The 144179-nt window shown below is 39.8% G+C and overlaps 1 protein-coding gene across 2 annotated transcripts; it reads right to left on the bottom strand.

Moving 5' to 3' along the window:
* Window positions 1-32120: 32120 nt before the first annotated feature.
* Window positions 32121-130974, bottom strand: nxph1 (neurexophilin 1). Of its 2 annotated transcripts, XM_052016387.1 has the most exons (3): window positions 130903-130974; window positions 129412-129564; window positions 32121-33267 (listed from the first exon to the last, which is right to left on the bottom strand). In XM_052016387.1, exons 2-3 carry the CDS (start codon window positions 129463-129465, stop codon window positions 32506-32508), a joined length of 816 nt encoding a protein of 271 aa, XP_051872347.1. In that variant the 5' UTR covers window positions 129466-129564; window positions 130903-130974; the 3' UTR covers window positions 32121-32505. The 2 variants fall into 2 exon arrangements, with proteins under 2 accessions (XP_051872347.1, XP_051872346.1); XM_052016386.1 differs by lacking the exon at window positions 130903-130974 and having other exon boundaries at window positions 129412-129754.
* Between the last annotated feature and the right edge of the window lie 13205 nt (window positions 130975-144179).

Raw genomic sequence — 144179 nt, 5'->3', positions numbered from 1 at the left:
CACAAAGTTAAGAAACCGAGCTGTAAAGCAATGTGTTCTTCAGAGAGTCGGTCCAGGGTGAGGTAGTTCAGAGGAAAGACATTTTGAGTTGTGTTGTTTGTTCTTCCTGAACAGCCCAAGTTAATGGCACCACTTGGACGGTACCTTGGACATCTCAGGCAATGGAACTATTCACATATCTTGCTAGCTATCATCTCAGAGGACGAGGTTTAATCTGTTCGAACAGTAAAAGGGGACTATCAAGAACAACAGCCAAAAGTTACAAGGGTCCATAAACAAGGCAAGAAGCAAAAGATTCAGCAGGAATTGCTGCAGAGAAGTAAAATTGCTGCACATTGATGGAAAGGATGAGACTGTCATTTCTGGGGAAGAGCTCGGTATCTACAAGACACCAGTGTAGATAATTGCAGGATGGTCTGAACCAAGTGCAGGTTGCATTGGGAGCTTCAAAAGGCATTCAGGCAATGCATTCCAGATTCCAACTACCTTCTGGGTGCAAAAAGTTCTCTCTCAGACCTCATCTAAACCACTTCTCAGCTACCCTAAACGTACGTCCTCTAGTATTTAATGCCTCTATTATAGGGCAAGTCTTCCTCATCATACGCCCCTAACAATTTTGTATACCTCTATCAGATATCCCTCAGCCTTCTCCACTCAAAGGCCTATCCAGTCTTTCCTCACAACTGAAATGGTCCATCCCAGGCAACATTGTCGTGAACACACAGGAGACACAAGAGAGACTGCAAATGCTGGAAATCTGGAGCAATGAACACAATGCTGGAGGAACTCAGTAAGTTAGGCAGCATCTATGGAGGGAAACGTACAGTTGACGTTTTGGGCCAAGACCCTTCATCAGGACATTGTGGGGAATCTCCTCTACATCCTCTCCAATGCAATCATCTCCTTCCTCTGGAGTCGTGGCCAGAACAGCACACAGTGGCCGAACCAATGCTTTATAAAATGTACCATAACATCCTTGTTCTTTTATTCTATGCCCCAGCTAATGAAGGCTAGTAACCCATATGCTTTTTTTCACCAGTTATCTACCTGTGCTGCCACCTTCAGGGATTCTTCAATTGCTGTAAATAATTGACAGTTTGTACAACTTCATGAATGCAAGCAGTTGATGGTTTGTATGGGTTTATTTTTTGGAAGGAGAAACAATGTCATGCACTGAGAGTACCATATCAGAGGACATTTGATAGATTATTGTACTAGACACAGTTAGTTGAGAGTTATTACCTCCAAGAAAGAATATTCTGTTGATAAATCTACCCCAAACTGCATACGAATACAGTCTGTGGCACATGGCAGATATCAGCCACCAATCACCTGCAGTGACTCAGACACTCAGAATTTCAGGGGGACAACGACCTTCATCTCTACAAGCAGAACAGTCCAAGCGTGGGCGCATGGCTGGAGATCTGCCACCCAAAGGAGACAGACCTCTAACGCCATCTATTTTGAATATTGTGGTTTCCCAATACATAACTGTTTGCATAAGGGAAAGTAGAAAGGTGGCTGCTGGAAGATTCATGGAAGCAAGCCATTCTTCACTGGTGTCCTCCTCCATTGAACTTCTGTCTGAAGGAGGCCTTTCCTTCAGCCACTCTCCTCCTGCTTTGGTCATGCTGGAGGCCTAGGGGGATGATTGTCAAAGCTCCCATTATCCTGTGAAACAAAATGGAAAGCTTCAATTCAATAATGAGAAAAAAAATCCATTAGTGTTCCAAAGTATGCAACAACAATTCATGCTTTCTCCCGACTAACCTTCAAACCAGTTATGGTCCCTTTGAATGACAGGGCTGCAGGCCTTCTTGTTGTTTTTCATACCCAATTTTCTGTGCACAGCCCACACTGTGTGTATGGACCCAGTGAACAAGACAGGTGATGACAGTGGTTTAAATGATAATTGACATTTCTCTTGCAGGTTCTGTTTGCCTTGGGTATGCATGATTGGATCTTTCAGTGATGGAATCTTGCAATATGCATTCAACATGCTATAATATCCTGATCCAACTTCTCTTCCTCACGTCAGCAAATAATTAGTCTATGATCAAACCATGAGAAAACAAATGTTCAGGTCAATGCAAGGTCTAACTGCACAACTACTTTCAAAAACCTGCAGGAAGTTAGAATGTTTATAACCTTCCTTTGATCAAACACGGACATAATAAATCTGCAACAAATTCACTCAGTGCTTCAAATTACATACCTGTGACACAGTGTGTGAATGGCAAACGCATCAATGACTATTTCTCCACAACCTTCTGGACTGCTCAATAACTTGATCACATGCCATACTTCAAAATATGTGCAACATTTCACTTCCATGGGGCAATGAGATCAATTGTTCTTCCATCATTTACAATTAACCATCAATTAATATAATTATTTTTGCACGTTATTCAAGGTTGGGCTTAAAATTTCAATATTATTTGTTTTTGAAACAAATCTTTAATAAAGTTATATGCTAAATGTCACATGCTAAGATATAATAAACCCTGATCAGAATTCAGTTGTGCACTGAAATGATGCCCAGTATTACAAATAAGCTTTACTTGCAGGTACAGTCAATACAACATATGGTTTTCTTAATAGAAAGGGACATGGTATTGATAATTAAATAAATGGTTTGTAATGAAACTGTCACTATACTAATAATGCCATGAATCATTCTCAGTGATCTGTTTCAGGAAAACTGACTGGTAATGACTATCACTTTGGTGCTGTTTTCTGCCTCTGAAATACTGCAAGAACCAAAATATTCAACTGAGAAATACAGACATTAAAAATATAATCACTGATTCTGTAGACAACAAAAAATGTTTAGACTTTAAGCACGACATTTCCTTTCAGAGCATATTATACAAGGAATATGATTATTGTGGTCTGACAACATTTGGAAATGGAAGATTTGTGAAATCCCACCTATTTTTTGGCATATGCTGCACTTGGCTAAGATTTGAAAACCTGGTCAAACCTCAGCTGGCTGCTCACAGCAGAAGGAGACCTTCTGGTAATGTAGCTGACATGGGAAGTTGGAAAACAAGAATAAAACTGCTTGGAAAAAAACCAAATGAATACTCCATGTTCTTTACAGAACTGAAAAGGCATACTGTCTTTCTTGATCGAAATGTTTATCAAATACCCATTTAACATGATTGTTTCTGAAGTGTTAACAAAACCACAAGTCCATGGAATGAGGAAGAACAATGTCATTAACAAAGAGAAAGAAATATTCGTATAATACGCTGATAATAACGACTTTCTCATGCCTTGAAATAATTAACTGTCCTCTATTGATGAGTAACAAGTTTACCACTGGAATGATCAAAGGCACTTAAAATTGGCTCAATGCCTACAGGGAAAGTGCAAATGCACATGATCCAAAAATATACAGCAACCTGCTTGGAAATGGTGGCTCAGTGACATGATACAAATGTGACTTACATGGCTGTGGTCCAGAACTTGCAGGAGTAGGCCATTCATGTAAACATAGAAAATAGGAGCAGGAGTAAGCCATTCACCCCTTCGAGCCTTCTCTGCCTCGCAAATAATCATGGTTGACCCTCTAATGACATATTTCTGCTCTCCCCATTCCCCTCAATGACTTTTGCATCTTGAAACTTATCCATCCCCTACTTAAAAATATTCAGTGACTTGACTTCCACAGCTTTCTGTGATGGTGAAATTTGGAATGCACTACTTTGAGTGAAGAAATTTTTCAACTCTTAGCCTCTTGCCTTGTAACCCAAGAATGTGATCCCTTGTTCTAGAATCCTCAGCCAAGGGATTCATCCTGCCCATATTCAGTTGGTACAACCCTGTCAGAATTTTGTAAGTTTCAATTACATCCCCTCTCATTCTTTTAAATCCCAGCCAGCACAAATTTAGTCCATCTAATCGTTCACCATACAGCAGTCCCCCCGTCCCAAGAATAAGCCTGGTGACTCTCAGACTGAGCTCTTCAAATTAGACCTCTTCCCTTCACCTTTCAGCTCAAAAATAACCTGCTCTGTAAGTTGCAAGAAGTGCAAGCAAAGGCCTTCCAAACAACTGAGGCCAACAGGGAACTGGTGAAGTTTGGGGAAGAAACAGGAGAATGTTGAGGAGGAAAATGAATTAGAATCAACACGAGAACGGAAAGAGTAATAAACAAAAAGAGAAGGAAAGATTTACCAAGCAGGAAAATAGGAAGTAGAATTAAAAAATAAATGAATGCTTTAAAGTTCTGTCAGAAAAAAACTATTTGTAGAAATGTGACTCAATTTAAATTATTCCCCTTCTATGCATAGAAGGTTGATTGGCATTGCTGAAGCGTAAATTCTTCATTAAAAGAAATAAGTGCTGTTTAGCATCAGCCCCAACTTTCTACAACTGCTTAAATAACAATTAATGCAAGAAAACAGCAATCTCTTAAAACCCAAAGGAGGACAACGATGAACTACTGTTTTTGCAAGACTAACAGTGAACATACAAATTGTCTAGTGACTTTTACGTCATGAATAATGAATTAGTAAAGTCCTTTTGATCATATGCTGCTGGATAATCTGTCGTCTACATGGACTTCAGTGAGGTCTTTGACAAGGTCCCTCATGGTAGGCAAGCCAAAAGGTCAGAGCCCATGAAATTCAAGGCAATTTGGCAAATTAGATACCAAAGCTTGATAAAAGGAGCCAGGGGGTGATGATTGGATGTTTGTTTTTTTGCAGTTGGAAGGCTGTGACCCAGTGGTGTAGCACAAAGATTGATGCTGGGACACTTGATCTTTGTCATACACAAACATAGAACAGTACAGCACAGTATGGGCCCTTCTGCCCACGATGTTGTGCCGACCTATATAGACACCTACTCCTTGATCAATCTAACCCTTCCCTCCTACCAGCCCATAACCCTCCATTTTTCTTACATCCATGTGCCTATCTAAGAGTCTTTCAAATGTCCCTATTGTGTATCAGCCTCTACCACCACCACCCGCAGTGCATTCCAGGCACCTTCTATGCAAAAAACCTACTTCTGACATCTCCACTGAACTTTCCTCCTCTGACCTTAAAATTATGTCCTCTAGTATTGGCCATTGCCACCCTGGAAAAAAGGTGCTGGCTGTCCACTATCTATGCCCCTCGTAATCCTATACACCTCTATCAAGTCACTTCTCATCCTCCTCCTCCTCCTCTCCAAAGAGAAAAGCTCTAGCTTGCTCAACCTTTCCTCATAAGCTGTGTTCTCTAATCCAGGCAGCATCCTGGTAAATCTCCTCTGCATCCTCTCTAAAGCTTCCACATCCTTCCTATAATGAGGCAACCAGAACTGAACACAATACTCCAAGTATGGTCTAACCAGAGTTCTATAAAGCTGCAACCTTGCGGCTCTTGAACTCAATACCTCAATTAATGAAGGCCAGCACACCATACACCTTCTTAACCACCCTATCAACTTGCACGGCAACTTTGAAGGATCCATGGACTTGGACCCAAAGATCCCTCTGTTCCCCCACACTGCTAAGAATCCTGCCATTAACCTTGTACTTCACCTTCAAGTGCCTTCTTCCAAAGTGTATCACTTCACTTTTCAGGATTGAACTCCATCTGCCACTTCTCTGCCCAACTCTGCATCCTGTCTATATCCCATTGTAACCTACAACAACCTTCTACACTATCCACAACACCTCCAACCTTTGTGTCATCTGCACACTTACTAATCCATCCCTCCACTTCTTCATCCAAGTCATTTATAAAAATCACAAAAAGCAGAGGTCCCAGAACAGATCCCTGCGGAACACCACTGGTCACTGACCTCCAGGCAGAATACTCTCCATCTACTACCACTTTCTGTGGGCAAGCCAATTCTGAATCCACACAACCAAGTCTCCATGGATCCCATGCCTCATGACTTTCTGCATGGGCCTACCATGGGGAACCTTGTGAAACACCTTACTAAAGTCCATATACATCACATCCACCACTCTACCTTCATCAACTTGTTTTGTCACCTCCTCAAAAAACTCAGTTAGGCTCGTGAGACATGACCTGCCCTTCACAAAGCTATGCTGACTATCCTTAGCAAGACTATGCTTCTCCAAATGCTCGTAAACCCTGTCCCCGAGAATCCTCTCCAATAGCTTGCCCACCACTGACATAAGACTCACTAGTCGATAATTCCCAGGATTATCCCTATTCCCTTTCTTGAACAACAATTTGACTAAGAATGTACAAGGTAAATTTGCAGATGACATGAAAATTGGTGTTGTTGTTGATAGTGAGCTTTGGGTACAGAATGATATTGATCAGTTAATAAATTGGGCAGAGCGATGACATGTCGAATTTATTCCCAACGTGCAAGGCAATGCATTTTGTGAGGCCTAATAAGGGTAAAACATATGCCATGAATGGTAGGGCACTAGGGAGTATTGAGGAACAGAGGGTCTTTGATGTACAAGTCAAAGGATCCATGAAATTTGCAGAACAGGTAGATGAGGTGGTGAAGGTGGCATCTGGATGTTCGTTAACTAGGACACAGAATGCAAGAGCTGGGATGTTATGATTCATGTGTAAAATATTGGTTCGTCCAGAGCTGAAATACTATGTACAGTTCTGGAGATTCACCAGGATGTTGCCTGGCATGAAGCATTTCAGTCACTAGGAGAGACTCCTTAGACAAGGTTTGTTTTCTTTGGAATGGAGGAGGCCAAATGGGGACCCAATATTGACAGGTATAGATAGGGTAAATAGTAGGAAACTTCCCCATAGCAGAGGCATCTAAAACTAGTTGTAGAGGTTTAGGGTAAAGGGTCATAAATTTAGAGGGGATTTGAGAGGAATCTTTTCAGCTAGAGGATGGTTATAATCTGGAACTCACTGCCTGAGGGGGTGGTGAAAACAGACCCTCTCACATTTAAAAAGCATCCAGACAAGCACTTGAATCACCAAAGCATAGAAGACAACCGACCAAGTGGTGGTAAATGAGAATAGGATTGATGGAATCTTGATAGCAGGCCAAAGTGTCTGTTTCTGTGCTGTATGATTCTATGACTCTAATAGCAGAATGCATTATTGAGCTAATATGTAAATGGTAATGCAAACTCAGTGTCAACTGCTCTGAAGCCCAAGTTAGAGATCTGGAAGACAGAGCATGATAGCAATGGAATAATATTGCTGCACAATAGTAGGGATGGATGTACTGTAAAATAATGGAAAGTAATTTGCAAAGTGTGCTGTACTGACAAAGAGAAATGTTAACAAGTATGTAGAAATTAAGTTTACAGAAAATGCTGGACATAATGATAAACCTGTCAGCATCTGTGAAAATGAAAATTAGCTTTGTGTTTCAAATTCTTATTAGAAGTCTGTTAACATTTTTTCCCACCTCTTAATTTCTTTACAACTTTCCAAGCTTTGTAGTTTCTGGTGTTAAAGCATACCCAGCTGGAAGTGTACAATTATCTGCAACAAAACTGGAATGCAAGTAAAACAAATAACAATTCCATTATGGCAAAAACAACCAATAGAAAATGATCAAGTTCAAAGGCAGCTGGAAGAACAGCCAATGAGATTCTCCTCCTGTCATTGTGCAGTATTTAGTTAATCTGGATGCTGGGCACTATTCTCTCCATCCACTCTCAAGGTTTACAATAGCTCCTCATCCAAATTCAAGGCAAGCGAGTTCCCAGTCCACAGCAATATTAGTGTGAGGAAAGCTGATAAAGTTTATCGATTTTTCACTGCAAGATTCTTGAATGTTCCAGACATCAAAAAAGTTGGTCACATTGTTCTGTTATCCCTGAAACAGAATCAGTGAAATATTATCTGGTAATTATTTCATTGCTCTTTGAAGGATCATGCACATCTTCGTTGCCATACTTCCTGCATTGATTATGGGAGTCATTTTATTCCCCAGCCCTATGGAAGATAATATGTTAAAAATTTCAAAATCTGAATTCACCCATTTCTATTATTGACAGAGGCAGGATGAAGCAAGCAGTTCACTATCATGAGGCTGAAGTGTCATTGAAACTGCAGAAAAATGCTACATATTTTCCACTTATTAAAATTTCATCTTTTAACTCATGTTGGTGGGATTTCCTAGGCCATGGTGAAAGAGAAAGACTGCATCCATTGGAAACAAAAGTGTTGTAACAAAAGTGTTGTAACAAAAGTGTTAACAACAGTGGGCTGGGGGAGCAAACACTTTCCCTCCAGCCCCAATACACACAAAAAAAATCAAAGAAAATGTTCACAGTTAAAGAGATTTAAATAAATTAAATTTGTGTAGAGGAACAGTAGTGACAAGTCAATATGAATAACAGTCAGGTTATGCATTTGTTGCAAACAACTTGACAGAATCATAGCAAGTGTGTACATGTCCATTTAATAAAGGAAGGGATTGAAGCTGATTGTTCACTGAAAATATCCAGTTAATACAAATTTCTTATCAACATTTCTAAACAAATATTGTAATGCGTCTTAATGACACCTGATTAAAAGTCAAACCGAATTATTTTAACCATGAATAACTACAAGGCTGCATCTAAAATGCTTTGTGCAATTCAAACTGGCAATCTTCGAAAAGAACATTGATGCACCATAAAAATTAGTTGAAGATCTGCATCAATGATTCCCAGACTTCAAGTGTTAAGCTATTTTTGGGAAACAATTCAAAAAGGACACAGCAAGTAAGAATATATGATACAACTTCTTAATAAAATACTGAAAGGCATCAAGCAGAATATTTAACAGACAATGATCAAAACTTAAATAATACAGGTTAAATATTGAGACACTTATAGGCTAAGGATTAAACTAAATCTCTTTTTCCTGATAGGATAGTGATTGTTCTGTAGATTTTCAACAAAACCCATTAATAATGTGTCTATTGGAATCTTTAAAAAGAGGCACTAAGGAAAGGATTGAAAGCTGCAATGTTTACTTAGACATACATGATTGAATGTGTTAGTTTTGTTGCTATTGGGACCATGGAAATATCATCTGTGAAATGAAGCTGGTCAAGCTTGTGATTTTAAATTCACGTTCTGGAGTTTTCCCCCAATTAATTAAGTCAGGGAGTTATTGCTAAAAGTTTTATTGCACAAGTTATATTTACAGTCACTTAGACTACATCAGAAGGGTAATGGCAACGATTTTTCATTCAATTGAATGCATGTGATTCGATGATCGCATAGATTACCATCAGTCCCAACTCAATGTTCCTGATTAGCTGGGATCTTCTATTGTAGATAAAGTACAGCTCACAATAACTGTGAGCACTTACTGTATCTGGTTCTATTGACAATCATTTCCATCAGCTTCTCTCCATGTGCAAAATACCATCATTTCTGGATTCATGCATCAATCTACCCTTGGCCTCTGCTTACGTCTCATCTTCCTCCTGCTCCTTGCCAATATCATCCTAAATTTTGACATCCTAGAAAATGTCATGCTAAAATTATTTAGCACATTGTGCTAACACCAAACCAGGATCACCAAAAGAATTTTTAAAAAAACAAGTTTGGGACATTCTCATTTTAAGAAATGTTTTATTGTGGTTGTTCCTCTTTGAGAGCGTTATTAACTGACTTGTATGTTAACTGATTCGAGATACAGATCTCTCAGCTGCTGCCTGATGCACACACTGACCACTAGGAAACACTACAGAAAACACAAAAACCACCATGGAGGGGGAAGTAAAACCAGGGAGTAGGGTTGGATGAGTAGAAATTCCACCGACCAAATATTGAGAAGATTGAAGTCTTTTTTTAAAGAAATAGACCCATTGACTTCTCCAAAGCCATCCCCGGCTACTGTCTGAAACAGAGTCTGAATGTTTGCATCCTCAGTGTCACATTCCATCCTGAAATCTGCAATAGATCATCACCTGACTCCTGCCCTCCTTGAGTTCGTCCATGGCTGAACTCCCCACCTTGTCTTTGTTACCTCTGAACTTGACCATTCCACTGCCTTCCCAACAAAACACCATCATTCTACTCTCTGCAAACTGGAATTAATCCAAAACTCTATTGCCAAAGTCCTAACCACACCCAAGCCCTGTTCGCCATCACCTTTGTACTTACTGGCCTATTACCGGGTCCCAAATAAAGTCAGGGATGCTGACCACAAACAAGTTTTAAAATTTTATTTTGGTAATCAAAGGTGACCTCCCAATCTGTTTTTTCTCTCAAATGCAAAAGTTTTAAAATAAACTTCCAAGGTGCTTAGCTTTTCAAATAACCAGCCTTGTAATTAAGTCTTTTCCATTAATGCTGAATATCTGGTTCTCATGAAGGTAGTTCTAGAGTATCCCTGCAGCTTGCCCAGAAACTCATCCCCCAGTGGTGGCACTTAGCAAGCAATGTTAGCACATCAGTCTGTTTCATGCTGCCTCAGAAACTCTTTCCGTTGGCTTCACTTCTATGGATTTTGGAGACAGAATACAATGTGCTAATGGAACATGTATCATTCACAACCAGGAATAAGGTTCTAGGGAACGGTCTCCAAGTTGTCAGACTGTTGATCCACAACCAGTGGATCAATTGAATGAGAGATTTCCTCCAACTTAATTTTGGGAAGAGCAAAACCAATGTTTTCTATCCTCAAAGCTCCATTTCCTATCAACAGATTCCAACACTCAGCAAAGCAATTACACAACCACTCTCAACAGCTACTTGACCCCAGTGTGCGATTTGGATCACATATCCATGCAATGATTATGACCACTGGGTGCCGTTAATATAATAATGCCCAACTCTGCCCTTCTCTCAGCTCACCTTCTGCTAACGCCTGATCTATGCCATTGTTGTCTCCATACTTGACTATTCCAATGTCTTGCTGGTCAGTCTCTCCATCTCTCATTTTTTGTAGGCATGAGATTATCTAAAACACAGATGCCCACTTCATAGTTCATACCAATTGCTCCTACCCATAACCCCAATGAATATGAATGGTTAAATAATGACCTGGTTTTACAACTCTTAACCATGTTATAAAATTACTCAGACTTGCCCCTCTATCTCTAAACTCTTCCAGCCCTTCAACCCTCCAAGATAACGGTGCCTCTTCTGCGGCCAACCATTTGGTCATTTGTGAATTTAATCATTCCACTATTGACAGCTATACCTACAGCTGCCAAGGTCCCAAGCTCTGGAATTCTCTCCCTAAATCTCCATGGTTCTCTACCTCTCTTTTCTCCTTTAAGGTGGTCTTTTAAAAACCAAATTTTAGTCATCTGCTCTCACATCTCTTCATGTCACTCAGAGTTATAAAGGCCCTTGGACATTCTGCTGTGTTAAAAGTGCTAAATATTACAGGAGCAACACACACAAGATGCTGGAGGAACTCAGCCGGTCAAGCAACATCTATGGAGGGAAATAAACAGTTGACATTTCGGGTCGAGACCCTTCATCAGGACCCTTGGCAGTCCTGATGAAGGTTCTCGACCCAAAATGTCAACTGTTTATTTCCCTCCATAGACGTTACCTGACCTGCTGAGTTCCTCCAGCATTTTGTGTACGTTGCTCCAGATTCCAGCATCTGCAGAACCTCATGTCTTAATATCACAGGACATTATTTGTCATATTATATAATACAGTAGAGATGGCTTAAGGATTATCCTTGTCAGCTCAACAGTATTACAAAATCAGTGTAGCTATCACATTACATTTCATATACTATTTCAATTTTGAAATTTCCTCAAGGATTACATCACTGACTATAATAATAGATCCCTACAGTTCTATAAACCGCAACAGTTCTATAAATCAGAGCAGAGAGATTAATGACTAAGTATTAGTTTAACAGCGTGTAGGAAGTATTAAATCCTACTTTTAGTGCAGCTGTTTAGCACACAAGAATTTTCGGAAAGTAGCTGCTTGGTACAAACAGTTCCTTCAATTAGTATTTTGCCCTGAACAATTATGGCTATATTTACAGCACTAATTATTCAGTTTTAAGCAATGAAAAATAGAAATCACTTTTTACTCTTTTTTCCACCAATAAAATTCTGTCAGCAATAAATGGCAACTAGATAGAAATTATATTTTACTTTCAGAATGCTGCAAATGGCTTTCAATTTGTTCAAGCAATGGTACAATTGAGGACCACATGGAATCAAGAGGATGGGTCCCTCAATGAGCTTTTTCACAAAACAGCCCTTGTGGGGGATTTCTGCCACATGCACGCTAGCTTTACAATAGTTTTTGCTGGAGATTTTTGAAAATAACTTGCTATACACTAAAAGCATGCTAGGTAATAAAAGAAAGATCAATTACTTTTGATGAAAGCCCTGTGATACATGATGATTCAACTGTAACTATCCTGCCTGGAATCTATGACAATAAAAGTTGATGGAATGCACATGCAGGATGCCCACTACATTAGACACCATTATGATGGCCAGCTTTAGCTCTGCTTCTTTTGTGGAGGTAGAGGGCTTCAACATTCATGCCGGTGCTTTATTTGGCAGGAGCCAAAGTCAGCCTACTTCAATCTGCCAGGAAATGGGTTTAGTGGTCCCATTAGTCACAATGGGCCAGGTCATCTGAACTCAGCCCATGCCTTGCATTCATCACCTGTATGACCTCTATAGCCATCCCAATATTTTGCAGCCTCAAAGGGTAAACTGAGCTCCAGGCCTCACAGGACAGCCATGGCATGAAGCAGAACAACCTGCGAGCGCCAACTAAATGATGAATCCTGAGATTCTGTCCTTGACCAGCTTGATGTCTTTCTGACAATTATGTGTCAAAGCCCTTTTCAAGTGTTTCTGAATGTTCCTAATCAGTAGAGGAATTCTTTGTGTGCCAAGTCTGTGTGAAAAGTAGGATTTAATACTTCATACATATTATTAAATGAAAATATGCCTTCACTTACTTTTTCAGTCAACCCATTTTGGTGACCCTTTTCAAATGAACTGAATCACATTACACTTCCAAACAATGACAAATTTAAAGCTGAGAGGCTGGAGATCTGGGTCCTTAGGTCAGCACAACTACACCGAGTCAGAAGCAGTACAGGCGAGCAAATGCATCAGCTGATGCACCGACATCTGACCTCCAGCACATTCCTGATATGCACACTGCAATGTACAGGCACAGAGATCAGAAACACATTGTTTTTACCCAGTTGTCTGCTCAGGAGTAGGACAACTTGGGCCCAGGTCTTCCGGCCAAGGCTGTAAGCTGCCTGGTTGAATACTAGTCACCACTCAAAATTTCCACTAGGCAACGCACCTCTGGAGCAAATCCCTCTAAATGAGCAACTTGATCAGCCAGGAAGAAAAAAGGTACTTATTTTCCCAGCTTAAGTTTGTGACAGTGGACCTCATCCCTTTGACTGAATCATTCAAAATGCTGGAAAGTGAAGTAGCCCATATTCACCAGGTTTATGCCATGTTGGATGTGAGAACTATAATTGCATTCACAAAAATCTAAAGGTTTAAAGGATTATAGGCCTAAAACCTGTGCTCTGCCAAATTTTCAAACATTCAATGAATGTGAAATCCTCGAGACACCTTTTAAATCTCCTTTCCCTTCAATATTTACCAGGTAGTAGATGACAGCAGGATATTTGGACATTGCATTTCAGAGGGGAGATTCCTTTTGCGTTATTGTGCGAGTAATTGGCATTTCACACAGAAGTGATTTTCCTAGATCTTACATGATGACAGTTTAACCGTTAGCTGTTTTAGATGGCAAGAAGAGCAAAAGATGCTGTGGAATGGAATCAGTTCATGGAATATATCTTCATTCCAGCCTTCACACACCCAGATACAACAGGCGCAGCATTTTTTTTAATTTTATTTACAGCGTGGTAACAGGCCCTTCCGGCCCAACGAGTCCGCGCTGCCCATTTTAAACCCCCATGTTAACCTACCCGTACGTCTTTAGAATGTGGGAGGAAACCAGAGCACCTGGAGAAAACCCACGCAGACACGGGAGAATGTACAAACTCCTTACGGACAGCAATAAAGGACAGAATCCATTGTAGCCTGAATTAGCCAATATTTATTTGGTGTTGTTGGCAATGTCCACAGTTAGTGAAAGTGTGATGCATTCCTTCTCTCAGGTTTGTGTCATCAATGGCTAATAAGTGCATGAATGTCTACAGACCCATTAGAATGAACACCATGATTTACCACAATGGATCTTTGGAATCTTATTCCTAAAATGTAGACATCAGCACTTCAACTCCAGTTTTTACAATAATGTCTAGAAATATGCATTTTATTAAAATATTATAAAAAAAAACAAAATGCTTTCATTAAGTTTCAGGCAAAAGCAACTTATTAAATATTGATATTAGCATGACTTCAAATGTGCATTAGTTGTTTCATCAATCTAGAGCCTTATTGAGACTAAATGAAAGCTAAAGCATTTCACAACTGAAGTAACTAGTATTATCCAATTTCACTGAACACAAGTATTCAAGCCCTAGCTGTGTTTAACATAGCACAAAGCTAGAACTTGCAATAATTACACTAAAAAATGGAATTAACCAAACAATATGCATTCCACCAAGAACAATAACTAACTGCCAACATTACCAAAAGGAATTTCCAATGATTGATATTAAGCTGAATGATACTTTCTTTTTATTTTAATCATGTGTTATATGCATAATTTAATCATTTCAGGAGTTAAATGATGTCCAAATGCCAAGTCTGTAAGTGGGTCCTTACCCCACGTGGGCGACATCTGCAAGGGCAGCATGTCTCAATACCTGTGAGACCTGCTTCAGTTTTACTTAAAGAAGAATTACCTGAGCAGGTCCCAATATGGCAATGCAAAGCAACATGGGCAGGTACCCCTTTTGTAATTTGTTTACCATGTCACCTACGTATACCCCTTTTCTTAAACCAGAGCAATTATTTAAGATTTGGAACAAGTACTTGTTAAAAAAAGGTAAAATAATTTTTACTCATTAGCTTACAAACCAAGGGTATTAAAAGATTTCATCTTGATGTTCTGAATCTTGCATTACCTTTTTTGCTTTAGCCTGCACTTTGATGCCAAAGTTATTTAAGTTTTAGAATCAGATTTGAAACAACTAGGATCCTTTTCTTCATTTTCACTGAGGAAATGCTTTTGTCTGAGTCAGAAAGTTGTGGATTTAATTTTCATTCCAGAAAGAACAAAAAAAATTAGACCAACACTCCAGAGCAGTACTGAGGGAGGGCTGAACTGTCATAGATGCTGTCTTTCCAATGAGACATTAGACCGAGGATTCATCTGTTCTCCAAGAAAGTAAAAAAATCTGATGAGACTATTTTGAAGAAGAGAATTGGCATTAACTCATCCAACTTCACTAAAATCAATTATCTAGTCAGTATTCTATGGGAGTTTATTGTACATGAATTGGCTGGCCTGTTATCTGAACATCAATGACGAGTACAATTAATTGTAAAATGCTTTGAGTAGTCTCAACTTACGAACATATCAACTAGGAGTCCTCAAGCCTGTTCCACCATTTAATAAGATCATGACTGTTCTAATTGCAACCTCCCCTCCCACATTCTTGCCTCATCTTGATAACCTTTCACATTCTAGCCAGCCAAATGTTTACATTAAAAAATATTCAAAAACTCTGCTTGCACTGCCTTTTGAGAAAAAGAGTTTTAAAAGATAGAAAGAACACTTTTCTCCTCATGGGTGCCTTAACCCCATATTTTCCAAACAGTAGTTCCCAATTCAAGATTCTCCCACAAGCAGAAACATCCTCTCCACACCCAACCTGTCAAATGCTTCAAGATCCGAGAGGTTTCAAGCACATCCCCTCTCACTCTTCTAAACTCCAGCTAATACAAGCAGAGGCTGTCCAACCTTTCCTCAAACGATAACCCACCCATTTCAGATATTAGTCTAGTAATAAATGGAGTGATAGATGCTAGAGAAAAGAATTGTTGAGAATTTAAGACAAAGGAGGAGATCATTCAGCCCATTATGTCTGTAACAGTCAGATAGATTTACCCACCTAAACCCCACTTCTCAACACTAGGTCTGCAGCCCAGTATGTCACAGCCCTTCAAGTCCATTTATATGCACTATTTAAATGTGCTGATGGATCCTGTCTCTACCATCCTTTCAGTCAGTGAATTCCAGAACCCTACTACCTTCTGGATAAAATAAAATTCAGCTCCTTGCCAACATATGGTTGTGTTTTCTTACTACATTACTACAAATGAGAAATGAAAGATTCCACAAGTATAGAGCATTAATGAAAAAATATCAGAAATCACCTGCTCATTCTTTAGATTTAACAATGGGAAGTGAAAATCAAAACATTGCAGATGCTGAAAATCTGAAACTAAAGCAGAAAATGCTGGAAACACTTGTAAGGGCAGACAGTATCTATGGAAAGAGAAACATTAACATTGAAAGTTCTAGCAAAGGGTTTTTAACTCTGTTTGTCTTTCTACAGTTGCTACCTGACCTGCTGAGTGTTTTCAGTAATTTGTGTTTTTATCTTTAATGCAATGAAAGTAGTTTTAATAGTGTTAAACTAGATCTGCTGCAATTCATCATTCTACGTTCTCTGATGACATTTCTTGCATTGTCAGTAAAAATCCAGCCAGCTTTGCTGCCATACAGCAATTTATTTTAGAGGTCTAAAATTAAATAAAGGAGCACTGAAAACATTCAAGGCACCTATTTCATCATTTGATATATAATTAGCTTTATCAAAATTGTGTTCAGTAAGCCACTAATTAAATTGGATCTGCTGATATACTGTTGTCTCTGTTACTGACAATCCTTTTCTATATCTTTTGTTCCAGGATTTCTCATGTTTAAAAGTTAATTCTGAGGCCACTACTTACTCAAAATTCACACTTAAATATCTGGCTTTAATACTTCTGACCACTGTGACTGCTCTACTTACCTTGTCCACATATTCAGTGAATCCACTTTGAATGCACAGAGAGAATGACTGCATTAATGTGTTCAACATGGATGATAAGTAGTTTAGGATTTCTGAATTAACTCTCAAATTCTCCCTAATACATTAGAAATTACCATTCAAAGGCCTTTATTTAAACCACTACCAGTTCAGTGTTTCGCTGTCATTTGAAATCATTAGTAGCTAACAAGCTTTTAATTGTTCTAGCAGAATGTGAAAAATTATGCTGCTACCAATTAATTGGCAGGTGCAATTTTCATACTGCGAGCACTAATCACAGCTCAGTTTTCTGTTTTTCTTCTTTATTACTCGTTTCCTGAATTCAAACTAATCACTGGTTGCAATCAGCTGAAATCAATTAAATATATTTTTTAGACCAAAGTCAAAGGTTAAAATCCAGAAGATTAAATCCCAGAAAATGCACAGAGATATTAATTAGTTTATATCAAAATCTATTGGCTACCATTTTAATGCTAGCATTAATCCTTCAAAATGGTGAATTGACAGACTTCACGTAAACAAATTAACCATTTGTGTAATAATATTAACAAGAACAGCTTGTTGCACTGAATAACCCTTAGACAAAGGTTTCTACAATCAGCAAACTTAAGACTATAACTGCAGCTTTGAAAGAAGATGTATCTATTTCTCATAAGATCAATCCTTTTACTGGAACAAATATAGTAATAGATAAATTATGAATTACCGCCTTTTTGAATTCTGATGTTAAAAGGTTGCATCCTCGTTAATAGCAGCCCCTGCAGATGTTCCCTCATGTGACTTTGTGTCATTTCTGCTAGACAGAGATGATGGAGTGTACTCTGCATCAATCCAGCCCCTCAAGATGGACTTTTCTGATGTGTTTTCCCGAATCAAATGGAGGAAGCCAGTCTGTGGCACACAAGAACTGCAATGAATCAGCATCAACACCTCCATGATTGAACAGGTCTCACCCTTAATTTTGGAATTTAATCAGTCTTAATGATTTTAAGGCATAGAATCTTTAGATAATTACCATAACTAAGCAGACATTGATGCATAAATATCCTTCAGTTTATAATGTGATATTTCCAACACAATCTGCAAGCACACACAGCATAAGCAGACAGAACATGAGGCACTATTCTATCTTTGTGTAGTTCATGTCAGACAAATAATTTCTTAAAAATATCACGCAGCTAGCATACTGTATCTTCTTCTGAGGCAATCCTTCAGGATCAGGGATGATTGATTTCACTCCAGTTCTGTGGGTTCATGAGTGGCTGATGAGGCCAACATGGGACATGTAGATTCTCCCATTGGTGGGCAGGAGGGGATTGAAAGGGCAAATAGGTGGTAGTTTGAGAGGTGATGTGCTTCTTCCACCACTTACACTGAGCTTCTGTGGACTCAACAAATAGACTCGAGGTTCTTAATGCCATCATGAATTATTTTTGAGCAGTTATAGGACAGAGTTTCTGCCGAGTCAGTGAAGATGTTATATATTTTCAAGAAGACTTTGCAAACATCCTTGAATGGTCTCCTCTGGCCACCTGGTAACCTTAGTTCTGGCATGGAGGAATCATAGGTTCAACAGTTTCTTATTTATCCGATAAATTAAAACAACGCCAGTGAGAAATTTAATGGAGGTAAGATTCAACATAGCAGTGAGAAAATGGAGTAATAATGCAACCTTGCCCTTCAGCACTCAACAGTGAGTTTGTAGACAAGTAAGTATCTAAAATTATATAGAAATGACAGCTCAGATTCATGAAGTGTGGTGCTCAGAGCTGCCTCATCAATGCTTGGCACATTTGAAGAATGACTTCCCATCCCCCAACATTTATGGTCAGCCCCTTGAAATAAAGGTCAACGCTGTATGATCCTTTTTGATTGCTTTTTGTATCTGTCCAACAGTGGCTTTAGTGACTTGTGTAAGGACACTTATCCAAGTTACTCCTTCACATTTCCTAGATTCTCACCCTTTTGAAGCTATTTCCAGTTAAGCTCTCTTGAATCCTCTCAGCCTCCCACTGCACATTTAACACTTCTCCTTTTATTGATACATTAAAAAAATATTTGACTATGCTTTTTTGATATTTTCTGAGATTTTCTCCTAATACCTCCTCCTAATTTCCATATTTCCCATGTTCAATTCTTACTTTTACCTTTAGTACTTTTGACATAGCACTGATCCTATATACATATGATTCTAGATTATTTCTATTTACCTGAAGTATTCATAAATATGAAATGAACTCCATGTCAATGATATGAATTTATTTTATCCATTATTTAAAAAAAATATTTTACCTGGTGTCAATATTTTTCTGGTGAAATCATTCCTATTCTTTCGAAAATCTGCCCTGGATCTATCGATGGCCCAAAAAGGAAAGAGGTTACTTGACTCTTTTCTTCCATTTTGGCTCTTCACAAGAGCAATCCACATAGTCCCATCCAGACAGCCTAGATCCATATCCCGGCATTTTTTTTCTTTTTAAATACTCATCCATCTCCTTCTTGAATGCTACAGCTGAATGAAACTACTACTACTACTACTACTACTAATACTACTCATCTCTAACAGTACAGTCTAGCATCTAAACTCTTGCTGTGTAAATCAATTTTCCTCATGTGACGTTTGGTTCATTTGCCAAACTCTTTCACTGTAAGTCCTCTGGTTCCTGACTCTTTCACTAATGGGAATATTTTCTCTCTATCTCCTCTGTCCAAATTCTTAAAGATTTTAAACACTTCTGTCAAATCTCTTCCAAATTTCACATGACCCATAGAGAACAAGCCCAGCTTCTCCAGTATCTGTTATCATTGGAATCATTGTATTTTATGTCCTGTCCAAGCCCTTCACATCCTTCCTGAAGTGAGATGCCCAGAACTGGACACAATACCCCAGTTGTGTCAAGCCATTGTTATATAAAGATTCATCCTGACTTCCTGTTCTTGTACTCTATGTCTTATAAATAAAACACAGAATCCTACATGTTTTTTTAAACCACTTTCTCAACCTGCCCTCCCACCTTCAATAAACTATGGATGCATCCCCTCAGATCCTTCTGTTCTTACAACCCCTTTTAGAGTTCTACTCTCTGGTTTATTTGTCACTCCTTGTTATTTCCTCCAAATGTTAATGTTTCATATTTTTCTGACTTAAGCTTCATTAGTTACATGTTTGTCCATTCCACCAGATTGTCTGTTACCTCTTGAAGTCTACTGCTGTCCTCCACACAGTTTATTACATTTACAGATTTCATCTCATTTGAAAATTTGGAAACTGCTGTGACCACCCAACTCCACATCATAAGAAGTGATATGGTACGAGACAACTGAGGAATTCCACCTTACCCTTCCCTCCACCATAAAACATCCCATCACCACTGCCCTGTTTCCCATCATCTGGCCAATTTCCCATCCCTGCTGCTACAGCTCCTTTTATTCCATGGGTTTCAATCTTGATGACAAGCCTTTAATGCAGCACTTCATCAAAATCCTTACACAGCCCATCAACTGCACTTATCTCATCAATCCTCAACAAAATCTTTCAAGGTAGTTAAACATGATTTGCCTTTAACAAATCCACATTGGCGTTCCCAAAATCAATCTACATTTTCCAAATGACAGTGAGTCCTGTCTCCAATTACCTCTTTTAAGTTTCCTCATGACTGGGGTTTAACTAATTGGCCTGTGATTACGGGGCTTATCCCTATATGCTTTTCTAAACAAGATGTAACGTTTGAAACTTTCCGGTCCTCAGGCACCACCCCCAAATCTACAAATATTTGGAAGATTATGGCCAGGGCCTCTGCAATTTCCTTACTTACTTCCCTGAATAACTTTGGAAGTATCCCATCTGAACCACAAGATTTATCCACTTGAAGTACAGCTAGCCTTTCTACCACCTCCTCTTTATCAATTTTAAGCCAACCAATATCTCAACAATCTCTTCCTTTGTTGATACCCCAGCAATTTCTTACATAGAATAGAACACTACAGCACAGGAACAGGCCCTTCGGCCCGTGATGTTGTGCCAAACTAATTAAATTAGTAATCAAATGCGCATCTAAACTAATCCTTTCTGCCTATATAATGTTCCTATGCTTCCATTTCTCTCACATGCGTGTGCCCATATAAGAGCCTCTTGAATGTCCCAATTGTATTTGCCTCCACCACCACCCCAGGCAGCACATTCCAGACACCCACCACTCTCCATGTAAAATAGTTGCCCTGCACATCTCCTTTGAACTTACCCCCTCTCACCTTAAATGCATGCCCTCTGGTATTAGACATTTCAACCCTGGGAAAAAGATACTGGCTGTATACTCTGTCTATGCCTCTCATAATCTTATAAACCTCCCCTCAGCCTCTGCTGCCCCAGAGAAAACAACCTGTAATGGGCAACCAGAATTGAATGCAATATTCCAGATGCGGCCTAACTAGAGTTTTATAAAGCTGCAGCATAACTTCCTGACTCTTGAACTCAGTGCCTCAACTAATAAAGGCGAGCATGCAATATGCCTTCTTTACCACCCTATCAACCTGTGTAGCCACTTTCAGGGAGCCATGAACTTGGACCCCAAGATCCCTCTGCTCGTCAATGCTGTTGAGAGTCTTGCCATTAACAGTGTACTGTCCCCTTACATTTGATCTTCCAAGGTACAACACTTCACATTTGGCCGGGTTAAACTCCATCTGCCATTTCTCCACCCATATCTGCAACTGTTCTATATCCCGCTGTATCCTTTGCCAATCTTCTATACTATCAACAACACCACCAATCTTTCTATCGTCTGCAAACTTACTAAACCACCCATCTATGTTTTCTATGTTTTCATCCAAGTCATTTATATACATCATCAACAGAAGAGGTCCCAGTACGTATCCCAGAGGAACACCGTTAGTCACAGAATAAGTCCCATCGATCACCACCCTCTGTCTTCTATGGGCAAGTCAATTCTGAATCTAAACAACCAATTCACCATGGGCCCCATGCATCTTAATCTTCTGGATAAGTCTCCCATGAGGGACCTTGTCAAACGCCTTATTAAAATCCATGTAGACAACATCCACAGCACCACCTTCAGCAATTGCCTTCATCGCCTCCTCGAAAAACTCAATCAAGTTCGTAAGGCATGACTTGCCCTGCACAAAGCTATGCTGACTGTCCCTAATTAGGCCATGGTTTTCCAAATGCTCATAAGTCATATCCCAAAGAATCCTCTCCAGTAACTTCCCTACCACTGACGTGAGACTCACTGGTCTATTGTTACCAGGATTATCCCTGTTTCCCTTCTTGAATAATGGAACAACATTAGCTACTCACCAGTCCTCTGGGACCTTGCCTGTGGCTAGAGTGGATGCAAAGATATTGGTCAAGACCCCAGCAATCTCATCTCTTGCTTCTCTCAGTTACCTGGGGTATATCCCATGAGGCCCTGGGGACTTATCCACCCTAATGTTCTTTAAGATACCCAACACTACTGCCTTCATTATCTCAAAATGCCCTAGCAAATTAGCACACTCCACACTGATCTCCCTGTCCTCCACATCCTTCTCCTTGGTAAATACCGATGCAAAGTACTCATTTAGGACCTCGCCCACATCCTCTGCCTCCAAGCACATGTTCTTTGCCTTATCCTTGAGTGGTCCTACCCGCTCCCTAGTTATCCTCTTGCTGTATGTATAGAATGCCTTAGGATTCTCTTTAATCCTACTTGCCAAGGACTTCTCATAGCACCTCCTGGCTCTCCTAATTCCCTTCTTGAGTTCCTTTCTGGCTTCTTTATAATCCTTGAGGGGTCTGTTTGGTCTTGGCTTCCTAAGCATTACATACATTTTCTTTTTCTTCTTGACTAAATTCACCACCTCTCTTGACTAAATTCACCACCTCTCTTGACATCCAAGGTTCCCTGACCTTGCTATCCATGTCCTTCCTTCTTCCTGGAACATAGAGAGTTATAGAGTCGCACAGCACAGAAAGAGGCCCTTCACCCAACCAAGTCCATGTTGGCCATCAAGCAGCCAATTATACTCACATACACCGATCCTGTTTTATTTTCTAAACATTCCTATCAATTTCCCTCAGATTCAATCGCTCTTACACCCTAGGAGCAATTTACAATGGCCATATTAACTTACCAGCCCACAAATCTTTAAGATGTGAGAGGACACGGGAGCATTCAGTAGAAACACATGGGGTCGCAGGAAGTAGATGCAAACTTCCCACAGACAGCACCAGACGTTAGGATAAAAGACCAATGTGCTCATGGTGAAGACTGACATACTCATTTAGTACCTCAGCCATACACCCTCCCTACACAACTAGATCTTTTTTGGTCACTGATTGGCCCCACATCTCCCCTTTCTAACTACTAGCACACCTAGAGAAGATTATTGGATTTCCTTTTTACATTTGTCACCCTTCTTGTCTCATATGCTTACTCATTTCCTATTTTTACTTTCCCTACTTCTCACTGTGTTAACAGCTTGAATATACCTAACCATCTGCTCCTTAAAGGCCACCCAGTGTTCATTTACAGCTCTGCCTGGCAACCTTTCATTCCAGTTTATCTGAATGAGATCAGCCCTCATCCTACTAAAATTGCTCATTCTTCAATTGTTGCTTTTTACCTTAGAACAGTCCATAATTTTTTTCCATAGCAATTCTAAACTTTTTCATACTATGATTACGGGTCCTTAAAAGTTCCTCCATTGATACATCCTTCACCTGGCCCACTTCATTCCCTGGAACCAATGTCTCCTTCTTCCTTGGACCAGAAGTTTAGTGACAACATAATTCACTCAAGCAAAAATTCCTCTCCCTCTTTCTTCCTTATATTCTTACTATCCCACTCTACAGTGGAATGGTTTTAAGTACCCAATCATTTTCAATATCATAAGTGGCAATGATCCATCACTCCTGGGTGAGCTCAATGCCTTTTATGCAGAATTTGATAGGGGGAACTATGACACACCCACACAAGCCCCCACATCTCCGGATGACCCTGTAATCTCAGTCTCTGTGGCTAACATATCCTTTGAGAGGGTGGATCCACAAAAGGTGTCTGGTCCAGACGACGTACTTGGCCGAGTACTAATGATCTGTGCAGACCAACTGGCTGAAGTACTTATAGAAATATTCAACCTCTCCTTTAGATCTGTCTTCAGAGGTCATCCCTTCCTCTTAATATTTGACACTGACATGTGCCACAACTGACTCACTGCCATTCTCCCTGTAGACCTCTTCTGTGATGTCCTTTACACTGGCACAAGGGAGGCAACAAGTCATGTAGGACTCACATTGATAGGTGTAAAAGTGCCTGTTTGCCACCCCCATATGCAAACACCTAAGGCTACTGCTTCTCTCATCTTTGCTGCTCCCCTTGTGCACACTTTTCACCAAAGATGCCACATTTTGGACTGTACTATGGAAGAAACTATTTTCTTTTTATTTTCTCCTTTAAGCTCATCATGTTACAGGCACCTTTCCCAAGGTGCTCATCCACTTTTAACTCATCCGCCTTTTCTATACATCACTGTGTCCAACAATACCTCTCCCCTTGCAGGCAAATCTACATACTTTTCATTTAGTAGTTCAATCCCCTTTCTCCATTTGCTCTGTCCCTGCCTGAATCAATAGATTGATAATTAAAATCTCCCAGAAGTTTTTTTTTTCTTTTCTACCCTTGCCCCTGATTCTTCCTCTTCCTTTTCCATTTTCTTTTGACAGGTAGGGTAGATGTGGCATGATCCCACCAATGGACCAGTGATATTTTTATCTTTGATCTCTAAATGTGCTCAGGTTAATTTTGACAACTGAACCTTTCTAGATGCCTATCCATCCCAGTCTGAGGCTTTAACTTTATTTAAATTTGGAGAGTGACCAACTAGGTGTCAAACAACCATTATGTTACAACTCGCAAATGTACTAACATGGAATCACAGAAGGTGGGGATCATGAGGCAGCAACAAACGTAATTGATACCTGTTGTGTGGCTTTCCCTGTGGATCTGATTGTCCTGTTTGGTGCATACTCCATCCAGTACCAATCAATAACAGGCTATTACCTTCCTGTTTTCAACATTAAAAGGAGCCTATCATCTGCAACAGATGGCTCTTTGGACATCCCTTTCAAAATGGAGCCACTACATAGTGAGGAATAAATACTACCATCTCCATTGTGAGACTGTTACCATTCCATTAGTCCAGGTGAAATCACTGAAAATCAAAGCTGTTGACTATGACTGAATCTCTTATTTGCATGCATGAATTATCCCCTCAAGATATGTCCCACTGGGATATGGGGAGAAGGCAGGAATGGATTGCTGAAGGGGATAATCAGCCAGGATCATATTGAATAGTGGAGAAAACTAGAAGGCCCTAATGTCCAACTCCTGTTCCTATTTTCTATATTTGTATTTTCACTAAAATGGGAACCTTCAAACTTTCTAAACTACTCTGACACAGCTAAAGTTGGAACAATATTCATTTTTCACTCTTGTCCAGCATGCAACCAAGTTTTTGACAAATCTTTCTGAAGCATAATTTCTTTCAAGTCATTCCAATGTCCATACTCTAAGTATTACAATACACACAAATATCTATATTGTATATACTGTTAATGCTATTCATTTTCCCTCAGCTTCTTTTGTCTAAGATAACATCTCATAGTTTCATCTCATTTCAATTCCCTGCTTAAAGGTGGCACAGAGATTATTTGAGTTTTGGATTTACTGCAGCATCAAACCATGATTTAGTAATGACTGTAGAGTCATTATGTGAACTGAACTGTATGGTGTAATGTGATACATTAATATACTGACAGGTCGTTATGTGCACCGGCAAACATATCAGTCAAGAACCAATTTATCAACCAGTATGTTGATAACAGCATTGAAATTTATGCATTCACCAAACTGAGCACTGTGCTAAAGAGATAAGACAAATGCGAAGATAAAAAAAAGTTTACAGCTACTCTGTGACTTGGCACAGACATGCTTCGCTGTGACTTTGTCTGCATGCTTACAGTCAGCTGATAAGACTTCCAGTCAATTGTGAAAATTATTCTGTTAGTACACTCAAACTCTTGAGCTCTTTGGAACATAACTATTTCCCACTTGAAACATATAAATTGGTTATTCAAGTTCCATTGAGTCTAATCGAAATTTTGAAGAGTCTGGAAGTTGGGGAGAGGGGAGAAGAAACAATTAAGAAGATGGTTCATTGAAACATGGAATGCATCATCATACATACTAATAGCTTGGGTAAGAATTTCGTGAAACATTATTGTCGTAATTTTAATGTAGGATACCATCCCAAGGAGTGTCACAAATGTATAATCGGACAATAAAGGAGATATTAAGAGGAGTGATCAAATGTTTGGTCAAAACATGGGTTTTAAAGAACAACCTACAGGTAAGAAGCAGAGGTGATGGCCGAAGGTAAGGCATTCGATGGACACATTCGGATGAGCAGAGGTCACTGTAGTCACACATGGAGGAAGTGCTGGCATAACTCCAAATATTATCAACAGGTGTGAAGTGGATGAGAGGGAGAAGTTCATGGAGGTTTCCTAAGGAGACTCCAGAAGTACAGAGGAGGAAAGTTATTCTTTGAGATGCTCTGGCTACATTCAGGTAGATCAGAAATGGGAAGTAGTTATATGAGTGTGGAAGGTTACATAAGTCAGTATGCAATGTCAGTATGTAATTTTAAGATAATTCTGTAACTCAGTGCTCAGCTTAAAGCCTTACACGGCTGAACACACATCCAGACAGGAACCCCTTCACCCTACTACTCTCCCTCCCCACCACTAAAACTAATTAAAGGGACTATGAATTCATGCAGATTGGTTGCTTTTGGTCATTGATGTAATTCTGCACTTCTTCAGTGCTATTGGTAGTTATTCAATGCAGCAAAATCTTAAAGGGACTTACATGGGAAGTGCCAAGCACGCAATGTTGATCTGCCTAAACTAATTGCTCCCAGACATGGGTCCAAGAGTAGGAATTCCTTCTAGAATTAAGCAGGGCTACAAAAAATGAGCAAACGCCATGCAGAACAGAAGATGCTACAAGAGTGAAGAGGGGAAAATGGGAGCTTGGGACTAAACCGTGTCTGCCCAGGATGACCCAGGTCTTATTTCTCTCCATTGCCTCAGCATGGAACCCTCCATGAGATGTTTCTACTACAGTAAGGATGTCTTCTCTAAAATGTGCAACTTGCTGCAGCTATAACTGAAATTACAGATTAGACCAAAGGCCATATTGCTTTCAAGGTGTCCATTGACAGAAACATATATGAACTTGGCTCCATTTTATTCTCTCTTGCCAGAGCAGTAGGCGGAGAGAGCATGTAGCTTTGCCACAATGGTGGTCTTTCCCATGGTGCAGGGGGGCACTGCTTTTCTGATACAGCCTTATACTGGAGCCAAAGTAAATTCCACTCCTTCCAATCCAGCTGTTGTTCAGCCAAAGGCAGTGAATGACACAGAGGAATCCCCAGCATCCATCGTGTTGCAGTCTGCTGTGCCGACTGCAGTTAACATGTGAAAACAAACCAAATGATAGAAATGAAGCAACAAGGACAATACTGTGACAATATCCCCAATTACTCCATCAATATCCATGAACATATGTAAAGCATGCATGCAATGCAAACCATACAGTCAGATAAAATCTGATAGACCCGACCAGTGATGTGCTGAAACAATGATATTGTTGTCCATAGCATTGTGTAGTACTCAGCAGAGTGGGTGTCAAGGTCTTGGTGGTCTGTGCAAGTTACCCAATCTCAACATCATGAAAGCTCTATTCTACAAGATGCAGGAGCAGGGTGGTTAAGTTCCTGGACTAGTATTCAGAGGCCAGAACTATTGATCTGGAGATGAGATTAAATCCCAGTTTGGCATCATGGAAATTCAGGTTCATTTTAAAATTTTGTAATAAATAACTTGGACCAGTAAATGTGACCATACAGCTACTGGACTGTTGTAAAGTCACATCTGATTCACCAAAGTCTTTTAGAGAATCATGCCATCCCTGTCCTGTCTGGTCTTTGTGACCCCCCCAGCTCTTCTTTACTGTCTTTGAAATGATTTGTAAAGGCATTCAGTTCAGTGGCAGTCTGGGACAACCAATAAATGCTGGCCCAGCCAGTGATCCTCTCAGCACATGTACAACTGAAAGAAGAATGATTTGCCAGTGGTTACACATCAAGCAGCTGTGGATTGGGAAGAAAGAAATTGATACAGAGGAAGGGAGGGAGGTAACCTCTGCAGCCCAGGCAATAAGAAAAGCCAAATCCCCAAGGTGGCTCCTCAGAAAACCTAGTAATCTGTCGGAGGACAGATCACTGCTGTCAGAGGCTGCAAGACTCTTTGGTGTCCTTTGCCATCATGGCATCAAGTTGAATTTGAATGATAGTGGACTGAAGTTCAACTGTTGCACCCAGACATTGTGTGGCTGCTGCTTGTTTCCACACTGAGAAGTCTAGAACTAGGGAGCATTGTCTCAAGAGAGATAAGGGGGAGATGATGGGGAAACTTCTTCTCTCAGAGGACCATGAATCTTTGGAATTCTCTTCGCTGGAGAGCTGAGTCATTAAGCAGATTAAAGGCCAACAAAGATCAATTTTGGACTGCAGGGTAATAATGGAAATAGGGCAGGAGAATGAATAGTGGAGGAAATTCAAGGGGCATATGGCCTATTTCTGCTCCGAGTTCTTATGGTCTTGTGACATCAAACTCAGACACTGGTGGCTGGATCCACAATTGTGCAAATGAGTTCCATTGTGAAAAGGGAGGGCTCCAAACTCTGAACAGTATCTTGCATCAAGTTAGCGCATGATGCTTCCTAGCTCCTGACCCAGAATGCAGGCTTCTTGGTTGGCTTCCCAACATGCTAAGTATTTATCAGCCTTCTCCTGCAGACTGCCTCATCAAAGTCCGCAACTCAGTCCTCCAATCAACTGGCACCCACAATACCTTTGCCTCTGCCCTTGTTGCAGACAATTCATGCCTAGTCCCTCACTGCAGGTAGATGCTGTCCCTCTGTCCCTCTACATTATCCACAGTATCAGTACTTGAGCTGATGGCTACATCTGAAATGAAGTGATAACTGTCCCTTCCTCCATTGACTAGCAGGGTTGCCAGCCTTAACTATCTGGAATGAGGAGAAGGGGGAGAAGATGTTATGCCATCTGCACATGTAAATCAGAAGTGAATGTACATAAAGGGGTGATGGGAGATGAATTATGAGAAGCAGTATATGATGATTCCATTATCTTCAATAGTTTAAGCATCACCGCAGGCTCCGCAAAGGTTGGTCCGATCATGGCCATCACCATTACCTTCGCTGAGGGTTCCGAACTGTGCCAACACCCTCCATTATCTTCTGCTTTCTCCTGATGGAGAGAGAAAACTGTGTCACTGAGTACTGAGCATCTGATTGGGTGATGTAGCTGTCAGGGTGGAATGGTTGGCAGTATGTGCCAGTTATGAAATGTAGGTGGGGTGTCACTGCATTGTTGGATGAGTCAAGGGACGTGGTGCACGTGAATCCTAACTGATGGAAACTGGTGATGATGTGGTGCACGAGCAGTCTCCAAGGCCAGTAGTGCAGTTGGTAGCATGTGATCTTCAAAGGTGTATTTACCAATTTTGGCCACTCATGTTAGGGCATTGACCTTTTGTCATTGCATCATATCCTTGGAGCTTGACTCTCCTGGTTAACTGCCTTTTTATCTGGAGCACCACTAGTCCCCTGTGAATACAAGGCACTTTGCACTCCTTCAGCAAGGCCTCCAGCTCAGTACCTCATAACCTTGAAACTCATTCTCTCCCATGTTGTGCCATTTTTCAATGTTTCTTGCACATGTGTCAGTACCTGCTGCACCCCTCCCTTCTGAACATGCTGTAAGAAGCAATTGCAAGTTTTAGCTAGGGATAGTCATTCATGACATTGCCTCCCCTACTGCTGGGTCCCAATATTCAACAGTGTGCTAAGCACCATCTGGACACCGAAATAATTGAGGGCAATGATTGCTTTCATTTCAAGCAATGGGAATGGGAGAAACTTGCTTCTTCATCCTCTCAGCTGTTTTCAAAGCTGTCAAAAGAGGCTCCTTGTTATTTTCAGCAGGGATAACAGAGAGCAATCTCGAACAGGAAGGCGACTTTTACCCTTCCAAGGCTTGTGTGTCATTTTTCCTGTTTATTTGAATATTTAAAAATCTGATTATAAATGAAAATTGTAAATAACAGGTACTTGTAGGGAGCATTACTCTGGATCTTTCGTCTTTCTCTGACTTTTACCATCAAGTTTCCTCGGTAAGTTATTGGATAATACTAGATGTGTTCTGTGCAGCTGCTATTCACTTCAATGTTATTGCAAAAATACTAAACCCATAGGACTAACTTGGCTAAATCTCAAAAAACTTATAGAACAAAATTAGTTAAAGAAAAATGGCTGAATACTGAGCTGCAGCATTTCTAACTGCCCTTTGTTGTAATGAATAGTGGATTGATTATCTGATTGCTATTGGAGATCACCTGGGGGCAAATAAATTAATAGAGGTGCCTGCCGTGCCTCCACCCTTCAGACACAAGTCTCATGAGCATAGAGACCTGAGACTTACTCTCTGCCTTATACTCATATCTCATACTCATTTCATAGTGCTATCAACAATGTGAGCAAACAGCAATGATACCTTGGCCTTCTTGAAGTCTGTTCATGTTCACAAAGCTCCTTGAGAGAATTTCAACTACTTTCCTGATATGCAAATAGTCCTTCTGAGGAAGGTTGTTGATATCCCTGCAGAAACAGCCTAAGTGCTTGCTTTTAGCCACTTGCACCAATTCTGTGGAGTTTACATCCAGACAAATGGGTTTAATGCAAATACTGGGAAAGCCCCATGATGCACCTGGAGCAGCTGAGTAGTGCTTGGGATGACCTGGGTCCACATGCCACAAGAGTCAAGCAGAAGTCTGGTTTTAAAAAAATGTTTCTATATATTAGTGCATGACCTCCTCTTATTCTTCATTGCAATAGCTTTATTTTTGGTATTTTACAGTGCCCCAAGTTGAAATGGGGATTATTGTGTTATCTTAAGCAGAGGCAACAGTCATCAGGCGATTCCTGGTGCCTATTAACGGAGCAGTACAACTTTGATGCTTTATAATGTATCAAGTATTGCATTGAAAATGAAGCCTCAGAGCAGCATACAATGCTGGCTGGTCAGAATGCTAAAGCTTTTGAAATGTTTCCACCATTGCACAATTTTACAAGGTGATGTATCAATAAGGAATCCTTCATTACAGTTTATGTAAATTATTAAATAATATTAGAAACAATTAATTAACATAAGCAGAAGCTGAAATATACCTGATCAAATTATAAAAATAATTGTTCTTACAGAATTAAAAGTTCAATTGGCGTGCAGAAAATTCTGCTAAGAATGAAAACTATTGGGTTATACTATAATCAGTGATTTCATATCTGGATGATGGATAAATCCTGCATTAGTGCAGAACAATTGATAGCAAATTGGCTGCCTGCCTTACCACTTTCCTGATATTTATTTCCATTGAAATCAATGAAGATAAACAATTTAAAATGCACAGCCAGCTTACGATCATCCATTGTGGCTCGACCTTTCTCCTCTTTTACCTGAGCTTCTTTATCAATGTTATTAGTTTTTAAAAGGTTTTTCCATAAATCACTGGTAAATTAATAACATATTCCTTTCTAAAGTATGATAGGGTTTTTGATCACTGTGTAAATGATTGGAGTCCAGTTTGGTATTTAAACAATTAATGTTCAGTTTTAATTGTTGTTAGGTGGGACTGCTGAGCGTTACAACTATTTATTTCTGTCGGCTGCCATGCAGCATGTTTCTGAGAACAGTTACTTGGAAGAAATAGCTGGAATCAAATTAGTCAACTCTGTCAGCAGTTGAACATATTTGTCAAATACTGAGGGTGCTGCAGCTAACATGGAGGATGCATCACTACTCAAAATAATCATCCACTGGGAGCCATTGTAAGTCATTATATCAGTGGCAATATCAGATTCTTGGTCTGTGAAAAGTTGTGTTGTTTGGGAGTCTGCCTCACTCAGCAAAATCCAGCCGGATAAGATACTGGGGCAAAAAAAAAATCACATTCGCACATTCATCAATTAAAGAAGGAATTCCTTGGAAAAGTGGCAAGAATTGTTAATGTGACATAATTAGGGTGTATCCACATTTTCAAACTGAAATCTTTTAGTATTTTATTCCTATTTACATACCATCTTTCAGAAATAAAATACTTTAATACAGACAATGAGTAATATGGCATATGTATACCTCTTAAGTTGTTTCTTCACCAGTTACATTAATTTTAATAATTGTTTTTGTACATGAGTTTGTTGTAAGCTATAACTGCTACACAAATAAAAGATTATTTTTCATTGCATTTGCTCTTTAAACCCATAAACAAGCAAGAGAGACAGTTACACGTTTATGTTCATAGGTAGCTCAAATAACACTAGGTTAACTATATACAGTACAAACCATTCATACAAATGAAGACAAAGATATAGAATTCATTGCAGTAACATAATTACAATAACCGTTTTATCAGACACACTCAGCCAGAGGGGAAATAAGGAGTGTCACTGTGGTAATTGTAATCTGGACACACTTTCTGCACTAGTTTGTAATCTGTACTGTAAAATGAAATATAAATACATATGACTTTAAAGGGTTTGGAGCAGAGCCATGACACATGGCTTTGGGTCTGCTCCTGGTAGCAAGTTTTCGATGGATCATAGTTGCAAAGTGTAGTCTTCTTCGCCTTGTCTACTTTCTCGTACTCAATGCGGCAGTTAAATGTCTTTGAATCTTTGGCATCAATCACCGTCTGTTGAGCCAAGTCAAATTCCACAATTTTTGTAGGGGGCACCAGGCTGACCGAAACATTCCCCTGGCCAGTGGAATTGTGACGGAAGTAGACACTAAAAGTACCATTCCCATGGTCCACTATTTTGCCCGTGATGAGTAGGTTTAGCTTGACGGTTTTGATGTTGGAATGAAAGTCTCCCCAGCCAAACATTTTCTTGAATTTCCCTGTTTTTACTATAGGGCGTCTCTTAGCACGAGGGTGGGGCTCCTTCTGATCTGAGGCATTTCGTAACCAATCCCAAATATCCTGGTCAGAATAAGGTACTGGAGTTTCATAGTGCAGGTCCACAGCAGTAGCATTCTCTTTGCCAGATAATGTCTGTGAAAGCAGGCGACTGATAGACAAATCTTTGCTACTTTCTGTCCATATGTGCTTTTGCGTGTTCTTAGGGCTGCCAGTTTTTAGAAGGTCTGATTTTTGAGGGTTATTTCCATGAACACATGTTACCTATAATTATGAAAAAAGAGTTAACAATGAGTTTTTATTCCACAGATATCAGAAATATGAGCAATCTCATTTGCTATGCTGATATAATTATTTTACACAAGATGGTAATTACAAAAGGGTTTGCATTTCTAATAGAACTTGAACACAATGTAAAGAAATACATTAAACTAGTTTAAATATAATGCATTTCTTTGAAGTGCATTTACTATTAAAAGACGAATATAGCAAGTTTTTGTCTTACAGAGCAGTCCAAATAAAACAATAAGATATAAAGGCTGTTTGATTGAGAGATGAATATTGGCATGGGAACTTGATTAACTCTTTCACATCTACATATGCATTTGCAACAAGCACATAGTCATTAGCCAAGCACCTCATTCAATGATAGCAGTTTGAACATAGAGCTGGCCCTCAGATAAACAGGTAGATTGAGCCCTCGATCTTCTGGCGCAATTGTGGTGACCAGATCTAAAGAAGTTTTAAACATTTGCCAAGTTAACAATGTTTTGTCTTGATTAATAATCAGCGCAAGGTAATTATTGATTGGAAGTGCCCAGTTGAATTTAACGCGGCAATGGTGGAAATCACATTCCACTCTGGAGATAAACAACTGCCAGTCACGTACTGCTGAGAAAATTAGTGCTGCGCGAACAATTTATTGAGACCATGATATTTCTCCTTCCACCGCACCCACAACCAGATGCAATCCACATCTCCAAAATTTATCAAGTCATAAGATATTTTAAACCCAAAACCAAAGGAAACTCATTCACATGTAGAAGTAATTCAAACTGAGGCCTTTGATGCGTGAATATTAGTCTGCTGCAACTTTCATTTATATATGTGTCTTTAACATTCCAAGATTTTTCACCAACCATTAGCAAACAAAAGTTGAAAGCAAGCCACATGAGGAGATATTTGGGCAGATGACAATCTGCTCAGTCAGAGGTTGATTTTAAGGGTTTTGAAGGAAAAAAAAAATGAGGTTGAGAAGTGGAAAATTTACAGAGTTTAGGCTGAAGCACAATTGCAATGACGCAGTGGTTAAATTCAGTGATGCTCAAGATATTAGAATTAGAAGATACCTCCAAGAATACAAACAATTAAAATATCCCTCCATGTGACAACCTTCTGCTAAAGGACCAGCTTTGGAACCAGATGTGAACCAATAAATGAGTGTTAATCGATGGTCAATTGCAACAAATTCATCCAAAAATAAAGTCCCCACTGCCCCACCTGAACATGTCACCCGAATGTACTGTAGACAGATCCAGAGTTCTGATAAAAGGTCATTGACACAAACTGTTATCTCTTTTTCTCTTCACAGTTGCTGCCTGACTGGCTGAGTATTTCCAACACCTTCATCTTTTATTCCAAGGTTTGTGCTCCACTGAATGTTGCTGATAGATGATAATAAATGACAGCACTACACAAAGGTATGACTAACTGTGACTAAGTCTTAGAATAATGTTGCAGGTAGGATTGCAAGGATGATAACTTTAGAATTGTTCACTGGAATTGAGGTGAGACTAGTTGCTTTCTTGATAGATGAGCTCAGAGGAACTTTACTCATCATTCTGTATTTTATTGTCTTACAAAATTCATAATTATTCTTATTCAGTCAAAAAATGGCAGAGTGAAATTTATTTTCATTGCATTTTTGTGCATTGTGTTTAGCACCATGATCACATGGACACCAAAATAGCCCCAAATTCATTTCATCTACATCATAAGGGTCTGCCAACACAACTTGCTCTGTTCATTGGCACATTACCAACACCTTTTAAAATCAGAGTGAACCTCCTAAAGGCAGAAGTGTCTGAAGATTGGGACAACGGAAGGCACAGCAAAAGGTACAAGAATTCGCCACACCACATATCCCCCAAATGTTCCTCTTCCTCCACCCCTTGGTTTCCTGATGCTGCTAAGAGATGACAGAAGCAAAGTTGAGGAAGCTTTCTTGGGAAGCTACCAGCACAAGCAGGCAGTAATGGAAAGCGGGTCAGAATAATCATCTGCAGTGGAGGAAGATCAATGACCTCATGAGGCTAGCAGTGGCGAGTCTTTGAATTCATTGCTCTTCATTACCCTGCACTACCGGTACTCCCAGCATTCTTGCCTCCCCAGTCATCAGAATGTTGCTCCAAATCCAGCCTTGCATCACTCCATCTCCTTCTGCTCCTATTGCAGTTTTTTGTGCCTGCTAATCTCCCCACTGTAAGCACCTCCATCTTCTAAAACCTCTGCCATCTCTAACACACTTGTAACAATATCTAGCAGGAGAGATGGCAGCTCTTCCCCCACGTTTGTCACAATTGATGGACATTTTGGGCAGGGGGATCATCAGGAGAGTAGTACCTGGCTCATTGCAGAACATTATCCATTCCTTTTCACTTAAACTTCTCACAATGCACAACAACTTGCTGCTACTTTCAGAATCCAGCTTGGCTTACACACATCTTTAAATGTACTATGTATCCCATATCAGGTTCAAAAGCTTCACACAACTCATGAGGAGAAAAAGAAAATGAAGAGGGCACCAACTTCTTCTTTTATTATATTCAAGTGAAACATGATTGAAGATGTGAGGTTCGACTGTTCAATTGTCAGTCTGTCAAATGGACAGTTGACATCTCAACTTTGTTCAAACGATTGCTATTGTTAGTGACTTAATAGAAACATCAACCACATAAAGATTAGTGCACTATGAATGTCTGACACTAGATGGCAAAAGAACATTTACAAATAATGTATATAAAAAATACTTGCAGAACATATACAACTATTTTAATGAATAATATATTTACTGTATTAATAATCATTCATTTTGATTTGCTAAATTCATCATCAGTCTCATGTGAATGGGACATGAAAATCTAAGTGGACAATTGGTTGATGTTTTGAAAATACGACAATTCCAGCAGCAATGACAAAATTCCCAAGAGTGCAAAGAAACACGCTCCTAAAGCAATAGGAAGTTACAAATGATTAGAATGTAGTTAGAGACAGCCTTGGAAAACAACAGGAGAGGGAGAGAGCAGCTATATTATGATATCTTACAATAATCCAGATATGGTAGAGAAGGGAGCGGAAGCTGAAAGTGCAGCAGAAGGAAGGATTTACCTGAGTAATTAAAACAATGTTTTCTGAAAGGTTTGTAGAATGTCAATACCCAGCTATGGGATATTGAAGAACAAGAGTACCACAGTGATGGGATAGGGAATGTTGAACTACTGCCTCTGGAAATGTTCTTTTTAATCTTGAGGATGATTTTCTTATCCTTCAGTATCCCCACTGACTCCTGTGAATCTCCAGCTCATGACTGCTCAAAGTGGAGGAGGAGTATTCAGTATGGTACTGAGGAGCTCAGGCTCATGTGTCGGAAGAGAACAGGAGCCTCACAGTTGCATCAAAAGGAGCGCATCACCTCACAAACTACTCAACCCCCTGCCCCATGAGCTACACCTGCTCATGTGTAAAAGACTGTACAGTTTCCACAGCGGCCTCATTCAGTTACGTCTGAACACTTAAAACTGGCTTGAAAGCAATTTATCCTCAATTCTGAGGGACTGCCTGTGAAAAAGGAGATAATTATCCAATCTTTAATTCTCTCATCTTTTATCTCAGACACCAATTCTCTGATCTTAAATTACCAGTAAAGTTACCAGACTGCTAATCCAGGGACCAGACTTCAAAGCCCCCCATGGCAACAGTAGAAATTAAATTCAGTTAACTGCAGTTTGAAAGGAAAGCAATTAGTCTTAATAATGATGACAACAAAATCTACTAGATTGTCGTAAAACAAAACCCAACTGGTTGACGAATGCCCCTTGGGGAGGAAATCTCATTTGGTACCAGTTGTACCATTACTGGTATGTTGAAACCAAGAAAGAATAAAACCAGATTACCCAGTGTCGATCTGGACACTGAATTTGGACACACTCCCAACCTTGCAAAGTCTTCCTCACAACATCTGGGAGCCTAAATTTAGAGAAGTGTCCCAACAGCAACAGCCTGACATAAATGCACTCACAGAATCGTACCTTACAGATAAGGCAGGTTCTTCCATCACATATTCTGGAAACATCATGTTTCTTGGCAGGACGGAGCCACCGGAAGCGGCAGCAGTGTGGGAGGGAGTAGTCTTGGGAGTCCTCACCATTGAATCCAGACCCCAGGATGTCCCATGGCATCAGATCAACGATGGGCAAGGAAACCTCCTCCTGATTACCATACACAGTCCTCCCTCAGTCAATGAATCAGTGCTCCTCAATGTTGAACTGCACTTACCCTGTAACTGTAACACTATATTCTGCATACTGTTATTGTTTTTCCCTTGTACTGCCTCAATGTACTTATATTTTGAAATTATTTGTATGGATGGCTTGAAAAACTAAGTTTTTCACTGTATCTTGGTACGTGTGACTATAATAAATCAATACCGATATCAAGAAGCACTGAAAGTAGCAAGGGTCCTCGGAATACATTGTAGGTGGGAGAGTTCAGTGTCCATTATCTAAAGTGGCTTGGTAGTGTCTCCATTAACTGACCCAGCTGCATCCTGAGCCCTGAGCCTGAGTAAACCTACTTAGTCTGCTCTCCCGATCTACCTGTGGCAGATGCTTCTCTCTATGACGGCATTTGTAGAAGTGACCACTACACAATCCTTGTAGAGACAAATTCCTTCTTCACACAGTGGACACCCTTCTATTGGATTATATACCACTAAATCATACTGAAAGGGGTAGACTGAGAACAGATTTGGCAGCTCAAAACTAGACATCCATGAGGCATTGTGGACCATCAGCAACAGTAGAAATGTTCACTAACAAAGTTTGTAAACTCATGACCTGCCACGTCCCTTACTCTACTACTACAATTATGCCATATATCAATCCCAGTTCAATGAAGAGAGCAGAAGGCATGGCAGGAACACTAGCAGTGGTATGCAAAAGTTTGAGCACCCCTGGTCAAAATTTCTGTTACCGTGAATAGTTAAGTGAGTAGAAGATGAACGCATCTCCAAAAGTCGTAAAGTTAAAGATGAAACATTCTTTTCAACATTTTAAGCAAGATTAGTGTATTATTTTTGTTTTGTACAATTTTAGAGTGAAAAAAGGAAAGGAGCACCATGCAAAAGTTTGGGCACCCCAAGAGGTTTGAGCTCTCAAATAACTTTTACCAAGGTCTCAGACCTTCATCAGCTTGTCAGCGCTATGGCTTCTTCACAGTCATTGTTAAGAAAGGCCAGGTGATGCAAATTTCAAAGCTTTATAAATACCCTGACTCCTCAAACCTTGTCCCAACAATCAGCAGCCATGGGCCCCTCTAAGCAGCTGCCTAGCACTCTGAAAATTAAAATAAATGATGTCCACAAAGCAGGAGAAGGCTATAAGAAGATAGCAAAGCATTTTCAGGTAGCCGTTTCCTCAGTTCGTAATGTAATTAAGAAATGGCAGGTAACAGGAACGGTGGAGGTCATGTTAAGGTCTGGAAGACCAAGAAAATTTTCTGAGAACTGCTCGTAGGGTTGCTAGAAAAGCAAATCAAAACCCCCATTTGACTGCAAAAGACCTTCAGGAAGATTTAGCAGACTCTGGAGTGGTGGTACACTGTTCTACTGTGCAGCGACACCTGCACAAATATGACCTTCACGGAAGAGTCATCGGAAGAAAACCTTTCCTGTGTCCTCACCACAAAATTCAGCACCAGAAGTTTGCAAAGGAAGATCTGAACAAGCCTGATGTATTTTGGAAACCAGTCCTGTGGACTGATGAAGTGAAAATAGAACTTTTTGGCTGCAATGAGCAAAGTTATGTTTGGAGAAAAAAGGGTGAAGAATTTCATGAAAAGAACACCTCTCCAACTGTTAAGCACGGGGGTGGATCGATCATGCTTTGTCTTGTGTTGCAGCCAGTGGCACGAGGAACATTTCACTGGTCGAGGGAAGAATGAATTCAATTAAATACCAGCAAATTCTGGAAGCAAACATCACACTGTCTGTAAAAAAAGCTGAAGATGAAAAGAGGATGGCTTCTACAACAGGATAACGATCCTAAACACACCTCAAGATCCACAATGGACTACCTCAAGAGGCACAGGCAGAAGGTTTTGCCATGGCCCTCACAGTCCCCCAACATAAACATCACCCAAAATCTGTGGATAGACCTCAAAAGAGCAGTGCATGCAAGACGGCCCAAGAATCTCACAGAACTAGAAGCCTTTTGCAAGGAAGAATGGGCGAAAATCCCCCAAACAAAAATTGAAAGACTCTTAGCTGGCTACAGAAAGCATTTACAAGCTGTGATACTTGCCAAAGGGGGGTGTTACTAAGTACTGACCATGCAGGGTGCCCAAACTTTTGCTTTGGGCCCTTTTCCTTTTTTGTTATTTTGAAACTGTAAAAGATGGAATTAAAAAAAGTAATCTTGCTTAAAATATTAATGAAATGTGTCATCTTTAACTTTATGCCTTTTGGAAATCAGGTCATCTTTTACTCACTTAGCTATTCACAGTAACAGAAATTTTGACCAGGGGTGCCCAAACTTTGCATGCCACTGTATATAAAAAGGTGTCAATCTTCTGAAGCTCCATCATGGGGAACATGAGTGCCAAACAGCAAACACAACATGCAATAGACAAAAACAGAAAATGCTGGAAACACTCAACAGATCAGGCTGCCTCTGTAGAAAGAAACAGAGTTAACATTTCAGGTCTGAGACCCTTCATCAGAATGGGTTACTTCAGACTTTCATCATATGCAATTGGATTTTCAAGCAATATACAGGCAATAATCTCACAACCAATGGATTAGATCAAATCTCTGCAGTCCTACCACATTTAGTCATGAATGGTGATGAAGAATTAAAGATCTAATAGGAGGAGACTCCAACAACATCCTCATCCTCAACGATGGCAGGGCCCACCACATGGTAAAAACCAGGCTAAAGCATTCACAACTGTATTCAACCAGAAGCGCCAATTAGCCGATTCATTTAAGCTTCCTCCTGAGGAATCACAGATGCCATTCCTCAGCCAGTTTAATTCACTCCACGTCATACCAAGAAACTGTTCGGAGCACAGGATACAACAAAGGCTATTGGACCAGAAAACATCTCAAATGTGGTACGAGAGATTTGTGCTCCACCTCCAGCAAGGCTGTTCTGGTGTTGTTACAACATTGGCATCTACCTAGCAGTGTGGAAAATTATCCGGGTATGGCTTATTCACAAATCTGTGCCAGATAATTGCTGCCCAATCAGTGTACTCACAATCATCAGCAAAGCAATGGAAAGTGTCATTGACAGTGCTATCAAGAGGCACATACTCACCAATACCCTGCTCACTCCCAAGTCTAGGTTTCACTAGAACCATTTGGCTTGAAATCTCATCACAGCCTTGGTCCAAACATGGAACTAAGAGCTGAATTCCAGAGGTGAGGTGAGGTGAGACTGACTGCCCTTAACATCAAGAGAGCACTTGAAAGAACGTATCATCAAGCAGCCCTGGTAAAAATGGTCAATGGGCATCAGGGGGATAACACTCCAATGGTTGGAGTCATATCTCACAAAGAGAGTTGGCTTCTGTCAATGAGACATCATTGCAGGGTAATGTCCTAGGCCCAATTGTCTTCAGTTACCACATCAATGACTTTACTTCAATAATTTGTGATGATGTTCCCTGATGATTGCACTATGTTCAATTCCAGTCACAACATCTCATCAAAAATACAGGACTATGCCTTGTGCAACAAGACATCATCTGCTACAAATAAATTAACACCACTAAAGTGCCAGGCAATGACCATCTCCAACAAGAGAGAGTCAAACTACCTACCCATAAGATTTAATGGCATTACCATCACCAAGACTGAACATAATGCAATCAAAAGAGAACATCATCACAAGCGATTGAAGAAAAATCATTATTCCTGGAGGTCAACATTGACCGGAGATGGAGGATCAGGCACATAAATGCTGTGACTGCAAGAACAGGTCAAGAGGCTGAGGAACCCGAGGCAGGTAATTCACCTCTTGACAACCCAGATCTTTTCCACCATCTGCAAGGCACAAGTCAGGAGTATGATGGCTTGCCTGGATGACTACAGCTCCAACTTCCAAGAAGCTCGATGCCATCCATTACACTTCAGCCCTCATGATTGATACACCTTCCACCACCATAAGCATTGATTCCTTCCATCACTAAGGGCAGGGTGGCTGCAGTGCATACCATCTACAAAATGCACAGCACGGCTCATGCCAAACCCACGATCACCATCACCAGGAAGGACAATCACACCAGGCGCATGGGAACACCACCACTTGCAGGTTCCCCTCCATGTCACACACTATGCCGACTTGGAGGTATATCAGTTGTGTCTTCATTGTTGCTGGATCTAAATCCTGGAACTTCCTCCCAGTAAGCACCGTGGAAGTACCTTCACCAGAAGGACTGCAGCAGTTTACGCAGGCGGTTCACCCCCACCTTCTCAGGGGCAATTAGAAATGAGCAATAAATGTTGACCTTGCTTGAAGGAAAATCATTATTCCTGGAGGTTGACATTGACTGGAGGTGCAGGATCAGGCACATAAATACGGCAAGAACAGATCAAAGGGCTGGGGGATCCTGAGGCAAATAATTCACCTCTTGACAAGCCAAATCTTTTCCACCATCTACAAGGAACAAGTCAGGAATACGATGGAATACTCTCCACTTGCCTGGATGACTGCAGCTCTGACAACTCTCAAGAAGCTCAACACCATCCACGACATTGCAGCCCACTTGAATTGTTTTAAAAACTCCAGTTTTGAAGCTCCTCAAATTTTAAAAATTGTTCTACTGAATTAAAAAATTGGGCTTTGCTGCATTAATCTTGAATCATTTCATAATCTACCAACAAAATAACATTTATCATATTTGTTTGTAATGTTCTCCACTATTTAGCTGAAATATTAAAATGGCTAATACTTCCAGTTGGGATGGGAATTCAGGGTGTACATTAGAATCCCACAACCTTATTTCAAGCAATTGCATTTTGTAATTCCATCAGCCACATTTTATGATTGAAAATCAGAACAGCATGCCTCTTTTGTTTGTGTAATTAACATGAAACTTTTTGTCTTAAGATGAATGTTATCCATTTACAATTATTGCAGATTAAAACCAACAGTAGGTGGTCTGACCTGTGATATCATACTGGTGTTCTGGTATAAAAGAGTAATGAAAGCAATTTGGAGAATGGATTTTACACACTGCAAGATCTAACTGTATCAATACTTTACCACAAAACCTGTCCCCCTCTCAGGAAATTGTAGTTCCTTATCTAATTTAGTGCACCACAGTGAGACATTTACCTTCTTGGGATTTCTGCAGTGCCCTAGAACTGCAGTATGTTAGATGAGTGACTTCAGCAAGTGGACAAAGACAAAATTACCAGTTGACTGCAGAAAATTTTTAAATAATTAGTTGAAGTTCCAACAGTAGTTTAAGAACCGCGCACTGTATCAAAAAACTTATATAAAGATCATAAATTTTGTAATTTGCAAGTTTTTTAAAAAATCTCCAACAATAATTCATATGGAGTCAAAGCAATACAGCATGGAAGCAGGCCCTTTGGCCCAACTCGTCTATGCTGGCCATGGTGCCCACCAGGCTGGCCCCCTTTGCCCACTTCTGGCCCATATCCCTCTCAACCCCTCCTATCGATGTACTTATCCAAATGTTTTTTTGAATGCTATTCTTGTACCTGCATGTATGAATAAATTTCCACACTTCTGACCAGATATTGTTGGCTACCAAACAAGTCTTACCTCACCATTAAAACTTCACTTGCTTGCCAAGTCCTGTCCTTTATTGACGAGATTAGTAGCTATCTATTGTGTAGGTACAGGAACTTTACACCCAACAATGTATTTACAGTGAGACATAGTAAAAATAATGCCTTTGGAGGAGAGAAATCTCAGCAGCTTCCTGATTTTCACATGTATATGAATGAACCCCAAGATTGCTTCCAATTTATTCCCTAATTATCATATACACTGATGGCCTCACTATTATTTCTATTTCAAAATCCAGGCTTTTCCATTTAACAGTTCCAATCCAATCATCGTCAAGACAAGCTTACTAGATAAATTTAGCAAAGGATAATAAGAGATGCCGATGTATGGAGTACTAACCATCTGCAGAGCACTCCCAAGCTCTAAGGCAACATCCATTTGCCCTTATGGAAAATATTAAGATAAAGGACATGCATGTTCTTTCTCACCATTAAACTAAACCCTTGCTGTCCACACTGCATAAGTAGCAGCAGATTTGTAAAAAGTTATTAATGAAGTCTGCTTTTGGTTCTAACAAGATTCTCTCTAAAACAGAGTCTTATTCCTGCAGTAGTTTTCTTTTAAAAAGTAATTATTTTTAATGATTTAGTTCCATGGCAACCTCCTTTCAATTTCTACTGATTAGAAGCTGTTGACAGCTCCATGGGTTTACTGTTTGTTTCTGCTGATTACAAGTGTTGGATATCACTAACTAGTGAGCATGTGTAGGGTCTGACCTGCCACGTGCCACAGCCATGCAGACAGGCAGTGCGATGAGAACAGCCTGCTCTCATTTCAACTCTGTTGTTGCAAAGGAATATGTTAGACATGGAGGCCTGTTGAACATATCCAAGAGAAAAATGATGCCAGTGCTGCTGTCAGTTGGATTTATTTCATGTCAAACTAAGTCGCATGATAATTTATGTGCAAGCCATTGATTACCTTCTTGGATGAGCTAATGATCACCATGCTTATTTAAGACTTTCCTTTAGAAATGAGCATGCAACATTTTAGCTGTGCATTTCCATATATTGATGAGCCACTCACTACAGCTGACAAGTAAAGACTACAAAGAAAAGATGAGAAGGTATTTGCTCATAATGTACTGCTGTGGCTCAATAGCAACAAACAGCTCTGAGGAAGTCTACTGCTTGTCACCTTGATGAAAGTGAAGAAGAGCACAAGCGAACCTTATAGATGCAATGCAATATTGTGATCAACACTTCCATTGTATCACTGTATTAGAAGTCTTCTTGTTTGATCATGGGTAATATTTTTTTGAATTAAGGATTATTTTGCAGTCTATGAACTCTGGATGCTAACTATATCCAAATGTGTTGTACATCTACTTTGAGTTGGGCAGATAGAAAATGATGTTGTGCCATTTAAAGCTGTGATAGTCCTAAACAGCAAGGTGACCTCCTAAAATAAAATTAAATCAGTAAGTATGGTCTCCTTTTCAATATGGTCTATTTTCATAATAGGGGGCTGTGATCCAGATAATAACACAAAGGCACATTTAGAGCCAGGTTTTTGGAATATCTGGTGAGAAACCTTAACACTGTTTAAGAATGTCTGAGGTATTTTCACAGAGCCATCTCATTGTCATATTACTTCCTAATTTGTCATTAAATTATGGATGCATATCAGCACATTACAATCTCAATTTAAGGGCCCAATCCAAAAATAGAACCTGGAAGAGATGGGACTTTGTACAGACAGAAGGAGAGGGATGGTGATTTGAAGGGAGTTATTCCTTCTTAGCAATGGGAGAGGAAACGTGACATTAAAAAGGGACAAGCGGGACCATAGCAAGAGCTTGTGGATTCACCGCAAGAAGTGGCCAAGTAAACTAATCATGTATGAAGCCTACTGCATTACATGAGTATTCTCCCCCATCTATCTGCATTGTTATTTCCTTCAATGCATTTTTTTCATATCCCCATCTAACATGCATTGCTGCTTCTCAGCCTTTTGATCTCATTCCTGATAATCACCTTCAGAATATGCACTGTAACCAGCAACTGAGCACGTGCCATCATAATGCCTGCTTGGTATTTGCTTCCCCATTTACAGAAGAGAGCTAAGAACACAAAGGAGGCAGAGGCAACATGAAATGGACATCTATGACCCATCAGAAATGGGAATATTTGAACCATGCAGCCACCTGGTGACAGAAATAAATATCAGCGTGTCAGATGATACAAACTGAGCAGAACATGAATTATGATCTTCTTCATAATGCTAAATTATACCATTCGTCACTTGCTAGTATCAATTCAGATCTTCTTTGCCAGGATCTGATAGAATGAATAGTGAGAGAAGCTGATACCCTCTGAAGGTACCTAGATACGAGACTTGTACATGCCATTTAACAGAATCACTGTGGTCCACTTGGATGGTTCTTTTAGTTTTCAACTTCTGGTTTACAATTCAAAAGAGTACACTAGGGAAGATGGTGATGACAAAGTCAACTCTGGAAATAAGAACAGAAAATGCTGAAAATACTCAGCAAATTAGGTAGCATCTGCAGAAGGAGACAGAGTTAACATTTCAGATTGAAGATCTTTCATCAGATTTCCAGCACCTACACTTCTTTGCTTTTCAATTACTCTGGAAAGTATGCTGGGCACAGATGTAGAGACACAAGGGCATTAATGAAAAGAGTAAATGTAAGGGAGAGCAGAAAGTCTGCAGCATTCTGGTAGGATTCACAAGTACAATGGCCAGAGCTCTAGCGAGAGCAAGATTGATACCACAGAGCATTGTGACGATTTTGTCTTTCATTTGGTGGTTTGAGCAGTTTCATGGAATATCAGCCACAGTAAACAAATGAATCCATGCATGCCTCGCCCATGGTCATGTAGACTTGGATGCCAACATGTCTGCTGCCACAAATGGGATTTATACCGCATCACTGATCTACTCCAAGCAGCACTCCTACACTGTTCGGAAGAAGTTTTGGTTCGTGAGGAGGATTATCATTAGAGGCATAGAGTCAGACAGATATACAGCACAGAAACAGGCCCTTTGGCCCATTGAATCTGCATCGACCATCAACCACCCACTTTAAACTAATCCTATATTAATCCCATTTTTTTTATTCTCTCCACATTTGCTTTAACTCGCCCCAGACTGTGCCACTCACCTGCACACCAAGGGCAATTGACAGGGGCCAATTATCCTCTCAAAAGGACTCCATCAAGCAAAGGTTATTGGCTAAGAGCAACCCTAGAATCCAGCCAGGGATCTCAGCAGCCAGCCTCTCACTCTGCTGGACCAATGGCAGTGGAGTGGTGCAGATGGTAAAGCTGCTGCTTCAAAGCTCCAGAGAACCAGGTTTAATCCTGACTCCCCATGCTGATTGTGTGGAGTTTGCATATTTTCCCTGGGACTGCATGGGTTTCATCCAGGCACTCTGGTTTCCTCCCATATCTGAAATATGTCCTGGTTGGTTGGTTGGTTAATTGAACACAGAAAATTGACCTTGGTGTGTATGAGTAGTAGAGTCCAGGAAAAGTTAATGAAAATGTGGGGAGAATGAAAAGGGACTAATGAAGGATTAATACAAATAAGTGCTTGATGGTAAGCCTTTTTCCAACAGTATTACTCTATGACATGGAGATTACACCATGAAGGAGCAGTTTCAAACCTACAGCACTGCTGAATAGTTCCAACATTTTTTGTCTTTATTTCAGACTCAGGTAAGTGTTAGTCTCACTTTATTCCTTTTTAAGGATGAATAGGAAACACCTCATTTACAAGGATGAAGGTACATTTATTAGATTTTAGTTTAAGAATAACAAATTTTTCATGGAAGTTCAAGATTTTGTTTTCATGCTATCACCTACAAATCTAAGAGCTTTGGATTGTAAAACAATGACCACTCTCTTGAAAGAAAGAAGAATCTCCACCGCAAATAGACAAAATAAATCCTGGAACAAGACTTGTGGCAAACATTGCTTTGAGAATTAAACCATTTTCTTTTTCAGAGATAATTTGCAGAACTCCAGTAATTTTCCCACTGTAAATCAATGAATATTGACCTGAGGGAAACTTGCCAGTAATAAAGATGCCCTGAGGCCATCATTCTACAAGCTGAAATAACTATCCAGACTATAATAGCAGATTGTCCTGAAGCTATGTGATGCTGCAATTTTGCATGTTGGAGATTCCTATTCCAGAAAATTATATTAGTGTCTGCTAAATCCAACATTGTCTGTTTCCATATTTCTGCACAGGAACTGCAGAATTAAGAAGAGATTCTATTTAGAGAAACAAAGGATGAAATGTGCTTTGTTACTCTCTCCTATCTATGGTTAGCACTCTATTGTGATCTTAATGTGCAGTCCACTGTGACAGAATGTGTGAGCCTACGTAGCTACTCATCCACAGGATCTCTAGCAAGCCATTGTCACCTATTTGCTGCCAAGCTCAGTCTAGATACTGCACTATCTCTCAACTGCAGTCATTTCCACAGCCAGAAACCAAAATGCTAAATAATATGCTTTATATTGGATTTGTGCAGATAAATATATTCTATCTTACAACTAAAATGAAATCAGTAAACTTCTAATGTTCAAACCACAATTCCAAAAAGCTCAAGATTGATGTCACAGTTCATTGCAGGAAGTTCTTTTTCCATAGGTAGTTTCACAAACTCTATGTAACATAAATGATGGTCATAACATAAATAATGTCGGCAGACAATATTTTTAATATTCAATCCAACCAATAGACTCCTTGCCATCAAAGTTGTCACTGAGTATTGAGGACAAGTGATCTGGGCACTTTAACACAATGAATTGTGCTAAGTGGATTTTAATAGACAGAGTTTGATTGGCTGAAACTCAATCAATACTGCACATGTGGTGCAAGTATGCCAGGTAGAAAAATACCATGAGACAGAGTGGCGTTGAGGGCAGGAAAAAATGCACAGAAGACTGACTATGAGTAATAGCCATTAGGACTGGCAGAGGGGAGAGGGAGTTGTGATGTTGATAATGCCAGTTGGTCACAATCACTAATTGACAATCAATTTCTTCCGACATTTCCATACCTAGTTTTGTCCAACTTCCATAATTCATTAGGCGCCATTTCCCCTTTGCAGAGATATCTACACTCGCTGGGAATATCAACATGATCCTCCCTCCACTTTCCCTGTGGAATTTTTCTTCCAGAAGTGTTGGGAAACATTTAGTTACATTTGTTCTTGTTCTGATATGAAAATAGAAAATGCTGGAAATACTCAGCACGCAGCATCTGTAGAAAGAGAAACAGAGTTAATGCCTCAGGTCCAGGACCCTCCGACAGAACCGGGAAAGAGAAAAAACAAGTTAGGTTTTCAGGTACAAAGAAGGAGGAAGGGGGATGGGTGCCACAAAGGGAATATCTCTGACAAGGTGAGACCTAGTGAGTTAATGTGGCAGTATGAAGCAGATTATGTTTCTTTGTCTGTGTTATGTGTTGCTAATGTGTCTGCTCTCTTGTTTTTTTTTCATCTTACTTACTGGTCATGCCCAATGTGTTGTTGCAGCAACTCTAAAATACAGGTCATCCCTCGGGTAAGGAATGGGTTCCTTTCTTTACAGATGTCCCTAAATCGATTTTGTCCATAATTCGGAAAATACACCCATGGTAGTGTAGCGGTTAGCATAACGCTATTACAGCACCAGTTACCCGGGTTCAATTCCCGCCGCTGTCTGTAAGGAGTTTGTATGTTCTCCCTGTGTCTGTGTGGGTTTCCTCCGGGTGCTCTGGTTTCTTCCCACATTCCAAAGACATACGGGTTAGGAATTTGGGGGCATGCTCTGTTGCTGCTGGAAGCATGGCGGCACTTGCAGGCTGCCCCCAGAACACTCTACGTAAAGATGCATTTCCACTGTGTCTTGATGTACATGTAACTAATAAAGATATCTTATCTTATATGGTAACTATATATCCACAGTCTTTTATTAAGTGGAATCAAAAGCACATAAGACTGAAAAGAATGAACTAAAAGTGGAGAGAGAGAGAGGGAACTATTTCTGCCATTTGTAGAAATGAATGTATGTATGCATGCCAAATTTTTGAATTTAGTAATATTATGGAAGCTTGTTCATAGGTAGGGGTGTCCATAAGTCAGGGCGTTGGTAACCTAGGGATGGTGTGCACTCAGAAAACAGCAACTCCCGATTATTGTGACCTGCACAGGAAAGAGGAATCTCCCAGCAGGGTTGGGACCAACTGTGCTTCTTCCATTAACTAATGCAAAACTAAATCACACAAGAAGTTCTCAAAATCACAGGCAATTTGCCAATGTGGAGCAGCAGCACATAGGGGGGACCAAGCCTGTTAATGTTCTCACCTTCAGCTCCCAACAAAGTGTGGAGGATGAGGCAAGCATATCAGGATTAAGGTGTCATCGAGCATTTCTGGAAAATCCACCTGGGAGTTACAGTGGGATTTTGCAACTTCACAGTCTAAGACAACAGAAGAGCGTAAGCCAAGCTGTTATAAAGACACCTATTCAGTATTCAGAAGCAACACTGGTCAGGTACAACTTGTGGCTTCCTTCCACATCCCGTTACTATTCTTTAGGACCCACCTATGGGTAAATTCACAGACAGTAACTTGTCCAAAAGCAACTAATACTAACATGTACTTCAACTACATTTCCAATATCAGGAACATAAAGGAGAGGAATAGTCCTCACTCTCTTCTCCCCCTACTTACATCTGTGCTTCACACTTCTTTAAATCTCCACTCTTTTGATCTTTCTTGTGCCATTTAAGGAGCTCCGAATGTTTTCACAATTTTTGTCCACCACTGTGACATTCTCCTTGAAATGTCTCGAATACTTTAAATTCCACTTCCATGCAAAATTCTTCATTGGTTCATTCAGGTAATTTATGGATCTGTCTAAGTTGTAGCTGGACTTGGGAACAAATGTGGTTAAGCCAAATTAAGTACAATGGGAATCAGGTGGTGACTAATTCAGGTTCATTTTCAATATGTCTCCTCCAGAAGGAGACCACAATATCACATTGTTTTTGTCCTGTTAAATGTCATTCAGGAAAATGAATGTCCCATCTTCAAACATTTCAAACTGTTGTACAATCTCTTCCTAAAATTCTTCTTTGTGATTGCCAGTGAATTGTAATCCTTTCTTCTGCTGATTTCTCAAAGTGTCATTTCTTTTATTTTCTCTTTACTACTAGTATAGACTTCCAGCAGTACTTAACTGATGTCATGATTTTGGGCAACTATGCCATAGTTGGCAAGCAATTCAGCTCGGCACCAAAGGAAACCCCAGAACTCCAAAATGACACCAGTGGAACACATGTGTAATTGTGGGGAAAATGGTCCAGGATGTTGGCAAGTGCTTTAGTGTGTGCAATGAGAAAAAAATACACACAATTAACACATCATAATAACTTTAATCAATGTGCAGAGGCAGTTTGAGGATTTGTAACTCAACTCTCCAACTCAAACCGTTTTTAACTTTGTAGAGTTGAACGTGTTCAGCAGCAGAAAGGATCCCACCATTCCTCAGCCTGTGCTATTTAAAGACTGTTGCTACAACTCTACGAATGTTTTGATTTTTCTATATTTTTTTAGGTAGCCAAGTCTCCAGGGCATGGTAACAGCAGATGTTGAAGGACATGTTGATTTCCACCAACCAGTTGCTCCCAGACACAGCTGCATTAGGTAGCATTCCCCTTGCATGATTGAGAGAAAGAGCAGAGAGCACACACAACAAAGCAAGCAGCTGGTAGGAAAGAAGGGAAAGACATGCTTCCTATTTGCAATCAGCAGATCCAATTCATCACTGATCCCAATACCTGCACCTAATTTCGGTATCTATTGAACTAAGCCAGTTTAAAATATTAAGGTTGGTGGATGGTTGGTGAAAGTGCGTAGGTATAATTCACATGAATTTCCTGGATTAGGAAATGGTCCAAGTCCACATTGATGCTGCTTATTCTTGCCTCCAAGTAGGCTGAGCAACAGAATTTCTCGTGTCTCCGTCATGGTTAACTCTGAAGCTGGATGTCACTGCAGCTTCTAACTCCCTAGGATGCATGAAAATAGCCTCCATCTGAAGTAGTATTTCAAGAACACTAGTGGAAGAAGTTTTCTAGGCTGCCAGCAGCTGTTTCTTCTTTTTTCAAACCACAGAGAAAACCACTTTTCATTCCTTCAGTTGAATGGATTTTGGAATTTCTTCAGTTCCATTTTAAAATGAGAAAACTTTCATCACCCTATTGCCTTGTCCTACTAAAAAAAAATTCTCCCCATGACCGAGTGGCTTTATGCTCAGATGCTTTTTGAGTACATGGATCAACTCTTCAAATGTCTTGTCTTCAGGCTGATCAGGAGCAATGCAATTTTTGCTATATGTTGCAGGATTGCAGTGAGTCAAAGTGCTCTCTTTGAAGCAACTATTGCAATTTCATTTTCCTTAAACTAAAAATAAAGCCTTTCTACACATTCACTTCAGCTCGACCCCATTTGATGCCCTTTGGCTTTTACAATTCAACAATGATATATATTTAGACTATTATATAAAACAAAGATGGTCAATCTTTAATCTCTTTGACAATATGCTGTTTATCTTCCTCTCTATCTCTATTATAGTCAAATCTATGGCAGATAAAGTAACCTAACAAACCCCTCATCAGCACTATATTAACTAGATAACCATAATCATGATACCCCATGATTGTGAGACAGGTACTAAATATCTACACACATATGAATTGCTATGACATGGATTATTATGCATGTGTATCCAATGTAGTACTGAAATAGGTAAATAGGTAACTAAGTTTCAGTATTCTTAGAGTGTTATGTGCTCACTTCAAGATTAAGAATAATGATGAGGAGTAACAGGGGAACCACAGAGGCAGAGTATGTCTGAGCTTCAGCTGTCACCACACTCACTTGCAGCAGCAGATGCAGTGAGCCAATGCTGATACTGAAAATGTAACAGAGAGAATCACCTTACAAAGTGCTGAGCTCACCATGACTACAGCACAAGGCCTTCAGTTACCAATTATAGGACCCAATTAAACTGATATCTATACAGAGTCGTTTTGTATGTGCATCAACATAAATGTGGTTGTACAATTTACAATAGAGATCTCAAGAGAATATTGGAGTTTTCAAGGAATATGCTATTGTCTTATCCTTAAGGGAGTAGTACTTGGTAAAGCAGTTCACTGCTTCTGCGTGCCTGGAAACTTGTGAGTTAAAAGCTGTAGGCCTTGGTAACCTTCACTGCCATTGGGAATGTGTTGCAGATGTATTGCAGGTGGTGAACTATCCCTGTAAGTCTTCATAAACCACCTTAGACAAGATTCCCTGATGAACATGATCTGCCTTAGGCACTGCTCCTTCATCATGATCAGATAGCTGATTCAATTATAAACGCCCCATTGCATAGTTCTACATGATAAAACTTATGCCTCCCTTGCCCTTGGGATCCCATGCTTACCTGCTCCACCACAATATGGCTGGCAATTTATATTCATCATCATAAAAAGTAGTCCAATATGTAATTTCTCCTCAATGAGTACAAGGAATCTTTTTTACTTATTTCCTCACAATATTTTTGTATTTGCATTTTTTAGATGAACTTGCCCTAGCATCATCTGCTGACAAAATATGGTATTACAAGACAAATCAGCATTATTGCATTTCATTATAAATCACAAATATAATATTTTTATTTCCATTATCACAATATAGTGTAATAATAACGTCTGTCATTCATTCAACATTTCCCAGGGCCTAACCATTTCCAAAATATTGATTATATAATGATGCCTATCACTAGAGCTCATAATCAGCACAAGAGTCTCAAGCTTTCTCTAATCTAAGCAGGCAAGAAAAGGAATTGTGCAGATCAGCAAAAGGTACACCGCAATATTTGTTCACACAATATTAATAAATGTTCTTTCCACTGCCATGAAGCATTGCAAATTAAAATTTACATCAAATATACTATTCATAACCTCAGCCAGAAGCATGAATTAAATGGAGACACAAGAGACTGCAGATGCTGCAATCTTGAGCAACAAACAATATGCTAGAGGAACTGAGCAGGTCATGCAGCATCCGTGGGAGGAAAGAAATTGTCGACGTTTCGACCCGAAACGTTGACAATTTCTTTCTTCCCACAGATACTGCATGATCCGCTGAGTTCCTCCAGCATATTGTTTGTTGCAGCATGAATTAAATGATGCAGGAACTGGAACTATATTGTACTGAAACCTCAACTATTTGAATTTCATGTCAACGAGAAAGGAAATAAGTTTTCCCGAAAAATACAACTGTAAATGCCAATCGGTAACAAACTGTGGATTATTTAGATGATTGCTTAGAATGCAAATATTTGAGTAGATCAGCTGTGATGTTCAAGTGTGTACAGATGTGATATAGAAATATAGATGGCCTAATACATGTTTGAACAAAATAATTGCATTTTTTGTGATGATTACATTTTAAACAAATTCATTTATATTTTTAGGAAGTGTTTTTTTGGTTATTATGCATCCTTTTAAATGTAATGTTCAAACATTCCTTATGTCAGAACAAGAGAATCTTTTACGCAGAAGAACATTCTATAATAAAATGTGTTATCTTAGAGTTTGTGGACATTTTACTAATCCAATTGAGGTTCACATGAATCTTACCTACATCCTATCACCAACCTTACATTAACACTGCAGGAGGTGGAATTCATTTCCGCACTTTTCATAAAGAAATGTTAATTAACCTTTTAATTAACAGGAGAGGAATAATTTTGTTACATACAGCATGGAAAATGTTTCCCCAAGTCCTACTGCTGGATGGTCGATTAAGTAAAATGATCGCTACATGTGCCTATTAATAGAAGAAATAGTGTGTCCTGGTACCAAAGGTTTACCCAACCAGTTTCTCAATTGATAATTATCAATTATTGATAATTCTCAACTATAACCAGTGAACAGATTCCAGAGAACTGGTAAATTCAGCATCACAAAGGATTCTTGTTTCTTAATTCAGACTCTGGCTGTGTAATAGTCTTAGTCTGATTTCTTTTACCTTTACAAAACCCAAGGGAAACCCGTTAATCAGGCCTTTCTGACTGCTAAACTGTGCTCCTCCCCCACCTGCCTTCTCCCTGTGAATATCAGAAACCCCTCTCTCAAATCCTTCATTGTTCTCTACTGTGTACCAAAACTTCCTTGAAATGAGCAAATCTAAATTAAATTACTGCTATGTTATGGTTTGGTCTAAGGGACAACAACAGAAAAGGTTGAATAGGTTAGGACTTTATTCCCTGTAGCGCAGGAGAATGAAGGGAGATCTTGTAGAGGTACACAGAATTATGAGAGGTATAGATAGGGTGAATGCATGCAGGCTGTTTCTTCTGGGGTTGGGTAAGACTAGAACTAGAGGACATATGCTTAGGGTGAAAGGTGAAATATATAAGGGGAATCTGAGGGGGAACCACTTCACTCAGAGGGCGGTGTGAGTGCGGAATGAGTTGCCAGCGGAAGTGGTAGATGAGGGTTCAATTGTAATATTTAAGAGAAGTTTGGATAGGTACATGGATGGGAAGGGTTTGGAGGGATAGGGACAGGGTGCAGGCAAATGGGACTAGGCAGAAGATCAGGTTGGCATGGATTAGATGGGCCGAAGGGCCTGTTTCTGTGCCATAGTACTCTATGACTCTATAACCTCCTTACATCAATCTCAGGTATCCTAAATTTGTTTCCTATTGCTTTATTGGAGAATGCACAAGTGCTCTGTAGACTTCACTAATGAGGCCGTCATTTATTGCCCATTCCAGAAGATGCTGCTGAACTGCCTTCCTGAACCATTGCCATTAGTCTGGTGATACTCCCACAGTGCTGTTGGGTGGGATGTTTCAAGATTTAGATCCAGCAACATAGAAGGAACAGTGCAATATTTCCAAGAAAGAACAGAGTGTGACTTTAAAGGGAACCTGCAACTGGTGATCTTCCCCTCACCAGCTCATCTTGTCTTTCTTCACAGTGGAAGTCCTGGGTTGGGAAGAAATCTTGGCAGGTAACATGTTGGAAGTGGAGTGATTGACTGTTTAGAATGGTGGATGGAGTGCCTGTCAAGGAAGCTGCTTTGTTCCGGATAGTATTAAGCTTCTTGAGTGTTGGTGGAAATGCACTTAACCAGACAAGTGATTATTATTCTATCAAATAGCTGACTTGTACCTTATAGATGGTGGAAAGACTTTAGGGAGCCAGAAAGTAAGTCACTTGATATTGGATACTAACTCTGAACTGCTCTTCAAGCCTTATGTTTGTATTAATGATCCAGTGACATTTCTGGTCAATGGTGACCCCCCACACTTCCAAGTTATTAATGGTGGAGATCTCAATAACAGTAATGTCAGTGAACATTAGGAGTAGGTGGTTGGACTCCCTCTTGTTGGAGATGATCAATGCTTTGCACTTTGCAGCACAAATGTTACTTTTCATCCCATCCCTGAATGTTGTATAGACATTTCTGCAGGAGGACACAAACTGCTTTGTAACCTGAGGAGATGTGAACAGAATTGGCCATTGTGCAATCATCAAGGAATAACCCTAATTCTGACCTTATGATAGAAAGAAGATCTTTATAGAATGAAGAACACACCAGCGTTTACTATTAGACTATTCCCAATTTCCCAATGTATTGTCAGTAAATCTGTTTTTATTTCAACTTTTTAAAAATAAACTCAGATGCCAAAGCCTAAATTGTTTTCTAAATGTAGCAAGAGTATTTTCTGCAGTTTGGTTCTAGTATCATACAGACTTAACTCTACATTTACATCTTCGTGGCAGTGTTGCTACAAAGCTAAAATATGTTGCACTGATACTGCTATTGAGGTCTAGCAATTTACCTTCAGCAGCTATAATACTACATCTGCCTGCTTGTAATTACACTATAATCATTACCAGTGGTGGCAGACAATCTTTTTGGAAACATGGAATCATAAGTTAAGTGTCTGTGCTTAATCAAACCAGTTTATCACTGTGACCAAAGGCCCTTCAAGCGTGCATCTAAATGCACCCTGTGGCACAGAGCAGGACACAAAGTGGGCAATCTTTCAAGTAAGTTTTACAACTGAATTATAAAATAAAAGATCCGCCTGACAATCCAGAAATAATCTATCAAGACACAACCTCAGTTTTGGCAAGGAACTTAATGTGCTCCATATATTGTATCTGACGTACTGGAACCAATCCTCAGTCAAGTTTGAGCATTACATTCATGAACCAACATTCTCAGCTTAATTGAACAGCAATTAACAATGGCAAATTTCACAAATGTTGACCTCAAGGAGTTCATATGATTCAAACACACCCTTCATGTATTCAGTGATCAAGCCTGAGATTTACCTCCTCCCTTTGGCTCACCACAGTGTACATCTACTGTCTGAGCCACAGGAGTAGCAGAAGCACATTCTCATTTTAGAAGGCGCAAGTCTTTCCTTTGGTTACTTCTTTGCCCTTCTTCCATTTTTACATTGCATTATTGATCTCATATCATTATATAGAATGCTCTGGGTGTTAAGTACAGCCAGTCATTACAAATAGAAAGCAAATATCAAAATTATTGAAAATCATCAAACAAAACAGAGAATGACAAATGTCATCATACATAAGTTGACTCATGCTAGAATACATTCTGGATCAGATTGTTGTTATTCTCTTATGCAAGAAATTACACAAAGTTACAGCAATACAGGAACAGGTCTTTGATGAGACATCATATTCACAATGCCCATAGGGGTGCACAATACAGAATTCACCTTTGATCATCACATTCCATGTATATAATCAATAAATCACAGCAAGAAAAAGATACAGGGAAGTGAAAACAATATGACAATAAAATGAACCAATAAAATGTATCTAATACTTCTAATCTATTAAACTTTTATTGCTGTGTTTCTGTTTCCCTCTTGACTTACACTTTTAAATTTCCCTGTTAAGTTCTTCCAGTTGTTGTATCACTTCTGAAATAAAAACAGAAAATGCTGGAAATACTCAATGTGTTAGGCTGCATCAGTGGGAAGAGAAACAGGGCTAATATTTCAAGTCAAAGACCCTTCATCAGACCTGGTGAGTATTTCCAGTGTTTTTTGTTTTTATTTCAGATTTCCTGCATCTGCAACTTTTTTTTGGTTTTCACTTGTTATATCATTTTGTATCACTTGTTGTATCACTTGTTGTTTTTCTTGCTGAGATACAATTGCCTTAAGTTCATTGATGCCAGGCATAGTTGACAATTGCATGCTCAGCCAAAACCTTCTGTCAGTTATCAGGTGCTGGTTCCATATTTAGGGTTTGGATAGGGCAGACCTGCATTCTAACAGCTGTGGGGTGTTGGTCTGCTCTGTCCAAGTATATCAATACCCAACCTATCTCTCCACGTTTCCAAAAGGACCATCATCCAATTCTGGTAATGATATCAGTAGAAATAGAAGCACAGAGATAATGCCTGCATTACTACAGTTGCTAAAGTTTAATACCTGGAATATAAGACTGCCGCCAACAGCAGCATCAGTGCAAACCGTTTAAGCTTCGTACCAACACTGCCATGACAATATAATTTTAGTCTGAAGCCTGTATGACACTAAAACCAAGCTGCATAAGATATTCTTGCTACATTTCATTCAGGAGACGAGGTTTCTAATCTTCCTGCTCCACCACTGAAATTAACACTGAGTCTAGGTGTGAGCTCACACGAGCCGAGGTGAAGGGCCAGGTGCACAATGTTATGGCCAATAAGAGTCACTGACCTGGACTAGAAAAATAAGTCCAGTTAACATTTTGTTATTTTCATTAATCTTAATGCTTTTAACAAATTGTTTTTAAGTGGGCTTATTATTTATTTATTTATCTTTAAATCATTTAAATACCTTTGAACTGCTTTTAGATTCTTCTTAAATATTGCAAGAATACCTGCCTCCACTACCTCCTTAAGCAGTGTATTCCAGATTCCAACCACCATCTGGGTGAAAAATTTCTTCCTCAGTTCCCCTCTAAACCTCTTAACTTATCTTAACCTATACCCTGTAGCTTTACACATGTCTTCCATGGGAGGAAGATGCTTATGAGGATGTTGCCGGGACACAAGGGACTGAGTTATGGAAAGAGGTTGAGCAGGTTGGGATGATTTACACTGAGGCATAGGAGAATGAGGGGTGATCTTACTGAGGTGTATAAAATTATGAGGGGCATAGATAGAATGTATGCACACAGTTTTTTTCCCAGGGTTAGGGAATCAAGAACTAAAGGGCATGGGTTTAAGGTGACAGGGGAGAGATTTAATAGGAACCTGTGAGGCAACTATTTCACCCAGAAAGTGACCAGTTTATGGAATTAGCTGCCAAAGGAAGTAGTTGAGGCAGATACATTAACAACATTTAAAAGTTACTTGGACAGGTGCATGAATAGGAAAGGTTCAGAGGGATTTGGACCAAACACAGGCATTTGGGACTAGCTTAGATGGGATTTTTGGTCAGCATGGACCAGTTGGGCTGAAAGGGCCGTTTCCATATTGTATAGCTCTGTGGTTCTACGACTCTATGACCTCTATCAGGTCCCCGTTCAGCTTCCTCTGCCCCAAATTTCTTTAAAATGTTATGCTTCTTTTTGCACTGTTTATTAAACCACTAATCTTTGTGTCATTTGCCATCATGCTTACTCCTGAAACTCACAAACATGGGCATGTAAAGCGTGTGGCATGGCGTACATACAGTATATGATCATACACAATGTGGCCAGTGAAAGTGAATCAGCAAGATCGTTGCACTTCACTCATGCCAAAAGGCTAATTATAAGGAGAGGCATAATTAAGTCAGAAGCAGTAACTCATCTCCTTTTATTGACAACTCTCAAGAAACTCGAGCAAGTTTATTGATTGGTGCCCCATCCACCAGCCTAAATTGTCATTCCCTCCAACACCCCTACACAGCAACTGCAATGCGTACCATATACAAAATGCACTACTCACCCAAGCTATTCTGACAGAGTCTCCCGAACCATTTACCTTTAATGCTAAACTCCCCACTAGCATAGTGAAAGTACCTTCACCAAAAAGATTGCAATGAAGGAACATACAGTAGAACAGTAAAGCACAGGAACAGGCCCTTTGGCCCACAATATCTGTGCCGACCATGATGCCAAATTGAACATCCCATCTGCCTGCACATACTTCCATTCCCTGGCTGTTCCTGTGCCAGTCTAAATACTTCCATCACTTTCCCTGGGAGCATGTTTCGGGAACCTACCACTCTCTGTGTAACAAAAACATTCCTTGTAAATCTCCTTTAAACCTTCCCCCTCTCACATTAAAGCTACGCCCTCTGGTATTTGACATTTCCACCCTGGGAAAAAGACTCTCTCTACCCTCTATATCTCTCATAATTTTATTTACTTCTATCATGTTGCCCTTCAGCCTTCAACACTCCAAAGAAAATGTTCCAAGTTTGTTCAACCTCTCCTAATAGCTAACACTCTCTAATCCAGGCAACATCCTCATGAACCTCTTCTGCACCCTCTCCAAAACCTTCACATCCTTCCTGTAATGCCTTGACCAGAACTGTACACAATATTCCAGATATGGCTTAACCAGAGTTTTATACAACTGCAACATGGCTTCCCAATTTTAGACACAACCGATGAAAGCAAGCATGGTGTATGCCTTATTTACCTCCCTATCCATTGGTTTTGCCACTTTCAGGGAGATATGGACTTGTACCACAAGATGCCTCTGCACGTCACTGCTCCTGAGGGTCCTGCCATTTACTGTATACTTTCCTTTTATATTTGACCTTCCAAAGTGCAACACCTCACACTTGTCTGGATTAAGCTCCAACTAAATGCTTCAAGAAGGGAGATCACCACCACCTTCTCAAGGACAATTAGGACAGGTAATCAATGCTGGCCTTGCCAGTGATGCTTATATCCTGAAAATAAAAGACAATTGCAAAAAACCTTCATCCTTCCTAGTTTTGAAGCTCCTTATGGAGTGCCTCCTGCTCTCCGGCAATCACTTAAGTGCTCATTCATTATATGTGAGCTTTAATAGCGAGTTTTACAGGGCATCAGTTGTTTCCCAAACTGGATTACTGCTGATCTTGATCCACATTTTATGCACTTTCTGGATCATGCATAGTGACTAGATAATAATTTAGGAACATTATCATAGTGTTGATTTCCTAATACAGGAGCAACGAAACCCATTGCAGATCTCTAATCAGAACCCAATCTGAAATCAACTGACTCAACACTGAACAGTGATTGAGATTGGGACTGTCCAGTAACATATAGTTTTATCAGCTGACCCATGTAGATGTTACTCAGTAAGGAGGTCACCTCATATTTTATAAAATCTACATGGAAACAAATTAATGTTATAATGAATATCAACATTTTTTCCAAACTTCTCATGCCAATTTTAGCATAAAATATTTTTTTAAATAATCTATTTCTACCAAGACACTTTGACTAGCAATGTACCTGTGTGGAGGGTGCAAAGGGTCTGCAAAAAGAAAAACTTACGCTGAGAGCTGAATGGAGGCAGATAGATTATTACTGAAAAAAATGTCAAGTTGTTCAATGTGGCAGGATGAATAGAGAAACAAGTTTACATTGTTTAAATGGTGAAAACTGTGTAAATGTTTCTGTATGAAGGGATCTGATTGTGCTGGTTCATGAGATGCAGAAAGTTAACTTGTTGGCAAGTAATTAGGAGGGTAAATAGTACATTGGTTTGCATAGTAAGGGATTGTGATGCAAAAGTAAGGAGGTCTTGCTGTGGTTATATGGGGATTTGGTGGGACCTCATTTGGAGTTTTGATTTCCATTTATAAAGAAAGATATAGCTGCCCTGGAGTCAGTGCCGAGCTAATTGACCAATGATTCCTGATTTTAGGGTAGCTTGTCCTATGAAGAGAGATTGAGCAGGACTGGCACATACTGCACTTTAGAATTAAGAATCATTCTCATTAAAAACAAAGAGGATTCTGGAAGGAATTGACAGGGTGAATGTCAACATACTCTTTCTGCTAGCTGGAAAATGGAGAAGTAAGGGGCACATTCTCAGAATAAGAGATTTGACATTTGGGAATGACACGTGTAGAGATCAGTTATTGAGTAGATTCAAGGCAGAGGCCAATAGATTTTTGGAAATTAAGAAAATCAGATTTAGAAGATTGAGCAAGTAAGTGGATCAGATATAGAATCAGCCTCAAGGGCAAATGGCCCACTCCTGTTTTCATTTCTAATGCCTTTGTTAACTAATTTATTCAAATTAAAGCATGCTCATTAATGAACTTACTGTATTCACAAAAACAAAGAAATATACAACTTATTATTTTAAATAATTGCATTCTTAACCAATTTTCTTTGTACAGAGACTAGGTTTTAGAAAAACAATTACTTGCACTATATTTGTTGGCTTTCAAAAAAACAAATGTACATCTGGTAAGCAATCACACTGTAAGATTCATCAAGTTCTATTGATATGTGAGAATATTTGTCTTAATGTTACATAACCAACAGTTTCAGCATGAGGTATCAAGTTAAATTGATATTCATTATATGCAGATATATTATTGCCTCTCTGTACTTCAGAAGGAAGATTTATTTTAAAAAATGACAGAAAACAAAAGGTTTTGGATTGAACAAAACATCTTTGAAAGTTCCTCTCTTTCACAGATTATCAAAGGGTACCTGAGAAACACATTCCTTATTTTCAAATTATATTAATTTTAGAAGAGCAAGATGCTATTGTCCAGACAGATACAGTATATTAGGAGCAGTAGTCAGCCTCCAGTCCTTGAGCCTACTCCACTATTTGATAAAATCATGGTTCATCTGGTTGTAACCACATTCCCCTCTACCTGCAGTAACCTTTGATCTCCTTGCTTACCTCTGCCTTGAAATCACCACAGACTCTGCTTCCACCTTCCAATGAGGAAAGGAATTCCTGAAATTCACAACCCTCTGGGAAAAAATATTTGACTCATCTCTGTCTTAAATGGGTGACCCCATAGTTCTGGATTCTTTCCTAATCCCACCCTATCAAGACCCCTCAGGATCTCACATTTCAATCAAGACCCCTCTCACTCTCCTAAACTCCATCAGACAGCAACCCAGCCATCCAAAGATTCCTATAAGGGAACCCAAGTATTAGTCCAGTAAACTGCAACATTAACAAGAAGAACTATATCATTGTGGAAGGTCTATTTTTCACCCCTTGTTACTGTCATTATTAAAAAGTTAATTCCAAATTATTAAACCACTTAAGAACAAAATTAAAATATCCTAAAGTTGGTAAATCGGCAAACATATGCATAACTTGCCATTCTCCAGTACACTTTCTGACCTGTATCAATGTTTCTGTTTCCTGACGCTGGTAAAATTACTCAGGATTCAAATGAAGACCCGGGATTAAAACCTCTAGACAGGGTTAGTCTGAGATGAATCCAATTAACTTCAAACTGGCATAACTAGTAGGAAGACGGGAGAATTTCAAATGAATATTACATTCATCACACATTGAAATTCTGAGATCTTTGTGCTAGCCCCAACCAGAAACTGGCTGTGCTCCACCCAGCTTGAATTAATACACTTGGGTGTTTTCCCTTCAATTTAAGTTGTTTTGTTTCACTACAATGACTTGTTTTAAAAGCTTCATTTCTTTTAATTCACTCAGTATGGACAAGAGTACATCATTCTAACTATTAAATTTATTGTAATCTCATTTTTGATGCTCTTTTATATCAGATGATTCACTGCATACTCACAAAAAATGCTTAAATAACTGTTTTTAAGCTATATTAATAAGAAGTGCATAGGTTACCACTCAAGTATACCAATAAATATTTTCATTTTAAAGGTGAATATATGGAGGAATATATAAGTAGGGCAAAATCTTGGAACTATAAATAGTAACAACCGAGCAGAATGCCGGTGAAAAGGCTGATAGGAAAGCTAAGTTTGAAACGCGAAAACAGCAAGTGTGTCTGAAATGGTGAAGCAGCTGAAGAGGGCAGGGTGTGGGAGAATACAAACTCCATGGCAACCCACAGATAATGAAATGTCTGCATAGACATTTTCTCCAACTGCTGAAAGCATCATACCTTAACAGAAACACTGAGAATGAAATTGTTGACTATGTGGTTGGTGTTAATCTGATGGTTCTGGGGGGAAAAGCATGTTGTTGGTATTATTTTGCATTTTCAGGGTGAAATTATAGTTTATATTTAGAGTAAAATTGTAACTGTGTAAAAAACAATCTGTGTAGATGAGAAACAAATGGTACCTTTCAGAAGGATTGCAGACTGGAAATTAATCTCTCTTTGGTCTCAAGGAGAAGAAGCAAATCTTTGCAATGTTTGGTCTGGGTACAACTGGAGATCTTAGTCCTGATAAACACTGACATATCTGCTTTCTGCCAAGCATTATACTAAATAAAATGCAACAATATTTGTTTCAGAGTTGAAAACTATTGCTTTCATTATGCTAAGTAATATGCCACAATATTTGTTTTCAGAGTTGAAAACTATTGCTTTAACTAGCATTTGTAAAGTTAATGAAGGCAAATGGAACTAAGTGATCTTGCCACCATGGTGCAAGGTAGGTGTCTACAGGGTGTGTACAGGGTAGAATAAGGCAAGAAGAGGAAGCTTGTGTCAGATGTAAAACCTCAATACTACAGAAATCTGAGAAGAAAGTGTTGGGCAAAATTAATAAGGAAACTAGCAAAGCAAAGAGCAGGTAGGAAAAACCATTGACATGTCAACTCAAAGAATGTCTAAATATTTTCTTAAGAAAAAATAAAGGCAAGAGAATAACTACTTAAAACCTTTTAGGGATCAAAGTACAATTAGAAAATACAAGCGTTTATGAAAGGGACATAATTTTGACCAATATATTGGAACTTTTTGAAGAAGTAACTTGCAATGTTGATAAAGAGGAACTGGTGAACATACTTAGATTTCCAGAAGGCCAAGTCTGTTCACTGGCAATCACTAACCTTCCAGTCCAGGTGAAACCACTCCAGGTCCTCAAAGTCTAGCAAGAAGAAGATACTTACCATCCAATCCAGGGGAATCCACTCCAGGTCTTACAGGTCTGACCCGGAACAATAACTTACCTGCTGGCTCCACTTCAAGAACAAAGAGTAGCCACCAGGTATCTGGAATATCTAACAATGAAGTGTCGACCATTCTATCTGCAAAGGGAGTTCACTTCAGTTATCCTGATGGCAGTTTACATCCCACCACAGACGGACATGAAGCCTGCACTCAATGAGCTATACTCCATGGTCAACAACCTTGAGACGGGATATCCTGAGGCCCTCTTCATCATCACAGGGGACTTCAATCAGGCCAACCTCAAGAGTGTGTTACCAAAATACTATCAGGACATCTCCTGCTTCACCAGGGGCACCAACACCCTTGACCACTGCTATACAACCATCAAAGATGCCTACCAAGCCACCCCTTGTCTCACTTAGGGAAATCAGACCACCAGGCTGTGCTTCTCCTCCCTGCATACAAACAGAAACTGAAATGGGAGGATCCAGTATAGAGAGTCGTGTAGTGCTAGTCTGAGGAAGCAGATGAGCTCCTACATGACTGCTTTGAGACAGTGGACTGGTCCATGTTCAAAGACTCAGCTGCCAGCCTTGATGAGTATGAAGTCGGGCTGCATAGCTAACAACACCGCATCCCTTCCGGATGAACTTAACGCATTCTATGCGCGTTTTGAACAGAAGGGAAGTGGATTGTCACCATCCACCCTGACAGCCATCAATGCAGCTGAACCTGTGATCACAGTGGAGGACGTAAGATCAGTCTTCAGAAGAGTGAACACGAGGAAAGCACGGGGCCCAGATGGTGGCCTTGGCCGTGTGCTCAGATCTTGTGCTGATCAGCTGGCGGGAGTATTTGCGGATATATTTAACCTCTCCCTGCTTCAATCTCAGGTTCCCACCTGTTTTAAAAAGACCACTATCATCCCAGTACCAAAGAAAAGCAAGGTAACATGCCTCAATGACTACCGACCACTGGCTCTGACATCCACCATCATGAAGTGCTTTGAGAGGTTGGTCATGGTGCGCATCAACTCTAGCTACCAGACAACCTGAACCGATTACAATTCGCCTATTGCCGAAACAGGTCTACAGTGGATTCCATCTCCCTGGCCCTACACTCAGCTCTGGAGCATCTGGACAGTAAACACACCTATGTCAGACTGTTGTTTATTGACTACAGCTATGCCTTCAATACAATAATCCCAAGCAAGCTTGTCACCAAACTCCAAGACCTAGGATTCAACACCTCCCTCTGTAACTGGATCCTTGACTTTCTAACAAACAGACCACAATCAGTGAGGATAGGCATCAATACCTTCGGCATGATTATTCTCAACACTGGTGCCCCACAAGGCTGCGTCCTCAGCCCTCTACTCTACTCCTTATACACTCATGACTGTGTTGCCAGATTCTGCTCTAACTCCATCTACAAGTTTGCAGATGATACCACCGTTGTAGGCCGTATCTCAAACAGTGATGAGTTGGAGTACAGGAAGGAGATAGAGAGCTTAGTGGAATAGTGTCATGACAACAACCTTTCCCTCAATGTCAACAAAATGAAAGAGCTGGTCATTGACTTCAGGAAAGGGGGCGGTGTACATGCACCTGTCTACATCAATGGTGCTGAGGTCGAGAGGGTTGAGAGCTTCAAGTTCCTGGGAGTGAACATCACCAACAGCCTGGCCTGGTCAAATCACGTAGATGCCACGACCAAGAAAGCTCACCAGCGCCTCTACTTCCTCAGGAGGCTAAAGAAATTTGGTTTGTCCCCTTTGACTCTCACCAACTTTTACAGACTATCTGGATGTATCATGGCTTGGTACGGCAACTGCTCTGCCCAGGATCACAAGAAACTGCAGAGGGTTGTGGACACAGCCCAGTGCATCACGGACACCGGCCTCCCCTCCTTGGACTCTGTCTTTACCTCTCATTGTCTTGGTGAAGCAGCCAGCATAATCAAAGACCCCATCCACCTAGGACATTCTCTCTTCTCTCCTCTTATGTCGGGTAGAAGATACAGGAGCCTGAAGGCACGTACCGCCAGAATCAAGGACAGCTTCTACCCCACTGTGATAAGACTATTGAATGGTTCCCTTATACGATGAGACGGACTATGACCTCACGATCTACCTTTTTGTGACCTTGCACCTTATTGCACTGCACTTTCTCTGTAGCTGTGACACTTTACTTTGTACTGTTATTGTTTTTACCTGTACTACATCTATGCACTCTGTACTAACTTAATGTAACTGCACTGTGTAATGAATTGACCTGTACGATCGGTTTGCAAGACAAGTTTTTCACTGTACCTTGGTACAAGTGACAATAATAAACCAATACCAATACCAATTTAAAATGTTGCCATATCAACAGTTTTTCAGGAAAAGATAAGTTCATGGTGTAAGAGGTAACATGTTGGAATGGGTAGAAGATTGACTGGCTGACAGAAAGCAGAGAGTAGACATAAATAGGTATTTTTCTGGATGCCAAGATCTAACAAGTGGTGCACCACATGGATCAGCGTTAGGGTGTAAATTTTTTACAAGTTATATAAACAACTTGCATGAAGGCACCAAAGGCATGGTTGCTATGTTTGGTGATGGATAAGAAAGCAAGTGGGAAAAGAGAATAAGGAAGCTACAAAGGAATGTAGATAGGTTAAGTGAGCAGGCAAAAATCTGGCAAACAAAATGTAATGCAGGAAAATGTGAAATTGTCCATTTTGGCACGAAAAATAAAAATAGTACTATATTATCTAAATGATGAGAGACTGTGAACTCTGAGATATAGGGAGATCTGAGTGTCCTAGAACATGATTCACAGAAGACTTAGTATGCGACTACCTTGTAATTAGGAGAGTTAATGGAATGTTACTTTTTATTGCAAGGGGAGTTGAATACAACAGTAAAGAGGTCATGCTTCAGGTATATAGAGCATTGGTGAGAACAGATCTGAGTGCCATGTACAGATCTGGTCTCTTTATTCAAAGCAAAAAGTTACTACATTGGAAGCAGTTCAGAGAAGGTTTAGTAAACTTATACTTGGAATGTACAGGCTGTGTCAGGAAGAAAGGCTGTACAAGTTAGGCTTGTATCCCCTGGAGTTCAGAAGAGTCAAAGGCTGCTTCATTGAAACAAAAAAGGATCCTGAGGAATTTTGACAAGGCAGATGTGGAGAGGATGTTCCCTCTTGTGGGAGAATCTAGAGCTAGGGTTCATTGTATGAAAATAAGGGGTTGCCCATTTAAGAAAGAGATTAAATGATTTTTTCCCCTCAGAGACTGATGAGTTTTTAGAAATCTCTTTATCAAAGAGCAGTTGAAGGAAAAACTTCAAATATTTTTAAGGCAACGGTAGATAGATAAGCAAGGTGGTGAAATATTACTCTGTGTTGACTGGAAAACAGAGTTGAGATTACAATCACATTAGCCATGTTCTTAAATGGCAGAACAGGGGCCAAGTAGCAGACTTCTGCTCCTAATTCATATGTTTGGATGTTCATAATCTGTATGTGGAGGCAAAAGCCATGGTTATTGTTTTTAAAGAATACTTTACATCTGCCTTCACAAAATAGGAAGCTGTTGCAGACATTAGAGGTGTACTGGCATAATGATTCAGGTGTAGCAGCTGCTACCGCGATGCAAAAGTCAGACACTAGTCGATGAGCTGCAGAACAAAACTGATTTATTTTCCCACCTTGCGCGGGCCTTTTAAGAGGAACGGTTCCCGCCCACCAAAAACGGAAATGCCATATGCGCTATGTCATCAAACTTCTTCCACACACGGGTTCTTCCCATCACTTGGGGAAGATGAAGGCCCAGCACCATCTTGGGCCTTGCCGCTCCGACGACGCGCGACCCGACCGCCGAGCCGATTCGCTTGCTCGGACGGTGAGTCGCTACACAGGTACAAGACAAGCAGCCTGAGTTCTGAATAGTGATTCAGAGGACAATGGAGCATTGATAATATTCAAGGCAAAGATTGGGAGATTTTTGGATAATAGGGGAATCAAGAAGGAAAGAGGCACTGAAGTCATGATGCATGGAGTTGCAGGCGCTAGGGAACAAATAGCTTACTCCTCTTCTGCTTCCTTATGCCCCTATTAACTTATTTACTTCTGCCACATGGCACAGAAATCATGTGCATCCTACTTCAAGAGCTGTGTCAAGTAGTAGTTTGCTCAAAGTTTATATGACTCAGACAGCTAAATATATCCTCAAACAACCCAAAAAAGATAAAACTTCAGAAAGAAAATAATCTTTTCTTAATGTTCCACATACAACAATACATCACATGGCACTGCTTTTCTGTACATAGACAGGAACTTTGCTATGCCCATGATCCAGATAAAAAGCAGGTATCAATGCAAAAGAGCAAGGCTTCTGCTTGTCAACTATTATGGTCATACAACATATCCTCCTGTAAACACCTGAGAATAAGCTCCACAGTTACCTCACGGAACGTAGACACTGAGTAACGGGCTGCAGTGAACACAATCACCTACACACCAGCTCACACTATAGCCATGTGCAGCCAGGCAAATCCCAATCATTTCATGGGCTCAGTGCTATGGGATGGGACCCATGAGCAAAGGGTAGCAGGGAGAATGTCTCCAATACGATGCACCATTTTAAAACAGCTGTTTTAAAATGGTGCATCATATTGGAGACATCACTTAAATAATGGCAACAACCAAAAATATCTTTAAATAAATAAATAAATAAACTTCTGCTCTTTAATTAAAAAGAAACAAATGGAAAGTTTACTTCATTGACCTTTTTAATTGGGGTGGGCAACCCCACTTAAGTGAATGAGGTCATGCTGAGTGCGCCAGCTAATTCTGACATAAAACTGAAGGGCCATGAAGAAAGTGTGCCCTGTCCCTCAGCACAAATCATTAGGGGTGGTTCAAAAGGTTGGATGTGGCCACCTCTGACCTCCAGCACGTTCCATACATCGACGTTACTGGTCCCAATAGGCAGCCTCACCTTCTGAAAGAGCATGTTGTGAAAATAGTGTGATTTACAAGCTGTTTGAAGTCCTGGTGGGGAGGATTCTCCACAGAGTGCAGACTCAGAAAGTCAGCCCGCACCTTTTATCATCTTGTTTGATCGCCAAGACAAGCAATAGATTCCGTGGGAAGCCCCTAAGACGCCAGTGTGATTACATGTTTTGAGCCAAAAGAAGGAAAGCAGAGAAGCCGTCCATGCTGTGAGATCAGGTCCACCAGCTGCCAACACGGCACAAAGCTTCCCATTCAGAATAAATGCTCGGGGAGCTCAAGAGGGCTAAACACAATGTTCACTACTCTATTAACAGCACTAACAGAATTCAGGTAGCTCGAGGTCAGGCAATGATTCTCTGACCAGGGAGTAGGAGAATTGCTCACTGAACCAATCAGCTATGGCAATCCTAGCAACTGGGGACTGAGCAAAATAGCAGGAATCTATGAAGTTTTTACACTTCTTAATTAAGCACAGTCCGTGCCAGGAGCTCTTGAGTTTAATAAACTCTAAATCAATTGCTGTACAAATCAGTTGAAGCATCCTAAAACCAGTCTGAGATCAAACAAGTAGACTTTCTGGGCATCTGGCTTCCAGCAGATTGGTGTGACCCAGAGCAGCATTGTGCAGCACTGGGCTCCCACCATGGAAATGGCCAATTGCAAGCTCAGAATGGCTTTGCCAGCCATGAAGCTCTGCTCCCAGGCTCAATGGTTGCCAAAGCAGTTACTTAAAGAGGTAGTGAATATCCTCTGACATTCCAAACATTCAAAAAAATTTGAGAACTACTGATTAAAAAAACTTAAAAAGTTAAAATTATTAAATCAAAAAATACTGCAACATTAAGTTTACATACACACAGTTAAAACAATTATAGGCATTTAAATATTTTGATTTGAACAAAAAGGTCTATTTGCCACTGTCATTATTTTTTCCCATTGATTTCAATGGGACTGCTCTACTTGCACCAGATCTAACCCAGACTTAGAGCTGGGAAACCCAATGGCAGTCCACTGGTGCAGTGCAGGTCTCCTGGGTCTGAGAGTGAATTGCAGCAAAAGCCTACACTTCCGGCTATCCTCAGGAATCCAGAGCTTCCACTTAGTTAAGTGCTTAAAGACTGGCCAATATAAGGGAATCAGCAGGTATTAAGATCTTGATCAATAATTTTTATTTCATTCTTTTTTCATCTTTAGTAGTTTCTAAATGTCTCAGAGGCATTCAGAAACATTTATAACCTGATAATTGGTGTCAGATCTTAAATGTTTACTTTATTTCTCTTCCCACAGATGCTGCCTGACTTGCTGAGTGTTTCCAGTATTTTCTGTTTCTTTTTCACATTTATAATCTCGACAGCTTTGACAACTGGTAAAGCTGGGGTCAGGTGTAAAAGGCTTCCAGAGGAGCTATGAGGAAAGGGTTTGTTTCAACCCACCCATCTACTGCTGCTCAGGCCCTTATTGCTCAACTCTAGGACCTTCCAGATTCAGCTTCGGAAATTTGAGGGAGATTGTAGGTTTGAACTGCCAGCTCAGTAAAATCTTAGCCACCTTACTGAATGGTGTCTCTTACAGGGGGTAAACTAATTTTATTAATGCTCTATATCTGAGCAAAAAGATAGCTGTGTTAGGGATTCCCATGTGGGAAAATTTCTCAAACAGTCCAACAGTTAAACTTGCAGGTCAATTTTGTGGATTTTTCCAACTACAGTCTGCTCTGAAGCAATAAGCTGAGTATCTCCAGAATTTTACGTGACATTTCAGAGAATGTAAAGCTGTTCTAAGATTTCTCGTTTGGGAAATTGTGATGAGTACTATTGCCAAGACAGACAGAGGTAGCCATAGATGGTAGTTCAAGGATGTGAGATCAAAGTGGGTCTAAATGTTCAGCTTGCATTGACACAGGTACAATGGACCAGATGGCTTCATTTTGTTCTCCAAAATCTTTGATTTTTCTAATCTGTTTTTGATTGTTCACAGAACTGCTTTGTCAGTGCTGTTGGCAGCAAAGAGCTCATCAGCCTGGCATAGTTATTTTAATGTTCTGACTATGAATGCAATCTTTAAAGGTATGAATGCAGTTTTCAAGGATATGAATGCAGTTTTCAAGGATAGAGACATACCTGATATCAGCAAGTCTGAAAAGGGATCAAAAACATGCTTGGCCTCCAAATGCAGAGGATGGGATCCCTACTTTAGAGAACAAGACTCCTTTCTACATACTCGCTCAGGATTCAATTCTTCTCCTGGTAGCAGGAGGCATGAGAAAGTTGCACTTAGTGGGCCCATGTATTGGTAAAACATGTAATTTTCATGTATTGGTGCTATAAAATATTAGAGCAGAGTTAGAATCCTGGAATATTTGTATCATTTTACAAGACACCAGTTTTATATATGTTGTCTTTATGGGTTCCTGTATAAGAGTGAAGAAGTGCAGGGCTCCAACGTGAATGAGGAAGTCCCAAACTTCATGGCAGGTCTTGCTGAAATTTTCAGACTATGTTCCATTGCTGGACTCCTCATTGCATATACAGCCTGCAATTCTTTAGCCATTATGCTGGGGAATCTGTCTGCTGTCAGCAACTCCATTCACTTCAATAGAAATGCCTACAAGGGGTCAAGGTATTGGATACTTTTCCTTATAATTAATCGGTTTTACTTAAATGTCTTCTTTTGGTTTCAAGCCCTTTAAAATGTCTGTTTTTCAATCAAAAATAATAGTTTGGTTAGTGTTTAATAGTTTTTTAATGACTCTGAATGTCAGAAAAAAGTCATAATCTTTGACAGTTGTGACAGCTGTCTAAGACGGACTTAGCTTCTCTGACTATGAAAATCTTTTAAAGAGTTTGTGTGGTTGGACTAATTCTGGGCTCACTACATGATGGCATTCAGAAGAACGTGTGCTGCAGAGACACTCGCCATGAAGATCCAGGTATTTCAGCAAGGAATTTTTCACTAGGAATCCACTCAAGGGATAAAAAAATTCATGAAATATTTGCAAATGCAGTGCAATTGATCATCGCAAATGTTGCTTCAAAGCATAGTTAAGCTTTCAGTTTCCAATTTCAGTAGTGGCAATGTGCATATCAATAGTACTTTGATTTTATTAATTCAAAATTACTAGGCACTGAACTCTGTCTGCTTCTGAACTGCAACAAGAAGTAATAATCTTTTGCACTCCAATTATGAACGTGAGAGCAAATGTGAGCTATTCTGACCCTGGAGCATTTGCTGACATTCAATTAGATTATGGGTGATGTGTACTTCAACTCTAATTATCTACCTTTGATTCATATCTCTTGATGCGCTTACTTAACAAAGATCTATCAATCTAAGTCTTAAACTTTAAATTAGACCATCCAAAACCTTTTGAAAGACTGTTTTCCACATTTTCACTACTTTTTATGTAAAACAGTGTTGACTGTTTCACTTTGAAAAATGGCTTAACTCTAATATTAAAATTATGCCTTCATGTTCTGGATTTCCCCACCAGAGGAAACAATTTCTCCATGGCTACTCTATCACATCCATTATCATTTTAAACACTTTAATTAAATTAAAATACGAATAATGCAAAGAAATGTCTTGGAAAATGGTATCTCAGTCTCTCAGCGAAAAGGTCAAAGTTTCAGTGAACAGGGGAATTATCCGAATGAAATAATGTAGTTTTAGCAATACTGAAATCTATATGTTAAGATTACTTGAAGAAAGAGCCTTGCTAAGCGAAACTTTCTAAGATATCCATGATTTTATCTGTCTGACACTGTAATAAATAATACATTGGTCTGAACTCCAGAGATAACGAAACAAGAGAAACAGGGCAGCATAGGCATGCTGAAATAACATCAGTGCAGGAAGCCGCAAAAACGTTGCCATTAATTTATTCAAATACAGATTGTGGCATTTGTATAAATTCATTCTTCCTAATATTCTCACATTATTTATTTTTACTTTTTTTGCTTTCCTCTTTAGATAATAATCTATCCAGGACGATGCTCCATATGCACCAGTAACTCTTTACATGTGAATCAAGATAGTCATAATCATGAGGTTATTCCATTGGAGAATGGAGTTGCAGTAAGGTTGAAAAGTGTCATGGATGTGGGTAACGTTACATATGATTTCTTTATTAGAAAGTAGTGGATATGATAGTAGTGATCAGTAATCGTGAGTGTCGCATCCTGTCTGATATTTTTACTCTTGTCTACCCAGCTGAATTAATTTACAATGTCTCCAATGCTGCCCAGCTAATTCATCACAGACCAATGAGACTTCACAGCTCTGTCTGCCTCTGTAGCACACAAACAATAATTTTAGCCACTGAATTAAATTAAATACATTGAAACTCTGCAGAAACAACAAGAAAACAAACACACTTATTGTTAACGATTTGTTGAGACAGCATTGAAGATCTCTGTAAATATAAGCATTAATGTACTTATTTTATATTTTTACTTACAAACCATCCCCATTTTTGAATAGTTTTCTGGTACCTTCAGATTGCATTTATGTTAAAAAATACTAGGTCTACATTACCATCTGAACCTGAAGCTAATTTCAAACATTGTCAGCCAGTAGCACAGTCTACACCTGAAAAAAATTCTCTCTGACTCCTTGTCAAGGTCAGGCAAAGAAAATATTAGAAAGAATCTAAAATAGACAGTAGTGTCGAAACCTTCTGGATGAAGTGCAATAAAAGGCACTACGCATAGTGTGGAAGCTATGACCAGTATTTTTTTTTTAATTTTTTAAATTTTATTTACATCGTGGTAACAGGCCCTTCCGGCCCAACGAGTCCGCGCCGCCCATTTTAAACCCATATTAACCTACCCGTACATCTTTGGAATGTGGGAGGAAACCAGAGCACCCGGAGGAAACCCAAGCAGACACGGGAGAAGGTACAAACTCCTTACAGACAGCGACGGGAATCGAACCCCAATCGCTGGCGCTGTAATAGCGTCGCACTAACCGCTACGCTACCGTGCACATTAAACAGCAGCTGTAAACCATGCATTCAGAAGCAAACAATGAATATTCGTCGATTATATTTGCTTTTTAAATGTTAGACCATAAATACCATCTCTTTCACGACAGATTATCCTTCTCTTATTAACTGATTTCTCTACTGAGTTTTAAACATGGAATTATTTTCTGCATCCTGAAAACATAAGATAAAACCATCCGATTTTGTCAGTCTTAAATAGCCCTCTGTTTTCCTGACACATGAAAGTGAAGTTAATAATCACTTGAAGCAGAAAATGGCCAATCCTAAATCACCTACAACTAATGTCAATTGCACTATTCAAGCAGCTGATAGGTCACCCAAGCATTATAGGAAGCAGAATTATTACCATAGTGATATCAATCTAGAAATAAATAAGGACAGATTTGATGCAGTTTCCATTACACTATACCCAATGGAAGGAAGTGAGGAAGATGTTTCATGATGCCAAGGCAAACAACTAGTGTAAAGCAATATGAAAAGAAAGAAATCTTGTAATGGCAAATTTTTGAAAAAAGCACATCCATTTAATATCCTCTGTATTTTAACCATACTATTGCCTTGATTAAGTATGTCAACCAAAGTACAAGCATGTTTCTTTAAAGCACTTTGGTTATAGATATGAAAATGTCTTGAAATTGGCTGATGTATTTTATATTCGTTATCTATAACACTTTTAAGGACCCTGTGTATCATATGATATAGATCTTTGACACGTGCTATTACTGCTGTGAGTTGGACTTTGTTACCAACCAATAAGGAACGTTTGTCTCAAAGCTCTAACCTGTTACTTGCCTTACTATCTGTAATATAGAGAATTGGTGACAGGTTTGGGAAATTGCTGCTGAGGAAGAGGAAAGGCAGGAATCAAGTGCAACAGAGAAGGAACAGGGTTCTCCACACAGAGCATTAACAATGTCAAGTAGTGGATGTGGTGGAAATGTTGCTGAGCTGGAAAAGTATGAGAGAATGCAGTTGTTCGCTCTGTGCATGGAACAGTTGATGTTCCCGAGAGAAACTGATATCATCGAGGTCCCAGGGGAAGACCGAAAATACGGCAAGACAGCTGTACATGCAGAGAAGAAGGAAATACTATTACTAGTAGGAGTAACAAAAACATATGCAATGCTTGTGAGCTTATTAGTGCCCCAACACAGGTGAGGTAACTATTTTGCTGGGACATTTTAATCCCATTGCTTTCAGAGACATTCAGTATATTTGCAACCAATGGCCAGAAGAGATGGTGGACAAGTATGTCATCAGGTTAAAAACAATGACTAAAAGGTGCCAGAAGCAGAAATTCTGAGAGAGTTATGGCTGGAAAAGGGAGGCGGTCTGACTGTGGCTGTCATGAAAGCTGTTAGGCCTCAGAATGCCCATTCAAGAGGGTCTGATGTTTTAATTGCCAAGAGATAGGGCATATAGTATGAGTAACTTAAGAAGACAACTGCCAATATAGATGGTAGTCTCTATCTGCCTTGAACATAAAGGGACCTGAAGTGTAGAACGGTCCGAAGGGAGTATTGTCCATTCACTGGAGTTGGTGAGAGAGGTGTTGTGGTCAGGTCAGTTAAATGGATTATATTGAACATCTGCAGATTTAGTGGTCAATAATACATTGGCAGCCTCTTTATCAGTTAAGGACACCTTGGGCAGAATGTGTATTGGTAATGCTGCAAGCTGATCAATTTCAAAACTACCTCAATCACTTCTTATTAAAGCACTGATGTGGGGCACCTCTACAGGAGGGACTTTGCAGATTATTGGGGAGATACACTGTTGGATTGCTTGTGGAGACAGATGGATTCAGTTACCTTTCATGATGATGGGTTAAAGTTGCATGTGTAAAAGGTTGGTAGTAGATCCAATGGTGTGGAGTCAAAGGTTAAAGTGAAATGGCATAACAGCAAATAGAAAGTTGATAGCCCCAGAAATGCAGTTGTGAAGCAAACTAGGAACATTAGTTTAGAATATACCTTCTAGTATGTTAAAAGAAATGCAAGAGCATATTTGAAACCTGTGGATTTGCAGTGTTGGCTATTCAAGTGCCTGCAAGTTAGAGTGGTGCACCTTTACTTCACTGTGGGACAGCAAGTAAAGGAAATACTGCAGTACAATGGCAGTGAGATACTTGGACAGAAGGTGTCCATGGTGTCACTGTATTTCTTGATGCCATTTCACGGTGGAACAAAAAGTCAGGGAGCACAATACTAAGACTGCCAGAAGTACAGGTCAGGATGAGGTGTCCTGGAGAGGGGGGTGAGAGGGGGGAAAAATAGTCCATGATATTTTGGGTCAGGAATGGAATGAAAATGGAATCAGAAAATGGTGGCACGGTAGCGTAGCGGTTAGCGCGACGCTATGACAGCGCCAGCGATCGGGGTTCGATTCCCGTCGCTGTCTGTAAGGAGTTTGTACGTTCTCCCGTGTCTGCGTGGGTTTCCTCCGGGTGCTCCGGTTTCCTCCCACTTTCCAAAAGATGTATGGGTAGGCTAATTTGAGTTTAAAATGGGCGGCGCAGACTCATTGGGCTGGAAGGGCCTGTTACCACGCTGTAAGTAAAATTAAGAAATTAAAAAATTAAAATACAGAGGGGACAGTGGCCTTTCTTTCTCTGAATGAAGATTTGGAATTCCTCAGTACCATCCAGTCCAGAAGTAGACTCTGGAAGACAACCAGTTCACTGGAGTATTTGAATACGGGTATACCATTACAGGAGCTCACAGGGAAGACAAGAAAGGTGAGAAGCTAAACAACTGATGTCGAACTGAAACCATTTCACTCAATGTGGAAGGCACTGCTGTGGTAGAAGAAACTGCACAGGTCTTGGAAAAGGGAATTGTGCCAGTGGGACTTCTGTTTAAGGAGCTGCTAACGAGCCTGAACCAGACTCAGATGGATGTCTTGATGGATGATTGCATTGTGATGAGGAGATGACTTACAGAATCTGAAGATCCCATGCATGAAGGTACCACAGCCTGAACATACCCATGTTGGCTCAGTACATAGTGGCCAAGGTGCAGCAAGAGAGTCTGAGATCTCGATAGCTGAGTTGCAGGCACTGAAAACCATGAGATGCCAAAGGTGACTGCTTCCTAGTTTCAAAGGGATCAGAAGAGAAAAGAGACAGGCTGAAGCCCATGGAGAACAAATAGAGTGCGCATGAAGACAAGAAGATCAGAAGTATTCAGCAAAACTTAAGGTAGAAATTGTAATTTTGGGGCTGTAATCTTTTGAAAATGATGTATTATTGAAGGTACTGTAGTACATAAAGGAATATTAGTAAACCTTAATTTCTGGGAGTCGGGAATGGTGTTGAGAAATGCATGTGAAATATTGTATTCATAGCTATGGACATTCAAAATGACTCTAGTCCAGGTTGTGAGATTTGTTATGTATGAAGTGAACTGCAGAAGATATTTATTGAGATGATTGATATCAGGGGCACATACTGCTGAATTGTTAAGTCCAGTTTATGTTGCAGTGTTATAATTGAGAGCATTAGAATATAAGTAGATTTGTGTTTAGCTAAATCTGTAGTTGTTGACTCCACATATGGATTTTGTAAATGGCTTGTTATTTGTATAGTTTTATATTGAATGCAAGCAGATGATTTGTATAATTATTAATTATATGTAAAGAGTTGTTGTTGATATGGGGTTTTTTTTAGGGAAGAGCAGTGTAGTATATATTGAGTGTGCATATGACTTTAAGAACAGTGTGTATCATGTGAATACAATGTTGTGTCAGCTACTGCTGTTGTTAGGTGTTGTTTTTCATCAATGAAGGATGTTTGGTTAGAAACTCTATCCTGTTTACTTGCCTTACAAAACCATAGAAGAACCTACTGACACTGCAGCTGAGAAATGCTTTGGGTGTCCTGAGGATACAAAAGTCACTACACAGATACCATTCATCTGTCCTCACGAGCAACTGATGACACAGTAATATTATTAGTATAATGATCGACTGGCTGACAAGAGCTAGTTATTTTAACAATAATCATGAGGTGAAAATCTAATAGTGTTTAGAGAAATATAAAAGATCTGGGAATACTGAAAGGTAAATCACTAAATGTAGCACTGCAAATTTAAGACATAGAGGATGCAAAATACTGGGGTTTTCTCGAATTCTTAAGGAATAGAATACACAACAGGGGAGGAACGTTAAAGATCAAATGTATTTGATAGAATACTGCATTAGTTCTGATTTCCATAAAATAAAGTTTAGAAACATTAAAGAAAAGCAGAAGAAATATTTAGGGACATTACTGAAATTGAACAGATACAAATGTCAGGAAAGATTGTGCAGGCTGAATCACTTGTCCATAACATAAAGAAAATGAAGAGAGGATTTGACATGCATCTTAAAAAAATGAAAAGATTTGATAGAGTGAACACATATAAATTGGTTTAATTGGTGGCTGAACAAAGAGGAGTAAATGTAAGATAATTACTAATGGATCATTTGTTTTTAAATGGGAGGAACATCTTTAAACTGAGAATGGTGATAATGTGGAATTGGTATAGCTGTAGTAGGTAGGGAAGTGGAGAGAGATAGATGGAACATAGAACAGTACAGCACAGGAACAGGTCCTTTGGTCCACTATGTTGTGCTGAACTAATTAAATGAGTAATTAAATGCCTAACTAAACTAATTCCTTCTGCCTACACAATGTCCACATCCCTCCATTCTCTACATATTCATATGCCTATCTAAGAGCCTCTTAAACACTTCTGTTGTATTTGCCTCCGCTACCATCCCTGGCAGCGAATTCCAGGCACCCATCACTCTCTGTATAAAAAACTTGTCTCGCATATCTCCTTTGAACTTAACCCCTCTGACCTTAAATGCATTCCCTCCAGCATTAGATAAGAGACAGAAGATTTGAGACATGGACTACCAGGGGTATATGGCCTATGTATTTGCTGTGGAATTATATGATTCCATGCAAAATGCCAAGCACCTAAAGGTGAGCCGTGGATGTTAAAAACAGAGGGAAATGACACAATAAATAACTTGCCGATCATTAAAAGTATATAAACAGAAGAGTTGGTTTTATCACATAAAAGGAATATTTAAATATAATTAAAAGTCACAGATAACCAGATAGCACAACCATTATGTAATAACATAGCATGGTTTGCATTTTAAACAAGTTGCCATTCTAAACAAATAAATAAATAACAATAGCTATAAACAGAACAAAAAGACTCACCCCTGCTCAAGAAAATGGCATGACCAGTATCATTGGCCATGAGATACCACTGGGTTCTGGGACTGGAGACTAGCAACCATACCATAGCATATGTTTGATGAACAAAGTAATCTGTTTTCATTGCATTACCTATGCGGGTAACTATTGATATAATGACCAGGCAAAAATTGCTGCCTGGTCAATATATCAGTAGTTTAAGATTTCTTAAGATTTCCTTATTAGTCACATGTACATCGAAACACACAGTGAAATGCATCTTTGTGTAGAAGTGCCCACAAGTGTTGCCACACTTCCGGTGCCAGTATTGCATGCCCACAACGTCCTAACCTGTACGCCTTTGGAATGTGGGAGGAAACTGGAGCACCCAGAGGAAACCCATGCAGTCACGGAGAGAACATACAAACTGCTTACAGATACGGGCGGGAATTGAACCCAGGTTGCTGGCGCTGTAATAGTGTTACGCTAACCGCTGCACTACCATGCCTGCCCAGTTTGTAATAATTTGTAGTAAAGGAATTTTGTAGTAAAGGATTCATTAGGCCACAACTGTTGGAAAATAGTTTGTAGCAATTTTTACCTGGTCACTATATCAATAGTCTGTAGTAGTGTGCTTTTTAATCTGTAAATGGGGGAAAATGGATGTGTAAATAAGACACAAACACACTGTTATTATAAATGTTTTTTCAACTGGTGAATTTTACCGCACCCCAGTAACATGATATTATGTACTGCTGTTAGGGTACAGTAAAATTCACCAGTTGGACAAAGTATGACACTGGTGGTAAAGACTGCAGTGGGAAGAGGGATGAAGGAGTTAAGCATATTTATAGCCAAGCATATCTCCTAACACTTAGGTGATACAAAGGGATGTTAACTGGCTTCAACACATTTTTGAAAGGAGAAGGATGTAATGTCGGAAGAATTCTGACAACTGACTTTGCTCCCTGCATTTCACAGTTACTGATGGTACAGCTGGTTTGCAGAATGCACCAATCAAATGGGTACAGCAAGCTGGGAAGGGTTATTAGCGTTAGCTGAGATGGTACCTTCAGCTGTGATATCATAGGCTGCCAGCAGTTTGGTCTCCACACAATACCTCACGGAGTGCTTGGCAAGCAGTTGCTTTGAAACCAAGTTGCTTTGAGGTTTGTTGTGGACTCAAGAACTAGGGCTGCAGACAGTCTGGTAGGAGGCTGTTAAAGAGGTCATCTCATTGCAAGAGGCTCTGCCCACAGAGAAGAACATAAACAACAGGTATGCAGCCTCGTGTGGTGCCACTACTGATCTAGTTGATGCTCAGTTGACAGGAGTTCAGAGATCACAGAGCCCTGAACAGGTGGCAGAAGAACATTGCAAGGATGATACCAGAAATGAAAGATTATAACAATCAGGAAAAATTGATGTCAGAGTTCTTTGTACTGAAATAGAAGGTTACGTGGTGAACTGATAGAAATTTTTTTTAAATTCTGGAAGGGTTTGACAGGGTGAATGTAGAGAAAATGTTTATAGTTTTGGAGAGAACGAAACCAGGGTCATAACTATGATGGTCACTCATATTCCCATATGAAATCAGGAGAAATTTATCCAGTGATTGATTAAAGTGCTCACTGCTGCAAGGAATAGTTGAGGCAATGGCAAAGATGCAATTAAAGGGAAACATGAGGGTTAAACGAATCAAAGTATATTTTGTTAGATTGAGATGCAGGGGGCTGCAATAAACATCCTGATAATCTGAACCACTTTTCTCTGTTGTTCACACTTTAAGTAATTCTACAGAATTGCTCCTGTAATAATAACATCAGCATCACAATGTGTCAGTGTGATGGGATTAAGATGATTGTGTGAGACAGCATTAAAATTGTAACAAGCGATTTAGAGGCTCAGCAGGCTCTCTTAAGGAAGACTGAATCTTGCACACACTGATATTGAATGATGAGATCTTCTTGGAAATAAAGATTTGGGATGATTATTACTTTGAAAAATTTGCTGGATCGCTAAAGGACATGTCAACAAAGAAACAATTGCAGCATCGACATGTCTAGTTGGCCTAACCAGTCCATTCGAGCAAATGTTTCTCATCATATTTTACCTGCACTCTTCCCCTATCTCTTGAGGGAGTACAAGTTCAGTTTTGAGCACCAAACTTCTGAAAGAATTCATTAGACCACAACTGTTGGGAAATGCAGCATTTCTCAGCGTAGTTGCCACCAACTTTGCATTTCCCGTATTAATGCAAAAGTTCCAAACTTGCTGACTGTTCTTTGCCAGTAATTCTCTTACCCCTGACTTCTCAAAACCATCCCATTCTCTATAACATGTTAGCCAGAGGTGCAGTAGATTACCCTCTGCTTGAGTGGATTGACCACAATTCTAACTCTCTATGCTCAACATAATCTATTTTCCTGTAACTTTAATTCTGCTTACCACTCCAGCTCTGACCTATCTGTGTGTGGCTTCCTGCACGTTACCAATGAGGCCTGACATAAGCTTGAGCAACAGCACCTCATCTTCCACATGGGCACATTGAAACCTTCAGGACTCAATATCAAAATCAGCAACTTCGGGAAACTTGCTTTTTCTGTTTGTATCAGAAGTGGCCAATTCCACTGCGGGTTATCTATCTATAATATTAGCTCAGTTTTTTTCTCTCCACAGGCACTGCTTGATGTGCAGAGCACTTCCAACATTCTCCTTTTAGTTTCAGATTCAGCAACAGTTCTGACCTGCATTCACAACTTTAACACATCCCTTTGTTTCGTCCCTCTCTAACTTCCCCAATAATTTATTAACCAGAAAGTTTTGCAAACATTGGAATCACTTGGACAATCCTAAAATCATCCTGCAAGAGATTTTCCCTTGCCCTTTCCATTCCTCCTCCACCCTGTCTCCAACTTAAAACTCGTTTTCTCTCTTTCCCAGTTCTTATGAAGGGTCTTCAACCCAATATGTTATCTTGTTTTCTCTTACCACAGATGCTGTCAGACCCACAGAGTATTTCCAGCATTTTCTGTTCTCAGACTTCCAGAATCTGAAGTTTCTTTTATTTTTATTCACCATTCTGGATGAAGCAGGTGGCATCATTAGCACTCAATCCACCACTTTAAATATTAATAAACTGTAGCTGTAGCCTGTAGCATGTCTAGGATGCAGCAGCTCACCAAGGCTTCAACAGCACCTCTCAAACCTTTACCACCTACACATACAAGAACAACAAAGCATGTAGGAACACCAACTCTCTGTATTTTGCTCCAAGCACACAACATCTTGACTTGCAAATATATCACCATTTCTTCATCATCAGTGGTTGTAAGCCTGGACTTCCCTCCTCAACTGTGCCATATTTCGCAACAAATTTAGAAAGTGGCTCATCACTATCTTTTCCAGTGTATTAGGGCTGGCCAGTAAATGAGTGTTGCCCAGCTCCACTCTGCAGGCAATAGCCATATTTAACTTTAATCCTGGATGGCTGAATTTCTCTAGGGGTCACAAACTCAGTCAGGATATGGGAGCAGCTGGACCAAGCTTGTTAAAGTAATTTTGAGAACCAGATGGGAACAATAGTATTCTAACCCCATCATCACCATTTTCCCTCCTCAGTCCAAACAAATCAACTGTTGACTGGGATAACTGCATCTCTTCCCACACCTTCACCATGACCCAATCTTTGCACCCCTTCTTGCACCTTACCTCACCTCAAACATTACCTACTAACATTAACTGACCTACAATTGCCTTCACAATAAACTTTGGTCCTTGATTGCTGGAGGCCTTTCCCAATGTAGGGAAATGAAATTTTAATACAACTGTAAGGTCCTGCTTTTATACCTGATAAGGACTTACGAGTTCCAAGATTTCAATTCCCTTCAAATCCCCCAGACTCTATAATGTACAAAAGTTGGTGGTGAAGGAATTAGTTCCTGACAACCAGCCATTCAGCTGAGGGAGTTGCAACCAGGAATCCAAAATGAAACATGTTTCTTGGCAGGACCCAATTCTGATTGGTTTTCCTGAGCATAAATCTATTGTCCACCCTTCACTCCATCTCACTTCTGCATAAGTACCAGGGACATAGCATGGAGAAGGTGATATTTATTTACCTTGGTCTTTCCTGAAGTAAACATCATACTCCAAACAGAAAGCATAGTTACAGCACAAATGAACAAATCAGCTCATCAATGATGTCAATGATGTCAAATCAGCCCACAGTGATGTCCACATGACATCTTAAAATAGTAAGGATCAATATCAAGAAATTGGCTTGTTAAAATATTACACTTGCCATAATAATTAGTTTATCAGTCAAGCAATTTAAGTTTTGCCCATAGATTTCAATGACTAGTATCCTAAGGTGCAGCACAAGAACTGCAGTCATCTACTATATTACATTGCACTAGACGTATCACTAAAGCATCTGAAAATCTGTTAGTCTTCCTGGATATTTATCAACCTTGAGGCAATGGTTCAAATCGCATTCAAATTGTCCAAATCTCTTGATCAAAGAAATAGTTCAAAGGTCAGAGTTCTGTTCCTGGAAATATTAACAAATGAGTACTAGTTTAAAGCTGTGGAAAAATTTCCCTATCTGTATGCGCAAATAAAGAGTAAAGTAATTAGTTAAAGTTAAATAAAGAACATCATGGTATGATATTGCATAACAAAATGCAAACATTATGAAAAGAAAGTGGATTGGTTCCGTAGGACTACACATCCAGCAATGGATCGAAAGTCTCAAATATGGAATTTCAACAGGGAAAGCGTAACTGGTGATTAAACATTATCTTAACCAGATTGTAAAATAAGATATTACAAATATGTTCTGTAACAGGAGCTGCAGGACATCAGTTATTTAAAGGGAGCAAATTTGAAATTCTAACTCTGGAACAATGTACAAAAAGGAATTCCGCCATGTTAGGCACATTCATACTCGAATCAATAAACTGCTGAAGTAATAATTAGTTCTGTCCAGAAACTAAAATTCCTATCTCTATGAAGGGATCAATGAAAAACAATCACAAAATAAATTGAAACAAATTTGAGCCATTTGATTCTCCCAATTAAACAAAGGAAAGGTGTTAACTTGCAACGTAAATGAACTGTTTCCTCCTCATCAGTTTACCACCCGGCCCATTCAGTACATATCTACAGGTGTATTTCATGAAAGATGGTCAGCTTTAGATTAAAGTATATTGATTGATTCTTGCTTCTTCAGCCAAGCAATGAGATCAACGATCCTCATATTCACCAGAAGAGAAATAACGTGTTATCCCCAGGAAATGTGAAAGGCTAGGAGTCCCTGAATGCCCTGGAGTAGTAACCCCATAGTGTGCATGCATGTTGTTAAAACAAAGTACCCATCGGAAGCAAACTTGATTAACAGGCTTGGCTGCTTGCAAAAATATCCTCCATGGAAGACTGTAGCCAGGATTAGGTAAGTGTTTTGGGGCAGAGACCACAATAGTTGGGGAGGGGGCAGAGATACAGTGGTTAGAGAGGTCAAAAATAATCAGGAGGGATCAAAGATCAATGGGGTTCAGCAAAACACACAGTAACCATCAGAGATCAGAAAGAAACCTGGGGCATGGACTCATGGAGGGAGAGTGCACAGTCCAGAGACCAAATGAGCACTTTACATCTGTCTTCGACAAGGAAGAAGATGCTGCCAGAGTCTTAGGAAGGTGCCATCGAGATTTTGGATGGGATAAACCTGGGTTAGACATTGACCTCCGGTGCTGTCTGAATGGAGTTTGCACATTCTCTCTGTGACTTGGTGGGTTTCCTCCGAATGTTCTGGTATTTTCCCATATTCTAAAGATGAGCTGGTAGGTTAATTAGCTGCTGAGAATTGCCCCTACTGTAGGTGGTTAGCAGAAGAATCAAGGAGGTATGAATGGGCATGTGTAAGAGAATAGGCTACAGGGAAATAAGTGGGGTAATGGGATGAATGGGATTGTTCTGTGAGTCGGCATAGGATCGATGGACCAGCTGGCCTCTTATATGATGAGGAGCAAAAAAATGATCATGAACCTTTGTAAAACACTAACTTGGCCACAACTAGAATACTGTGCACCGCACTTTAAAGAAAGGTTTGAAGACATTGGAAACTATGCAGTACCGAGGGACTTTAGTTATGTGGATAGACCAGAAAAGCAGGGGCTGTCCTCTTTAGATCAGAGGAGTTTATGAGGTGATCTGATAAAAGACATTTAAAATCAAGACCAGCATTGACAAAGCGAATGAAGAGAGACCATTCCCATTAGCAGAAGGTTGAAGAACCGGGGGCATAGAATGAAGGTGAATAGCGAAAGAACCATGTAAAATGAGAACCTTTTGTTTACACAGCAAGTAGTTAGGGTCTGGAATGCACTGCCAGGGGTAATAATGGACAGAGGTTCAATTGTAGCATTCTGAGGGGTGCTGGATAAGTACTTGAAGGAAAGGAATTTGCTTGGCCATGGGAACAGGGCAGGCAAACAATACTAACTACATTGCTGAGCAGATACAGGCTTGATAGGTTGAATGGCCTCCTTCCATTCTGTAAATGTGCAATAAAGGTCAAAGTTAGAGGTCATGTAGTCAATTGAGGATAAGTGATAGGGAACGTCAGTGGGGTCAGTAATAGTGTGCATCATGGGAGTCACAGATTAAAGTAAACAATGGGGATTGAGGAGAATATCAAAAATCATAGGGGAGATCGGTTGGTGATGGTGGGAATCAGTTATCAGAGGGTTCAGTTATGAAGGGACATTAGAACTTCAGAACACAAAGCATAGGAGTGGGCCATTTGGCCCCTAGAGCCAGTCTGCCATTCAACAAGATCATGGCTGATATTCTACCTCAGCACTGCTTTCCTGCCCTTTCCCCATTTCCCTTGATCCCTCCAATATCCAGAAATCTATTGATCCCAGGTTTGAATAAACCAATGACTGAGCTTCATTTCTCCTTGTTTCAGTCCTAAATAGCCTTCCACTTACCTTGAGACTGTGACCCCTAATTCCAGACTCCTTAGCCAGGAGAATCATTCACCCCACTGCTTTGTCAGAGCTTCTAAGAGAGGGAGAGAGAGGAGGTGAGCGGTGACACTGCTAACAGGTAAGTTTGTTGGGCCTGAAAGAAATATTCATGTTCCTCTTTGCTCACAAGCTGCACTTAAACAATGTGATACCTCTCATCTTTCTTCTACATTCTCATCCACTTTCATTTACCAGATTTTTGAAGTCTTCCTAATTTAGAACTCTATAAAAATGTAACATCCTTATGAGACTTCAGTGAGCCGTTGAAAAGCAAATTCATTTCACCTCCATTAAAATTGGACGTGGGTGGATCTGAGGGAGGTTTCTTTTCAGATTTTTAATACTTTGATTTTCCATCGGCTTAAACCTGCCTATTTTAAAGGTCTTGAGGATACAGAATTCAGAAAACACAAATTGATTTTTCAAAAAATGTAAGCTATTAAAAGTATTAAAGTTTCAAGTATTGTTGAATTCTGATTGTGAATGGATCAATTCTGAAAGGCAACTTTATACCTCCTGCAAAAATGATCGAAGATCAATGTGCCCTGGCCAGGAGGTAATAAAACATTCAGAGATGGATGTCACTTGTGTCTCAATACTGCACCCCACATTATGACACTGTGTACATCAGGAATTAGGAGCAGCCACAAGTTTTCTCTGCCATTTAACGAGATCATGGTTGACCTGTAACCTCAGCTCTGTATTCCAGGTTGCCCCTAGTGACCATTCATGCCCTTACTTATCTATCTCTGTCTCCAAATTATTCAAAGACTCTGTTCCTGCAGACCTTTGAGGAAGAGAGTTCCAAAAGTCACAACCCTCTCGATCAAAAATTTTCACATTATCTCTGCCTTATTTTTAAATAGTGATCCACATTTCCACATTCTCCCACAAGTAGAAGCATTCTCTCCACATCAATCCTGATAAGACCCTTCAGGATCTTGCACCTCTATCAATTCCTGTCACACTCTTCTAAACTCCAGCCTAGTCTGTCCAACATTTCCACATGAAATCTCCCTATTCCAGGCATCCACATAGTGAACAATCTGCTATAAGAACTCAGCAGGTCAAGCAGCATCTACGAGAGGAAAGGAATTGTCAACATTTCGGGTTGAAACCCAGCATCAGGATGCAGTGTTTCAACCCAAAATCGTCAACAGTTCCTTTCCTCCCACAGATGCTGCTTGACCCACTGAGTTCTTTCAGCAGATTGCTTGTTGCTTCAGATTCCAGAATCTGCAGTTTCTTGTGTCTCCATCGGTGTAGTAAACTTTCTCTGAATTGTGTTTACATTCTTCTTTATATAAGGAACGAATACTGTACACAGTAAGCCAGAAGTGGCAATAACCACTGTTCCACGTAACTAGATTTTTTGTACAAAATAATCTACAACAGAGGTGAGAGACTTTACTTTCAACGGGTATTAATAGTTCACAGAGATCAGAATGCATTGGTATATTTCTAACTTTCTACACTCTTAGTGTTTTTAAACTGCAGAACTAATCTTAATTTGTTGTGACAGTTATAGACTAGCATCAGCAATATATAAAATAAATGAATGAAGCAATGCAATTAAACCACATAACACTGAGTAAGAGAAATCTCTCCTGTTGCCTCTAATCTCATTTAAACCTAACAAGCTCCATCTTCAAAATAAACTGTCCAAACTCAAATTTATTTAACATCAAAGATAAATTTTCAGAAATAAATTAGAAAAGACAAGTAACCAATAATAAGACATAATATGAACATATTAATTTGGAGTAGGAACAGGCTACTTGGTTCCTCAAGCTTGTTTTGCCCTTCATTAAGATCACAGCTGATCTGACTGTAATCTCAATTCCACATTCTTGCCTATTCCAGTAACCTGTCACCCCCTTGCTTATCAAGAATCTATCTACCACTGCCTTAAAAATATTCAGACTCTATTTCTACAGCCCTTTGAGGACGAGATTTCCAAACAGTCATAACCTTCTGAGAGAAAAACATTCCATCTCTGCCTTAAATGGTTGACCCCTTATTTTTAAACAGCTGCTAAAGCCACAAGTACCCGCACACCACCACCGATTCTAGACTCTCCCACAAATGGAGTTGTACAGCACAGAAACATAACGTCCCAACTTTTATATTCTATGCCCAACATATGAGGGCAAGCATGTAATATGCCTTCTTTTTCACCCTTTCCACCTATTTCGCAACTTTCAAGGAACTATGGACTTGAACCCCAGGGTCCTTCTATTTATCAACATTCCTTAGCTCCCTCCCATTTACTTTACATGCCCTGCCCCCTACTTAACTTCCCGAGCCACATCACCTCACGTTAGTTGGGATTAAATTCCATATCATCTAGACCAACAATGTACACAATATCTAGAACATAGAATATAGAACATAGAACATGGAACTGTACAGCACCGGAAAGGACCCTTCAGCCCGTCATGTCTTTTACATTCTTCTTTATATAAGGAACTAATACTGTACACAGTAAGCCAGAAGTGGCAATAACCACTGCTCCACGTAACTAGAATTTTTGTACAAAATAATCTATTAAAGAGGTGAGAGAGTTTACTCTCACAATAGACCCCAGCCAATCATGATGACAATCTAACTCATTCCACCTGCCTGCATGTGATCTGTATCCCTCTATTCCCTGTCTGTTCATGTGTCCGTCTAAATGCCTCTTAAACATTGTTATCACATCTGCTTCTACCACTCCCCTGGCAGCAGGTTCGTGCAACTACTATTCTCTGTGTAAAAAAAAGAACTGCCTCACAAATCTCCTTTAACCCTCCCTCCCTCACTTAAACCTATGCAATCTAGTATTTGACATTTCCACCCTGGGAAAAAGATTCTGACAATCTACCTTTTTATATATACTTCTGTCATGCACACCTCAGCCTCCAACACTTGAGAGAAAACAATCTAAGTTCATCCATTCTTTATAGCTAATACTCTCCGATCCAGGAAACATCCTGGTGAACCTCTTCTGTGCTTTCTCCAAAGATAAGATTTCCTTATTAGTCATATGTACATCGAAACACACAGTGAAGTGCATCTTTTGCATAGAGTGTTCTGGGGGCAGCCTGCAAGTGTCGTCACACTTCCGGCGCCAACATAGCATGCCCACAACTTCCTAACCCGTACATCTTTGGAGTGCAGGAGGAAACCGGAGCACCCGGAGGAAAACCCACGCAGACAGGGAGAGAACGTACAAACTCCTTACAGACAGTGGCTGGAATTGAACCCGGGTTGCTGGCGCTGTAAAGCGTTACACTAACCATTATATCAGGAGTACTACACGTGATTATGTTAATTAACCAGTGAACTTTGCTCATAACATGAAGTTTGGAAGATACATTCATAACCACTGCATTTTTCCTACTAAATTTCTGATCACCTCGAAGACAATGCTCCAGGCAGTGGCGGAATTGAACCCAGGTCACTGGCGCTGTAATAACGCAAATCCCAAGTCCCTTTGTACTTCTGTGGTTTGAATTTTCTCCCCTTCTAGATAATAATCTGCCCTTTTCTTTCTGTTTCCAAAGTGTACAACTGCACATTTCTCAACATTGAATTTCATCTGCCATTTCCTTGCCCATTCTCCTAAACTATCTAGATCTCTCTGCAACCTTCCTGTTTCCTCAATGCTCCCTACTCCTCTACTTCTCTTGGTGTCATCTGCAAACTTAGCCACAAAACCATTTACTCCATCATCCAAATCGTTAATGTACAGAGTAAAAAGAAGCGGCCCCAACACCGGCCCCTGTGGAACACCACTAGTAACTGGTAGCCAACCAAAACAGGATCCTTTTATTCCCACCCTTTGCTTTCTGCCAACCAGCCAATGCTCCACCCATTCCAATATCCTACCTGTAATTCCATGACCTCTCATCTTGCTAATTAGCTTCTTGTGCGGCACCTTGTCGAAGGCCTTTTGAAAATCTAAATACACAACATCTACCACCTCTCCCTTATCCACCCTGCCTGAGATTTCCTCAAAAAACTCCAATAGGTTGGTCAGGCAGGATCTTCCCTTCATGAAACCATGCTGGCTTGGACCTATCTTGCCTTGCACCTCTAGGTATTCCATAACCTCATCCTTGAGGATCGATTCTAATAACTTTCCCACCACCGATGTCAGATAATAGGTCTGTAATTTCATTTATGCTGCCTCCCACCTTTCTTATACAGCGGAACTACATTTGTGACCCTCCAGTCCTCTGGAACCATGCCGGAGTCTATTGCTTCCTGGAAAATTATCACCAGTGCCTCCGCAATCTCCAAAGCCACCTCCTTCAGAACCCAGGGATGCACCTCATCCAGTCTGAGAGACTTATCAGTCTTTAGCCCATTTAGCTTTCCTGGCACCTTCTCTCTACTAATCCTAACTGAACTCAGTTCCATTCCTTGAGACCCCCGACTATCCGGTATGTTGCTGATGTCCTCCACAGTGAAGACCGATGCAAAACACTCATTTAGTTCCTCTGCCATCTCTTTATCACCCATTATAATCTCTCCCGCACCGTTATCGATTGGTCCTATATCAACCCGTGTCTCTCTTTTACTCCTTATATATTTAAAAAAACTCTTAGTATCCTTTCGAATGTTATCTGCCAACTTTCTTTCATAATTCATCTTTTCTTTCCTAATGACCTTCTTAGTTTCTTTCTGCAGGTTTTTAAAAGTTTCCCAGTCTTCTGTTTTCCCACTAATTCTTGCTTCCTTGTATGCCATCCCTTTTGTTTTTATTTTAGCCTTCACCTCTCTTGTTATCCACATTTGTGCCTTTTTTCCATTCAAAACCTTCCTTTTTTCTTGGAATATATCTATCCTGCATTTTCCTTATTTCTTGTAGAAATTCCATCCATTTCTGTTCTGCCGTCCCTCCAGCTAGCTTACTCTTCCAATCAATTTGGGCCAGCTCCTCTCTCATACCACTGTAATTTCCTTTGTTCCACTGAAATATCGATACACCAATTATCAGCTTCTCCTTCTCAAATTTGAATCTGAACTCAATCATATTGTGATCACTAGTTCCTAATGGTTCCTTTACCCTTAGTTCCCTAATCACCTCCGGTTCGTTACACAGCACCCAATCCAAAACAGCCGATCCCCTGGTGGGCTCATCAACAAGTTGCTCCAAAAAGCTGTCCCGTAGACATTCCACAGACTCACTCTCCTGAGATCCACTGCCTTGCTGGATTTCCCAGTCCACCTTCACATTAAAAGCCTCCATAATTATCTTAATGTTGTCACTCTGACACGCTTTTTCTATTTCTAACTGCAACTTATGGTCCACTTCCTGACTGCTATTAGGGGGCCTATATATAACTGCTACTATTGTCCTTTTACCCTTGCTATTTCTTAGCTCCACCCATAAGGATTCCACCTCTTCTGACCCAATGTCCTTCCTTTCTATTGGTTTTATATCATTACTAACCATCACAGCCACACCACCCCCTCTGTCTACCCACCTATCCTTCCTGTACACTGTGTACCCCTGGACATTTAGTTCCCAATCACATCCATCATAAAGCCATGACTTGGTGATTGCCACAATGTCGTATTTATTAATCTGTAGTTGTGCCACTAGGTCATCTACTTTATTCCTAATGCTACATGCATTTATATATAGTACATTTAGTCCAGTATCTGCTATTGATTTTGTTGTACTTCTATTGTTCAGCAAATTATCCTGACTTTTCACCTGCCTGTCCTTCTTGCCATCCTCACTACACACTGTCTTGGACTTGTTTCTATAAACCTCCTCCCTTACCCTAACATCTTGTATCCTAACATCCTGGTTTCCATCCCCCTGCCAGATTAGTTTAAACCCTCCCCAACAGCTAAATTAAACATTCCCACCAGGATATTGGACCCTTTGGAGTTTAGGTGTAACCCATCCTTAGTGAATAAGTCATGCCTCCCCCAAAAAAGGTCCCAATGATCCAGAAATCTGAAGCCCTGTCCCCTGCACCAGTCACTCAGCCAGCAATTCACCTGCCAGATCTTTCTATTCTTACTTCCGTTAGCACGTGGCACAGGTAGTAATCCTGAAATTGCCATCTTAGAGGTCCTACTTCTCAACTTTCTTCCTAACTCCTTGTATTCCTCCTTCAGGACCTCTTCCCTTTTTCTACCTATGTCATTGGTACCTACATGTACCAAGACTTCTGGCTGATCACCCTGTCCCCTCAGAATATTCTGGACCCGGTCCGTGACATCCCGTACCCTGGCACCAGGGAGGCAACACACCATCCGGGATTCATTGTCAGTTTCGCAGAATCTGTTATCCGTTCCCTTCACTATAGAATCCCCAATAACCACTGCATTACACTTTCCCCGCTGGGCCACAGTACCAGGCGCGGTGCCAAGGTCCCGGTTGCCATGGTCTTCCTCTGTCGGGTCATCCTCTCCAACGGAATCTAAAATGAGATACTGATTTTCGTGGGGAACCGCCACAGAGGTACTCTCTACAAACTCTTTATAACTTCTGTCTATTTCCTGCTCGATCTCCCTAATCAGCCGAAGGTCATCGAGCTGCTGCTCCAGACTCTCAACACTCTCAACAATGGCCTACTTCTGCTCCCTTGTCTTGTGATCTTGTGATCCTTGCTGTCGTGTGGCAATCAGGACTGCACACAATACTTCAAATGTGGCCTGAATAAAGTTCCTGACTTTAAACTCAATGCCCCGACCAATGAATGCAAGCATGCTGTATGCCTTCCTCATCACCCTATCCACTTCTGTTGTCACGTTCAGGGAGGTATGGACTTGCACCCCAAGATCCCTCTGTACATCAATGCTCCTCAGGGTCCTGCCATTTACTGTGTACTTTCTTCTTGCATTTGACCTCCCAAAACGCAACACCTCACACATGTCCGGATCAAACTCCATCTGCCATTTCTCCACCCAAATTTCCAACAGACCTATATCCTTCTGCATCCTTTGACACCTTCTACTCTGTCCACAGCTCCACCAGTTTTTGTGTCATCTGCAAACTTAACTAATGAGACCATCTACATTTTCATCCAGATCATTTATGTATATCACAAACAACAGAAGTCCCGAAACTGATCCTTGTGGAAAACCACTGGTCACAGACCACCAGTCAGAGAAACACCCCTCCACCTACACCCACTACTATGACCAAGATGTACTTCAGATGTACTCTCACTAGTGACCGACATAACTGCAGCATAACTTCCTTCAATTTGTTTCAATTTCCTGAGTAATAAACAACGACAGTCTGTTTGCTTTGCTAATTACTTGCTATACCTGCAGACTAGCCTTTCATAAGTCATATACTAGGATAGCCAAAGCACTCTGCATCCCATAGTTCTGCAATCTCTCAGCATTTAATATGCCTCTTCTTTTATTTTTCCTGTCAAAATGGACAATTTCATGTCTCCTCACATTATACTTCATTTGCCAGATCTGTGCCCACTCATTTAACCTTTCTATATCCTTCTGTTGTCTCCTTACGTCCTCTTCACAAATTACTTTCCTACTTATCTTTATGTCATTTCTTCCCAGTCTTTCTGTCAATTGATGGGCTATTAGTAATTCAACATGTTTAATGTTAGCTGTGCCAGAACTGAAAAGTGTCAAAACAAAGGTATAACCAATTTTGACTGTAAGTAATGATATCCAATAGTAATAAGCACCATAAACTTGCAACTGAATTGTAACAAGCAAAGTTCAAAATTCTTCAAAAGTGCCCATTTTCCAATAGCCTGTCAACTCTTACCAACCCAATGAGACGGTGCCATAGAGAGAGAGTTGTGTTGAATTTCATAGCCTGTAATACATTCCATCAATATCAGTAAACTATCTAGCAAGCAAAGAAAGGCTTTACAAAAATTAGATTAGAGCAGAAAAATAAAACTGGGATCTTTCACCTCTCCTCTCAAAGTTATATTGATGGAAAGTGTTGATATGCACTTCTGAGATATGAACCTTATACTGACATTTTACGGTCAGGGCAGGAATAAACGCTGCCTAACTCAATATCTAGTGCCTATTAAAGCTGAGATTTGCAACTTGCAATAATTGATCTTAAACTGCAAATATTAATGAAATAGCTACTTGTCAGGTCCAATCAGTTTCCAGATAAAAATGACAAGATTTGGTTGTACTTCAGCATATTTAGAGAGTTTGAAAAATCAGTGCTTACTTCTAAGGAACTGTCTTATCTTAAAAAACTGTCCTCTCCCAAACCAAAATTTAGATTGAAATCCAATAATCAGTCATTTTGTGACCTAAAATCTACAACAATACATCAAGAACAACATTATGCTGGATTTTTCAATAAAAATAAATGTAAGGACATTAATACTCACACTTATTAAGGGGAAAACTAAGCAGCCAATTCCAGAGTGTTACTGAAGGAATAATATATTGTTATGTGCACTTTCCACCAGTAGACCTTGTGTAAACTCACATAATGTTTGATCCTGGAAATCTCACACAACTGCACGTGCACAATCAAATGGTTAGTGAGGAACTTTCTACCCAGGAAGCTGTTCAATTGTACCTTAGTGAGAATCTCATCATTTCCATGCATAAAAGAGCATAGAGTTACTGTTTCTATCTGATCACTATGTCCATAACCATTTCAGTGTTGGCATTATCTTTTTTAAATTGTGATAGGTTTTAATTACAGCCAAACAAGCACCAAAAATTAAATGGGAAGTGTCATTTTGTCAGATTTCAGCTATCACAGAAGATGGTAATAGGGATTTTTGATGTTCTTTTAATCACTGTTTTATTTCTCTTGCTCCACTCCCATACCCCAGCTACCCAACACCCCCCCCCCACCCCCCATCACCATCACCCATTCAATCCTGAAAGATTCATCTGGTCTCACACATGCCCCAGATTACACATTGCAGATCATTTGTAATCTTCCAAACTGCACTTTCTTTGTAACCTTGTTAACCCATGCAGCAATATTTGTCTGCTCAAACTAAGTGGCCAACTTGTCTGCTGAAACACAGGGGTCAGGCTAAAAGTGAGATTTCCAAATAGTAAATCTGAGTCTATTCAATTAACTCTTGGAAATAATGACACCAAGGTCTCTGAGTCAAAACCCATTTACTAATGCTTTAGAATGTCAATATATAAGCCCGAAATTTTTAGGTGTCTGTCTCATTAAGGCACTTTCAGAGTGGCAATATACAAGCATTTAACAAAATGAAGACATTTTTTTGGGGTGGCAATAGGCTTCTCAATGACCTAGAAATGAGAATTACTAACATCATAATACTCAAAGCCCTCTCTGGATGTGGGATCTAGTTTCCACCATAATTAAATAAGTCACTTCTACAGATTTACAACCACACCTAGATAAACTGGAAGATGCACTAGCAGATTACAAAAATCAATGGAGTTGGACAACTGGGCTTAGTTGCAAAACCACACTTCTGAAGTCCTCAGCTGAACTGATCTATTGGTGCTCTTGTTTGCTCAATTGTAGTCTTAAATTTAAGTAAAAATGTGTTAAAGCTCATCTTGCTTTATGCCTTTTTATCAATTCCACCTATATGGGTGGTTCAAAGTCTGGAGCACAATCAGAGTTACAATCCTGTCTTTCTTCCCTTATCTTTATTTTGGTTTCCATATTTTGCATTGAATGGAATATTCCAGATGACATTTCCTGTTTCAGACTCTTTGTTGCTAAATAACTAATCTCTCATCTTTCTTCAGTTTTCTCCCCCAGTTAAAAACTGGAGGGAGCTGTGTTTCCTTGAGAGTACTGATGAAATCAAAGCCCATAGGAAGTCCTTGCCAAGTACAAGATGTGAACAAGGAAATGGGCACTGCTGATTATTCATCTCCAAACATAAAATGCAGCCCACTCTTCTACAAATTGGGAACATTTTCCACTCCCCCTTTCCTGTTGCTTCAAAAATATTAAACACCAAAGTGATTCTATGTTAATACCTATTCAATTAAGCCAAATTGTTTCTAAACTATTTACTTCAAATTATAATATCTCTACTTCTGAATTATTTAAAAAACACTAGCTACGTGTCAGTATCTCTAAATGCATTATATAGTCTTGCCAGTGCCTCCAAATTCATTCCATTGAAATCAATACTTCAGGTTTCAGAGGCAGAGTACAATGCACTGACACAACTATGAAAGAATGTTTAGCATGACTGATCAGAGATGAGCTTTTAGGCAAGTAGTTTCTAATTAATCAACCAGTTTATTCAAACAAATTGAAATTTTATCTTCAGAAAACCTTGCACCATTCTGAAAAGCCATGCAGCAGAGTAGTAGAATGCTAGATTCCCAGCCCCAAACACTTTCACTGGGGTATCTGTGTTTGCTCCTTGACAGAGAGAGAATATCAGTTCCTTCCCACTACATCCATGATATCTCAGATACATACTCCAGTGTACCAAACGTTTGGAGCATTTCCTGTTAACCTTCTCAACGTAACAAGAGCAAAGGTCAAACTGAGTTGCCACATAAAAGAGAAAAGATGTAAGTGCGAGGAAATTCAAATGTATGATGCATGTTTTTTTTATGTAAAGCCATTTGTGAGATGTGAGCACTGTTTCCATGTGTATATAGCACAATGATTCTGGGGCCTCTGTGCAGATGATAAACTTACACACAGAGACCACTGGACATGCAGAAGTGATATCAATCCCCGTTCAACACATGCTTGCTGGCTTTTGTGTGTGAATGCTCTCTCTTGAAATCAAATGTCCTCAACTAAAGCTCTTGTCCTTGATGGCAGAATAAAGACCTGCCGAAGTGCATGTTAAGTGATCGGAAATAAAAACAGAAAATGCAGGAAACATTCAGCGGGTCAGGCAGCATCTGTGGAAAGAGAAAAAGAGTTAACATTTCAGGTTGAAGACCCTTCAACAGAACTGGGAAAGAGAGAATAAAAGGGAATTTTATGTTGCTGAGGACGTGGCAGGAGCGGTGGACAGGGCAAAGGGGATGACTCCAATAGAGTGAGGCCAGGTCAAACGAGTCAATGAGGGCAGTTAGAGGGTGATTGCATTTCTTTGTCTGTATTATGTATTGCTACTAACAGAGGCATGGACTGTGTCCAGTAGGTCGGGTTGTACTAATGGAGGGAGCAAAACTGAGCCAATATCACAAACGGGAGACTTACAGAAATTACCCATCAGATACAGACACGGAAAGTGAGTTACCTAACTTTAGAGAATTCAGTATCAAGTCCAGAAGGCTGCAACGTGCCCAGATGGAAGTTAGATGTTGTTCCTCAAGCTTGCATTGGGTCTCATTCTAACAGGGCAAGAGACCACAGAGAAATAGATCGGAGTTGGCAGTGGGATAGAGAATGTAAGTGACAGGCAATAGGAAGTTCCTACAGACTTAACACAGCTGCTCCAGTTTTTCCATACATTTGCAATTTCTAGCCCCAAACTTCTTATCTTTACTTGAACAATGTCCAGTTTTCCAGTATCTGATCATTATTTGTTCATTTCAAGGGTCCACAAGGATTAAACGCAAGGTTTTCATAAATTGCCTGAATTAAGTTTGCATAAATTAAGTGTGACAATACCTCTTAAGTCAGCTGCTTCCATTCAATGCATTGTCACTGATCAAAACTTTTGGTGAATACCAATTTGAACTAATTATTTCCAATAAGTGTAACTTGAACTGAAAATGATAAATGATTTCTCCAATTATATTTAACTACTCAGTTCATTAACCATTGGTCAGCACAGGCTCAATTGATTATGTATCTCTACAACTAATGTTTTATATAGCTGTTCCATAACATCCTTGTTCTCATATTCTATGCCCTGCCTAATGAACCTTGTGCCTTTTCAATCACCTTATCTATCTATCTATGCTGCTGCCTTCAAGGATCCGTAGATATGTACATCAAGATCTCTCTGTTCCTTAGTACCTTCTAGGATCCTATCATTGTGTCTATCTGAACCTTTCAGTCCTCCCAATATGCATCAGCTCCATTTTTCAGGATTAAATCCCATCTGCCATTGTTCTGCCCATTTTACTAACTCATTGATACCATTCATTCAGCTAATGAACTTTCATTTTAAAAAGGATTAACTGGTCTTTTTAATGATGATCATGAAACTATTGGATTGCATTGAAATCTATCTGGGTCACTATTGCCCTTGAGGGAAGGAAAGATATTTTCCTCACTTTGATTGGCCTTCGTGACTCAGACCTGCAATAATGTGGTTCACTCTTAACTGCCCTCTGAAACAACTCAGCAAGCTTCTCACTTGTATCATGACCACTATGATAAAGCAGGAAAAGAATAAAACAGGATTGACCACCTGGCTTGGTACTACCAACACTAAAAAAAAACAGAAAAGGCTGGAAATTCTCAGCCGGACAGGCTGCGCCTGTGACATTAGAAACAAAGTCAAAGTTTTTGACCAATAACCCTTCATCGTTTTTTTTTCCACAGATGCAACCTGACCTGCTGATCATTTCTGGCATTTTCTGTTTTCGTGTCAGATTTCAGCAGACAGTGAAGAAGGTTGTTAAAGGCTACAACAGGATCTAGAAAGTGGGTAAAGAAATGGCAGATGGAATTTAACTCAGACAAGTGTGAAGTGATGCATTTTGAGAAGTTAAACCAGGGCAAGACTTACATAGTAAATGATAGGGCCCTGGGGGTGTTGTAGAACAGAGAAACCCAGGGGTGCAGAAACATAGTTCCCTGAAAGTGACAACACAGGTAGACAAGGTGGTGAAGAAGGCGTTTGGCACACTTGCCTTCATCGGATGGGGCACTGAGTACAAGAGTTAGGACATCATGTTACAGCTGTGCAAGACATTGGTGAGACCGCACCTGGAATATTATGTGCAGTTCTGTTCGCCATACTTTAGGAAGGATGTGATTAAGTTGGAGAGGGAACAGAAAAGATTTACAAGGATGTTGCCAGGACTAGAGGGCTTGAGTTATAAGGAGAAACTGAATAGGCTGGGGCTGTTTTCCCTGGAGCAAAGGAGGCTGAAGGGTGATGTTATAGTGGTTTATAAAATCATGAGGGATATCACAAAGGTGGATGGTTGGAGTCTTTTTCCCAAGGTAGGGGGGGTCTAAAACTGGAGACCATAGGTTTAATATGAGAGAGGAAAGATTTAAAGAGGATCTGAGGGGCAAGTTTTTCATAAAGAGGGTGGTGGGTATATGGAACAAGCTGCCAGAGGAAGTGGTAGAAGCTGGTACAATTACAACGTTTAAAAGACATTTGGACAGGTTCATGAATAGGAAATGTTTAGAGTGATATGGGCAAATGAGACTAGCTCAGGAAGGCACCTCGGTTAGCTTGGATGAGTTGGGCCAAAGGGCCTGTTTCTGTGCTGTATAATTCTATGATCCTATGAGTTTTTTATATCAACCACCGTTCACTGAGTGGGCTGAAACCTGAAAGACTCAGCTGCCAGACTGCGTCTGCAGCAGATGGTAGGCAAACCGACATGAGGGACCAGCCTTCTTGTCCTCGACCTCACCAATTCACCTGCTGCAGAAATTTCTTGTCCATAACAGTATTGGCAGCAGTTACTAGCACATAGTCCTTGAGGAGACAAAGTGTCATTCTCATGCCAATGACACCTCATATCATGTGGCATTGACTCAGGACAGATATGGCAGGTCAAAACTGAGCATCCCTGAGGTATTTTGGACTCCCAGAAGCATTAGAAATGTGCACCACCACACTCTCTTACCTCATGGCCTGGAATATCCCTCAAATTACCAATACAGTCAAGTCAGGGTCTGACCCTGTTTCAATGATTGGAGAAAGGTGTGTTGGAGGCAACACAAGATGCATGTAATAATGGTGAGAACATGGTGAAACCGCAAATTGAGACCAACAGAACAGCTGCCTCACAGCAACAGTGATCCAGGTTCAATCCCTACATCCTGTGATGACTATGTGCAGTTTGCACTTTATCCCTGTGATTGCATGGGTTTCCTCCAAGGTCTCCACTTTCCTCCTGCATCCCAAAAATGTTTGATTGGTCAGTAAATTGGCCGCTCTGAATTGCCCCTTGTGTATAGATAAGATGTCTTTATTAGTCACATGTACATCGAAACACACAGTGAAATGCATCTTTTGCGTAGAGTGTTCTGGGGGCAGCCCGCAAGTATTGCCGTGGAATGTGGGAGGAAACCGGAGCATCCAGAGGAAGCCCACGCAGACATGGGGAGAACATACAAACTCCTTAGAGACAGTGGCCAGAACTGAACTCGGGTCACTGGCGCTGTAATAGCATTACGCTAACAGCTACACTACCGTGCCTGCAAATCTGGAGGGGGGGGGGGGTGGTGGGAGGAGTATAGGTTATAGTGAATGTAGAACAAAGCCATTTCACAAACAATGGATCAGATTAAAGCTACATCTAGTTATGAATGGGCATTGACAATTGAAGAACTGAGTGGAGGAGGCTCCAAAATATTCTCCACAATGAAGGCTGGGCCAAGCATGTGAATGCCAAGGACTAAGGCTGAAGCATTCTCACCTATGTCCAACTAGAAGTACCAAGCGGATAATTGAGGTTAGATGTAGGGATATTCCTTGATTTGCAAATGGAATCAAAAATCGCACTCCACAGCAGATGAAATAGGCCATGCCTGCATACAGCAACACCTAGATAACATACAGGCTGTGCGTAACAAAACTGCCAGGTAATGTCCATCTCCAACCAGAAAGACTCTAATTATCTATCTTTAATATTCAATGGAATTGCCCTGTCCCCAGCATCGATATCCTGAGGGTTGCCATTGACTAGAATAAACTGATTCTAAGCTGTCTTCAACTAGTAGGTTTGCACTTCATATCACTTTAAAAAATAATTAAATGTGATTGCTTTGTCTGCAGACCAGGCAATAGAAAATGTACTTGGCTGCCTTGGAGCAGGACCTGTCTGAGACTTCCCTCATGTGACAGTCGATGGCAAACTGTAAGATGTTACAAGTATCTCGGATCCAGCTTGGAAGGAACCCAAAGCTTAGTCATTCTTGGCCACAGATCTTGACTGCCCCTAGCAAATCAGTCTTGGTTCTGCTCATAGGTTGGTGTTGTAACTGAAGTAAGTGGCTGATTTCAGTGACAATGTCTTTACTGAAGTGCACATGTCTCTTTGAAGATGAGCAATAGCTTTCTGCTAAGACCCTCCTTGCCTTCCTCCTCCTAACAGACCGTCCTGTCAGTGCACCTTGGCTCATTTTCTCAGTCATGCTACACTCTAGGGAGAATGCCTACTAATCCACCAGGTCTTGAAGCAACTGGTTTGTGCAAAATCTTTGAAGTCACAGTGAAGTTGTTCATCAACTGGCACACCACTTCCTGTAGGCACCCATCTTTAAAGAAATCTTAAAAAGCTTGGAATCTATGAAACTTGGAATTGTTGCAAATGTCAGTAGATATCAATCAGTAATGAACTCATGTCACAGGGGACTAAAGGTCCTTCCTATTGAGTCTATGTTGAGCTTTGAAAGGCTTTGAGAGGGTGTCACCTGAAGCTTTCAGATATATTTTAGTGGCACTGATATCAAATCACTACTGCATGCTGACTGACATCAAAATCCATCCACCGTGCACATGCCCATTGGCTGCTTAATGTCACGTGCCAAAGCCATTACAGAAATGGTGGACAATGGAACCTGAGCCACAAATATGTATGCATACATCCATTGATGGATTTGATACAGCAGCCTAACAACAGGAGGTCATGGATATGAATGTTGCAGCCACTGACTTTGGAATTCAGTCAACGCAAAGTCTCCCTGAAATTAAAAATAATACTTATTCTTCAAGGGTACACGCAAATTAAAAGGTATAACAATTTCAATGTATATTAAGTCACATAGGTGATATTAAGCAACGTTATGGAAGAAACAATATCAAGTCACATGTTAGAATCCATGTAGGTAATGGGTAAGAAGGGCATGGGGTGAAATAATTGCAGGTCACAGAGTTTTAGGTGAACTGAAGCTTATGGAGGATTGGGTTTGAGAGCCTAGCCAGGGAAGTTTTTGGAAAGTTGCGACACAGTTGAGAATGATGGTTTCATTGGCTAAAGTAGCGACAGGGAAGCAGACAGTTCTGGAAATGGAGAAAACGTGAGATGAATAATGCAGCCCCACTGTGATAAAGATGCAAAAGATCCTGAGAAGAAAGGAAAACTGAGTATGTACAAAAAAGTAGAGGTGATGCTCTGAAGTTGACTGCCAACAGCACAGGAGGAGAAAAAGCATTGTATTAGGTCCGATAATATATCAAACATGTTTCTAAAAATTAAGTTGTTTATATATTAATACAGAAATTTGATGATGATAAGATATTTTGGATTCCAAATCTATATTATGCTGCTTAAAAACTTAAAGTACATCTTAGCTTTCTGCTAAAATTCGGTTTTAATTGCAAGTCACATCCAGCGCAAATAGAAATTTCACAATCTTTAATTGTGATTTTTTTCTCAATCATTAGCTATATTTTAAGTGTCTGAAGCATTATTTTTTATTAACAAAGGAACTGATTAGTGCATACAAATGACACCTGGAAGTGGTTCATAAAAACTTTATAATCTAATCTTCAGTCAAGTCATTCATCATTGGAGGACGTGATACACCTATGTTACTTTGTGATAAACTCACTTTCATCTGTACCAGGTTACGACTCTTAAGTATGTCAATGAATATTTTTTAAAACAAGAACAAGTTAAGATTACATCCATGGATCATTGTGATTGGATAGGGCATTTGGAAGTTTTATATTCTGACTATGCAAATGAGTTGGGAGAAACCTTCAACCATAATATTAAGTTCGAAAGGCAAGTGTAATTTCAAGCAGAATTTTGCACCAGTTTGCCAATTATCCCCTGAGTGGGAATTCTGTCTTCTAGTGTTTAAGCTACACCTACTATAGCAAAATACTTAATATGAAAAGCCAGAATGTTGCTATTGGGTACTTTAGGAAAATTCAACCATGGTCAGGCTATGAGAAATGTGAGCGAAGAGCAACAAGCAGCAGAATATTCATAAAGCCAATTGATACAAGTTTTCAATATTTATTATATCTTCAACTGAAAGTTCCATTGGCTAATATCTTCCCAAGAGTCAATTCTGCCCCCCCCACTTCCTATCTATTACAGTTCCCCAAGCCCCAGTCTAAAGTCTAAGACATTTTAACTACTGAGTTTGTTAATCCTACACTCCACCACTTGGCCGTGAGCATCATTCAGGTACGTACAGTGCTTCTGACATATTTTCACATTTTACAATTTGAAAACAGTTTCATTGAAAAAATTCCCACAATAGCATGCAATAAAAATAGAATTTAATGTATTCAGTCACTGAAAGTCTTTGGTCTTGTTAATACTTTTCATTTCATAGCAGAAGTGCTATCATTAATAAACACCAGTCTGCCAATTCATTAGAAGTAATATACATGTGATCCACCAGTAAATGTGTGCATCAAACTTCAGATATAGAGTCATATACAACACGGAAACAGGCCCTTCAGCCCAACTCATCCATGCCGACCAAGTTACCTACCAGAGCTACTATGTGCCTGCTTTTGGCCCATATCCCTCTAAACATTTCCTATCCATGTAGCTGTCTAAATATCATTGTATCATACATGTAAACTTTTCTGTAACCTATCAAAAAGTTCGATAGGTTAATTAGTTTTGAAGCACAAAAAGCAAATGCAGTATCTAAAAGTACCCTCTAATTTTTTATTCAAAATGTACTAAATGAATAACGTCAATTCTGACAAGTTACCTAGCCTCAGTGAGAATTCAACTGCTGTAGTGCATCTAACTTTGGTCTGCCTCCCTTTTTGGAAGGATAGTATTACTAGAGAGAGTGCCAAAGGAAGATTGTTGCATTAATTCTGTTCATTGATTCTAGAATTATCAGAAGAGTTTGGCTGCCTATAATGCTTCCCTTCAAAAAGAGAAAACCAAAAGTTGATTTAACAGAAGCATTTAAGATTATAAAGGATTTATAGAATTGAGTTTGGATAAATCACTCTTCCAGAAAGAATTCAAGGCCATAATTTCAAGATTTAAAATAAATTGAGGCAAATTATTTCCAAAAAGATGATACACTTTTGGCACAAACTAACAAGGCTGGTGTACCAAGAAACTATGGTGGGAGTCGGAAAATCATGATAAAACTTGCAAGCAGATACAGCAAACAGATTCAAAGATTATTATATTTAGAATTGCAAAATTGTATGAATGATCCTTCAGAAAACTGTTCCTACAATACCATTTGTAGGAAGTTATAGTTCCAGGGATTCGTATAGTACAGTTGTTTGGTAGTTATTAGAAAAAATCCTGAGGGACAGGTTTAATGGTGAATGAAAGGCAGGAACTGATCAGAGATAGCCAGCATGGCTTTGTCAAGGGCAGATCCTGTCTGACCAATCTGATTGAATCTTTTGAGGAGGTAACTAAGTGTATTGTAAAGGGCAATGCAGTAGATGTAGTTTACATGGACTTCAGTAAAGTCTTCATCAATGTTCCACATGAGAGACTCGTCCAAAAGGTTAAGGCCCATGGGATCCAGAGCAAATTAACAAATTGGATCCAAAATTGGCTTGGCAGTAGGAGAAAGAGGGTGATGGTAGAGAACTGTTTTTATGATTGGATGCATGTGACTAGCGGTGTTCAACAAGGATCAGTGCTGAGAACCTTGTCATTTGTAATAGACAATTGAATGATTTGGTTGCGGATGTAAGAGGAATGATCAGTAAGTTCACAGATGACACAAAGATTGGTGGAGTTGTTGACAGTGTGGAGGGTAGTCTTAATATATATTAATTCTATACAGGGTGATATCGATGTGTTGGTGAAATGGGCTGAGAAATGGCAGATGGAGTTTAATTCTGGTAAATGTGAGGTTATGCATTTTGGGAGTACTAATGATGCTAGGGCATACACCATCAATAGTAAGGTCCTGGGGCATATTGAGGAATGGAGGGACCGTGGCATGCAAGTCCAAAGATCCTTGAAGGTTGATAGCATGGTTAAGAGGTTAAGAAGGCAGGTGGGATACAGGCCTTCACTAGTCAGGGCATTGAATACAAAGGCAGGGAAGTTATGCTCCAACTTTATAAAACATTGGTCAGACCTCAGCTGGGGTAGTGCGTGCAGTTCTGGTCACCACACCAGAAGCAGGTTGTGCTAGAACTGGAGAGGGTGCAGAGGAGATTCACCAGAATTTTGCCTGGGATAGATCATTTCACTTATGAGGAGAAATTGGAGAGGCTAGATCTGGTTTCCCTGAAATGGAGGAAACTAAAAGGGAACATGATTGAGGTATATAAAATTTTGAGGGGTAAAGACAGGACGGACTGCCAGTAACTTCTCCTCTTATCTGAAATGAATAAAACTTGAAGACATAAATTTAGGGTAAGGGGGAAGAGATTTCAAGGGGATCTGAGAGGGACCTTTTTTAACCCAGAGATTGGTGAGTACCTGGAATACAGAGCAGAGTGGCTGACAGCATTTATCAAGTGTCAAGATAAGCATTTAAATCACCTAGGCATGGAAGCCGACAGGCTAAGTGTTGAAAGATGGGATTAATACGGCTGGGTGCTCACCGGTCAACGTGGATGTGGTGGGTTGAATGGCCTGTTTCCATGCTGTATGACTCTATGACTCAATGGCCATGTAACTAACACAGGGAAACAGATGCAGCATTTGTGACTTTTAAGGGGCACATTAAGTTTTATACAACTACATTTTTACCATTGAATAATGGCCCAATACTTTCTTGCCTTTCAGTGAAACTGTTGTTTGTGTGGTGTTGCATTATTCTTTTTCCAAAAGAAATTTACATGTAAATGATTTACAGTGGTTTAACACTGAAATAACAATACATATGTAATTCCCCAATAGTTTGTGCTATTTGTTAGATACATCCACTGAAACCCACTGTTGCTCATCTACAGGGCTCTATCTCAATATAAAAGACGAGTTCATTAATGTTCCCTGCATAGATTTACATTCAAAGGTTTATACATCATGGCCCAATGTTTCCTGAAAATTTAAGGATAAGACCATAGGGTCGGGTAGCATTTTGTTTCATCACTGTGACACTGTTCTTAGTGTAACCAAAGTATTTTATTGCATTTGTACAGCCAATCCATCCCAAATCTCATTCTGACTTTATTTCTCAGGAAGACTCATAGCTCAAATGGTGTTCCAAGCGTGGATGTCTCTGTTTAATGCAATAGTGGTAGAGGAGGAATAGAGGCGAGTGATTTTCAGAGTGAGATGCCATAGCAGGGAGGCAGCCCATGTGGCAATATTCCTATTGTTGGGATTGTTTTGTGCTTGTTATATACCGGTTTTACAGAGGTTAAAGTAAATGAGCTCTAAGGGCAATTTCAGTGTAGGTTCCCACTGGCAACATCCATGAGGAAACCAATCTATTCTTTTTATACAAATGAGACCTATAGACTCTGGTTTTATTTATTGAGGAGTACAAGGTATAATACATCCCTTCCTATCAAATTTACCTTCCAGGTTTCATTGAATATGCAATAATTTCAGATCAGGCAGGTACGGTAGTGTAGCGGTTAGCATAACGCTATTACAGCGTCAGCGACCCGGATTCAATTCCAACCCGCTGTCTGTAAGGAGTTCGTACATTCTCCCTGTGTCTGCGTGGATTTCCTCCAGGTGCTCCAGTTTCCTCCCACATTCCAAAGAAGTATAGGTTAGGAAATTGTGGGCATGCTATGTTGGCACCAGAAGCGTGGCAACACTTGCAGGCTGTCCCCAGAACACGCTACACAAAGGATGCATTTCACTGTGTGTTTCGATGTACATGTGACTAATAAAGATATATTATCTTATCAGTCTGCACCAGAAAAGAATTAATACAACTGTGACCAAAATATTTTTATCTAAATTCTCTAATAAATCTCTAACAAATAGTGGAACAAAGAAAGAAGTGGAAAGAGGAAAGAACAAAGATCTGTTCTAACATTCAATATGTTCCATGGATTATTGTTGGTTATTTTTGGCAAAGGAGATTTTATTTACATTTTTTTCCAATTTTGTAAGGATATCAAATTTCTTATGCCACCTCTCTCTGCCTTGCATTGGCCCTACAGCCCTATACCTCTGACAATATAGAAGTCTAATCTATTGCTCTAAGCCAATTGCAAGAATTTAAAGGATCTTTGTAAAGATCATTTTTCTGTACCTGTGACAACGTATCAAATCAACATACAATCTATTCCCACATTTGTGCAGCTGAGATTAGCAATTCAGCTGGAGAGAATCAAACACACAAACCCTACAGTCAATGTATCATACTAGAGGTATTAAATTAAAACCCGCGCTTAACCCAAGGACTTGATATTTTTCAGGGCCAACCAAACTGACTCTAGCATATATCAGGGGGGTTTCAAGCTTGGGTTGGGTAGCCAATCTGTACAGCAGTGGCCAGCTCTACAATGGCGACAGCATGTATCACCTCATTACAGCACTTGTGCCTCTGCTTCATCTCTTAACTGAGTTGAACATGTTTAATAGCATAACTGGGAATACATTATAATAAGTCTGTGTGTTTCTGGAAATTAGCACTTTTATTTATAAAGAGCCAGCCCAGTCTCAACTAACCCATACCTAATCTAATCAGGTCCTGTCAGATTTGTGTCAGGCAATCAGATTCTATATCAAATACTATTTAAATTACAGTAGCTATTCCACTGGTGTGGATTTAGAATTTTGCTAGAAGGTCATCAGAGTCATTCGCAGATGTGATGCCATGCCAAGCACCCCAGAGCTGCAATTTAAATTTTATGATATTGTGTTGTTTACTTCCAACTTTATTTCACTAATTCCACTTTAAATTATAATTGTTTTGAAATACAGTTAGAAATACAGCACACATGATTAAAGCACATCCATTAACAAGAAATGCCTCTATTAAGCTTCATAAACTCAGTTGAAGAATATTAGTCAGGACACCTACTCTAAATAGTGCTAAGGAATCTTTTATGTCCACTGGTGCTGGCAGACAGGAATTAGTTTAATATCAAAAGGATTACTCTTCTAACAAATCGGCCATCCTTCAACACTGTATGAAGTGTCATGTTAGATTATGTAAGCAGGTATCTAATGTAATCTTGAATTCATGACATTTTGGTCTAAGTGTAAGAACACTCTTGTAGCCCAAGTAACACATTATATATGGTTCACATACATTTATTCACATGGTTCTTTTTGTACAGTGGGTTTACAATCTCAAATTAATTACCATTTGTTAATTTATTAAGATGCCTCCAACAGCAAGTATTAAACATGGATATGTAGACACCTCAGGAGACTACCATCCAATTTGTAGCAACCAGTGATTAAGTGATATTGATGGAGGCTTGAAAGGAGCTGTCCAATCTCTATTTTGGAGAAAAATGTCATGAAAGACAAAAAAAAAACCAAAAATATGTATCACTAATTGCTTCTGTTTCATGAAAGGAATACATTTGTCTTATCAGGTTTGTGAGGAGATGATGTGCAAGTAGCACAGGTACCTAATCTTTTGGCATCCTTAAATTTGTACTTCTGCCCCTGTAGAGAAAAGTAATATAGGCACAACCTATTTAATGATGGCAACCACTGTAATGTGATAGATTACAGCCAAACAGTAAGAAAAAAATACATTTCAATGATAAAATATAAACTATGTTTACTAATGAAAAGGAGGCCTATGAGAAATAAGAACAGAAAATGCTGAGGACACCCAGCATCTGTGGAATGTGAAAGAGAGTTGATGTTTTTCAGTTGATAGTTTTTTATCAGAAGACTGATGCAAAAATTGCAGGTTTTTTTTTGCTTTCCAACCTGATTCTTATTTGAAATATCTGTTTCTTTTAAATGTATGCAGCAAATTATAAATCAATCCTACCAAGACCACGAACTTATATTACTTTGATGCCTACATCAGGAGATACCAATGATAAATGAAAGAATCTGGTTAGCCAACAGTAAAAGTCTTTATTCATAAAATTACTACCTAATAATTACATTAATGAAAGTTTCAGCACACTTTATGATAGAACAAAATACCTTGAAGTGATTAAAGCACAAGGCTGTGCTTCATTTTAAATCATCTAGCTGTTTCCCTGCTCCTCTACTTGCTCTACTTATTATGTAACATATCTCAAATATCCGCCAGCATCCCTCTGTTACATTTTGGTATCTATGATACAAACCCACATTAAAGATAAATGATATTATTTTAATTAAAACTAGACTCTTAATCATTACAATCTTGCATTGAAACTGAAAGCAGCTTTCCCCAAAACTATGAAGCTACAGATCCCAATGTTAATTCCCATCTGAACCATCATCAGGTAGTAGAAAAAATGCAGTGACTGGCCTCAGTGTGTTACAGAATGAGAAGAGCACTGGGATCCAGACACAGCTGAGGTATCAGACTTACAAATTTGGTGTGGTGCGCAAGATAAGCAATGCGCAGGTGGCTCAATACTTCAGGAGGAGTTAGCATATTCAGAAGAGGAGGGAGTTCAGACAAATAATAGAAATGGAGGAGAAAGGGAACAATATCAACTGCACAAATAATATCCTGTGAATCATTTGACAGTATTGTTGTGCGATGGTCACATCAAAATATCTTTACGTTGCATCTTAATAATGTTCTAGCTACTGTACCATCATATCAGGTAATAGTATGTCTTATCATATTAAGGAAATGAACAGTTTGATGTGATTTATGAGCCTCATATTTAACCTTGGGATTTTTTTGACATTAAGCATGAAGATATGGAGCAGGATGTCTCTACCCTTGGGGCATATGCACCCTACCAGCAGTAGAAATCAATTCAGAGAAGCCCAGACTACTAAATTCTAATTCTTGCTGAACTAGATCTGTTTTAAATTTGTATACTGTTACTTTGGAAAGAGCTATTCTTATTACCACTGCCTCAGGTCTGGTTTATTGCTAAATCAGAATACACAGCTTCATTAGTAGCTGAAACTTCGGGTACATATAAACTAATGGGAGCATTGATATATTGGCTAAATAGGTGACTTTATATGTGATCCATGCATTTCCATGATTTACAATCAAATGTACCACAAAGACAAAAGCTTAGACATCTTTCTCCTAGAGTAAATTAACCTATAATTCATTTATTTCACCCATAACATATGTACAAGGTATATATGATTAGAAGTATATTTATTCCTGTAATTTACATTTCCATCTGACAGCCTTCAAGTTGTATCACATATATTAATCTATGTGTAAATGACAGCATCTAAATATACACATATCAATCAAATGTACTCACTCCATGCCCATAACTTAACCTGTTTCTTGTTGGCTGAAAAGGACTCATTTAAAAAAAACAACAAAATTGCTTTTGCATCTCTAAGAGAGGTTCTGAATCTGTGACAGAGTTATCTACTATTATCATTAAACATGTTTTTGGAAAATTGATAAATCTGGGCAGCAAAAAAATCCTGACAGAGGTGTGGAAATTGGGTTGTTTGGGGGGGTCACAGGATATGGGGAGAGGAGGCCTTTATAACCAAGTTATTAACACATTAATTTTAAACTAAGCAGTCCAAACACTTTTGACAAAAGTAAGGTATGGTGTGTTAGCAGCCATGATCTCTTTCATATAACTTGACCCAATTAATATATTATACCACAAGCAAGCCTTGAGGTTATAAGAATCCATTATAGTCATATTAGATCTACACGTCTCCAGATCCAATACACAAAATTACAGTTAAGAATTCCAGCCAAGACTTTGAACAAACATCTCCATATTAAACATTTGATTTTGGTCCAAAAAAAGGTGGAGGTGGAGGCGGAGGTGGGAGGAGTGCAGGTAACTGCAGAAGCGCATAAGGTAAGAAAACTCAAGTATCCCAATTAGATCCAGGGCAGTTTATAAAGCCAGCACTATTGATTGGAGAGGGCTTGATCATCTTTGAGTGTGATGACCAGATAAATATCTAAGATTTTACGTTGTGTAATTGTTAGAAATATTCATATTTTAATGTAATGATGAAATTGACAGTGACATTTACAGTAATTACATTAATAAAACTAGCTCCATCGAGTTCATTGGCTGAAGTCTTAGCAAACACAGAGTGAGCCAATATGATTAAACAACTCACAATACAATCACTATTGAAGGAGTTTTCACTGTAAATGAAAAGTAAATGGTACACTCTGTAATAAGATAGCTGACATGCTAAGCACTTCTCATGTTTTCAGCTTTTTGTTCAGGTGTCGGCAGCTTCAGTTATTTTGCTTTTGTAAGGCACAAATATCTTCAATGAAACATCAGTAATTCAAAGCACTGTTTATGTTTTAATTTCAGCCCATAGACTTGGATGGTTCTCATTTCTCCCTTATAACTGTGCAATGCCATTTTTTTCACTCTCCATGTATTAACTTCAAATTGATCCATTGGAGCTTCGAAAAATGTTACAGAATCATATCAATTGATTCTACCATGCCTCAGTCAAAATGAAAACAGCACTTACAGAGCATAATATTAAAATAAAATTATATTTGAGCAGTCAATGTCTCCCTTTACAGTGAACATTAACCATTGGATAATAGAGCCAAGTTAAAAATTGTTTTTTTTGGAAACTACCATCACGTATTTTGTCGGTAACACCTGCCACACCTAGGAGTCATGCTACAGTCATTCAGTTATTTATTTTCCAAAAAGTATTGCTCCCAACATATATCTTCTTGTGACTATGTTTTTGCTTCTGCTTTGTAACTGTAAAAACAATCCTGTTCATAATCTGTGAATCAAAGGTAATATTAGACTTCTGAACAGTACAAAGAGGCAGTGCCTGGAAATCTGAAATAGAAATAATGTGCTGGAAATACTCAACAGGTTAGGCAGAATCTATGGAGAGAGAAACAGTTAACATTTCAAATCAATAATCCATCATCAGAACAGACTGCTGTTTTCCCACAAGAGCCTTGCAATCTTAAATCCAAATAATCCTTATTGACTTTAGCTTTCATCACCAGCACTTTAATTTTATTGTGATCATAGCATGTATCATTAATAATTATGGTTAGTTAGAAGTAAGTGGTTTTATTTATTATTTGGGATTCACAATTGTCATAAAGCAAGTACCTCATACCATACATATCGTTCCTACTAATGGATACTTCTATGTTGAAGGACCTGTTGTGATCAAGCACCTTGGATTAAATGCGTCATGAATCATGGACTTTGGCATGACGTTGGGGTTTACTAATGCAGTCAAACTATCACCTTCACATCATTTTCAGTTGGGTTTAACCATCCTTCCATGTAAAAAAGGCAGGAAAGTCAAGTAGAAGATTTTAGTCTGTACCTAATTTCACTGAAGCCAAGCCTATTAGGCCCCAGCAGATGATTTTCTCATGTCATGGAAGTTGGTAACATGGAAAGCATGCTGCTGGAATAGAAACACGAAGGCTAGATTCAAAATTCCCTGTGGTAGGGGTGACCATGACGCCACTGGATTGTTATTTAGAAGTTACCTGATTGTCTAATGTTCCTTAAGGAAAGAAAAACTGCAGTCATTATTTATATATGACTCAAACAAACGGCATTGTGGCCCAGCAAGCCACTCAATACAGCGAAAATTTGTGAAGGGCAGTGCTGTCCTTGCCGGATATGTCTCCATGTCTTGCATTGACTAAAACAAAACTGGAACATGTAGGCCAGTATAGATGATGGTGTTCTCTCTGGAAACTTTGAAAACATTGCATGAAATGTTGCTCTTACTCATGCAGCTTGAAGGGCAGATTTTTCTGCTTCCTCTTCTATACCAGAAGGAGAGCATCGGCACTTCTCATCCAGAGTGATCAACATAACAATTGATAATGGTTCCCCTCACACCAGTGCCTGATTCTGAAGTGTTAGGCCTGCAGCTATTGGTCATGCAAGATCAGGATATCTGTCCACTCATAGAGATTGGCAATCCTGGCTGGAAATGGTTGCCTTGAGAAATAGCGAGAAAGTGGCTTGAAGTGCTTCTATTAAACTCTTTGCCTTCAGGTTCAATTCCCGTCCCTGTCTGTAAGGAGTTTGTATGTTCTCCTCGTGATGGCATGGGTTTCCTCCGGGTGCTCCGGTTTCCTCCCACATTCCAAAGGCATACGGGTAGGTTAACATGGGTTTAAATAGGAGGTGCGGACTTGTTGGGCCGGTAGGGCCTGTTACCGTGGTGTAAATAAAGTTTAAAAAAACATCCACCCAGCACCTTATGGGATTCTGCTGCATTGGGAGCTTTTTACGTAGTAATCCATCAGGTGAGACATGAACTTGTGCCAATGAAAACCGGAGACAGACTTGGTTTCTGACGGACATTTATGATTAGGAAATTAGCAGTACTGACCGACAAAGACAGAAAAATCCACCCTCAAGAGATGCACCATCATACATGTACCAAATAGACAAATGCCCTTCTCCTTTATGGCCCTTCATTACAAAGTGAATGTGTTTATCTATCAGTGTGGAATCTCGCCATGAGCTTTCACTAATGGCATCTGAGAGTGGCAAAAGCTATATGATTGACCATCAATAGCAGTCACTCAGATGCCATTCAGAAATAATAATTCCAAAATCAAGGCATTACCAGCATCAGCTACACTACAAACTTAGGAATGCAATAAAATAACACTTAAAAGGAAAATGCTAGGAAGCTGAAATAGAAGCAGCGAAAGCTGGAAATACCAAGCTGCATCCATGAAGATATACATAGGGTTAGCACATATTACCAGAAATGGCAATGCTTAGAAATCTAAAGTATTTTAAAGAATTGCAGAGGCACAAGGGGGGAAAGAGCAAAACAAAATGAGGATGTGAGAGGTGGGAGAGATTAAATTAACAAATGGAATAGCGGTGTAAAGTGATGGGGCTTTGTGATGGAAAATAGCATCATTTAAAGAAGGGACAATGGAGATAGAAACTAGGTCTTAGAGGAAGCAAACTGGGAGGGCCAGCGATAGTTAGTTGTGGGTGTCAGTTATTGGTAGCTAGCCAGTTCCCTGAAAAGAAAGATACAGTAATTGAGGAAAGAAGGGAGAATCAGATATGGACTTGGTGAAGTCAAGAAAAGGTTCAAATTGTTCAGTGTGGGAAAATGTGGGGGGGGGGGGGGACACCAGTCACCAGCAAATGAGCTTAAATTCTCGTCCTCCTACCATTCTGCTCACTTTTTGGGGAGAATAGTTGTTGAGTCCACCATTGCCATTGGCACCTCCTGCAAACCTAACTTTTCTTGGTTACACTATCACCATCCGCATGCGCCCTGCACCAAAGTCCCTACAATGTCTTCTGCTTTCCTCTTATCAAAGGCCTTCCCTTTTGCCCGTTCTCCTCCGCAACCCCACCCCTCAGTCCTTTCCCTGTCTCTGTGCTTGTTTAAGTCCTGTTATATCTCAAACCTTTTCCGGTTAATGATGAAAGGTCTTCCGACCCACTACATTTGTGTCGTTCCCCACACATGACCTGCCGAGCTTTGGCCGTTTTTCGTTCTTCTGTCCTTATTGGGCGTGAAGCGCTCTGGGTTGTTCCGAGGACAAACCAAGCCCTGCATGAATGCAAACCCTTCTTTCACAGTAGGAGCAGATCACCGAAGAAAATCCAGCAGAAGGCACTTTAATTATGTGCCACTTTCTCTGATGGACTCTTTGGCCTTTTAAAAGCGAATTACTAATCCTCGTAGTGACGAGAGTGCAGAAGTGGCTGACAGTCGAAATAAATTAAGCTTTTTTTATTGGCTGTGATGTCTGACAACATCCATATCACAACCCATTTTAAAACAAGTTAAATCAAAAGACATCCCACCACCATCCCCACGTCAGCCTCTCTCTCAAGACCCAATAAGGAAAACACTGTGACCCCGCCTGCTGTTGGTGTTGTAAGAAGATTTCGATCTGTTGAAGCCAGGACTGATTGTCACAAGTGTAAGCAATGAGAGGCGATCACTTGGGGATGAAGAGCGGATAAGACCTGATGCTGTACTCAAATCCTATAAACCACTGCCCCATAATAATCTGGCAAGAATTCCACCACCCACCCCCGCAAAAAAAAGACCTGCGCGACCTACTGTTGATCGAGGCGGAGTAGAAGCTTAGAACTAAGATGTATATTAAATTAATTATGTCAATAAAGATTGCGTATTGCTGTTCTGAAAAAGGTAGTCACCCTGGTTACAAAAGTTATTCATCGTTACAACATGTAAAAATGTTAATCCGTATACTAGTGATAACAATTATCTGACGGTTGTCAAGACATGCATAATTCATGACCGTTTCATGGTATTAAATCCAAATAGTGAAGTGTGAAACGTGATGTAAATGAAGGTTGTTGCTCTGAAGTAGCATCTGTTTTCCTTCCTTTGCATCGGGATACTGAATGGAGTAAAATAACAATATATTACCAGAGATGCCCTTATAATATTTTCACAATATACTCAATTACAATTAAATGTCATTGATCAACGCACCATGAATCACAGTCCAGTCTGTCAATAACCATGTATTCAATGACAGCTACTCATCAACAGCCTGCTCTCTGGAGGCACATTGTATCAATACAAGATTAGTGTTCACAGGATTGTGTTAAATTACCTTGGATCCCCTCTTATTCTCAAACAGGAAGCACTACAACAAGAGACAAATAATGTCTAGCACTGTGTACGATCACTGCGCTTGAGTGCTGATCCTTTTGAAAGTATTGCATTTGGCAGGTTATCCATCAGGAGGCTTGTCACTGACCGGGTCTTAGAAATTAACTAATAAGTGTCTGCTTAAAACGACTGTTCGTGGAAGAGGAGTTGGTGGGCAAGATGAGGAAGGGGTGTTCACGGATTATAGTGAGATAGAATAGTTCTTGTGTGTGTTTCTACCAGCGAAAATAAAGCAACGCCGTTTTAAGAACAAATGATGCACATTTTACACTATACGTAATGTTGGCGATATGAGGTGCCCTTCCACAGATTATAAACATCGCTTGACCTGATCTTGGTCTGCTGCAAATTCATAAGTTATAACTGAAACACTCAGACATTTTATTGTCTACGGCATAGACTTAATTACTGGATTGTGGATTTATGGAGCTATAAATCGCAAGAGCTAATTAACAGCTGATAGGAAAAGAAAGGCGTGGAGTTTACGAATCCATGTAGGTTCCAAACATTAGTGAGATGCAAATCCAAATCCCGCGAATGCAGTGAAAGTTACGTGAAATCATGAGATTAAATTGTTAATGTTTCAGTTAAAAAGCTCATTATAGCAAAGCAGTAGTCGTTAGCCAACTGTTCTGGGACACGCCGTTACATTACTGTGCAACTGAAGTAGAAATCCAGAATGGGAATTTGCCTTCAGATACCAATTAGAAACAGCCTCTAAATAGGCTACTACTCATTACACTTGGTGTCATGTAGGTAACAGAATGACGAACAAAAAGTAAACCAATAGAAAGCTGCGAAAGAAAGATGCAATTATGCAAATAAATAATGTAATGGTATATGCAAAAAATTGCTTATATTAATATTGCAATGATCACAAGTCTCAACGACGTGTATTATTGGACAAACTTACTCGATAATTCAAGTACACCATATTTTGTTGCTATTTATTTGCAATAAATCGAGGCCTGTACAGTGCAAATAGGGATAAGGAAGGAACATGAAACATCAGATACAGCAAAACAGACCCCGAGTTGTTCATTCCATTTGATAAGTTTTTGACTGTTTGTAATTGGACAGCACATTAATTGCTTTAAGTTGCAGTGCGGTCAATAGGCCAGGAGACTTAGATGGTATAATACATTAACACTTTACTTGATTTTACATAAGACGGGCCTAGTACAAAACCTTGCTGCAAGATATTAGAGAAAGAGAGTTTGGAAGTTCAGATTTGCCCTCGTTAAGACCATTATTGGTATTTGGAATGTTTGTCTTCCAGTTATTGAAAATCAAATGAATGGCAGGCTATTGGGGTATTTGTGCTTTACTGTTCATTCAATTTTCAGAAACAAGTGGACACTTTGCAGAAGTTACCGTCCAGGACCAAGGTGCTAAAAGTGGGCAGGTTCTGGATAAACGGGCCAATGTTGTAAGCACGGTAGGGCTCACCACAATCCTCATACTATAAACTGTAAGCAGCAACTACAGAAGACAAAAGCCAAGTACGCTTTATCCGGGGAAATTATATTAAACCCACGCATTCTCAGTCTTTGTTAGAATTTTGCCATATCTAGCTGTTCCTACGCTGTACTTAGATATTGGGGCGAGGGTTTATTTTTGAAATGTGAATGAATTAGAGCCATTTTCCGGATTCATTCTTACTTCCCGAACTATTTGCACATATTATATACTCCACGTGCATTCATTTAGTTTGTTGGTATTGGAGCAAAAAGATCAACCCATTTCGGACTTTGATGCGGTGGGATCCCTTACAAAGTCCTTTACTGAATTGACAAAGGCCTTTGGCAAGTTGTAGGCTGGTTTTCAACGGGTATAGGGAAGGGTAAAGACACGCACAGAATGAGTAGATTTAGGCTGGATTTGGATTCGCAGGTTTCACAAGAGAAGCTCGTCATAGCAGTAGTGCAGCCCCCCAACTACTTGCAACACTTTATATTCGAGAAACGCGCTCTGCACAACCAGAAAGGTGGCAATGGGCAGCCAAAGACGTTCACACACAAGCTAATACTGCGTCACTACCACTTCCTTAATGACCCCTCTAAGGTGGCAAAAAACATCTCACACCGGCTTCTCCAGAATGTTATTCAAACAACAATCGAGAGGTTTGGTCAATGAGCAAAGTTTTAAGAAGGTTCTCAAAGCAGGAAAGGGACAGAGAAGTTTTGAAAGTGAATGCCAGAGTGTTGAGCTTTGACAACTGAAGAAACGTCAGCTGGAGAAATTCAACCGGACAAATGGAGATTAATGTGGATTATGGATCTGAAGGAGATTCCAAGGCAAAGGGTGAGGCTATGGAGACAGTTGAAAATTAGGAAGAGGATTTTAGAATTGAAGTTTGCTTAGACCTAAAATCGGTTAATAAGCATGATGGGGAAGGGGAAATGGCTGTGTTGGGAGCTGCAGAGTTATGGATGACCATAAATTGAACAAAGGAGTACATTGCAAAGGTGGAGTGGAGATACCAAAGTATCAGAGGAGGTTTTAAGCAACAGATTAGCCTATGCAAAGCTAGTGCTGGACAAAAGAAAAGTGGGAAATGAAGTCTTAGAGATGGCACGATGTAAGGTCCAAATATGAATGTATGATCCTCATATCATTTCTTCTCTTTGCACAGCCGATGGCTGCTTTGGTGCCCATCACAATCAGTCATAACATCGTGTTAACGTTATTAAGGTGCATTTCATCATAATTGTTATCAGACTCTATTGTTCGTGATGGGGCATAGTACTTTTATTTATACCGCTTGGAGAATGACTCCAGACATGAGCAGGTCCGGGAAATGTCGCACTGTAATCGAATCCAGTGACTTATACTTTTTCATTTAGAGCACACCTGTGCACAATTCTTTGCAGAGGGAATTATACTGAAAGTCTTTCACGAAAGATTGGAATGTTTTTTGCATATACACAAACGAAAATATACGGAAATAATGAGCAATTCCAATATCTATATACCTACATTGACTTTCTAAACTGACTTCACATGATATTATTCAGTAATGGCTCTTAAATTCATGCGTTTAGTGCTAATTAAATCATTTTTGTAATTGGGAATATATCCCCACACAACACTGCAGAAGAGATTTCTAGCAACACCGTCTTCCAATCCTAATCAAATTATGGTTTATTTTAAATGTATCAATCCCTTCCACTGTGCGCCACTTCCTTTCCTCTGTAATCCCTTCCATCCCTGTGCATTCCTCAACTTCTACCCCTATTTTATTGGTGTCGGAGCTGTCCAGTTATTTCGGCGCCAAACTTGAATGGCCTCTCTAAATCTCGCCAAATTTCTCTCCTCCAGTAGATCGGTTAAAAAGCTATCTCTTCAACCAAGCTTCTGTTTATCAGAGCTAAATATTTCCTGACGTGTGTTGGTGTCGAATTTTATTTTGATTAAGAACATGTGAAGAAGCATAATGATCTTTGTTGCAAAGGGGTTGGAGTTTAAAGTAGGGAGGTTTGGTACAAAACTGTGCACAGTTTTGCTCTCCTTAACTAAGAAAGGATATAGCAGTATTGGAGGCAGCCCAAAGGAGATACACCCGGCTAATTTATAGGCTGAGAGAGTTGTCCTGGTAAGAAAAGCTAAACAGGTTGGGTCTGTATTCTTTGGAGTTTAGAAGAATATTGGGTGACCTTCTTGAAACAAATAAGATCCTAAGAGGGCATAATAGGGTAGGTGTTGAGATGTTTTCATGACAGGGAAAGTCTCAGACAAGGGGACCATAGTTTCAAGATAAGGGGCCGGTCATCTAAAACCAAGTTACACAGCAAAATTTTCTCGCAGATGGCAGTGAAGCTCTAGAATTCTATACCCCAGGGCATTGTTGAGGCCATTAAATTGGAGGTAGATGCATTTTGGAAAGGTTGAGGGATTGATTATGAGGAGGAGTGTAAGCTTAGGGTAGATCAGCCATGGTCATATTGAAGGGCGGGACAGGCTTGAGGGACTGGGTAGCCTACCCGCCTTTACTTTGTGTTCCAGTCGATGGTTTACCGTGCTGAAAATGCAACTTGTTGTCATTGAAACAGCAGCGAATTCCTAAACATTTATGAAAGTTTGCAACCTGGTCTGAGTTGATAACTAAATGGTTCGGGGAGGCTTATCTGTCAGTATATTAGAACAGTATTTTGAACATCCAAAAATGTATTAAAACCAGTAACATTTCAATGATATTAAATGTTGACAGACTGCGCGTAAATTAAAGGCTCTGTCAAATTACATTTCATTTGGTACAAATATTATGTTTTTTCTAAAGTGCCAATATTTCGAAATTGTAATGGAAACTTTGTCCTCAGAATGATGGCGGGGGGTGTGACCGAAGTTCCAAAGTTCCAAACCAAAGTAAATAGGTGAAGACATAAGAGACTGCAGATGCTGGAATCTAGAGCAACACCCAAAAAACTGGAAGAACTCGGCGGGTTAGACAGCATCTATGGAGGGAAATGGACAGTCGGCGTTTCGGTCGTGACCCTTCAGCTGTCGACTGTCCATTTCCATCCATAGATGCTGCCTGACCCGTTGAGTTCCTCCAACGTTTTGAGTGTTGCTCCAAAGTAAATAAATGCTGTGTAATTGCGGTATTTGACCCCTGCTGGGTATAGTGGTAGGAAAGGGGTTGCCCGTTGAGCAGGCTCTTGTCTTTTGAAGCTCTACGCTACTGGCCACAGTTACAGACAAGACGGTCCGGTTCCCTTTTCACTGTGGGGCGGGCGAGTTATCCTGAGGATGAAGAAAGTAGATATTCTGTTCGTTGGTCCCCACAGGAGAAGTTCGGGCTTTTCGAGACTTGCACCTACTTAATGGCAAGTAAACCACACCGCTCCGCAGTATTAGCTGGGTCAGTAGCCGAAGACAAAGGGCATTCGGTGGGCCAGCTATCTGCTACATCCCTGCATTTTTTTTCTCTGTCGCGATCTTCAATCCGCATCGCTCGTTAACTTTCTATAAATACGCCACGCATTGTTCCCGAGGCTTCTGACGCTCAGCATTAACCAATTCGAGCCGCAGAACCGTGAGCAAGTCGGAACAGCAAGGTTGTGATGAGTGCAGATAATGCCTTGTATCTTCATTGGAATATTACGCAACTGGCCTTAGAGTATTGTTTGTCTTCACCGCCTGGTTTAGCAATACTGCTTCCCTTCGCGTTATCCCGTCCAAAGGCAACGTTTTGTGTCGAAGGGTTTGATCAACTCTGTTTATCGCTCGGAAACTGCGTGCGATTGTTTGAAGACAGAAGTTGAAGTAAAATGCACAGATCGTTAACGAGTCGCAATGTTGTATTTCATGCATATTGGAAGAACTATGCATAATGTGCTTAGCGTTTATAATTATGGGTCTCAAAAGAAACACAAATAACGATGTTTTGTTCACTTCTGATGATGCTTGACACTAACTGAAAACGTGTTTCTAAGTACTTTCATGGTCACGTCGTCAGCACTTCCCAAAGTGGTTTACAATTAGTGGAGTAGTTTCGAGAGGCAATCGCTGTTTGTGCTTTTTGTTGTGCAAGGATAATATCATTTTAATTATGTAATTTGCAAGTTGTTGTTCACTTTATTTGGTAAGACAAGTGCAATAGAAAATGACTGCGATGTAACGTGCCTTGAAGGAATCAGACTGAATGTATTCATTCTACAATAGCAATGATTATTATAGCTGTTACAATGATCGCACAAAGATATTGCCTGCTATATTTACTAGTAATATGTGTTTCAGCCAACTTAGGGAGTAACAGGTTGGATATTATGAACGACTTAGATTTCCCCTCTCCGCTTCTACTTCTATCACCGTTGTGTTACCCAACGAAAACCTGCCAATGCATATACGATAGTTTGTCTCAATATGGCACAAGGTCCATCTTCCACCACAATTAAGTACATTTGGAGAAAGTCAGAAAAATTAGCAATGCAGTGAACACGGTCGTTGCGCACAACGATAGAGTTTGCATAAAGAAAATGGGAACAGTTCTCACCAGTTAAAAAAAAATCTGGACTTTACTTCTTTAGAGGGAACTCCGATTAGATCCGCGTGAAGCAATGTTCGCGGTCTTTTGAGACTTTAAGTGTATAAATGGAGCAAACGCACAACAATCGCCATTGTCAATTAATTCATGAGGTGAAATAAAATTTAAGTAATTACTCAGCAACTCAGACAGCATCTGTGAAGAAGGAACAGCTCTAACATTTCATCAAAACTTTGCCATGAAAGATCATCGAATTAAATTCTGTTTCTCTTGGCACGGATCTGCTGAGTGATTCTGGATTTTTATTTTTGTGTTTCGGATTTCCAGCATCCGTCGTATTCAGCTTTGGCAATTCGACGAATAACTGGATTTTTACGACAGGTATTGAAATATAAATTTACACACAATTTAAAAGAAAAAAAGTCTTTTATGTTCCCAAATGCAATCTGGATCGTTCCTTAGATTTGGTTTTAATTTCAAGGAAAATTCGTACAGATTGCCCTTTGCCTTAACGCCCGTTACTTTCCATAGTTGTAGTTTTGGAATGAGATTCCTTCTTTGTTATTGTCTGTTCGTTTTGCAAGTTTGGGTCCCGGGCCGTATGTTATTCCCTTTGTGGTGGCGTTTCGGTTCGCGGCTGAAGATGTACACTACATAAGCCACAATACCCCGCCAAGAATACATTGACTAACATCGTTTGCCTTGCCAGGTCAGCTTTGCCTTTCCGTACTGCATTGGCTTGCCTTGCGCTTAGCAAACAAGCGCCTCATATCTCGTTCTCAAAAATACAAACTGGAAATGCCTAAAATACTCGTCGAATCAGGTAGCATCTGTGGAAAGGGAAACAAGAGTTGACGTTTCAGGTTGACAACCTTTCATTAAAAATGCCATCGACCTGAGTCTCATTATTTGTCCTGCCTCGGAATCCCGATAATTGGGATTAAAATGCTTTTAAGATTTATCAAAACCACTTCAGTTATTTTAGTCATGGATGGGGGTGGGAAGGCGGGTGTTTATTTCCCGGGACATTTCTTTCAGTGAAACAACTGAGGATGTTGAAGCTGCTGCACTTGGGCAACGTGTCCAATCTTCAAGTCATACATTACCTCTCATGACTCCCAGAATTTAATGTTATCTCTATTACATTTCTCTAATAATTAAAAAGACGAAAGAGGAAAATATAACATCCACTATCAGGCAAATGACAACTCTGCAAATATTTAATAATTCACACAAAGAAAACGTCAGCATCGTGTACTTTACGAACTAGAGACAAAGTTAAACCAATATGATCAAATTCATTTCAGTACTCAGTACCTAAGAGAGAGATACTCTGAAAATTCCGTAAACTGGCGTCGGTCTTTAACTTACAACAAAGGGTCGATTTAAAAGGGTGACAAAGCACTCGTATTGCACAACGGAGGTCCTCAAAGAAACGCACCTCATTGTGTCTCAAAACTTTATTTCTTAATTTAAATGAAAGATCACTCCGTATTTTTTTAAATGAAGTTCATCTTTTACCATGTGTTTAAGAAAAACATAAGATCGCCAATCTACTGGAATACTGGTCCCTGCCTTCTGAACACATTGGCTATCATATTATGTCAGTGAAAAATATCGTTTTGTAGGTAAAGATGATCGCATCGCTGGGACATTTAATAAATCAGAAGAATTACTAAACGAGCACTTCCCTCAATCGTAAATCCATCATTTTGTCTTTTCCATGGCAAGACACTGTAATTAATATCCATTAAGTAAGCATGGAATGTGAATGATGCAGTGAATACCCATTTCAGTATTGCATTTAAATCGGCGTTAAAGAGGCGAAGCTTTCACATGGCTGTCACTTTTTTGGCCTAATCACCGAAATCTTTGCTCTCCCTCTGCACTGAAGAACACATTCAGAGTCCAATCTGTTTGAACGTGAATGCTTTAGAGCGGGCAGCAATGATAACATATCCACGGACACTGTGTTGGAAAGCCTTTTGGCATCTATCAAATATCATACTTCTTTGTTCCCCGTTTAGAATATCATGGCTTCAGGCAACTGACGAAATGGTGTATTTTAATGGAATTGGATAGGAAAATCTTGACTTAAAAATAAGCATTCACAACAGTTACTGCCAACAGTAATAATACCCATAGGTCGTATTACTGGCCTACACTGAGGTTCAGCCTCAAACAGATGAGTTAAGATGTCACTTTTAAAGGAACAGTACAATCGCTCAAAGAAAGCTTTTATATATTACCGGCAAATGGCTGATTGGTTGACAGCTCTCCAAATAATATTCATTCCATTTCACATTATTAATTACCGGGATTCTTACTGTGTATGCATCAGTCAATTCCATTCTTTCACCCTGTCATTTATGTACAAGCAGTTCGCTAATCAACTTTGGAGAACGTTTAAAAAGTCAAAGGAGCATCTTTTGAATCAGGTTTCCTATCTTTTATCTAATTGCATTACAAGCCCTTGGAGTTGTGGGTAGCAGAGCAAAGAGAAGAAATCGCTGATAATGTTCATCCAGAGAACATTTTCATTAGAGATAATTCAATCGACTTTCAAGCTGAATTGATTGGCTGACAGCAGAGCCCTTTACTGATGGCAAAAAAATGAAGGATTTTTTTTTGTTTTACTTTATTTTCACTTTGATAAAATGCAAACTATGAACATGTCGGTCCTGAATATAAAATTTCTTAAACTATGTTTTACAGAGCGATGTGTAGGTCTGTGTTTGAATTACAAGGGACGCGGTGTAAAACAACAGGATAATCTTGTATTGTGCACAAGAATGCTTTGCTTTCTGCATGCCAATCGACGGATCAGCAGGAAATGGGGATGCCGAGATTGTAAAGGATCAGTCGTCATTTCTAGAAACAGCAGCTTCCAATACTACTGCTCGCATTAACCAGAAATAAAACCTTCCCTGTGCCATGAAACGCATTGTTAGCGCAAAATGTGCCGAAATTAATCGGTTGTAATAAACGCCTGAGATTTCGATTTCTTGGCTGCATCTTCATCAAATGCATGTTCGCCTTGTTCAGTCTGCGCCTACCCGGAAATCCAAATACTGCTCGGGAACGAAAAGTAAATAAGTACTGAATGTGCCCTCTTAATGCCACCTATAGTTTATTTTAATCACCTATACTTGGCTTACTGGTGCACCAATCCTACATACGTGTATGGCCAACATTTCAGCGCTCTCAAGTCTTGCCGAAATCCATTCGAGCTGTAGCCATTTATCCACTTCAACATAAAAAAAGTTACTACGGCCGAGTTCACCCCAATTCCAAGAGAACCAAATACACGCCACTATTATCAATACTGACATCAATATTTTCATAAAATGAACGAGACAGATGAAAATAAATCGCAGGAGAAGCATTGGAGGGAAATTAGCAACGTATGCCTTAGAATAACATGTTTGACACACTGGCTTTTACATGTGCGTGCAGGCCTTGACAGGCAAGCGAATGTAATCACATTAAAGTCATCAGGGTACTATATTTACACCACTATAAAAAGGGAATGTACTTCCAACTGCCTTCAGGTTGGGTTTGGCACTTGGTGACCCAGTCAACAATTTCGGTAAGATGGAGCAGAGGGGAACACAGAACATGATGACGAGGTATCTCGGGAATGGTGACTATGCCAACAAATAAAAATAATGAACCAACCCTAAAATCCACCATGAACCATCTGTGTCCATACGTGTAGAAAAAAAAGTTTCAAAATTGAGCTCAAGTATATGTGTAGGAAATAAAACTTTATCTCAAGTTAAAAAAATCATTTAATAAGGTTAGAATGATTGATATATCCTTTATATATTACCACTCCCTCACTACATAAAACTACAAAATAATATTTAAAATTCCCAGTTTATGATTTGGTTATATATGTCCGAGGCGATGTCGATGAGGGTAAACAATCTGTACCACCGATAGCCGATATACTGCGAAAGGAAGTCAATGTCATTTGTTTCCAGAGGATGTGAGTTATGCCGTTTGGCGGACAATAAATATACAATTAAAATGTTGCATTGATTTGTCATAAATGCATCCGAAAGAATACAGAACGATCTTCGGAATGTGGCAATAAACCCTGGTGAAGCAGTCGTCAGAATTATTGATAATTTGGAAAACAAGGCAACTTTCTGATTTAAAGTCCCAAGTTGTTATTAAATGGCATTCTCTAGCGATAAACCGAAAGCAGACACGACCTTTACAGGTACATGCTACATTAATACTGGAGTCGACGGTACAAAGAAAAACAATTCAATTATCCTGTTAGGCACCAGAATAATTGCTACCCGGATTTTCCCTGATCGGCGCAAAGGTGTGGCATTACAGCAAAACAGTTGGGAGTGCACAATGCACTCCATATATTTGCTTTCAAGTGCATATCCTCTATTTGTGTTGCCAATAAATACCATATCCACCCTAAGCCTTCATGTGACGGGAATCCTTGCACATCTTTGAGTCCCAGTTTGAGTCTTGCTGGAAGGAATGAATTTGGGCTCCTGCCCATTCCGACAGCGAGGCGTGTGCCATATGCTTCAGACGCCTCCCAGATGATTGTCTTCATCCTTTTTTATAAAACAGCTGTCCATTGCTTCGTCATTTGCTTCTCTTGCCCAAGGCCTGGGGTCCATCCGATGGTTGGCCAGTGTCCAGGAATGCATCCTTTCAAGCCTGCGGTTACTTTGTAGGTGAGATTTCTGGCCCTGGGCGAATGTCCACTTGCGAATCCAGTTGTAGTGGGGTGACGGAGGTGAGGCGATGATGATTGGGACATGACTGCTAGCTGCGAAAGAAAACTACCTATTCTTTTCAGTATGACAATTCCCAGGCCATTCTATTATAAAAGTGTTAGTTTCTCACACATCACACTGGATCACGTTATGTTTCCACTTCATTTTTGTTGTTCAGCTTAAACAAACACCACACAATATTTCCCCCACCCAAATGTATCACAATTCAGAAAAGTTTTATTTAAAATGCCTATTTCTGGGTAACACGTTTTCATCAAAAATGCGAGGATATTATTTTGACGTTGTCGTATTGCGTCAGGATTAGATATTCTAGTTTACAGTATCTTGGGTGATGTAAAATTATATCTGATAACAATAAACGTCCCTGTGTTTAAATGTAATATTTCTTCGATGTGGAGAATAAAGGAGCCTCACCTATATTCCGCAAGCATGTGTTAATTAACCGTTCATCTACTCCTCAAAGTCAAACCAATAACTGTTTGATGTCCCTTCGCAGCATTCACGAGAAATCAGCCCATCAGAAGCCAGCTTTTTGTTGCCGGTGTGTTTGAGGCTTCGTAGTTCATTTTAATCCCTGATTGTTCAATAGGTCGAGACCCGCACGAATTCCCCAAGCAATTTAATCTCTTTTGTTTTATTACAGACTTTGATACATTTCTATCGTAATTGAACAGATTATTTATTTGACTTTAAATACCAATTCTCTTAAACGTGTACATTTCTAATGCAACAATTCATTGGAAACTTAATTTCACTAGCAGAGTGTAAGAATTAGACAAATCTTTTAGTATTAACGAGTTTGCAGCCAGAAAACATTACACCTAATGAAGTCTGTAACTAAACTTTAATTAAATCAGCATAATTTGCAAATGGAATGGTTTTGAAAAGTCCCAATTTACAACTGGAGGAAAATGAATGCGGCTAACCTGAAAACAGTACATGAAAACAAACGGTACTCCAATGCGGCAATTCCAGAGAAGGACTGCGACCCATGATGTCTTTGGATTTTAAAGTGTTGCAAAGTAATCCAATCATTTTGTCCATGAGGAACATATTTTAAGATTTTTAGAATTATGAGTAGTTGTGAGTTTGGTGTCTCTGATCGGTTAAGTGTTTAATTTCTCTGGTACCTACAATGTTAGAAAAGCCAACTTGGTGCGTTTCAGAAGTTGAACATTAGATAATTAAATCCGGCACAAGTCCTAGTTAAGCGAGCTCCAGTTGTCCCATTTTTAAACAGAATATAATGTGCGCACTACTATAAAATGAATGTATATTTGAGGTTGCAGTTGTTTCCCTTTGTTTTACCGTGGAATTTTCGAGCTGCATTTGCTCATATTTTCAATTGTTTTCTTTCCTTTCTATAACTATACTTCTACCCCCTTTCTATCTTGGTTTTACTTTCGTGCTACTTATCCCATTGTTACATTATTTATCCAGTCGTTCAAACAAGTTAAGAAGCATGTCAATTAAATGTATCCCGGATTCCTACCAGCGCAACCTTTTACTCGCGCACTGAAAATAACCCGATCATGTGAGGGTAAATCAGTTAGAGATTTAAGGTTAAATTTTCAACCTTAGAATCCCACAGATGGAGAATTGAAATAATGCATTTATATCCATTGTACTAAAAGCGACGCCGGGTTCCTAGCAACAAAATGTATGCTTTCCTAACCCTTCCACAGCCAGTGTAATAGGTCCATGAAGAACATTCTGCTATCTACTGCACTCTCTATTGGCGTAATTTTGTAACTGCAACCACTGCCCCTCTCCATTTCAAGAAACAACTCCACAGAGACCACCAGTGTAAGTAGCCAGAACTCCACGCGTTCTTCCACAAGGCTTATTTGCTGTTATTGCGGTTATTAAAAATATACTAACCATGATTGCAAATACATGGCGCCACATAAAACATAAATAAAGTTATTGGTAAAAATATTAATGAGGCAAGGTAAGATGACCCCAAGGCTTATTTTGCAATATGTATACATAAGCAAAAGTAAGCATCTTTGGTTTAGAGGTTCATTTGAAGCGAGAAAAATTGTATAGGTAATGATGATTCAGGAAAAAAATGCGTCCAAACTACTCGTTGTTAAACCGACCTAAAGTACGAGCAACTCTGACAGGAGTTCCTTTGATTCCACCCCACCCCCTTTAGTTATACACCGGTCAGTATCCCCACTGTAGATATCATCATTTTCATGTTGCTGTCAAAAATCAGCAAATTTGAGAACGTTTATTTTCAGACCTGCGAACTGAAATAAGGACTTCCAAATGACTGTCATTTACAATTCCCTTTTATTCTGCTCTCAGTAGAAAACTGCACGTTTGGTATAAATGCGAAGTTTGCCACTGTGCGAAGGAACCACCGAGCTAAACGCTGTTATTGTCCTACGACATCAATTCACTAAGTCACTAGCATCAGACGACACTCCGTGTTTCATTTTCAAGTCTACAAATGTAAAGAGCAACGTAGTCTATCGTTCCCACAACACCTCTTAAAATGTTGAATGTATCAAGCATACAGAAACTTACCAGGTAAAGAGTGCTCTGAAGGAGAAGGACAGTGTACCAATAAACAGCCTGCATTCTCCCCTCTTAAACTTCCTCTGCTTTCCCTTTGCTTCTTAACATAGATCCACCTTGTATCCGCCAGAGTAAAGAGGGATCTTTCACGAGCCTGTACATCTAAACAAAAATGAAATTATAGACCCCATGACCACTAGACAAGGTTACTTCAGATAAAAAAAATACGATTAAATGCGAATTAATCCAGCAAAACAGTGAAGCAATCTCATAATTCAGTGCCTGCCAAGTTTCAATTCAGGGACGATTAAATCTGATCATTGGTGATCAGCCCCTCTTTGCCGCCGCCTCAACTCGCTTGCAAACGCCAATCGAGCCCGCGCTGGCTGCACTCGAGCACGTCACTGCCCGTGACATCGGGCAGCCGGCTGCCTATCAGAGGCCGGCAGCAGCCACCCTCCGCCCCTCGAACACCCCAACCCTAGCCCAGCAGCAAGGGAGGGGAGAGCATTGGCCCTGCAAAGGGAGGAGGGAGGGAGGGAGGGAGGGAGGGAGGGAGGGAGGGAGAGGGAGAGAAACCGCAAACCCACCACGGCAACCACAGCGTTTACACGCATGGCTCGTTCATTAGAAGAGATTTTTAGTCTTTTTTTAAAAAAATGGTCAGCATACTAAATACTTGTCTGAAGGTAATTGGCGTCCTTCTATTCATTTATTTAATGGGTTTCTTCATTGGTACAGGTGCTTCTAGAGTGGAGACTGGCAGAAGAAAGTAAATCTGCGCACCAGAATGTAGCCTATTTGTTTCGTGCATGCTTTTTGCATTATCGCCATCTGATTAGCAATAACAACCCGCAATATTTATCCAAGAACAACGTTTCTATTATTTATTTACCATTTCTGCAGCCACTGATTATAATTGTTAGATTGCTAGGATTTCATCAACTGAATTATAATGTTGACATATTTTATGCTGTTAATCACATTGTTATTATTTCTGCAGACAGATTAGATTATTTCCTCTCATTAAGACCTCAAATTGAATTGTTATCTTTCCAATGTTTATCCATTTCCCACAGATATTTGAACTACTCCGTGACATTATTTTGAAGCACCATGAGTACATTTTGCATTGTTCTGCACAGATTATTGTTTTGTTTGGGTGTCATGAACTGAACATCACTGCCGCGCTCGGATTTTGAGCCCGCTCATTAGTTGCACTCCTCTGACTCTAAAATACCTCTCACGTTGTTTACACAATCAACCTCCCTTTGAATTGATGTCACCATTATTAATAATATATAATTACTGGAGCGTTGTCAGATGGATAATAATACCTTATTGATTCATTTGAACTGTGGTAATGATAGTAAGGTGTAATCGGTCCTTTTCAGTACATCGGAGTCCATTTTTTACATGACTCTGGTTTCATGTCAACAAAAGATGCGGAGAGCGTTTTTTTTGGGAAAAAAAAGACCAATGGGCATTCAATCTGCTTACATAATTATGGTTCAGGAAACTCTCCAACCTGCTCACGCCGTGTGAGCTTCATCGCTCCTTCTTTCGCGTTGCGAAGATACAGGGATTGGAAAGCTCAACAATAAAGGATAGTCTGACTCCTAAACTCTCTCTCCACATCACACACAAACACACGCACACATACACAGGCACAGATCAAAGGGAGAAGGGTTCATTCCCGTACACGCTGGGGCACTCGATGCCCCGATTTCACAGCGGAACTCTGACGGAGCGGTGGAGCGCTGCAGGAGAGAATATTATAGCTGCAGAAGTCGGAGCTCAGAACAGCAAGGCGGGAATGAGTGAGATGAACAATAACGTGACCCGTGTCTCCCGCTGCCTCCCATTAGCTGATGAGGTCTGCGTTCGCTTCTTGTTCTTAAAACATAAGAATGCACTTGGAGTAAATGGAGATCATAAAATATATGACGATCACGACGTACGAATTCACAAAGTTAAAACACACTCTTCACTGATACATTTGCGTGTGAGTTAATGGGTGTGTGGCGGGCTGTGGAAGTTCCCAGTGCAAAATCCCCTTTCTTTAACTCCCTGTACAGAGAAACGACTCCCTCAAGAGGAGAAAATCTTCATCTTCAAGTTTCGCAATAGATAGCTAACTATTAGAATGTAAGCATCTGTGGTTGGAAGTAGGGGAACTGAAGTAAGCAGGTCACTAGCTCTATGTGGTAAGACACATACCGTGTTAAAACCATGACACTGATAGTATTTCCGTCTCCGTCGGGAAGGGGAAATCTGACAGCAATGGGCATAAGCAAGAGAATTACGGGAAGGAATCCATTTCCAAAGCGACAATCTTTAAAACTGGCTGTGAGCAAAGCAGAGAGGAGGAAAGCTTTCGATTGCAGGAGGATGTAGGTAGTCTGGTCTGTTGAGCATCAACGTAGCACGTGAGGTGATGCATTTGGGAGTATATTGAGAAGTGTGGGGGAACAGAGGCAGTGTATGTCCACAGATCTTTAAAGGTGACAGGATAGGTAGATAGGATAGTTAAAAGGCACAAGGGTTGATCTCCTTTGTTAGCCAAGACAGCATGATGGTTATTGCCAGGTGTGTATACACCATTAAGGCCACAGCTTGAGTACTGCGTACAGCTCTGTACTTCATATGCCCACAAAGATCTGATTGCACTGAAGAAGGCGCGGAGCAGATTAGTTAGGATGTCGCCAGGAGTGGAGCATTGTAGCTGCAAAGTAAGATTGGAATGGGATGGGCTTGTTATCGGAGAAGATATAGTGAAGATATCGTGAACAGGAAGAATCTATTTCCCTTAGCAGAAGGTCAAAAACATAGAGGCACAGATTTGAAGTAATTGGTAAGAGGAGTGGGGGGGGGGGGGGGGGGGGACGAAAAAAAACATAATCAGCCAGAATGTGGTAAAGGTCTAGAGCTCTCTGCCTGAAAGGGCGATGGAAGTAGAAAGCCTCCCCACATTTAAACAGTTCTTGGATGCGCACTTAAAGAGCCGACCCGCGGGGCTGTGGACCCAATGCTGGAAGGCAGGGCTGGGCCAGGTAGATCTTTCTGTCTGGCATTGACAGGATGGGCCGAAAGGCCCCTTGACTTTAATTTAGACTTTCTATGATTTGGAGTCTAAAAGTGTGAAAGGGTAGCACGACAGCACATGACCCAACTGCAATGTATGAGCTTTTGCTCCTGATTTCAGCATCTGCAGTCTCTTATGTTTCCAACTGTAATCATGGTCCCCGTGGAGGGGTGGACCCAAGAAGCCCTATCAGGCTCCCCGTCTGAGAAGAGAGAAATATCACTTTTTGAGACCTATTCCTCTTTCAAATGATACGCACGGACACCAACATATCTAGGAAACTCCGGCGCCGGTTGGTTAGGTAGCGGCGACCGAGTTGTGCAAATTTCAATTTGTCTCCAGGCGCTTACTGGGAACACTGAGCGGCAAAAAACTTACACCTTCTGTCATCATTAATATCGCCGGCAGTGTGAGAAGTGCAAAGAATTGTGTGATGTCAAATATGTAAGAAAAACGCGAGATGCGTTTACTAACCCCGAGAGATTAGCAGTGACAGAGAACACGGTGGAAAGCGATGTGTCCACCGCACAGCGCCGCTCCTCCGGCTTTTTGCAAAGCATATCTCAGCAAAAACCAATCCAAGTGCAGACATTTATGATATAGTCCGATTACAGTTAATCGTGCACAGTTTCTTCCCACCACCACTATAATAATAGTTCCATCGTCAGACCATGGGCTGCTAATCTGTGCGCGGAGTCACCGGATTGCACATTAGACAAGCAGCCGGAGGTGAATGCACTTTGTGTACCTGGTGCGCTCCGACCTCGGACACTTCAATTTTCCCGCCCCCTTTCGACACCGTCAATCATCTAAACTAATAGAGAAATTGGTCGTAGGGCCAAGTGGCCGCTTCTTGTCCCTTTCTATATATTGGTGCTCATTATACCCGTTCACTGATCACCTTATTTTGGGTAATACTTTTCCTGGATGCGACGTAAACCCAACATTTTGCTGTTTCAGCCATCCCCTCCTGTTTACGCCAGGACTGCCAAATGTGCCCCAGTCCCCATCTGTTCTAGCTGCAGAACCGCAAATCTCTACCTGCCGACATTCTCTTGCGGGAAAAGGGTTAAACCATTTACTCAGAAAACAATGAGAGACCCCGCCGTCCTCTATAAATCTGACCCAATTAGAATGCGTGTCATTCTATAGCAAGTGAACGTCTCTGAGATACCAGAATCCCAGTTTAAAGAACGGATGAGCAGCGTGCTGTTGTGTTGCCACAGTCGGCATGGAGCACTGCTGGCGCTAGGATAAAGAGGACAGATTAATTACTTCAGTCCAACATCTCCAACCGAGCAGCTCAGGCTCCCCATTAGCAGTCTGATAGCGCCTCGCTGTGGCTGCCGACTGTCAACAACAAAATACTTCAAGTTGGTTGAATCCATTTTTGTTTCAATTGTGTTCCGTGTTTTTTTTAATCTTACTTCATTCCTCTCATAATCTCTTACAACACCGAAGGAGGCTAGTCGGCCCGTCGAGTCTAAAATAGCTCTGAGAGCAATCCCATTCTCTGTAGCTAATTCCCTTTTACATGCCGTTAATACTATCCCTGATTCTCCGACCACCCTCTTACAGCGGCGATAATTTAGAGCAACAAACAATCTCCTGGAGGAACTCAGCGGGTGGAGCAGCATCTGTGGGAGGAAAGGAATTGTCGACGTTTCGGGTGGAAACCCTGCATCCAGTTAAGCTACCACCCAGCACATATTTGGGATATTTTATGTAGGGTATGTTAAAACTGAAAAAAAGTTTAGCATCTAAACTCATCTAATAAAGAAAATGTTTGTATTAGGCCAAATTTGCCCCTTTCCCCCTCCTGGTTACACCCATCTATTACCAACACAATTTACCCACTGGAAACCCCTCCCCCCCATCTGGTTCCATCTGCCTCTCTCTCACCTAATGGTTCCCATGAACACCTTCCTTACTTATCAGATTCCAACACTGGTAGCCTTTGTGTTCCCACATCACCCTCCTAGCTGTCTCCACCTTCACCCTCCACCTGGCTCCACCTGCCCTTTATTGCCTGACTCCACTTATTATCCACCTCTCCCGTCTACCAATTCTACCCCTCCCCTACCTGGCACCATCTTCCTGTTACCCCCTCACCCCTTGCAAAACTATTTCATTCTATCTTGGTACATGTGACAGTAATAAACCTGTACACCAATTACCTGCTTGCCCCTGTCTCATCACTCCCCCCTCCTCTCAATACTGGCTATCTTCCCTCTCCACCCTTAGTCCTGATGCAGGGTTTCAACCAGAAATGTCGACAATTCCTTCCTCTCCACAGATGCTGAGTTCCTTCAGCAGATTCTTTGTGCTTTGTATTATGTTTGCCCCTCTAGCAGGTGAAAATTCTCACCTTATTTCATCATTCTCATCTAAAATTCTCATCTTATAACAATGAAAAAGGAGGCCATACGGCCCATTAGGTTCATGCTGGTTCTGAGTGGTCCAACCCCATTTGTCCCATTCCCCCTTACTTATTTCCCTGTAGCCCTGCAACCTATTCCCTTTCACACGTGTCCATCAATTCCCCTTTGATTCTTTATGCCATTGACTGACACTAAGGGATAACTTACAATAGGCTACTGACTACCAGCATGTCTTTGGGATGTGGGAGGAAACCAGAGCACTCAGAAGAAACACACACACACTCACAGAAAGAACATGCAAATGTCACAGACAGGTCAGGATCAAACTCAGGTCCCATGAGTCATCAACAATAACAACTGTGTCACTGTGCTGCTTACTTGTATCATTTGAGTGGCTCAGATACCTATTTATAAACATAAGAAATAAAGAAAAGCATAGACTTATTTAGTACCTCCACAACTTGGGGCTTCCCAAAATATTTTATATCAAAGTACTTGAAAAAATGTCTCTGTTGTAATGTAGGAAATTTAATCATCAACTTTGCATACAGTAAGGTCCAAGCAGCATCAGTTATGTAAATGAGCAGATCATTTCTGATAGGTGTTGGTTAAGGGATAAACGTTAGCTTGCAAACTGAGAAAATTCACCAACACTCTTCTGAACAGAACCACATGATCTGTTACATTCACACAAGAACGTTTACAACTCCTCAGTTTAATGTCTCAACTGAAAGAGAACACTTTTCCTTAGTTCTGTGATGAATATTAGCCTAGAAAATGTGCTAAAGGTCTAGACAGGAGCATGAATCCACAAATTTCTGACTGGAATTGTCAGATTTTTGAGATGTTAAAATGATGCTCCACTTGCTCTCCTAGATAACTGTAAAATATCCCTTGGCACTATTTGAGGAGGAGTAGTGGATTCTTGCCAGTATCATGTCCCATATTTATCCTTCAATGTATATCATTCAAAACAAATTAGTTATTGTCATTATAGTGCTTGTGGGATATTGCTGTGGGTTAACTGTTTACATTTTCTACATTACAATAGTGACTGCATTTCAAAAGTACGACATATAACATCCTTTATGAGATCATGAAAGGTCTTACCAAATACAAGGCCCAGAGTTTTCCTGTGAGGTCTACTATGTATAGCCTCTGCCCACCTTTTTCCCATCCCTCCAAACATATCTTTTCTGGACCCTCTTTGCTGGTCCAGATGGTCAGAACAAGGACAGAACAAGCCCATGACAGACCTCTAGAAACACTTAACTACTCCCAACTTTCCCATTTGTCAAGGTTTTTTTTCAATGTTTCTGAATATTTTTGGCATTCAAAAACATTGAAAAGTTATTAAAAATGTAAATAAACAATAATGTGTTAATTATTAAACACATCAAAAATAAATCAACTCAAAACACACAAAACATTTAAAAATATTTAACAGCACTGTACTTAATGCAAATGATGAAAATAAATAATGTACCTTATTTTTGCCTTCTCTGCAGTTCCATAACCCCATTAAATAGATGGGGCCTCAGATTCTGTGCCACAACTAATGGGTGCAGGACCTTGCAGCAGATGCCATGTATACATGCTGAGGAATCTCAGCAAGCTCCTGCTATGCCACTGGACTCCAAGAGGATTCAGGAGTGGAGCGGAAGTGGGATATCACCAGTGGAGTTCACCTGGTACATTTGGGAACTCTGTGTTCATGTGGGAGTCCATAAATGTACTCGAATTTACAATGAGGAACGCTGGTAGTTTGGTGCAGAACTGCCAACAAATCCCCTGGGGAAAAAAACAGATACTGTATTATGGAAATTGGAACTGGTGCTCATTGTTTGTTTTAATTTCATTTTTCACTTTTAATTCCAAACTTCTATCATTAATACTGAGTTAATACTCAATTATTCAGACCCTTGCATCTGCAATTTTTAAAGGGTTCTAAGAGCTTCCTATATTCAGAAAATCCACTGCTAATCAAAATCCTCCAAGTCTTTTTCTCCCCCACCCACCATATAAGTTGCAGGGCTACTAACTAGGCTGTTTTAATTTGTATTTTAATGAATATATCACTTAATTCTCATCAGTACCTCTGGCTGTCTCTTGCCCTAGGCTGTTTGTCCCTATCACTTGCCAAACTGAAGTGTTTTACACACAGACCACATCTGTTACAGTGAGGTCAAGCCTCCAAAGAGTAAATTACGCATCCAATCTTTGTAGCAGTGAAAGGCTTTAAAATATAATCTCTCCTTTGAGAAGTCAAACTGCAGAATTGAGGTAGCTCACTTGAGTAATGAGTAGTCAATACTAAAACACGTACACAAGTGTAAGCCAGTGGCTTCAGCTTAGAACCAGTTCTTTGTATGTTAGTGCCAATCAATTTTATGAAGTGTAGTTTCAGATTGTATTTTTCTTAAAGGTACTTGTTTTTACTGTACAAAAAGGACTCGTAAATTAGGAACAAAAATACTTCATTTTTTTGTTCTTTTTACATCTTTTAAGGTTCAATTGCTTTGCAGTTATCAGACTTACTGCAGTATTGGAGAAGCTGTGTGCACAATAGGCAAGAGCTATGCTAGCAATTTACAACAAAGAAGCCTTGCACGTGACTTGAATGGATGTTCAGAAGTCTGTTCTCCGGGTGGTTAATTCATTGTATAAGGAGAGGATAGGCATAATATCCTCTTTTACCCAAATGTTCTCGTAGGAAATATCATGAGTCCTGAGCACTTTTGAAAGCTATTTTCACATCAGACTAGAGTTATACTGTAATGGTATAAACTTCAGCTTTCTTGCGATACTCTCTCCGAGAAGGTATCACAGCACTTAACTTCAATGCACTCTGGAAACTGATTTCCATATATACTCACAATTTTGTTGATGTGCTTGCACAAATGTTTTGTGTTGTAAAAGTAGCTGCAAAAACTGCAATACGAACTTCTTACAACTTATCATGAAAATTGAACCGTTGACAAATTGGCCCCTCTCCTTTTCTGTGGAACCATTATATATTATGTAATCAGCAGTGTCTCAATGTATCTGCTTGTATTTTCTCTTCAATCTTTTGAAAACTGTTAATGCAAGAAATTTAAAGTATTAAATAAAGAAAATAGATTGCATGGAAATTTTAATATGGACAAATGATGTCATAAGATGCAAATAAGTTCCAAACTAAGATTCATTCAGTTACTTATTTCTATTAAATCTGTAGCAAGGAGATAGATTCAAGAAATGAAAATATTTAATACGTCTTTATCATATCAGATGAGAATTTTATCCAATATACAATGTAATGCAAGCATATTTTTCAATTTAGAAATCAAGAAATTCCTATACAACTTTATACTTGCATCTGAAATAAATCTAACAGAATATTCATATACATATATATGCTCTTGCTTTGGAGGACAACACCACCCCGCCCCCCCCCCACATCATTTATTGAAGGGGCAAAATTCTTCTCACTTATGTTTTACAACCAAGTAATACCATTGTCACCAAAGGGAAATGGGCAGTCAATGATTGCACTTTTGAGAGTTATTACTCTACTCAAAGCTTTTAGTCAAATGAAAAATCATTTTACTGAAATGAACCACTTGTTATTAAAATCTTGTTGGCAAAATTGTGAATTTGCTGTGATACCTGCTGTGTCTATGGCCAGGAGAATATTCAAAAACCAACAAACTTACAATGGTTAAAATATCCCAATGGCAATTTTTACTTTATTCATGGTTCCTGGAAGAGGTGTTAGGTAGTCACACAAAACATTTAGGGTCCTCAACCTGTGTGCTAACGTGATAGCTTTCCTGTGAGAATACAGACAATTTTCTGATATTAATTTATATTGACCACAGATGGTGGGATTTGAATCAGCTCTCTGTCCCAAGAAACTAAACATTTCACTGATCTCTGGAAGAGTTTATCGGATCCAAACAAGAACAAAAAACTCATGAGAAATTAGGCTTTCTTCCTTTTGTGCAATTTAACTACTGACAATCAAATCAAAATGGTAGGTGAAAGTGATTTAACTCTTGGCACTTTTTGGTAAGTAGGAATTTTTTAAATTGTGAAAGCATCCAGTCACAATTTACCTGTAATAATAATTACTTAACACATCCCAACCAGATAAAAAAGACATTTAAAAGGCAACAATTCTAAAGATTAATCCTACTTAATGTGCAAATTGATGCTTAATAGCTGAAAATAAAAGTGAAAGATTCACACTTTAGTTCCAACCACCATATAAACATCTGTAGAGATTAAATAAGAGTGGATGCGAAAATTAACTTCCTCAGACTAGTTGGTGGACATTATGTTTGCAATGCATCCATGCACGAGGAATAAAAGAAAGATACATTATGCAAAGTGTAATTCAATAAGTCACGGTAATTAAGGGAACAATTAAACCACCTATATAATGAAATGAGAATTTACAGGAACAAGAGTGCCTCTGCAATTTTTTCTCTGTTCATGCACGTGATCAGAAGATGACTGATAACTCTTGAGTATGCACTCATCTCATAACAACTTTAAAACTATTTATTGCTTTCTACCCCGATTCTTAGAAGTTAGATTTAAAGTAACTCTTCAAGTTATGAGCATTCAATTTACGAATTTGCTCTGCAATGCCATTGATTATTCAGGGTAACTGTTCTTGATTCAAGAAGCTATTTTTTGCTATAATGAGAAGTGTGCCATTCTCTGCCAATAATGCATTTCACATTTCCTTCTGTGCCACTTTGTTTTTGTGGACATGTTGTGGCTTATCACAATTTGTTTGGTGCGACCAAAACACCCTCCCACTTCTGAAGATTGTTCTTCCTCCAAGGAACCACAGCAAGCTAGAACCATTAATACTATGTTGAATTTAATTGAAAGAAGTGAAAATGGTAACAAGTGGGCATTGGCTGTTCTTTTAACCTCACGGAGTCAATTGTATGAATAATCCTTAATAACACTGACAAAATAAAACTTAGCACCCAAAATGATATCCCTGGAAGTGCACTTTGTGTTATGAATGGCAAAGGTGTTGCAATGGAAAGAATGTAGAAAGTTTTACGTGTGTGTTCAGAATCAATGGCATGTGCCCCTCATGATCCAGGAGAAAGCAATTTCATTATGGCAAGGCTTGAATGGATGTGAGGAGGGTGATGGATCTTCTGAAAGTGTTGGAATGTCCAAGGCCAACCACGGTTGGTTTGAACATTGCATGAAACATGCAAACCTGCATGGTATTTGTCATACAGTGGAGGCAGTACATTAAGATACTGTAGCGGTGGAAAATTTTTCTAAGTAACTGAAATGAATCATCAAGGAAGCAAGTGTTTAACATAGTTAAAATGAGGATCTATTGGAAGAGGATACCCTCATGTGCATCATCTTGATGGATGAAGAAACTGCTCCAGGCATCAATGCAACCAAAACTTGCTCTACTCTTTTCTTTGCAGATAGTACTATGGGTGACTTTAAATTTAGTCTACCATTCAGAGAATCTGAGTGCTCTAAAGAGATATTCAAAAGCTGATCTTCAATGGTGTGATGTTCTAAGAACAAAGTGTGAGTCATGATATTGCTCATCCAAGTTTCTAGCACATCATTTCTCTCCCCACTTTATTGAACAATATTGTACAAAGTATAACCTGGACAACAGAGCTTTTCTCATCATTGTTGATGCCCCAGATATCTGATTAACATCAAGGACATGGCTGACAAAATCTGAGTAATGTTTTTGCCCTTTTTACATCACCTTATTGATATGACCCATGGACCAGAATGTTATTGCTATGCTCAAGGCTTGTTACCTGGAATGCCTAATGTGGTCTAGCATACTGATGTCAAACAGCAATGACAAACTCACTATCCTAGAAAGTTGGAAGAGGTACAATATCAAAATCACCACAGAGTACATCGATGTCTCTTGAGATGATGTATTTCTTGCAATAATGAATTGTGTATAGAGAAAATTATGGCCAGGGTGTGTGTGTAAAATTACCATAGGTTCACAAATCTGAAATATCTTAAAAGACATGGTCAAGCTGGCAAATGAGGCTGAGTTTAAAGAAGCAAACTAAGGCAATACAAAAGAGTCATTACAATTTCATTGCTGAAGAGCTTACAAATTGGAGGGATCTGTTAGAGCTTGAGCAGCAGAAATCACAAGAAGAAGAAGACACCAACAGACCAGCAGCACCATCAATGCTGCTCATTGAGAAGAGGCTTTCAGAGGTGTTTGTCCACACTGAACAAGCAGCAATCATCTTCAAAGATGATGATCCCAATAAGGAGCACAACATTAAATGTGGCATCGTGATGTGGCATCCTTGCTTTGCTAAAAGGAGCTTTAACAAATTAACAATAAAAGACCTGTCCAGGTTTCTATTGATACTTTCTTTAATTCTCATACATTAGCTGCCCAATTACAGTCTTAGGAAGGAACCCTATGATCAATATCACAAACTCCATCAAACTTGTCAAGTCAAGTTTATTGCCATGTGCACAACAACGGTGAGGTACAGTACAATTAAAAACTTGCTTGCAGCAGCATCACAGGCTGGTGGATACAGACAACACACAGAATATCAATTATAAATAAATTATACATACAGTGAAAAAAGACTGAGCAAAAACAAGACCTTAGAGCAAACAAAAACAAGCAAAGACAAGTCCATGGTAATGCAAGAGGTGATCTGTAGTGTTCCATTGCTGAGGTAGGGTTAGAGTTGTGCAGGTGGATTCAAGAACCTGATAGTCTTAGGAAAATAGCTGGTTTGGGACTTCAGGCTTCTGTACCTCCTGCCTGATGATAGCAGTGCAAAGAGGGCATTACCCAGATGGTGGACATCCTTGATGATAAAAAGGAGACAATAGTTATATTTGGATTATCTTAATTTAAATTTAAACTTTTAATGAAATTCTATTTTATTATTTCAGTTACTTTTATTAATCTATATTTTTGTATTCAGCTAACTTTAACCAAAATGTTTGAACTCTAGAATGCAACCATATTTTTTAAATTGAACTACAGTAAAACTCCAATTATCCATTCCCTGACCTTTCAGATATCCTGACCATTCGGCATCAGAATCACCATGTGAAGTTTGCCATTAAGCCTTTCAACTCACTGGTGCCCCAGTTCCTGCTCTCCCTTTCATCTCACTGGGATTTCGATTCCCATGCTCCCTTTCGATTCACTGATTTGTGAATACCAGGTGACAGGAATTATCCTCTTCCATCCAGATCTTGACTCTAGTGTAAAACCTACACGCAAGAGCAGGTCACATCTCATAACCAAAGACAGGCTGCATTTGGTGAACACAACCAGTACTTCTGCTGTCTGAACACCTCTGGAGGCAACTTGCTAATTGCAAAAGAGAAGGTCTCCAAATTTATGGTCACCTACTGTATGCTCCACATTCTGCCAGTTATAGTGAGCAGCGCAGTAGTGCAACTAGTATTTATCTCAGAGTTCCAACGATCTGGTGTCAATCCTCACCTGCAATGCTGTCTGCACAGAGTTTACATGTTCTCCCTGTGATCTCATGGGTTTTCTGTGGGTGCTCTGGTTTCTCCCACATCTCTAAGTCCTGTGGGTTATGAGGTTAATTACCCCATAGTAAATTACCCCAAGTATGTGAGTGAATGGCAGAATCTGGAATGTGTTGAGAATAGGATGGGTGCCCACTGGTCAGTGTGGACATGGTGGATCACACGGGCTGTTTCCATGCTGTTTGACTCTATGACTCTAATAGGTTATATGACAATTAGTGGAGAAATGGAATTGCATGGTAGGCCAGCATAGATTCGATGGGCCAAAATGGCCTCCTTTTACATTGTAAGGACATACAGAAAAACCTCAGAGCAGGAAGTAGAGGTGGGTGACAAAAAAGCAGTCTCTTTACGAATCTGTAACTGGTCAGGATACCTACAATCAGGCTGGTTCCAGTAATTGAGATCCTAATTCCCCAAAATACTACGTTTTTGGTCAGATAGCATCTATGGGGAGAGAACAGAGTTAACATTTCAGATTGATGACCTTTCATCAGAATGTGGAAAAGTTCAGAAAGAATAATGTGTTAAGTTGCAGAGAAGGGAGAAGAGTGTCTGGGGAACAATCTGTCTGGGGAAACATTTAAAAAAGAGATGAATAGGGACAGAGAAGAGAGAAAAAATAAAACAATGCTGGAACTGTGAGATGTAGAACACAGCAGATATTGGACATCTGAACTGAATGTGGGAAATATTCAACAGGTTAGGTAGCATTCTCTGCAATGTAAAACATGCTTGTTTTTACCTTTGCCTTGTCTGATTGACATGAAATGTGAACTCTGCTTCTCTTTCCACATGTGCTGCCTGACCTGCTGTGCATTTCCAGTATCTTCTGATTTTAGTTCAAGGTTACCTTCCTTTTATTGCAGATCATCAAAGTGTACTCATGATCAAAATGAAGGTTGCCAATTTGCATAGCAGGAGATTGCACCTGGCCTTGGGAGAAGGAAGTCTATCTCTGGCCCCAGAGAATCCAGATTGCACTACCTTGGCAGACAACGACAGGGCCAAGGACACACTAATGGTCAGATCTGCTGCCATCGAAGGGGTAGCAATCTGCGTCAATGTCTGGGAAGAGGAGCTAGAGGAAGAGGTTGAGAAGCCTGACAAAGCAAAACAATAGCAAAGTTGCTTTTCCAAATTTGGCCCCGAAGATTTCTGGAGAATCCTGATGGTCTCCAATCTTTTCACCGTCCTTCCTGCCCCTGTATTAAATTACAATGAGCAACAATTCCAGGCACTATCTCCTTTTCAACCAGCTCAACAACATTTTGTTATAGCATATTTTGTGTAAAGACGTGACAAATAAAATTTTGTGCAAACTGAGCTAAAGTAATTCATTGAGCAACATGGATTTGAACTTAGTAGTAGCTACTTTGGAGCTTCCCCTTAGTTCTAGATTCTTTACACACTGCCTGTTGACTGCGAGTAGGTAGTCACATTGCAGTATTTCTGTTTCTGAAGCCCATAATAATTATACTCTCCATTCAATTGAAGCAATCAATATTGTGTCCAGGAAGATGGTAATACTATAGCTGAAAGCTTATATGGCAGCAATTTGAATATTCATCTGAGATACTTACATAATTCCCTTTTTCTACTTTTTATTTCAAAAATATACTGTATTTCTAAAATATATACAACTACAACACTGCTAATACTTGTCTTTCTTTACATTCATTGTGCCATCAAACCAATATATATTTTTGCAAAGCAGCAATGCCAGTCATATTTCCTCTTTAAACTATACACCCATGAAG

Source organism: Pristis pectinata, chromosome 5 (genome assembly GCF_009764475.1).
Source record: "Pristis pectinata isolate sPriPec2 chromosome 5, sPriPec2.1.pri, whole genome shotgun sequence".
NCBI classification, from domain to species: domain Eukaryota; kingdom Metazoa; phylum Chordata; class Chondrichthyes; order Rhinopristiformes; family Pristidae; genus Pristis; species Pristis pectinata.
This window is presented reverse-complemented; position numbering and strand designations above follow the sequence as displayed.

Coding starts and splice junctions, on each gene's coding strand:
- nxph1 (XM_052016387.1), bottom strand. CDS start 129,465: ATGCAGGCTGTTTATTGGTACACTGTCCTTCTCCTTCAGAGCACTCTT. Junction 33,268..129,411: donor TTCAGAGCACTCTTTACCTG/GTAAGTTTCTGT, acceptor TCATAATTATAG/GTAACATGTGTTCATGGAAA.